Raw genomic sequence first — 144,179 nt, forward strand, 5'->3', positions numbered from 1 at the left:
GAGCGTTGCACTGTCGGAGGGGCAGTACTGAGGGAGTGCTGCACTGTCAGAGGAGCAGTACTGAGGGAGCGCCGCACTGTCAGAGGGGCAATACTGAGGGAACGCTGCACTGTCGGAGGTGCCGTCTTTTGGATGAGATGTTAAACCGAGGCCCCGTCTGCTCTCAGGTGGATGTAAAAGATCCCTTGACCACTATTTCGAAGAAGAGCAAGGGAGTTATCCTGGGTGTCCTGGCCAATATTTATCCCTCAATCAACATAACAAAAACAGATAATCTGATCATTATCACAGTGCTATCTGTGGGAGCTTGCTGTGCGCAAATTGGCTGCCGCGTTTTCTACATTATAACAGTGACTACACTCCAAAAGTAATTCATTAGCTGTAAAGCGCTTTGGGGCATCCTGAGCTTGTGAAAGACGCTATATAAATACAAGTTCTTTCTTCTTTTCTAACTGGATATAAGGAGTTCTGGTCAGGCTCAATGTTTTCGGAGAGGATGTGACGACAAAACAAGAGCGAGCGCATACTTCAAAAGTGATTCAATTGGCAGTGGGGCACTTTGGAACATCCAGGGGCTGTCAATGGTACCGCTTGTTCCAGATCACAACACCGCCTTCAGTGCGCCAGTGCGGCCTTCGGTCGCCTGAGGAAGAGAGTGTTTGAAGACCAGACCCTCAAACCTGGCACCAAGCTCATGGTCTACAGGGCAGTAGTGATGCCTGCCCTCATATATGGTTCAGAGACGTGGACTATGTACAGCAGGCACCTCAAAGCACTGGAGATGTACCACCAACGCTGCCTCCACAAAATCTTGCAAATCTATTGGCAGGATAGATGCACCAAAGTCAGTGTTCTCGCTCAGGCCAACATCCCCAGCATCGAAGCATTGACCACACTCGACCAGCTCTGTTGGGCGAGCCACATCGTCCGATACAAGACTCCAAAAACAAGTGCTCTACTCAGAGCTCGGACACGGCAAGCGAGCCCCATTTGGGCAGAGGAAGCATTTCAAGGCCACCCGCAAAGCCTCCTTGAAAAAGTGCAACATCCCCACCGGCACTTGGGAATCCCTGGCCCAATACCGCTGCAAGTGCAGGAGAAGCATCCGGGAAGGCGCCGAACACCTCTAGTCTCTTCGCCAGGAGCAAGTGGAAGCCAAGCGCAGAGAGCAGAAGGAGCGCACGACAACCCAAGCCTCTCCCACCCACCTGTCCCTACAACCAACATCCCTTCAACCACCGTCTGCTCCATCTGTGACAGAGACTGTAGGTCCCACATCGGACTCATCAGTCACCTGAGAACTCATTTTTAGTGTGGAAGCAAGTCTTCCCCGACTCCGGGGGACTGCCTAAGAAGAGAAGGTTACAGCACTTTAAGTGCACATCCAAGTACTTCTTAAATGTGGTGAGGGTTTCTGCCTCTACCATCCTTTCAGGCCGTGTGTTCCAGACCCCACCGCCCTCTGGTGAAAATGTTCTCCTCAAATTCTCTCCAATCCTCCTACCAATTACTTTCAAACTGTGCCCCCTGGTTATTGGCCTCTCTGCTGGGGGAAATAGGTCCATCCTATCCACTCTATCTAGGCCCCTCATAATTTAATACACCTCACTTAAGTCTCCTCTGCTCCCAAGTAAACGACCCCAGCCCATCATGTAGAGAAAAATTATCTGAGCACCACATCACAGGTGCAACTGACCCAGGCCCTTCTCAGTTCTATCACCAGGCGTATTGCCACAGCAAGTGGATTAGAACCATTTTTCTAAAGCCTGAAAAGCAAGCAACCTGTCCCTGTGGGTGATGGACAAAGCCCACGTGTCTCAACAACCAGCAGACCACCTCACACTGCGACAGTTATTTCACGGGCTCGATCGCCCAGATCTCCCTGGTGCCCCATCACTGGAGATTTGTGAGGCTCACCACTGATTCAGACTGCGTTCAGACAGGACTGAGCCGCCGTGATTTATCAGCACTAAAAGAAAAATCCGTCTGATTTGTTTGGTCGTGGTTGGCAATTGTTTGTTTATCAGTACAGTGGGGTGCCGAGTCACCCGTGTAATACTGGAGGCAAAACAAGGCTGGGAAAAATTGCTTGGAATGAAACGCAGAACATACACAGGAAGATGTGACCTGGCAGCATTTACAGACAGAGGGGCCACATTTCCTGACCCCCAACCCCATCTTCCTGACTCCCCCACACTGGACAGGTGCAGCTCACCTGGTGCAATGTCTCTGCCCAGCCAGGCTGGGCTGATTGTCGCTGGGCTCGATTTACTAACGTGGCTCTGTCAGACCCCCAGTGTAGGCCCATCCACCCTTGGCACTCCCCTCCCTGTGACAGAGACTGTAGATCTGGCATTGGACTCACCAGCCACCTTACAACTCATGCAGGTGTGGAAACAAGTCATCCTTGACTCCGAGAGATTGCCTAAGAAGAAGAAAAGAGACTGGGAAATGGGAGCAGAAAGAGTAGTGGGCCTGCCCACCAGCCTGGAAGCCCCAGTTGGAGGGCAGGAGATCCCCATCCTCCAGGCCTAGGAATAGGCCTGGAAATTGAAAAGAAAGGCCCAACTACTTTGGGGCCTGTATCTGGCTTGCCATCGGGTTCAAGACTCCCCCACAGCAAACTTTCACCCACATAGAAACATAGAAACATAAAACATAGAAAATAGGTGCAGGAGTAGGCCATTCGGCCCTTCGAGCCTGCACCACCATTCAATAAGATCATGGCTGATCATTCCCTCAGTACCCCATTCCTGCTTTCTCTCCATACCCCTTGATCCCTTTAGCCGTAAGGGCCACATCTAACTCCCTCTTGAATATATCCAGTGAACTGGCATCAACAACTCTCTGCGGCAGGGAATTCCACAGGTTCACAACTCTCTGACTGAAGAAGTTTCTCCTCATCTCAGTCCTAAATGGCCTACCCTTATCCTAAGACTATGTCCCCTGGTTCTGGACTTCCCCAACATCAGGAACATTCTTCCCGCATCAAACTTGTCCAGTCCCCTCAGAATCTTATATGTTTCTATGAGATCCCCTCTCATCCTTCTAAACTCCAGTGTATAAAGGCCCAGTTGATCCAGTCTCTCCTCAGATGTCAGTCCAGCCATCCCGGGAATCAGTCTGGTGAACCTTCGCTGTACTCCCTCAATAGCAAGAACATCCTTCCTCAGATTAGGAGACCAAAACTGAACACAATATGCCAGGTGAGGCCTCACCAAGGCCCTGTACAACTGCAGTAAGAATTCCCTGCTCCTATACTCAACTCCCCTAGCTATGAAAGCCAACATACCATTGCCTTCTTCACCGCCTGCTGTACCTGCATGCCAACTTCCAATGACTGATGAACCATGACACCCAGGTCTCGTTGCACCTCCCCTTTTCCTAATCTGCCGCCATTCAGATAATATTCTCCTTCGTGTTTTTGCCCCCAAATTGGATAACCTCACATTTATCCACATTATACGGTATCTGCCATGCATTTGCCCAGTTACCTAACCTGTCCAAGTCACCCTGCAGCTTCTTAGCGTCCTCCTCACAGCTCACACCGCCACCCAGTTTAGTGTGGGTGACCCTGGGCCCACAGACAAGCAATAGGCCTGTAAGGCCTCACTCCTACCTCAGTCAATGGGAGCCTGGACCTAGGGAACTAGGCAAAGGTCAGGAAAACTGGACCCTCAACGTCACCACCTAACATTTAGCCATACAGCTCCCCTGGTGGCTCAGTAGGTAATTGCACCACAACAGCAAAAACCACTTGTATTTATACACTGAGAGAAGTGAAGGAAGAAATCGCGGAGGTACTGGCCATAATCTTCCAATCCTCCTTAGAAACGGAGGTGGTGCCAGAGGGGTGGAGAATTGCAAATGTTATGCCCTTGTTCAAAAAAGGGTGTAAAGATAAATCCAGCAACTACGGTTTATCATCATCATCATAGGCAGTCCCTCGAAATCGAGGAAGACTTGCTTCCACTCTAAGGTGACTGTACAGTCCAATACGGGAATTACAGTCTCTGTCACAGGTGGGACAGAGAGTGGGTGAAGGAAAGGGTGGGTGGGGAGTCTGGTTTGCTGCCTGCGCTTGATTTCTGCATGCTCTCGGCGACAAGACTCGAGGTGCTCAGCGCCCTCCCGGATGCACTTCCTCCACTTAGGGCGGTCTTTGGCCAGTGACTCCCAGGTGTCAGTGGGGATGCTGCACTTTATCAAGGAGGCTTTGAGGGTGTCCTTGTAACATTTCCTCTGCCCACCTGGGGCTTGCTTGCCCTATAGGAGTTCTGAGTAGAGCGCTTGCTTTGGGAGTCTTGTATCAGGCATGCGAACAATGTGGCCCGCCCAGCAGAGCTGGTCGAGTGTGGTCAGTGCTTCAATGCTGGGGATGTTGGCCTGGTCGAGGACACTAACGTTGGTGCGTCTGTCCTCCCAGGGGAGTTGCAGGATCTTGCAGAGACATCGTTGGTGGTATTTCTCCAGCGACTCGAGGTGTCTACTGTACATGGTCCATGTTTCTGAGTCATACAGGAAATAGAGAGTAGTGGTGAACAGCTGTTTTTCGGACTGGAGGTGTCGGTTCTAGGACCACTGCTTTTCTTGATATATATTAATAAGAACATTAGAAATAGGAGCAGGAGTAGGCCATTTGGCCCCTCGAGCCTGCTCCGCCATTCAATAAAATCATGTCTGATCTGATCATGGATTCAGCTCCACTTCCCTGCCAGTTCCCCATAACCCTTGACTCCCATATCATTCAAAAATCTGTCTATCTCCACCTTAAATATATTCAAAGACCCAGCCTCCACAGCTCCCTGGGGTAGAGAATTCCAAAGATTCACGTCCCTCTGAGAGAAGAAATTCCTCCTCATTTCTGTCTTAAATGGGCGGCCACTTATTCTAAAACTATGCCCCTAGTTCTAGGTTCTCTCATGAAGGGGAAACATCCTCTCTGCATCTACCCTGTTAAGACCCCTCAGAATCTTATGTTTCAATAAGACCTCTCATTCTTCTCAACTTAAATGAGTATAGGCCCAACCTTTCTTCCTAAGACAACCCCTTCATCTCAGGAATCAACCCAGTGAACCTTCTCTGAACTGTCTTCAATGCAAGTATAGCCTTCCTCAAATAGGTAGACCAAAACTGTACGCAGTACTCCAGGTGTGGTCTTACCAATACCCTGTACAATTGGAGCAGGACTTCCCTGCTTTTATACACCATCCCCTTTGCAATAAAGGCCAAGATTCCATTTACCTTCCTGATTACTTGCTGTACCTGCAGGCTAACTTTCTGGGCTAGAACCTCCACTTTTGTGGGTGATATTTCCAGCATGGTCGTTAAAAAAGGGTTTTCAGATCGCCGGCTTCTCGCCCGTTCTCAAAGCACCTAGTCTTCACTTTTGAAAATGGGCATTACCGCGAGCGAGATAAAATGGGCGATAGTGTTAAATTTATTTTGACCTTCTGCTGCAACGGCATGGTAATGCCCGGATTCCTGCGATTCAGGAGGTCAAGGGTCATCATGACATGCACAGAAGAGGAGAAAGAGAGAGAAGGAGCTGAGAGGGACTGAAGGCGTGTCTGGGTGTCGCTGCTTTGGGAGGAAGGAGGGAGACTTTAGAGCTTCACAGCAAGTAGGCAAACAAAAAGTAGCTGTTACCAGCCACATATTTGCCCGAATTTGGTCTATAATGGAGAGAAAGGAGGAGGCATCACAGCATGCTGTGGAGACAGACACTGGAGAGAGCAGTGAGGTGGGAGAGGAGCACATTGGAGGCCACAAAAGAGCCAGGAGTTTCTCGGACGAGGCAAATGCCTCCCTCCTGCAGGAGGTCAAGTCACGCTGGGGTGATTTGACACAGGGAGGGTGTGGGAAGCCCACCCCAAAGGCCTACCAGGAGATATGGACCGAGATAGCAGAGGTGGTCTCTTTGGGGACCAACAAGGTGCATGAGGGCAACCAATGCCGCAAACGATGGAACGACCTTGTGGGATCCGCAAGAGTAAGTATTACATTTATTTACATGTACTTATGTATTTATATAATTTGATTTATAACAGTCATGAGTGACTATCATCAGATGTGAGGTCTTTCACTTTTACCGGGAATGTTTTACTCAAAGCCTGCGGTCACGATGTACGCCTTAGGTAAAGTATGATCATTTCCATAATAATGATGATTATATCTGTGGGTTATGTGTTGTATCAGTCTCTGTGACAGTACCTAGCAATGATACCACACAATGATCTCATGCCATGTCGTCCTGTCACCTTTTACAGAAGAAGCTATCGACGATGAGGTCCGAGCAGAGCGAGCGGGTGGGGGGCCACTGGTCCCCAGTGACATCACTGAGATGGAGGAGCGGGTGCTCGCACTCGTGGGGAAGCTCCCCGGACAGTCACAGACACATCTGCAGACCCTGAAGTGATGCCACGTGAGTAAAGTTTACAACATTGCGTGATGTAAAGTCAATAGATGCCACACCCACTCATATCCGAACAATCATATATGATAGATGATTTCTAAAATTGTCATAGAAATAATGATGGCCTAATGAAAATCATTGCAATGCACAATATGTTGATGGTCATGAAATGTGATGTCTGTGATTATTTTGAGAGCGGTGGTGCTTTGGCCGTGCATATGCTGTGTGTAGCGCTGGACTCACCTTGTGACCCTAGCATCCCCTTCTCTTCTAATAGCCTCATTTGTGTTTTTCAGCTCAGCCAGCAGCGCGGCCCCAGGCAAGGCCACAGAGGCCAGAAGGTGGGGGCGCGGGGCAGGAGTCGGCCGACAATCCTACTACATCTGGTGCTGAGGGGCTCCGATTCTCGCCCGTCAATCTGCTGGATCTGTTCTCCACGGATGAAAGCGCGGATTTCGAGGAACCTGCATCGCCATGCTCGAGAAGCCATTCCACCCCAAAGCCATCTAGTGGTCCTCCAGTCAGTCCCGCCTCCACTCTCCCCAAGCACCTCTCCACAGGGCACCCCATTTGTCCCCAGGATGGCGCCGACCCCGCGGAGGTCCCGTGGACGCGGCAGGTCTGTTCCACGAGCGCCACATGACAGCGGAGAGATGGTACAGTTGTCCAGGAGGACTGTAGACATTGGTGACCAGCTCATCGAAGCATTGGGGGGCATATCCTGACAGCTGGCCAACATGACCGATTATATTCCATGGCTGGCGGAGGCCCTGGATGCGATAGCCAGGAACACTGCTGCCACAGGCCTCCCAGTGGTCCCTGAGCACGGCACTCCACCCCTAGGTTCCGCACCACCACTGCGAACGACAGATGAGAGCAAGGACCAAGGTCCTGCTTCTGCATCAGAGAATGTTGCCCCCTCGGCATCCCCTGAACCCGTACCCGTGCAACCACCGCCTCTGCCTTCATCCCCCTCAATGAGGCACCGCCTGAGGAGCTCCTCGGCCAAGCGCCATGGAGCGAGGAGGGGAAGGGGTAGAGGTGGGGGGAAGGGGAGGGGGGAAGGAAAGTGAGGTGCATGTGCGCAGATGACGGCTGTGTTATATCTCCATCTGGGTGTATGCAATTTGTTGCAATGTATGGGGGCTGGGGACCACACAACTGCTTTGCCTTTGTATTCTGTGTTGCTGGACATGTTGAACATTTTATTGATGTCAATGGTGGAAAAAGTGGGGTGTGGGCGGGGGTTGGGTGTTATTGCCTGTGATACTTATGATTTCAGACCAATGTTGGTATAAAATGTTTGTTATTGAACATAACCTTGTTGCGCATTGTCTCAGATAGCTGCACCGTTACACACTGGTGATTCCTTAACATGAAAGGGTTAAATACAACATCAATCGGCGTAAACTTTAACTGGCACCAAGGTGATGGGCACCATTGATGTCTGAGCTGCACACACACAGCAGTGTGTCAGCATTGTCACTCACATCAGCGCTCTTTCAGGCAAATCTTTCAGATATCAACTCCTCACGTAAGAATGGGATTTAAAAAATGCCAGCCACACCGCTGGCGTTCGTTCAGAACAGTTCCACTTTTTGTGGGCGGTTTTTTGGGCGAGGGATATTGTGGGCGTTATGTGCGCGAGGTGGGGAAAGTGATGGTGGGCGATCTCCTGGGCGTTAGTTTCACCAAATGTGCTCTTTACAACATAAAAAAGAAGGCGGGCAGTATTATTGAATTTCGGCGTTAATTCCATGCGGAAAGTAACGCTGGGCGATATTATGGGCGTTGATTTCGTCCATTCTGATGATTCCGCCCAAAAAAAGTGGGTAGCCTGTAATAATCTTTCCCGGCATGAAGCACATAGGGAAAGTAACGATCGCCGATAAGTTTTCTAAAAATGCCCGTCAGTTTCTATTTTGTGCCAAAATGGGCGCTATATGGGCGTTCTACGTCATTTCAGCGGTAAAATGGGCATTAAGTGGACGTTAAGCATGCAAATAAAGTGGAGGTTCTAGCCCTCTGTGTTTCATGTACAAGAACCCCCAAATCCCTCTATACTGCAGCATTTTGTAATCTCTCACCATTTAAATTCTAATTTGCTTTTTTATTTTTTATACCAAAGTGGATAACCTTAAATTTTCCCACATTATACTCCATCTGCCAAACTTTTGCCCACTCACTTAGCCTGTCTATATCCCTTTGTAGATTCTTTGCATCCTCCTCACAATTTGATTTGCCACCTATCTTTGTATCATCAGCAAATTTGACTACATTACACTCGGTCCCTTCATCCAAGTCATTAATATAAATTTTTAAAAGTTGGGGCCCCAGTACCGATCCCTGCGGCACCCCACTAGTTACAGTTTGCCAACCGGAAAATGACCCATTTATACCGACTCTGTTTTCTGTTAGTTAGCCAATCCTCTGTCCATGCTAATATATTACCCCCAACCCCATGAACTTTTATCTTGTGCAGTAACCTTTGATGTGGCACCCTATCGAAAGGCTTTCTGGAAATCCAAATACACCACATCTACTGGTTCCCACTTATCCACCCTGCTGATTACATCCTCAAAGAACTCCAGCAGATTTATCAAACATGATTTCCCTTTCATAAAACCATGCTGACTCTGCTTGACTGCATTATGATTTTCTAAATGTCCTGCTACTGCTTCCTTAATGATGGACTCCAGCATTTTCCCAATGACAGATGTTTGGCTAACTGGTCTATAGTTTCCTGCTTTTTGTCTCCCTCCTTTCTTAAATAGGGGCATTACATTTGCAGTTTTCCAATCTGCTGGGACTGCCCCAGAATCCAGGGAATTTTGGTAGATTACAACCAATGCATCCACTATCTCTGCAGCCACTTCTTTCAAGAACCTAGGAAGCAAACCATCAGGTCCAGGAGACTTGTCCACCTTTACTCCCATTAATTTGCCTAATACTTTATCAGCGGTTGTTTTATGTTTCCCCCCCACCCCCCAACAGCTCCTTGATTATCCACTAGTGGGATGTTTTTAGTGTCTTTTACCGTGAAGACCGATACAAAATATTTGTTCACAGTCTCTGCTGTTTCCCTGTTCCCCATTATTAATTCCCCAGTCTCATCCTCTAAGTGACCAATGTATACTTTAGCTACTCATTTCCTTTTTATGTACCTGTAGAAGCTCTTACTGTCTGTTTTTATATGTCTTGCTAGTTTACTCTCATATGCTATCTTCTCTGTCTTTATCATTTTTTTAGTCGCCCTTTGCTGTTTTCTAAAAATTTCCCAATGCTCTGGCCTTCCACTATTCTTCGCAACATTGTATGCCTTTGTTTTCAATTTGATACCATCCTTTACTTCCTTAGTTAGTCACAGATGGTTCATCCTTCTCTTAGAGTCTTTCTTTCTCATTGGAATATGTCTTTGTTGAGAGTTATGAAATATCTCCTTAAATGTTTGCCAATGCTTTTCTACAGTCTTACTCTTTAATATATTTTCCCAGTCCAATTTAACCAACTCTGCCTTCATACCTTTGTAATTATCTTTATTTAAGTTCAGTGTGACTTGGGTGTGGGTGTACAGGGCACAATTTAAAAATTTGCAGGTGACACAAAACTTGGAAGTATAGTGAACAGTGAGAAGGATAGTGATAGATTTCAGGAAGACATAGAGAGGCTGGTGGAATGGGTGGACACATGGCAGATGGAATTTGATGCAAAAAAGTGTGAAGTGATACATTTTGGTAGAAAGAATGAGGAGAGGCAATATAAACTAAAGGGTACAATCCTAAAGAGGGTGCATGAACAGGGAGACCTGGGGGTATATGGGCACAAATCATTGAAGGTGGCAGGGCAAGTTGAGGAAGTGGTTAAAAATGCTTACGGGATCCTGGGCTTCATGAATAGAGGCACAGAGTACAAAAGTGTGGATATTATGATGAACCTGTATAAATCACTGGTTCAGCCACAACTGGAGTATTGTGTCCAATTCTGGGCACCGCACTTTAGGAAGGATGTGAAGGCCTTAGAGAGGGTGCAGAAAACATTTCCGAGAAGGATTCCAGGGATGAGGGACTTCAGTTACAGGGAGAGACTGGAGAAGCTGGGGTTGTTCTCCTTGGAGCAGGGAAGGTTGGGAGGAGATTTGATCGAGGTGTTCAAAATCATGAGGGGTCTGGACAGAGTAGATAGAGAGAAACTGTTCCCATTGGTGGAAGGGTCGGGAACCAGAGGGACACAGGTTTAAGGCGATTGGCAGAAGAACCAAAGGCGACATGAGGAAAAACTTTTTTATGCAGCGAGTGGTTAGGATCGGGAATGCATGGCCTGAGAGGGTGGTGGAGGCAGACTCAATCACAGCTTTCAAAGGGGAATTGGATAAGTACCTGAAAAAAGAATTTTGCAGGACTACGGGGAAAGGGCGGGGGAGTGGGACTGGCTGAGGTGCTCTTGCAGAGAGCCGGCACGGGCTCGATAGGCCGAATGGCCTCCTTCTATGCTATAACCCTTCTATGATTCTATGATTTTATATAGCGCCTTTAACGTAGTAACACGTCCCAAGCTGTTTCACAGGAGCGATTATCATCAAAATTTGACACCGAGCCACATAAGAATCATAGAATACTACAGCACAGAAGGTGGCCATTCAGCCCATCTAGTCTGTGCCAGCTCTTTCAAAGAGCAATCCAGTTAGTCCCACTCCCCCGCTCTTTCCCCATATCCCTACAATTTTTTCTCCCTCAAATATTTATCCAATTACCTTTTGAGGCTACTATTGAATCTGTATCCACCACCCTATCAGGCAGTGTCCCAGACAACATTGATTCTTTAAGCAACAACACTAAAGAAACAACAGGGAGATATTAGGGCAGGTGACCAAAAGCTTGGTCAAAGAGGTAAGTTTTAAGGAGCATCTTAAAGGAGGAAAGAGAGGCGGAGAGGTTTAAGGAGGGAGTTCCAGAGCTTGGGGACCAGGCAGCTGAAGGCATGGGCACCAATGGGTGAGCGATTAATATCGGGGATGCTCAAGAGGGCAGAATTGGAGAAACACAGACATCTCGGGGGGGGGTGCGGGGGGGTTGTAGGGCTGGAGGAGGTTACAGAGATAGGGAGGGGGTGAGGCCACGGAAGGATTTGAAAGCAAGGATGAGAAATGTTAAAATTCAGCCCACTTGAGCCTGTTCTACCATTCAATTAGATCGAGTCGAAAGCTTCCGGAGAGGGAGGCAATAGTTGTAACGGCTGCATAATATTTAGTATACTTCCCCCTAAAAAAAACCTTCATGATGTAGAATTGGCGAGTTGCTTGTAGCTGGGACTCTGTTGCCATCTGCTGGTCGATGTGTCCGAGTGCGATGAGTGAAACAAATCAACAAGTGAATGCTGGACAGGCGGCCCGCTCCCCGCACTGTTTGGACATTTGCCGACACTGGGGGATTTGTCGGAATGGAATGCGACAGCCAGGGCTGCAGCTGTGTTTTGATTTGGTATCGGTTTCCCCTCGTCCTCCCTGCAGCTTGTGTGTCCGCCCCCCACGCTCTCGGGCGGTGGGGGGCTTTTTCCCCCATTAAAGGATCCTGAACCTGTGTGTCCGTGTGCACTGGCCTCGGGTCGTCAACTCTGCTCGGACATATTCCTGGAGGATTCATCACATGACCCCCTCGTCCAGTCAAACAACCTTTTTTCGCATCTCCAATATGCTTTGAACTAAAGAGAAAGACTTGCATTTATATAGCGCCTTTCATGACCGCCGGACGCCCCAACGCGCTTTACAGCCAATGAAGTACGGTTTGGAGTGTAGTCATTGTTGTAATGTGGGAAACGCGGCCGCCAATTTGCGCACAGCAAGCTCCCGCACACAGCAATGAGATAATGACCAGATAATCTGTTTTAGTGATGTTGGTTGAGGGATAAATATTGGCCGGGACACCAGGGATAACTCCCCCTCTCTTCTTCGAAATAGTGCCATGGGATCTTTTAAAACCAGGAACTTCTGCTTCACAGACAAGACAGCTTTAAGATAATAGCCTAGGGTGCAGCTGAAAGGCAGGGTCATGTCAGCATTGCAATAAACTGGAGCGGGTATATCTTAATGCACCTCAGATGCCAAACATTTTGCCTCAATGACATTATCATTGACAGATGATGTGTTTTTTAGTGACATGGATTGAGGGATAAATATTGGCCAGGACATGGGATAATTCCCCTGCTCTTCTTCAAAATGGGCTGTAGGATCTTTTATGTCCACCTCAGAGGGCAGACGGGGCCTGGGTTTAATGTTTCATCCGAAAGACGCCACTTCCTTCTGACTCAAAGGCAAGAGTGCGACCAAATTAGCCGCTGGCTGACATGAAAATGTTCAAAGAAAGTAATAAAAACATGGATGGCCCATCCCTAGTTGCCCTTGAGAAGGCGATGGTGGGCATCCTTCTTGAATTATTCTTCCTAGTGGCTTGCTAGAGCACTTCAGAGGACAGTTCAGAGTCAACCATGTTGGTGTGGGATTGGAGTTACATATAGGCCAGACTGGGTAAGGACAGCATGTTTCCATCCCCAGAGGACATCGGTGAACCCGTTGAGTTTTACTGACAATCCGACAGCTTCATGGTCACTTTTACTGAGGCCGGATTTTTATTTCCAGAATTTTTTTAGCTAATGTCACAGTTTCAAACAGGAAGGTAGGGAGGGAGGAGAAGCCCATCCCAAATCAGGGAGACGGGGTCATTCGGATAGTCAGATGCATGACACAGCAGTGGGACACTCCCTGATGCGCCATCGGAATCTTGGAGCATTTCACTTTTCTGAAGTTCTTCCTATTTCAGGAGTGCTCGGTGCTCCCACTTCCAGTGGCCATGGGTCCCTCTTGGGTTGAGTTCCATGTGCTTTGTGCTCTGTGTTGGGCCCTCGCCTGCTCTCGATGGGTGTAGGTTCCAATCCACCCAACAGCGGCGTTCCCGGTGGATTTCCCTGGGTAGCCCAGGCTTGCTCCCAAAATGCTGCCGGGAAGAAGAGTGGGGACAAATCGATCTGCCCCCAGTCCCCTCTTCCCAGACCAGATTGAAATGGGGCAGAACCAAGGCCAGTCTGGATGCTGCAGCTAAGACAACGCCCTCTCCCCAGGGGTCAGAGTGTCTGGCTATAATATTTAAACAAACTCAGTGATGCTGATAACAAGACCTTGGGGACCGAAATTGCTCTTCGCCCCTAATTCGAATGAACTGGCGAATTACCACCAGTATTGATGGGGTTGGGAATAGAGGGAAATTGACCACTTTTGCCTTTAAAAATCAACGGGGCGGTGTTGGGGGCAGCAGAGGGGTGGAAGCGAGTCGGGAGTGGGGGGAAGGCGGGCAGTGTCATCAGCGCGTGCTGAGCACGTCAGTGCGTCGTAGACATACCACATCACGCTGACGTGTAGCAACTTCCCTCCCTTTTACTTACAGGGGAGGGATGCTACGACGTCTAGTGAGGCCTCCTTTGCACCCACTGGGCCACCAGAGAGGGCTTCGGCCGGGCCAGCAGACACAATTAAAATAAAATGGCGGCCGCGGCGGTGCGCCCTCTCCTTTAAGGGTGGGCACACCGCCCAGCCACGCGAAGTTGTCGGGGGCACCGAGCGACGGCGGATGCTCTCTCCCGCGGGGCAATTTCCCTCGCGGGGCGGAGAGGGGTCGGTGCATGCCCGACAATGGGTCGGAGCGCCGGACAGGGCGGAAAGGCAGGGCGCGACGGAAACCCATTACCCGGTCCGGGGTCAATTCTGGGGTCAGACCATCCGCTTGCCCCCGGTCGGAAAGGCCTTACTGCCTTAAAGAAAGGGCCAATTTCCCTCCTCTTGCCTCTAGTCTTCTAGTCATAGTCTTCCGCTGCCCAGTCACACAATCTCCTGGGAGAAGGAAAGCTGTGGCCAGTTCAGGAAAACCTGGCGTAACCTCCCTGCTCTTGTATTCTATGCCTCGGCCAATAAAAGCAAACATTTCGTATGCCTTCTTAACCATCTTATCCACCTGGCCTGCTACTTTCAGGAATCTGTGGACATGAACTCCAGGGTCCCTTTGTTCATCTACACTATTAAGTGGCCGACCATTTAATGTGTATACCCTTTCCTTATTAGCCTCCCCAAGTGCATTACCTCACTCTTCTCCGAATTAAATTCCATTTGCCACTGCTCTGCCCACCTGACCAGTAGATTGATATCCTCCTGCAGCCCATGACTTTCCTCTTCATTATCAACCACACAGCCAATTTTAGTGTCGTCTGCAAACTTTTTGGTCATCCCTCTTACATTCAAATCTAGATCATTGATGTATACCACAAAAAGCAAGGGACCCAGTACTGAGCCCTGCGGAACCCCACTGGAAACATCCTTCCAGTCACAAAAACATCCATCAACCATTACCCTTTGCTTCCTACCTCTAAGTCAATTTTGGATTCAACTTGCCACTTTACCCTGGATCCCATGGGCTGTAACCTTCGTGACCAGTCTGCCATGTGGGACCTTATCAAAAGCTTTGCTAAAATCCATATACACTACATCATACACACTACCCTCATCGACCAACCTGGTTACCTCCTCGAAAAATTAAATCAGGTTAGTCAGACACGACCTTCCCTTAACAAATCTGTGCTGACTGTCCCTAATTAATCCTTGCCTATCTTAACGTAGAGTCTGTTCCTAATGTTGCATTCACTTAACAGTGAGTTTCATTACATATTTATACCTTATTATTTGCCAATTACCCGCCCATTCTGCAAGTTTAATGTCTTCTCGTATTTTGTCTTCTTTAGTATTAACTATACCCTCCAAACCTGTGTGGACTTAAGGACTCCTATTCTTATCAATAACCGTCCTCAAAGGCTACCGAATCCTGCATTCACTACGACACCATATGATCAATGGAATATCACTAACTGTGTTTTACCTGTTAGTTGTATTGCATGTGAGCAGTATTTGAAAATATTCAGAATTCCTGGTGCAAGTGAGACCTCCCTAACACAAGGGGGTTTGGAACAGCAATGCCTTTTGTTTCAGACCTCGCAAACACCTGTCAAATTGTACAGGCATTCTGCACAAATGACTCTCCGTACCACGTCTCACAACAGGATATAAATACATACTTCTCAGTTCAAAGCCTTACTGACCTCAGGAGGAGAGGTTTAGGGAGGGAATTCCAGAGCTCTGGGCCCAGGCAGCTGAAGGCACGGCCGCCACTGGGTCAGCGATTAAAATTAAGGATGCGCAAGAGGCCAGAATTGGAGGAGCGCAGAGATCTCGGAGGGTCGGAGGGTCAGAGAAGGTCACAGAGATAGAGAAAGGCAAGACCATGGGGAGATTTGTAAACAAGGATGAGAGTTTTAAAATCGAGACATTGACAATGTAGGTCAGTGAGCACAGGGGTGATTTGTTAAAATAACTTAGTGCGAGTTAGACATATACTGTGCATTTATATAGCGCCTTCCATGACCACCGGATGTCCAAAAGCGCTTTACAGCCAATTAAGTACTTTTGAAGAGTAGTCACTGTTGTAATGTAGGAAACGCAGTAGCCATTTTGTGCACAGCAAGTTCCCACAGCTAGAAATGTGATAATGACCAGGTAATTTGTCTTTTGTGAGATTGATTAAGGGATGAATGTCGGCCAGGGCACCGGGGATAACCTTCCACTGCTGTTCATCAAAATAATGGCTATGGGACCTTTTACGTCAATCCAGTTCTGTTCAGCCCGTTGAGAAAAGTAAGCACACAGGGACTTGGTTTAATGTCTCATCCAAAAGACAGCACCTCTGACAGTGCAGCACTCCCTCAGTACTGCACTGGAGTGTCAGCCGAGATTTATGTGGTCTAGTCTCTGGAGCAGGACTTGGACCCAGAGGCGAGTGTGCTGCCCACTGAGCCACAGCTGACACACCTCCAGTTGTACTACACATAGTTAACACTGACATCTCTCTTTGTGAAGGATTTACCATGAATCAGATGTCCATCGGTGTCCAAATTTAGTTTTTAATTAGGAAGTGCAGAACTTTGGCAGTAAGGGTGAATAGACAACATGCCTGGTACTTAACCCCAGCGATAGGTCGGCACAGGATAGTGTCTCTGTGACATAGATGTGGATCCGTGTGCTCACAATATAAATCACCCACCTGTTCCAAGGAATCAGTCACCCCTCCCCCATCCCCACCTCCTTTGGTTCTGATGTTAACACACATTAGCCTTATTTGGGTAAACTCTTACAGCACAGAGCAGGTGTGTGTAGAGTGTGCTGTATTTAAATAGTTACTGGGGCCGAAATTGCCCCTTTATTGTGCCCCTTTAGTGCCGTCAGTAGGCGCTAACGGGCTGCAATTGCCTTTTTGCCCACAGGCGGGCGGCGGTGGTGCCAGGAGCAAAATTGCCCCAGAGATTTTGGGGGCGATTTGGAATTAGCGCCATGCCCCGCGATTTGTGCAATGGGCCGGGGCACACCCAGCGATGACATCATCGCCCCGCACTGACATCATCGCCCCGCGCTGACCCCTCATCGCATCGCGATCTCTCACTGCACCGCGATCTCTCACCACACCGTGCCGACCTCTCACCGCACCGCGATCTCTCACCGCACCGCGCCGACCTCTCACCGCACCGCGATCTCTCACCGCACCGCGCCGACCTCTCACCGCACCGCGATCTCTCACCGCACCGCGCCGACCTCTCACCGCACCGCGATCTCTCACCGCACCGCGATCTCTCACCGCACCGCGCCGACCTCTCACCGCACCGCGATCTCTCACCGCACCGCGATCTCTCACCGCACCGCGCCGACCTCTCACCGCACCGCGATCTCTCACCGCACCGCGCCGACCTCTCACCGCACCGCGATCTCTCACCGCACCGCGCCGACCTCTCACCGCACCGCGATCTCTCACCGCACCGCGATCTCTCACCGCACCGCGCCGACCTCTCACCGCACCGCGATCTCTCACTGCACCGCGATCTCTCACCGCACCGCGCCGACCTCTCACCGCACCGCGATCTCTCACCGCCCCACGCCGACCTCTCACCGCCCCGCGACCTCTCACCGCCCCACAACCTTTCACCGCACCGTGATCTCTCACTGCACCGCGATCTCTCACCGGCCCACGATCTCTCACCGCCCCACGCCGATCCCTCACCGCACCGCGATCTCTCACCGCCCCGCGCCGATCCCTCACCGCACCGCGACCTCTCACCGCCCCGCGACCTCTCACCGCCCCACGCCGACCTCTCACCGCCTCGCGCCGATCCCTCACCGCACCGCGATCTCTCACCGCCCCGCGCCGATCCCTCACCGCACCGCGATCTCTCACCGCACCGCGATCTCTCACCGCCCCGCGACCTCTCACCGCCCCACGCTGACCTCTCACCACCCCGCGCCGACCTCTCACCACCCCGCGCCGACCTCTCACCGCCCCGCGCCGACCTCTCACCGCCCCGCGCCGACCTCTAACCACCCCGCGCCGACCTCTCACCGCCCCGCGCCGACCTCTCACCACCCCGCGCCGACCTCTCACCGCCCCACGCCGACCTCTCACCGCCCCGCGATCTCTCACCGCCCCACGCCGACCTCTCACCGCCCCGCGACCTCTCACCGCACCGTGACCTCTCACCGCACCGCGACCTCTCACCGCCCCACACCGACCTCTCACCGCCCCGCGATCTCTCACCGCCCCACACCGACCTCTACCGTACTATGCGGAGGAAATTGCCCCACGGGCTACAAGGCTGGCACGGGCGCTGACATCCACATGGGGTGCCCCCTAAAAGGGAGGCCATGTGCGCCCCAGACCGCCATTTTTTTTTGTCAACTTTTCCGTCAGACCGACAATGTTGGCCCTTGGCTTGACCAGGCTGTCACTGTCCAGCTCGGCACTCCTCTTTGCGTGCCAGGCCGCTGGCCCAATGGAGATTGGCCCAGTGGTGACCACCAAAGGACCATGCTGAGTCCGCAGCGACCCCTCCCTACCCTTTAAATGAAAGGGGGGGCATTGTTGCGCATCAGCGCTATACGGAGCAGCTGCCTCGTGCTGACCTGCTCCGTGCCGTACTGATGCCTCGGTATCGCCCCTCCCCTTCCAATCAGGTGGGGAGCCTGAGACAGTGCTGAGCCTCGTTTGAGGGGCACAAAGAGCAGCTCCACACTGGGCTGGGACTCCCCACCCGCCGATAACTGACCCGGGGCCGCAAGGTTAACGACCACACACGGGCCTGGGGCAACTTCAACCCCACTGTTTCCTTCACTGACCCATTCACCCACGTGTTAAACACTTTGATGGATCTGTACAGGGGAGCTATACGCTCACAGTTCAGTTGTCACAGGAAGTTTCATAGGAACAACACCAACAACGTAATTTTCTTTAGCGCTTTTTATGTAGTAAAATGTCTCAAGCCAGTTCACAGGAGCGATTATCGGACAAAATTTGACACCGAGCCACATAAAGAGATAAAGGAGCTTGGTCAAAGAGGTGGGTTTTTAGCGTATAAAAGGAAGAGAGAGAGGTGGATGCATTTAGGGAGGAAATTTCACTGCTTTGGGCCTAGGCAGCTGAAGGCACGGCCACCGATGGTGGAGCGATTAAAATCAGGAATGTGCAAGAGACCAGAATTGGAGGAGCACAGAGATCTCGGAGGGTTGTGGGGCTGGAGGAGGTTACAGAGATAGGATAGGGCGAGGGCCATGGATGAGAATGTTAAGATCGAGGTGTTGCCGAACCAGGAGCCAATGTAGGTCAGCGAGCACACGGGTGATGGGTGAGCGTTAGGGTTAGGGTTAGGGTTAGGTGCAAACAGGAGTTGTCCATTCAGGCCCTCATCTATTCTGCCATTCAATTAGATCATGGCTGATTTGTATCTTAACTTGGCTCCATATCCCTTGGCTAGCAAAGATCTGTCTTCACACAAACGGTGCAGACATATTGATCGAATATTCCGCAAATACTCAACAGGCCAGCTGGCAACTGTGGAGAGAGAAGAGGCAAGTCAATGTTTCGAGTGTGGAAACTAATTTAAAACTGGATCATAAGAGGTGGTCAGGTTTATTAATATAATCAGCGAAAGGGAAATAGCGCAGGCCAGCCCAGAGAGATAACAATAACTTGCATTTATACAGAGGCTTTAATGCTGATCAGCCATCAAAGAACTCACTTAGGGAGTGGAAGCAAGTCTTCCTCGATTCCAAGGGACTGCCTATGATGATTAATGCTGACAAATGTCCCAAGGTGAGGTAAAAGATCGCATGGTATTATTTGGAAGAAGAGCAGGGGTGATCTAGCCAATGTCCTGGGCTGACGTTTATCCCTTAACCGAAGTCACTAAAAAACAGTTGGACTGGTCATGATCTCATCGCTGTTTGTGGGAGCTTGCTGTGCGCAAATTGGCTGCCGCGTTTCACACATTACAAAAGTATTTTATTGGCTGTAAAGTGCTCTGGGAGGTTCCCAAAGTCATGAAAGGCGCTGTATAACTGTAAGTCTTTCTTTAATAGCCCTCCTGCCCCATCACGCTCCCCCCTGCCCCCTCCACCGCCCCCCGCCCCCGGTCCAGTGACCCCCAGGTGGGCTCAGTTAAAACCAGGCCTGCAGTGTCCATTACAGTCCCAACACTCAATCATTACCAAATGGAAATAACTTGTTGTTCACAAATGGTGCTGTTTACAAATTGCTGGCGACAGAAGTGTGAGGAGAATTAACTCCATTGGTCTCTTGGTGCAATTAAATCGGTATGTTTTAACAGAAAAGGCAATCTATATTTATACCAAAATCATGCTGCTTGTGAAATTTAAGCCTCCAATTAACGTCACAGTCATGCTGTCTGTACTTTCTTCATCCGAATTTATTAAGTAATTTACAACCTTCTATTTATAGAGAAATGCAGTGCGTAGCTTGGCCCGATATTGAGATGTTGGCTGAGAATTACTTCAGCTTTTCCATCCGGACTGTGATATATATCGTTCCTTCATCAATGCTGGGTCAGAAACCCGGAACTCCATCCCCAACTGAGACTGTGGGGGAACCTTTGCCACACAGATTGCAGCGGTTCAGGAAGGGGCAGTTAGGGATGGACAATTGTTATGTATGCAATAAAGGTTCAAACTGAGTACTGTTTAACTGAACAAGGTACAACCTGGGCTCTGCTTTATTACGGCCCAAAGTGCCTGACTCTCAAAATGGCTGGCCTTTTATACCAGAGCAGCACCATGTGCGTGCTGCTCAATGGCCTCCAACAATGACGCCATCTGGTGGCTACAAACAGCATGTACATACATGACAGCAATAAATGCCGGCCTTGCCAGCGACGCCCACATCCTGAAAGTCAACAGCGAAAGCAGCTCACCCCAGGGTTTTCCTGATCTCAGGACAGGATAGCCTAACCAGGAAAAGGTCAAATCCAATATCCACGGAATCAGCCACCAACCGCAGTCAGGTGTTTGAACAGCACAAGGGTCATTTTAAAATTTACTGATTGTGCCCAACGGGGTGCTATCGGGTCAGCCCGCACCTGCCCCGCCCTGTACTCCCCTCCCCCCGCCCTGCACTCCACTCCCCCTCCCCCCACTCCTCTCCCAAGCCCCTGCCCCGCAATCCCCTACCCCTACCCCCACTCCCCTTCTCCCACGCCGCGCAATCCCCTACCCCTCCCCCACTCCCCCACACCGCAATCCATTCCCCTCCCCCCACTCCCCTCCCCCTCCACTCTCCTTCCCCTCCTCCCACTCCACTCCCCCCTCCCCTCCCCCTCCCCCCACTCCCCTCTCCCTCCCACACTCCCCTCCCCCCACTTCCCTCTCCCACCCCGCACTCCCCTCCTCCGCCCTGCAATACCTTCCCCCCCACTACGCCCCCAGCCCTGCACTCCCTTCCTCTCCCCCGCCCACTCCCCTCCCCCATCCCCCCTGCCCGCACTCCCATCCCCCCTCGCCCCGCACTCCCCTCCCCATCCCCCCTGCCCGCACACCCACCCCCCCTCGCCCCACACTCCCCTCACCCCCTGCACTCCCCTCCCCCTCCCCTCCCCCATCCCCTCTCCCAGCACTCCCCTTGCCCCGCACTCCCCTCCCCCCTGCCCGCACTCCCATCCCCCCTCGCCCCGCACTCCCCTCCCCCATCCCCCCTGCCCGCACTCCCAGCACTCCCCTCGCCCCGCACTCCCCTCACCCTCTGCACTCCCCTCCCCCTCCCCCCCCACCCCCACCCCACCACCACTGTGACAATTGAGGCCTGCTCTGCCCTGCCCTGCCACACTTGGCGAAATGTCCCTCTGTGGAAGTCAAGGGAAAGGAAAATCAGGCGGGTTGTAAAACGGGGGCCTGGTCTGCTACCTGAGGGTACAGAGGAGATTTAAGAGGATGTTGCCAGTACTGGAGAATTTTAGCTCTGAGGAAAGAGTGGATAGGCTGGAGTTGTTTTCTTTGGAACACAGGAGTCTGCGGGGAGATTTAATTGCGGTATATAAAATTATGAGGGGCCTGGATAGAGTGGATAGGAAGGAGCATATTTCCCTCAGCATCCTTGTTTACAAATCCTTCCATGGCCTCACCCCTCCCTATCTCTGTAACCTCCTCCAGCCCCACAATACCACACCCCCTCTTGAGCATCCCCGATTATAATCACTGCTCCATCGGTGGCCGTGCCTTCAGCTGTCTGGGCCCCAAGCTCTGGAATTCCCTCCCTAAACCTCTCCACCTCTCTCTCCTCCTTTAAGACGCTCCTTAAAACTTACCTGTTTGACCAAGCAATTGCTCACTTGTTCGAATATCCTTTTATGTGGCTCATTGTCAAATTTTGCTTGGTGAAGAAGTGTCTTGGGACATTTAACCAGGTTAAAGCAGTGTAGAAATACAGGTTGGTGTTGTTATTCTGGCAGCAGAATCTGGTGAAGACAGTGCCCCTTTAAGATTAGACAAGCCCGTTGTCACATTTCTGGACATGATATCAGCAGGTATGACACTGTTTACATGGAATGAGCTGAATGAAGTGTGTGACTGACAAGAGACGGCAGTGTTTGCAATCAGTGTGATGGATTAATGGTACAGGACACAGGAGACTGCACGCAGACTGCATCTGCACAGAAATAACACACAGGTCATGCTTAAGTCATCTTCCTCTCTATTATGCCCCATTGCCTCATCACACAGGTATTGTCATTGAGCATTCTCTATGTTGCAGTCTCCACCACTTACATCGACCGCCCTCATCACTGGTAGCCACCTCGGAGCGGCCAAATAGCACTGTGTCAGACGTGGCTCAGTGGGCAGCACTCTTGCCTCTGAGTCGGAAGGTTGCGGGTTCAAGTTCCACTCCAGGGACTTGAGCACAAAAAATCTAGGCTGACGCTGGAGTGCAGCCCTGTCGGAGAGGCAGCACTGAGGGAGCGCCGCACTGTCGGAGGGGCAGTACGAGGGAGTGCTGCACTGTCAGAGGGACAGTACTGGGGAGTGCTGCACTGTCAGAGGGGCAGTACTGGGGAGTGCTGCACTGTCAGAGGGGCAGTACTGGGGAGTGCTGCACTGTCAGAGGGGCAGTACTGAGGGAGCGCTGCAATGTCGGAGGGGCAGTACTGATGGAGTGCCGCACTGTCGGAGGGGCAGTACTGAGGGAGCGCCGCACTGTCGGAGGGGCAGTACTGAGGGAGTGCCGCACTGTCGGAGGGGCAGTATTGAGGAAGCGCTGCACTGTCGGAGGGATGGTACTGAGGGAGTGCTGCACTGTCAGAGGTGCCGTCTTTGGGATGAGATGTTAAACCGAGACCCCATCTGTCCTCTCAGGTGGACATAAAAGATCCCACGGCCACTATTTCGAAGAAGAGCAGGAGAGTTATCTCCGGTGTCCTTAACATAACAAAAAAAACAGATTATCTGGTCATTGTCACATTGCCATTTGTGGCAGCTTGCTGTGCGTAAAATGGTTGCCGTGTTTCCTACATTGCAACAGTGACTACACTCCAAAAGTACTTCATTTGCTGTAAAGTGCTTTGAGACGTCCGGTGGTCGTGAAAGGCACTATATAAATGCAAGTCTTTCTTTCTTTGACTGATTGCTCGCCATCCACTTAAGGCACTGCTGATGGATCAAAGGCAGTGACGGATCAGAATGTGTCGTACCGCGTGTGCCCATCAAACACACTGGGGCCGCGGGTCTGCGAACACACATCCCACAAAAGGCTTTGGACATCTCCGTGCCACTGGTGATACCGCTATACCCCAGGGGTCGGTACCAGGACCACTGCTTATCTTTATATATATTAATCACTTGGACTTGGGTGTACAGGGCACACTTTCAAAATTTGAAGATGACATAAAACTTGGAAATATAGTGAACAGTGAGGAGGTTAGTGATAGACTTCAAGATGATATAGACAGGCTGATAGAATGGGCGGGCGCGTGGCAGATAAAATTTAACGCAGAGATTGCAAAGTGATACATTTTGATAGGTAGAACAGGAGAGGTACAATTCTAAATAGGGGTGCATGAACAGAGAGACCTGGGGTACATGTGCACAAATCATTTAATGTGGCAGGGTAGGTTGAGAAAGCGGTTAAATAAACTTATGGGATCCTGGGCTTCATAAATAGCGGCATTGGGCTGGACTTTCCATCGGGTTCACCCAGTTACCGCCCATTTAACGGTTAAGATTTAGTCTAACACTCATATTTGATTAAAGCAAGGAAGTTATGATGAACCTGTATAAAACACTGGTTCGGCCTCAACTGGAGTATTGTGTCCAATTCTGGGCACCACACTTGAGGAAGGATGTGAAGGCCTTAGAGAGGGTGCAGAAAACATTTACGAGAATGGTTCCAGGGAAGAAAGACTGGAGAAGTTGTTCTCCTTAGATCAGAGAAGATTTGGTAGAGGTGTTCAAAATCATGAGGGGTCTAGGCAAACATAGAAACATAGAAAATAGGTGCAGGAGTAGGCCATTCGGCCCTTCTAGCCTGCACCGCCATTCAATGAGTTCATGGCTGAACATGCAACTTCAGTACCCCATTCCTGCTTTCTCGCCATACCCCTTGATCCCCCTAGTAGTAAGGACTTCATCTAACTCCTTTTTGAATATATTTAGTGAATTGGCCTCAACAACTTTCTGTGGTAGAGAATTCCACAGGTTCACCAACTCTCTGAGCGAAGAAGTTTCTCCTCATCTCGGTCCTAAATGGCTTACCCCTTATCCTTAGACTGTGACCCCTGGTTCTGCACTTCCCCAACATTGGGAACATTCTTCCTGCATCTAACCTGTCTAAACCCATCAGAATTTTAAACGTTTCTATGAGGTCCTCTCTCATTCTTCTGAACTCCAGTGAATACAAGCCCAGTTGATCCAGTCTTTCTTGATATGTCAGTCCCACCATCCCGGGAATCAATCTGGTGAACCTTCGCTGCACTCCCTCAATAGCAAGAATGTCCTTCCTCAGGTTAGGAGACCAAAACTGTACACAATACTCCAGGTGTGGCCTCACCAAGGCCCTGTACAACTGTAGCAACACCTCCCTGCCCCTGAAAACAAATCCCCTCGCTATGAAGGCCAACATGCCATTTGCTTTCTTAACCGCCTGCTGCACCTGCATGCCAACCTTCAATGACTGATGTACCATGTCACCCAGGTCTCGTTGCACCTCCCCTTTTCCTAATCTGTCACCATTCAGATAATAGTCTGTCTCTCTGTTTTTACCACCAAAGTGGATAACCTCACATTTATCCACATTATACTTCATCTGCCATGCATTTGCCCACTCACCTAACCTATCCAAGTCACTCTGCAGCCTCATAGCATCCTCCTCGCAGCTCACACTGCCACCCAACTTAGTGTCATCCGCAAATTTGGAGATACTACATTTAATCCCCTCGTCTAAATCATTAATGTACAGTGTAAACAGCTGGGGCCCCAGCACAGAACCTTGCGGTACCCCACTAGTCACTGCCTGCCATTCTGAAAAGTCCCCATTTACTACTACTCTTTGCTTCCTGTCTGACAACCAGTTCTCAATCCATGTCACCACACTACCCCCTATCCCATGTGCTTTAACTTTGCACAATAATCTCTTGTGTGGGACCTTGTCGAAAGCCTTCTGAAAGTCCAAATATACCACATCAACTGGTTCTTCCTTGTCCACTCTACTGGAAGCATCCTCAAAAAATTCCAGAAGATTTGTCAAGCATGATTTCCCTTTCACAAATCCATGCTGACTTGGACCTATCATGTCACCTCTTTCCAAATGCGCTGCTATGACATCCTTAATCATTGATTCCATCATTTTACCCACTACCGATGTCAGGCTGACCGGTCTATAATTCCCTGTTTTCTCTCTCCCTCCTTTTTTAAAAAGTGGGGTTACATTGGCTACCCTCCACTCCATAGGAACTGATCCAGAGTCAATGGAATGTTGGAAAATGACTGTCAATGCATCCGCTATTTCCAAGGCCACCTCCTTAAGTACTCTGGGATGCAGTCCATCAGGCCCTGGGGATTTATCGGCCTTCAATCCCATCAATTTCCCCAACACAATTTCCCGACTAATAAGGATTTCCCTAAGTTCCTCCTCCTTACTAGACCCTCTGACCCCTTTTATATCCGGAAGGTTGTTTGTGTCCTCCTTAGTGAAAGTAGATAGAGAGAAACTGTTCCCATTGGCAGAAGGGTGGAGAACCAGAGGACACAGATTTAAGGTGATTGGCAGAAGAACCAAAGGCGACATGAGGAAAAATATTTACACAGCGAGTGGTTAGGATCGGGAATGCACGGCCTGAGAGGGTGTTGTAGGCAGACTCAATCGTGGCTTTCGAAAGGGAATTGGATAAGTGCCTGGAGGAAAAAATATGCAGGGCTACGGGGAAAGGGCTGGGGAGTGGGACTGGCTGAAGTGCTCTCACAGAGAGCCGGCACGGGCTCAACGGGCCGAATTGCTCCTTCAGTGCTGGAACCATTCTATGATTCTGTGATTCTATGGGGCCGAAATTGATGAAAGTTAATTTCCGCCTGTTACCCGGCAGTACCTCGACGCTGCGTGTTTTTTTACCTCCCGATACCGCAGGGGTGGGAGATTCATCCCGCTTTTCTTGGCGGGAGCAGGAGCGGAGTGCAGCGGGCGGAGTGCAGCGGGCGGGGGTGGGGTGCAACAATCGGGGTGCAGCGGGCGGGGGCAGGGTCCAGCGGGCGGGGTGCAGATCTTTGATCGGTCATCCAGGGTCTGTCTATCTGTTCCAGTGGTTCAGGAGCACATTAAACATCCAATCCGCTATTCGGAGAGGAGCTGGAATTTCTCCCAGAGTCCTGGCCAACATTCCCCCTCTCATGCAATACCGACCTACCATGGCAATCGCCACTGCCATGTGCCTTACCTGTTGTACATTAAACTGAATGGCTGGTTTGGTCCATATCAGTTTTTTTTAAAGAATTTTAAACAACAACTTTCATTTAAAACGTCCCAAAGTGCGACTTCACAGGTGCGATTATCAAACAGAATTTGATGCCGAGCCACATAAGGTGATAGTAGGACCAATGTATTCCCCCTCAGGTGTGTGGGCAGGCTTTGGCACATCAATCGGGACATCCCGGGCAGGTCGCTCACAGGCTGTTCCCGCTGGCAAGTTTAAAGGGACCACGCACAACAATAAATTCGAGTGACCCAGAGCTTGATCGAAAGTTTTAAAGAAAGACTTGCATTTATATAGCGCCTTTCATGACCACCAGACATCTCAAAGCGCTTTACAGCCAATGAAGTACTTATGGAATGTAGTCACTGTTGTAATGTGGGAAACGCGGCAGCCAATTTATGCACAGCAAGCTCCCACAAACAGCAATGTGATAATGACCAGATCATCTGGGTTTTTTTGTTATGTTGATTGAGGGATAAATATTGGCCAGGACAAGGAGCGTTTTAAGGAGTGTCTTAAAGGAGGAGGGAGAACTGGAGAGGTTTAGGCAGGGAGTTCCAGAGCTTGGGGCCTCGGCAACAGAAAGCACGGCCACCAATTGTTGAGCGAATATAATCAGGGATGCTCAGGAGGCAGAATTAGAGGAGCGCAGACATCTCAGGATTTGTGAGGCTGAAGGAGATTACAGAGATAGGGAAGGGCGAGGCCATGGAGGGTGAGAATTTTGAAATCGAGGCGTTGTTTAACAAGAATATGAAGCTTTTGCAGTTATTTTCTACAGTGACTGAAACACAGTGCTGATTAATGAATCCACCACCACAACCAATAACTCCCAGCGGGAAAAACATTTGCCTTTAGGAAGTCTCTGCATTCAACTTGTATTTATATAGCGCCTTTAAATTGTAAACTGTCCCAAGGTGCTTCACAGGAGCCATTATCAAACAGAATTTGACACGGAACCACACACGGAGATATTAGGGCAGGTGACCAAAAGCTTGGTCAAAGAGGTAGGTTTTAAGGAGCGTCTTAGAGGAGGAGAATTGGGCCTAGGGGGTTGGGGAGAGAGTCGAGAGCTTAGACAGGGAGAGATGGGATGAACAGCCAAGTGTCATTTTTGCCACAGTGACCACTGACATTAGCACGTCTGGTCGTGAATTGAAGCATTGCATCGGGGTGTTTGCAAACAAAAAGGGCTTCTCAAGCAGGTGTTTAAAAATAAAAACAGCGTCTCTTTAGGTTTAGCGCTCGAAACTTTAGCTCGTCCCATGTGCCCAGTGGAGCCAGTTGACTTGCTGAGTATGAGCAGCTTGTTTCAGATATCCGGCTGCCTGCAGCATCTTGCGTTGGGCCTTTCACAGTCAGGGGCTTGTGTTTGACACCTAGCGCCTCGCCCGTCAATAATCGCCCGACGCCCCGCGCCCCGGCCTTATTTAACACCTTCACCTAATGCATTAAGACCACACCGAAGTCTGTGATAAGAGCAGAAACTGCAGGAAAAGTCTCAGCGGCTCAGGCAGCTTCTCCCTAAAGATAAACGAGCTTGGCAAATTTCTGCTCATTCTCACCGGCTACCTCTCGGGGGCGGGTGGGGGGTTTAAATCCGCTAATAGGTTTTAAATCATTTTCCTGGCGGTTTACATATTGAAGGTCGATGATCTTTCAGGGGAACAACGAGCTTTCTGAATCTGTCTGTCAAGGACTGGTGAGCCCCAGGGTCACCAACACCTCTCCAAATGAATGGTTTAAATATCCCACGGCATTCAGCCATGTCCTTCCCTGCTGTGTTTACGGATCGAAACACAACTCTAAGCACAGTTGTCAGTGCGTGCAAAGCAGACAAGCCTGGTAAAATGTCCCTGAACAGTGCTGGTGAAAATCTGATAAAATATCGATTAAAATACAACCTCAAAGGCCGACCAAATTGTTACACTGGCAAAACAAACAAATGGATGATGAAGGGAAAAAAAAGACAAAGTTTAGAAAAAAAGTGGGAGTGATCAAAACTAGAAAGAAATAAAGACTTGCATTTATATAGCGCCTTTCACGACCACCCGGACGTCTCAAAGCGCTTTACAGCTAATGAAGTACTTTTGGAGTGTAGTCACTGTTGTAATGTGGGCAACGCGGCAGCCAACTTCTCCACAGCAAGCTCCCACAAACAGCTGTGTGATAATGATGTTGGTTGAGGGATAAACCCACGATGACATGCAGGCCGTGATCCTGACCAACGGATCCACCACAGACCCAATCCAGGTCTGGACCGGGGTCAAGCAGGGCTGCGTCATCACACTAACGCTCTTCTCGATCTTCCTCGCTGAAATGCTCCATCTCACCCTCAGCAAGCTCCCCGCTGGAGTGGAACTAAATTATAGAACCAATGGGAACCTGTTCAACCTCCACTGCCTCCAGGCCAGATCCAAGGTTGTCCCATCCTCTGTCATTGAACTACAGTACACAGACGACGCTTGCGTCTGCGCGCAGTCGGAAGCCAAACTCCAAGCCATCATCAACACCTTCACCAAAGCATATGAGAGCATGGGCCTTACACTAAACATCCGTAATACAAAGGTCCTCTACCAACCTGCCCCCAGGTCATCAAAATCCACGGCTCGGCCTTGGACAATGTGGACCATTTTCCATACCTCGGGAGCCTACTGTCAGCAAGAGCAGACATTGATGACAAGGTCCAACACCGCCTCCAGTGCACCAGTGCAGCCTTCGGTCACCTGAGGAAGAGAGTGTTTGAAGACCAGGACCTCAAATCCAGCACCAAGCTTATGGTCTACAGGGCAGTAGTAATACCCGCCCTCCTATTTGGCTCAGAGATGTAGACCATGTACAGCAGACCCCTCAAAACGCTGAAGAAATACCATCAGCACTGCCTCCGCAAGATCCTGCAAATCCATTGGCAGGATAGATGCACCAACGTCAGTGTTCTCGCTCAGGCTAACATCCCCAGCACCGATTCATTGACCACACTCGATCAGCTCCATTGGATGGACCACATCATCCACATGCCCGACACAAGACTCCAAAAGCAAGCGCTCTACTCGGAGCTCCAATATAGCAAGTGAGCCCCAGGTGGGCAGAGGAAACATTTCAAGGACACCCTCAAAGCCTCCTTGATAAAGTGCAACATCCCCACCAGCACCTGAGAATCCCTGGTCCAAGACCGCACTAAGTGGAGGAAGAACATCCGGGAGGGCGCTGAACACCTCGAGTCCCATCGCCGAGAGCCTGCAGAAAACAAGCGCAGGCAGCGGAAGGAGTGTGCGGCAAACCAGACTCCCCACCCACCCTTTCCTTCAAACACTGACTGTCCCACCTGTGACAGAGACTGTAATTCCCATATTGGACTGTACAGTCACCTGAGAACTCACTTTTAGAGTGGAAGCAAGTCTTCCTCGACTCCAAGGGACTGCCTATGATGGTGATGATGAAATATTGGCCCAGGACACGGGGATAACTCCCCTGCTCTTCTTCGAAATAGTGCCGTGGGATCTTTTACGTCCACTTGAGAGAGCAGACGGGGCCTCGGTTTAACATCTCATCCGAAAGACCATAAATATAAGTTAGTCACTAATAAATCCAATAGGGAATTCAGGAGAAAGCTCCTGGGTAAAGATTATGAAACTCGCTCCCACAGGGAGTGAATAGTATCGATGCATTTAAGGGGAGGCTGGATAAACACATGAGGGAGAAAGGAATAGAAGGATATGGTGATGGGGTGAGATGGAGAGGAGTGGGAGGGGGCTGGTGTGGAGCATAACCACCGGCACGGACCCATGGGGCCGATTGGCCTGTCTCTGTGTGCACACTCGATGTAAATAATATGTATTTCTATGAAATCAGTCATGTGACATCGGCTGAGTCAGTGTGAGTTACACTGCAGACAAAGGTTGTAAGAAGGGTTATAAATATGTAATGGAACTCGCTGTTAAGTGAATGCAATGTTGATGGGGTTAGATGAAAAGGGATGGGAGCATTAACACTGGCATGGACAACATCACCACTGTGACCGCAAGAGCGGAGTGGGACGAGGAGACTGCGCTGGGATTCAGTGACAAACCCAGAGAGCCTGATGTCGTGAGGTTGGATCAAGCTGCGTACCTCTCCACTACACTGAGGGATGTGGCATCACCGGTAAGCTCGACCTTTATTGCCCATCCCTGGTCACCCTGAACTGAGTGGTTTGCTGGGCCAGTTAGGAGGACAGTTAAGAGTCAACCGCATTGGTGTGAGACTGGAGTCACATATAAAGAAAGACTTGGATTTATATAGCGCCTTTAGAAACATAGAAAACTGCAAGAGTAGGCCATTCGGCCCTTCGAGCCTGCACCACCATTCAATATGATCATGGCTGATCACGATCAATGAAGTATTTTTGAAGTGCAGTCACTGTTGTAATGAGGGAAACGCGGCAGCCAATTTGCGCACAGCAAGCTCCCAAAAACAGCAATGTGATAATGAGCAGATAATCTGTGTTTTTGGTTATATAGAACCCAGACCAAGTGAGGACGGCAGTTAAAGGACATCAGTGAACTAGTCGGGGTTATACAACAATATGACAGCTTCGTGCTCACGTTTTCTGATCCCAGTTTTTTTTATTTTCATAGAAATTCTCAAAGTGTTGTGCAGGGATTTGAAGTCACGTTTGATGAATGAGTCTAAAGCTCAGGATTTCTCGTCCAGTACCATAATCACTAGACTGCCACACTACATTAGCCCCACTTATTTGATTCCACTGTCGGTTAACTCCAGATAACACAGCTCTCACTGAGCCAGACTTTAGCTGGCCTTGAGTTGATTGGATCAGAGAGCCTGCACTATTCCGGCGCCCCGTCCACCTGTCCCTCCAATACCGAGCGCTGGACGGCAGCTTGGCAGAGCCGCCGAGAGTGAAAAGCCATCTGCCAATGTGACGGCTACACTTCCATGTGTGGGAGTCAATCGGGACCAGGGGCTTGTCCTCAAACCGAAATACCAGTCGTGCTTCAGAAATACCTTGCGGCCAAGGCTCTATATAAAGCGGGCAGGAGCTGTCCCGGCAAGTGCTGGGTCAAGGCTGGACGGGGCTAAGCTTGCAGCCACTCGCTCTCCGCCTTGTCCACAGCCCCCTCTCCCCCAGCAACGATGGACACCGAGCCCAGGTCCCCGAGAGCGGTCAGCAAAGCCGTCAGGAAGTTCAGGTGTGTCTCCATGGTCAACACTCTGGCCCGGAACTGGCAGAAATGGGCAACAGAGCATACCCACAGCCAGAAAGCGCAGCCTCCGGGGTGGTCGCCCGGCGAGGCCGAAGAGAAAGTTGTCCAGAGCAGGGCGGTCAAGCAGCCGCTGGAAGTGCCCCGACCCAAACCGAAAGCTGCGCTTCCCTGCGAGGAGCAGAAGGAATCCACCATCAGAACTATTCCGGTCACCAAAACGGTGGGCAGCCGACCCGCGGCCCAGAGCGGCGAGCTGGTGAGTTTGATGTCCGGCCGCTTCAGCCAGACGCTGCCAGAGCCGGCGGCCAAACCTTTCCTGGGCAACAGGTCGCCCACCCGCAGGCGCCTGTGTCAGGGCCGTGCGGCGGGGCAGGGGCAGGCGCAGGGGCAGGCGCAGGCGGGCAGCGCGGCCGGAGGGGCAGAGAAGAGGAAAGAGGGCACGGAGGAAGGGGGCACGGAGGAGGCTGGGGCAGCCGACAGGCTGAAGAGGAAGCGGGTGGTCCCCAGCCTCCAGGTGCGCACCATGGGCGACCTGAGGAAGGCCTGGCTGAGCTGGGCCGAGCAGCACATGGAGAAGCAGAAGGTCAACCCCTTCAGCGAGGATTTTGACTACGATTACGCCATGGGTCTGCGCCTGAAGAAGGGCGATCGCGGCTACGGGCGCCCGATGGAGGGCAGTAAGTCGGCAGAGCGGGCCGAGCGAGCTCAGAAACACATCCGCAAGGAGATGGAGGAGATGTGTTACATCATCGGGGACCTGGGGGACCCGGGCAGCGACGGCAGGACCTGGGTCACTTTTGGCAGACTCTTCGACAGATACGTCACGGTGTCCGATAAAGTAGTTGGGATTTTGATGAGGGCGAGGAAACATGGACTGCTGGAATTCCAGGGTGAAATGTTGTGGAAGGGAGAACATGACGATGTCATTATTACTCTGAATGATTAACCATGGGCCACAGCTTCGGAATCAAATGCCCTGCACTTTATAATAACATGCGCCAGGCGCATTGGTTCTTCGACTATTTCTTTCAAAATGAAAGTGTGTTTCCCTCCTTGGAGTAGATTGGGTTTGAGATTCCAGACACAGGACTGTTTTGCACTTTATTTCTCTCAATGTTTGCATTTCTGAATTCTGCGTCATCTGTTTTTAATGGAATAAAATGTGTATGTTGAAGATTTGAATTAATACATTGTCTCACGGCTCACAAATGAATTACTTTCAAGTAAACCATTGCCTGGTTACCTGCTTCTGCATTCTTCCAAATATATTAAACAACAACTTGTATTTATACAGCGCCATTAACATTGCTCATCGCAAGGGGTCAGCCGTGGCTCAGTGGGCAGCACTCTTGCCACTACGTCTAGGTTCTGGGTTCAAGCCCCATGCCAGAGCTTTGACCAGGGGCAGTACTGAGGGAGTGCCGCACTGTCGGAGGGGCAGTACTGAGGGAGCGCCGCACTGTCGGAGGGACAGTACTGAGGGAGCGCCGCGCTGTCGGAGGGGCAGTACTGAGGGAGCGCCATGCTGTCGGAGGGGCAGTACTGAGGGAGCGGCGCGCTGTCAGAGGGGCAGTACTGAGGGAGTGCTGCACTGTAGGAGGGGCAGTGCTGAGGGAGCGCCACACTGTCGGAGGGGCAGTACTGAGGGAGTGCTGCACTGTAGGAGGGGCAGTACTGAGGGAGCGCCACACTGTAGGAGGGGCAGTACTGAGAGAGCGCCGCTCTGTCGGAGGTGCAGTACTGAGGGAGTGCTGCACTGTAGGAGGGGCAGTGCTGAGGGAGCACCGCACTGTCGGATGGGCAGTACTGATGGAGTGCTACACTGTCGGAGGTGCCATCTTTCGGATGAGACATTAAACCGAGGCCCCATCTGCTCTCTCCAGTAGATGTAAAAGATCCCATGGCACTATTTCGAAGAAGAGCAGGGGAGATATCCCCGGTATCCTGGCAAATATTTATCCCTCAATCAACATAACAAAAACAGATTACCTGGTCATTATCACATTGCTGTTTGTGGGAGCTTGCTGTGCGCAAATTGGCTGCTGTGTTTCCTACATTACAGCAGCTTAGAGCCTGAGCAGTTGATGCACAGCTGTCATTGGTGGAACGATGAAAATCAGGAATGCACAAGAGGGCAGAATTGTTGGAGGGTTGTCAGGCTGGAGGAGGTTACAGAGGTAGAGAGGGGGGATGCAGGGATTTGAAAACAGTACAAAACCCCACTCCCATTCCCCCCAGAAAAAAAGAGTTGCATTATCCGATATCTGTAAGTTGTCGGGGCTGAGAGAGACATGGATTGGGGAGCGAGTATGACTCAAATCAAGACAGCATCAAACTAGTCAATGGTGGGTCATTTTTTGCATGTGTATAGAGTTCAGTGAATGTCAATATAGGTCTATAAATCCACTAATCAGAATAAACATCACAAACTTTTATCCACAAGTCAATTAAAATGAACTTTCCTCTAGGTGGATGTACTTTGCACATGGGTCGCTTTTGTTACCACGACTGTGGATGCTGGATGAATGCTGTCACTTGCGTGAAGCAAGTAGACCAACAGAAAGACAGATTTGCATTTATATGGCGTCTTTCACAACTTCAGGACATCCCAAAGCGCTTTACAGCCAATGAAGTACCTTTGAAGTGTAGTCACTGTTTTAATGTGTGAAATTTGCACAAACAGCAATGTGATAATGACCAGATGATCTGTTTTATTGATGTTGGTTGAAGGATAAATATTGGCCAGGACACCAGGGGAGAACTCTCCTGCCCGTCTTCAAACAGTTCCGTTGGATCTTTTACATCCAACTGAGAGAGCAGACGCGGCCTCGGTTTAATGTCTCATCCGAAAGACAACACCTCTGACAGTGCAGCGCTCCCTCAGTACTGCTCCTCCGACAGTGCAGCACTCCCTCAGTACTGCCCCTCCGACAGTGTAGCACTCCCTCGGTACTGCCCCTCCAACAGTGCAGCGCTCCCTCAGTACTGTCCCTCTGACAGTGCAGCTCTCCCTCAAAACTGTCCCTCCGACAGTGCAGCACTCCCTCGGTACTGTTAAGTATGGAAGAACTCCACAAGACTGAGTACTGTGAGCTAAAACTGATGTGACCTTAGTTTCTCTTTAATACAACTCCAGAGTGCCTAAGCAGCATGGCAGACAACCTTTTATACTCCCTTGCACGAGGTGTGCCGGTGACCCTTGGGCCTCCAACAGTTGCGCCAATTGGTGGCAAGTCTTACACAATTACAATGTTTACATACATAACATCACTCCCCCCTAAAGTCTTTGATACAAATTATTTATGTTGAGACGATCTTGGGCCCTGAGCTCCATGGTTGATCGTCTAAGTTCAATCTTGGACCATTGCTGCACTGCACCACAGCTGGTCTGACAGGACTGTTGGGAATGGTGGGTTCAGCCACTCGATTGACAGTGAGGTCGATTGCTGGTTGGGTGTGTGTTGGTGGATCGATGATGGTGATGTCCTCTTCAGGTTGTTCCTGGTTACCGGTGTCAGCTATGATCTTATTGAATGGTGGTGCAGGCTCAAAGGGCCGAATGGCCTACTCCTGCACCTATTTTCTATGTTTCTATGTTTCTAACCGCAGTTTGGTCTGATCCAAATGCTTTCTGCACGTTTGTCCATTCAATTGTTTGACTATAAACACTCTATTCCCCTCCTTGGCCAAGACAATTCCAGTAACCCATTTAGGACCATGACCGTAATTCAGGACAAACACAGGATAGTTTATATCAATGTCATGTGATACAGCCGCGCGATCGTGGTACGTGTTTTGCCGGTGACGCCGGGTTTCCACATGATCATTTAGATTCAGGTGGACTAGGGAGAGCCTGGTTTTGAATGCTCTCTTCATTAACAATTCTGCAGGGGGAACCCCAGTGAGCAAGTGGGGTCACGTTCGGTAGCTGAGCAGAACCCGAGATAAGCCTTCCATCACGTGTTTCAAGCTCTGCTTGATAGTTTGGACTGCCTGTTCCGCTTGATCATTGGATGCGGGCTTAAACTGGGCAGACGTGACATGCTTGATGCCATTGCGGGTCATAAACTCATTGAATTCCGAGCTGGTGAAACACGGTCCATTGTCACTGACAAGGACGTCGGGCAAGCCATGGATGGTGAACATAGCCCAGAGGCTTTCAATGGTGGCAGTGGATGTGCTGGGTGACATGATTACGCATTCAATCCATTTAGAATAAGCGTGCACTACAACTAAAAACATCTTTCCGAGAAAGGGGCCAGCAAAATCTACGTGGATCTTGGACCACGGTTTGGAGGGCCGTGACCACAGACTCAATGGAGCCTCCCGTGGTGCATTGCTCAGTTGTGAGCACATGTTGCACTGGTGTACGCATAACTCTTAAGTCCGAGTCAATGCCGGGCCACCAAACATGCAACCTGGCTATAGCCTTCATCATGACTATGTCTGGGTGGGTACTGTGCAGGTCGCATATAAATGTTTCCCTGCCTTTTTTTGGCAAAACCACGTGATTACCCCATAAGAGACAAGCCGACTGGATGGACATTTCATCTTTGCGCCGGTGAAACGGCTTAATTTCATCTTGCATTTCCCCGGGAACAGCCGACCAGCTCCCATTGAGGACGCAACTTTTTACAAGTGATAGCACTGGATCCTGGCTGGTCCAGGTCTCGATCTGGAAGGCAGTGACGGGTGACCCCTTGCTCTCAAAAGCATCCATGACCAGAAGCAAGTCTGTGGGCTGCGCCATTTCCATCCCGGTAGTGGGCAATGGTAGCCAACTGAGGGCATCAGCACAGTTCTCCGTGCCTGGTCAGTGGCGGATAACATAGTCATAGGCAGACAATGTTAGTGCCCATCTTTGGATGTGGGATGAAGCATTGGTGTTTATAACTTTGCTTTATGAAAACAGCAAAATGAGTGGTTTGTGGTCGGTTTCAAGCTCAAACCGAAATTCAAATAGGTATTGGTGCATTTTCTTAACCCCATATACACATGCTAACATCTCTTTCTCGACTATGCTGTAGGCTCTTTCATCCTTAAACAGACTTCTAGACGCGTATGCAACCGGTTGAAGTTTGCCCGATACATTGGTTTGCTGTCATCATCATCAGAGGCAGTCCCTCGGAATCGAGGAGGACTTGCTTCCACTCTCTAAGTGAGTTCTTTGATGGCTGAACAGTCCGATACGGGAGCCACAGACCCTGTTACAGGTGGGACAGACATTCGTCGGGGGAAAGGGTCGGTAGGGCTGGTTTGCCGCGCACTCCTTCCGCTGCCTGTGCCTGGCCTCTTCAGCCTCCTTGTGTTGAGACTCGAAGAGCTCAATGCCCTCCCGGATGGACTTTCTCCACCTCGGGTGGTCTGCGGCCAGGGTCTCCCAGGTGTCAGTGGTGATGTCGCACTTTACCAGGGAGGCTTTGAGGGTGTCCTTATAATGTTTCCACTGCCCACCTTTGGCTCGTTTACCATGAAGGAGCTCCGCATAAAGCATTTGCTTAGTGAGTCTCGTATCTGGCATGTGTACTGTGTGGCCTGCCCAGCAAAGCTGATCAAGTGTAGTCAATGCTTCAATACTGGTTGATGTTGGTGCGCCTGTCCTCCCAGGAGATTTGCAGGATCTTGCGGAGACATCGTTGGTGATATATCTCCAGCGATTTGAGGTGCCTTCTGTACATCATCCATGCCTCAGACCCATACAGGAGGGTGGGTATTACTACAGCCCTGTAGATCATGAGTTTGTTGGTAGATTTGAGGGCCTGGTCTTCAAACACTCTCCTCCGCAGGCGACCGAAGGCTGCGCTGGCGCACTGGAGGCGATGCTGAATCTCCAGCCAACCCCGTACAAAGAGCACTAATCGTTTACACGGGTCATACAGTTCAAGTAACTTATTAGAACAAAGTTGGTTTCTGGCCTTCTCAAAGGCTGTCTCTTGAGATTTACCCCAAACCCAGTCATCACCCTTACGTAACAATATGTGCAACGGTTCCAGCAAAGTGCTTAACCCGGGTAGAAAGTTACCAAAATAGTTGAGGAGTCCCAGGAACGAAAGCAGCTCCATCACATTCTGTGGTCTAGATGCATTCTTGATGGCCTCTGTCTTTGAGTCCATGGGTCTGATGCCGTCTGCCACAATCTTTCTCCCCAAAAATTCGACCTCTGGTGCCAGGAAAACACACTTGAAGCATTTCAGCCTGAGTCCCGTTCTGTCTAGCTGACTTAGAACCTCTTCCAGGTTGTGCAGGTGTTCGGTGCGTCACAACTGGTGATCAGGATGTCGTCTTGAAATACAACGGTGTGCGGAACCAATTTCAGCAGATTCTCCATGTTCTTCTGGAAGATGGCAGCAGCCAAGCGAATCCCAAAAGGGCACCTGTGGTATATAAACAGTCCTTTGTCATGTCATGTAGGCGGAGGTTAGGTCCAACTTGGTGAACGACTTTCCCCCTGCCAACATTGCGAACAGGTCATCCGCCTTGAGTAGCATGTACTGGTCCTGTATCGAGAGTCTGTTGATCGTTACCTTGTAGGCTCCGTGCCATTCTGACTGCGCCATCGCTTTTCAACGGCGGAACAATCGGACTGGCCCACTCGTTGCTCAACTGGTGATATGATTCACTCTCGTTGAAGTCTGTACAGTTCGATCTCGACTTTCCCCCTCATCATATATGGAACCGCTCGAGCCTTGTGATGAATGGGCCTTGCATCGGGGACTAGATGGATCTGCACCTTGGCGCCTGTGAAGTTGTCGTTGCCTGGTTCAAATAACAACGGAAACCTGCTCAGCACTTGGGCGCACAAGGCATCATCCACTGAAGAGAGTGCTTTGATGTCATCCCAGTTCCATCGAATCTTTCCCAGCCAGCTTCTACTGAATAGCTTTGGGCTATCGCCTGGTACAATCCAGTGATAAATCATGCACAGCTCCATCGTACGATACCTTAACTGCCACACTGCCAATGACTGGTATGAGCTCTTTGATGTAGGTGCGCAGCGTTGTCTGAATCGGGCTCAGTTTGGGCCTTTGTGCCTTGTTGCCCCAGTTTTTCAAAAGCCTTCTGGCTCATAATTGACTGACTCGCCCCCATGTCCAACTCCATTGACACCGGAATACCGTTTAATTTGACTTTCAGCATAATAGGAGGGCTCTTGGTGGTGAAGGTGTGTACCCCATACACTTATTCCTCGGGTTGAGTTGCCTCTCGTTTGTTCTGCGTGATCCGCGACGGATCGATTATCCTCTGCCAACTCTGCCATGTGGTGAGTCGCAACACTCTTGCACATTCGCTGTAGGTGCCTCATTGTTTCGCAGCCTTTGTACACGTAGTGTTTGAAGCGACATTGATGGGCTTGATGATTACCTGCAGCGCCAACATGGTGCTAACGGATTTGCATTCCAATGGCGGACTCTGAGTCACTCTAGGTGTTGCAGCTGCGGATGTGTAGGCCCGCCATATGCAGTTCTGCCTGTTAGCGACATTATTTTATGCACGGTTCTTGCCGGTGAGCTTCGATGCTGGGAAGATATCTGTCTGGTATTATCGCTCGTGGATATGAATGCCTGGCTCAGGTCTAGGGATTCGATGGACAGCAGCTTGTGAAGAATGACCCCGTGGCCGATGCCAAGCACAAAATAGTCCTGTAGCATTTCCCCCAAAAATCCAGCAAATTCGCAAGTTCCCGCAAGGCGTCTTAGGTCGGCGACATAACTTGCCACGTCCTGGCGCTCGGAGCCGTGGTGTGTGTAGAAACGATACCTGGCCATTAAGACGCTCTCCTTTAGCTTGAGGTGTTCCCGAACCAATGTACACAACTCTGTATATGTCTTCTCCGTTGGTTTCTCCAATGATAGCAGATCCTTGACGAGGCCATATATTGTGGACCCATACACAGTGAGGAGAATCGCCCTGCGCTTGATTGCTGTATCGTCCCCATCCAGCTCATTGGCCACGAAGTTCTGGTCGAGACGCTTAACGAAGACTTCCCAATCATTACCCTCGACAAATCTCTCTAAAATACCAACGTGAAAGTTCGTAATCTGTTACTCATCGCCAATTGTTAAGTATGGAAGAACTCCACAAGACTAAGTACTGTGAGTTAAAACTGATGTGACCTTAAGTCTCTTTAATACAACTCCAGAGTGCCTAAGCAGCATTGCAGACAATCTTTTATACTCCCTTGCATGAGGTGTGCAGGTGACCCTTGGGCCTCCAACAATTGTGTCTTCTGGTGGCAAGTCTTACACAGTTACAATGTTTACATACATAACAGGTACAATTATTTTCAGTTAAATAAATCTGGAATAGATCAATAATAATGACCATGAAACTACCAGATTGTTATAAAAACCCAACTGGTTCACTAATGTCCTTTAGGGAAGGAAATCTGCCGTCTTTACCCGGTCTGGCCTATAATGTGACTCCAGACCCACAGCAATGTGGTTGACTCTTAATTGCCCCCTGAAACGGCCCAGCAAGCCACTTGGTTGTATTCAAGGTGGTGGCTCACCACCTTCTTGAGGAAATTAGGTATGGGTGATAAATGCTAGCCTTGTCAGCGACGCCCACATCCCGTGAATGAAGGGGGAAAAAACAAGTTAATCAAAGCACAGATGAAGAATTGTTTGGAACCAGCTCCAAGTCCTTCACATTCATAAAATCAACATGTTGATTTTAATAAAGCCTGTCCTCTCCATCTTCTATATGCCCCATTCTTCTTTTCCCTCCTTTCCAACCCCTCACTTCTCCCCCTTGCTCCTCTCCCTCTTGTTCTTTACTTCCCTCACTCTTAGAATCATAGAATGATACAGCACAGAAGGACGCCATTCGGTCTATCGTGCCTGTACCGGCTCTTTGAAAGAGCGATGCAATTAGTCGCACAGCCCTGTTCTTTCCCACACCCATGCAAAGTTTCCCCTTCAAGTATTTATCCAATTCCCGTTTGAAAATTACTATTGAATCTGCTCCCATCGCCCTTTCAGGCAGCGCGTTCCCGATCACAACAACTCGCTGCGTAAAAACATTCTCATCTGCCCTTTGGTTCTTTTGCCAATCACTTTAAATCTGTGTCCTCTGGTTAGCGACCCTCCTGCCACAGGGAACAGTTTCTCCCTCACTCCCCTCCTTTCTCCTTCACTTCCTCTGTTTCTCCTCTCCTCCTCACTCCCTCTGTTCCCCCGCTCCTCCTCACTCCCCTCCTTTCCCCTTCACTCCCTCCTTTCCTCTTCACTCCTTCCGTTCCCCCTCACTCCCCTTCTTTCCCCCCTCTCCTTTCCTCCTCTCCCCCTCCCCATCCTTCACACCCCATTCATTCCCCCTCACTCACTCCTTTCCCCTCTCCCGTCCATTTCCCTTAACTCTCTCCTTTCCCCTTTCTCCCCATCACTCCCAGTGGAGGCAGTGCGCATGCTCCGACCGCGCTGCCCAGAAGGACTACAACTCCCATGATGCCGCTGTCCGCTGCGCCTGCGCAGTGCTGTGGCCAGGCCCGGCCTGCTGCCTGAGGTAAGTCGGTGTCAGGCGGGAGCGGCGGTTGTCGGGCGCTGAATGGCGGGTATGAGCTGATTGCCGGTCGGGCCCTCTGCGATTTCACCGGGAGAGAAAGACTTGCATTTCTATAGCGCCTTTCGGCACCTCAGGACGTCCCAAAGCGCTTCTCAGCCGATGGAGTACTTTTGAAGGGCACCTGAGAGGGCAGACACAGTACTGCCCTCCGACAGTGCTGCACTCCCTCCGTACTGCCCCTCCGGCAGTGCTGCACTCCCTCCGTACTGCCCCTCCGGCAGTGCTGCACTCCCTCCGTACTGCCCCTCCGGCAGTGCTGCACTCCCTCCGTACTGCCCCTCCGGCAGTGCTGCACTCCCTCAGTACTGCCCCTCCGGCAGTGCTGCACTCCCTCCGTACTGCCCCTCCGGCAGTGCTGCACTCCCTCCGTACTGCCCCTCCGGCAGTGCTGCACTCCCTCCGTACTGCCCCTCCGACAGTGCGGCACTCCCTCAGTACTGCCCCTCCGACAGTGCGGCTCTCCTTCAGTACTGCCCTCCGGCAGTGCTGCACTCCCTCCGTACTGCCCCTCCGGCAGTGCTGCACTCCCTCAGTACTGCCCCTCCGGCAGTGCTGCACTCCCTCCGTACTGCCCCTCCGGCAGTGCTGCACTCCCTCCGTACTGCCCCTCCGGCAGTGCGGCGCTCCCTCAGTACTGCCCCTCCGACAGTGCTGCACTCCCTCAGTACTGCCCCTCCGACAGTGCGGCACTCCCTCAGTACTGCCCCTCCGACAGTGCGGCACTCCCTCAGTACTGCCCCTCCGACAGTGCTGCACTCCCTCAGTACTGCCCCTCCGACAGTGCGACTCTCCTTCAGTACTGCCCTCCGGCAGTGCTGCACTCCCTCCGTACTGCCCCTCCGGCAGTGCTGCACTCCCTCAGTACTGCCCCTCCGGCAGTGCTGCACTCCCTCAGTACTGCCCCTCCGGCAGTGCTGCACTCCCTCCGTACTGCCCCTCCGACAGTGCGGCACTCCCTCAGTACTGCCCCTCCGACAGTGCGGCACTCCCTCAGTACTGCCCCTCCGGCAGTGCTGCACTCCCTCCGTACTGCCCCTCCGACAGTGCGGCACTCCCTCAGTACTGCCCCTCCGACAGTGCAGCGCTCCCTCAGTACTGCCCCTCCGACAGTGCTGCACTCCCTCAGTACTGCCCCTCCGACAGTGCGGCTCTCCTTCAGTACTGCCCTCCGGCAGTGCTGCACTCCCTCCGTACTGCCCCTCCGGCAGTGCTGCACTCCCTCAGTACTGCCCCTCCGGCAGTGCTGCACTCCCTCAGTACTGCCCCTCCGACAGTGCAGCGTTCCTCAGTGCACCCCCTCCGACAGTGCGGCACTCCCTCAGTACTGCCCCTCCGACAGTGCGGGGCTCCCTCAGTACTGCCCCTCCGACAGTGTGGGGCTCCCTCAGTACTGCCCCTCCGACAGTGCGGGGCTCCCTCAGTACTGCCCCTCCGACAGTGCTGCACTCCCTCAGTACTGCCCCTCCGACAGTGCGGCTCTCCTTCAGTACTGCCCTCCGGCAGTGCTGCACTCCCTCCGTACTGCCCCTCCGGCAGTGCTGCACTCCCTCAGTACTGCCCCTCCGGCAGTGCTGCACTCCCTCAGTACTGCCCCTCCGACAGTGCAGCGTTCCTCAGTGCACCCCCTCCGACAGTGCGGCACTCCCTCAGTACTGCCCCTCCGACAGTGCGGGGCTCCCTCAGTACTGCCCCTCCGACAGTGTGGGGCTCCCTCAGTACTGCCCCTCCGACAGTGCGGGGCTCCCTCAGTACTGCCGCTCCGACAGTGCGGGGCTCCCTCAGTACTGCCCCTCCGACAGTGCAGGGCTCCCTCGGTACTGCCCCTCCGACAGTGCGGGGCTCCCTCAGTACTGCCTCTCTGACAGTGCGGGGCTCCCTCAGTACTGCCCCTCCGACAGTGCGGGGCTCCCTCAGTACTGCCCCTCCGACAGTGCGGGGCTCCCTCAGTACTGCCCCTCCGACAGTGCGGTGCTCCCTCAGTACTGCCCCTCCGACAGTGCGGTGCTGCCTTAGTACTGCCCCTCCGACAGTGCGGCGCTGCCTTAGTACCGCCTCTCCGACAATGCAGCGCTCCCTCAGTACTGCCCCTCCGACAGTGCGGTGCTCCCTCAGTACTGCCCCTCCGACAGTGCGGTGCTGCCTTAGTACTGCCCCTCCGACAGTGCGGCGCTGCCTTAGTACCGCCCCTCCGACAATGCAGCGCTCCCTCAGTACTGCCCCTCCGACAGTGCGGCGCTGCCTTAGTACCGCCCCTCCGACAATGCAGCGCTCCCTCAGTACTGCCCCTCAGCCTACATATTTATGCTCGAGTCTCTGGAGTAGGACTTGAACCGACAATTTTCAGACACTGAGGTGAAAGTGAGTTATGGCTGACCCCTTGCGTGTGGAAGTTGGCGGGCTCTTTCAGTCTGTGGCGTGGGTCATTATGTGCAAGCCCAAGTGTCAGCATGCTATCTGACTCTGGAGGCCATCACCATCACCTCTGACCCTGTCGTCTCGCCCAGCATCGTTCATGTGTCAGGCAGGGGTTAACGATTAGCAAGCAGAAGCTGGAAATCCTTAATAGAAATCACAACATTGATGCTGGTAGTTCAACCACCCAACCAGACTATTTGGTGTTTATCCTCCATGTGAGCAGTAGTCCGAATCGCATGTGCCCTATCTGTTCCCATTTCCTTCAATCACCTATCTAACATAAGAACATAAGAATTAGGAGCAGGAGTAGGCCATTCAGCCCCTCGAGCCTGCTCCACCATTCAATAAGATCATGGCTGATCGTTGACCTCAACTCCTCTTTCTCCCACTATCCCCATATCCCTTGATTCCTTTAATATCCAAAAATCTACCGATCTCTGTCTTGAATATACTGAACGACAGGGCAACCACAGCCCTCTGGGATAGAAAATTCCAAAGATTCACAATTCTGAGTGAAGAAATTTCACCAGGTCATTAAATACTGATATGGTCTCCGCTTTAATCAAGTTAGTGGATTCCACAGCCTCGCAAATCTGTGTAAAAAATATTTCTTTTTGCTCTATGTCTTAAATCTCATACTTAATCGTACATATATGTCTCCCTCATTCCAGACCCCTCAATCACTGGAAACAACCTCGAGGTGCTGTCGGCAGTTGTACAGCCCCAACCAGCTCGGATTGAGATCAGTACGTTAATTGAAAACCAGACAACGAAGTCTGGATATTGCTGCATCAGAAAAATCTGTCTACAAATGTGAGTGGAATTAACACTGCAGTGTAATATAAATGCTTTTTACTTTTGTAGGCTATTAAAAAAGCATAGGGGACCCTCGGCATTATAAATAGAAGCATAGAGTACAAAAGCAAGGAAGTTATGCTAAGCCTGTGTAAATCACTGGTTAGGCCCCAGCTGGAGTATTGTGTCCAATTCTGGGCACCACACTTTAGGAAGGATGTCAGGGCCTTGGAGAGTGTGCAGAGGGGATTTACGAGAATGGTACCGGGGATGAGGGACTGGAGAAGCTGGAATTGTTCTCCTTGGAGCAGAGAAGGTTAAGGGGCGATTTAGTAGAGGTGTTCAAAATGATACGGTGTTTTGATAAGAGTAAATAGGGAGAAACAGTTTCCCGTGGCAGGCGGGTCAGTAACCAAAAGACACAGATTTAAGATAATTGGCACAACAACCAGGGGGGGAATGAGAAATATTTTTTCACGCAGTGAGCTGTTGTGATCTGAAAGGTCGGTGGAAGCAGATTCAACAATAACTTTCAAAAGAGAATTGGATAAATACTTGAAGGGGAGAAATTTGCTGGGCTATGGGGAAAGAACAGGAGAATGGTATTTATTGGATGGCTCTTTCAATGAGCCGGCACAGGTTCGATGGCCTCCTCCTGTGCTGTAAGATTGTCGGAGTATACGCACTTTTTGGCATCTTGGTAATTGAAGGTATATCGAATGTACCTACTTCTTATTTTGGAGATGAAGGTATGACTGAGGATTAAACAATGTGATATATATATGTCATGTTTAATTTCCTATGTTCATATACGATGCACATTATCCAAAGAAGTACATTAGATCATTGCTCTAAAAGCACAGAATCGCAAATTACACGAGATTAAGGCGATAAGGATAGCCATCTTCTAATGAAGCTCATCAGGCACTGTGTGAAGAGCTGTTTATAGTATACCATTGTTTGATTTAGAAACTTACTATTGGTAATACGTGGCAGACTAATGTGTGAGCATTCCCTTGGCTGCTGCTTTAACACAAATGTTAGTCTGGTTAAACGGGCGTTAATCCATTTATATTAAAGTAGCAGACAGGAATAGCGTTAATATCACTAACTCCAATTTGTAGGCTGCACATTCAATCACCTACGAACTAATTTTTAGAGTGGAAGCAAGTCTTCCTCGATTACGAGGGACTGCTTATGATGATGATGACATCTCTTTTACATAAGAACAGAAGAAATAGAAGCAGGAGTAGGTCATACGGCCCCTCGAGCCTGCTCCGCCATTTAATACGATCGTGGCTAATCCGATCATGGACTCGGGTCCACTTCCCTGCCCGCTCCCCATAACCTCTTATCCCCTTATCGGTTAAGAAACTGTCAATCTCTTTCTTAAATTTATTCAATGTCCCAGCTTCCACAGCTCTCTGAGGCAGCGAATTCCACAGATTTACAACCCTCTGAGAGAAGAAATTCCTCCTCATCTCAGTTTTAAATGGGAAGCTCCTTATTCTAAGATTATGGCCCCCTAGTTCTAGATCCACCTTGTCAAGCCCCCTCATAATCTTATACATTTCAATACGATCACCTCTCATTGTTCTGAATTCCAATGAGTAAAGGCCCAACCTACTCAATCTTTCCTCATAAGTCAACCCCCTCATCTCTGGAATCAATCTAGTGAACCTTCTCTGAACTGCCTCCAAAGCAAGTATATCCTTTCTTAAATATGGAAACCAAAACTGCACACAGTATTCTAGGTGTGGCCTCACCAATACCCTGTATACCTGTAGCAAGACTTCCCTGCTTTTATACTCCATCCCCTTTGCAATAAAGGCCAAGATTCCATTGGCCTTCCTGATCACTTGTTGTACCTGCATACTATCCTTTTGTGTTTCATGCACAAGTACCCCCAGGTCCCGCTGTACTGCAACACTGCAATTTTTCTCAGTTTAAATAATAACTTGCTCTTTGATTTTTTTTCTGCCAAAGTGCATAACCTCACACTTTCCAACATTATACTCCATCTGCCAATTTTTGCCCAGTCACTTAGCCTGTCTATGTCCTTTTGCAGATTTTTTGTGTCCTGCTCACACATTGCTTTTCCTCCCATCTTTGTATCATCAGCAAACTTGGCTATGTTACACTCAGTCCTCTCTTCCAAGTCATTGATATAGATTGTAAATAGTTGGGGTCCCAGCACTGATCCTTGTGACACCCCACTCATTATTGATTGCCAACCCGAGAATGAACCATTTATCCCGACTCTCTGTTTTCTGATATTTAGCCAATCCTTTATCCATGCTAATATATTACCCCCAATCCTGTGAACTTTTATATTGTGCAGTAACCTTTTATGTTGCACCTTGTCAAATGCCTTCTGGAAGCCCAAATACACCACATCCACTGGTTCCCCTTTATCCACCCTGTTCGTTACATCCTCAAAGAATTCCAGCAAATTTGTCAAACATGACTTCCCTTTCATAAATCCATGCTGACTTTGCCTGACTGAATTATGCTTTTCCAAATGTCCTACTGCTTCTTTAATAATGGACTCCCAACATTTTCCTAACAGATGTTAGGCTAACTGGTCTATAGTTTCCTGCTTTTTGTCTGCCTCCTTTTTTAAACAGGGTCATTACATTTGCAGTTTTCCAATCTGCTGGGACCTCACCAGAATCCAGGGAATTTTGGTAAATTACAACCAATGTATCCACTATCCCTGCCGCCACTGCTCTTGAGACCCTAGGATGCAAGCCATCAGGTCCAGGGGATTTATCCGCCTTTAATCCCATTATCTTACTGAGTACTACCTCCTTAGTGATTGTGATTGTGTTAAGTTCCTCCCCCGCCCCCCCCCATAGCCCCTTGACTATTCACTGTTGGGATATTGTTAGTGTCCTCTACCGTAAAGACTGATACAAAATATTTGTTCAGAGTTTCTGTCATCTCCATGTTCCCCATTACTAATTACCTGGTCTTGTCCTCTTAAGGGACCAACATTTACTTTAGCCACTCTTTTCCTTTTTATATACCTATAAAAACTCTTGCTATCTATTTTTATATTTCGTGCTAGTTTACTTTCATAGTCTATCTTCATTTTCTTAATCATTTTTTTAGTCATTCTGTGCTGGCTTTTAAAAGCTTCCCAATCTTCTGTCCACCCACTAGTTTGGGCCACTTTGTATGCCCTTGTTTTTAATTGGATACCTTACACGGCTGCTGTGTTCTCTCCCACACAACCTGTCTCCAGCGACAGGCTGGGGCAGATTTTCCCACAACCGATGAGCCAGTGTGTAATTGCTCTGCGGAAAGAGGGGAGTGTGTGTGAGTTGTCTGCCAGTTAAAAGACCTGCATGCTATAAGTGTGCGAGCAATCCTCCAACACCTACAGCTGGAATACTGAAGTCGTGGACTGTTCTTGTATTTCTATTGGTCGGTGACGTGTTTGTTCTGTTACCCTCTGAAGTTGCCTAAATCCAAGGTTTAAATGTTTTCCTTAACCAATTTGACAATGATTTAGGGACTGGGTGTTGAGCGAAATAGATCGTCTTTTTCTCCCTTTCTACTTTTGATGCCACATCAACACTCTTGGTCTGTTAGTGGAGACTAGCAGGTGATCTACTCGCTAACCTTTACTGCTGCTCTCGGCAAGTTATTGGAAGTGGACAAAAATGTTCTAGGATGACTTGACTGCAAATTCCTCCCCACCCCCGCCCCATTCGGGAAGAGAGGTGATTGTAATAGCGAACAGCAGTGCATCCTGATGACACGTGGCTCCGGTAGCTGTCTCAGTGCATTAGCAACTTCGCAATCTATGGTGCAGCGAGCTGGAACACCTCTGCTTGTTGGGTGCAGACCGATGCAGCTTCGCATTCATAAGAACATAAGAAATAGGAGCAGGAGTAGGCCATACTGCCCCTCGAGCCTGCTCTGCCATTCAATACAATCATGGCTGATCCGATCATGGACTCAGCTCCACTTCCCCGCCTGCTCCCCATAACACCTTATTCCCTTATCGTTTAAGAAACTGTCTATTTCTGTCTTAAATTTATTCACAGCTCTCTGAAGCAGTGAGTTCCACAGATCCACAACCCTCTGAGAAGAAATTTCTCCTCATCTCAGTTTTAAATGGGCGGCCCCTTATTCTAAGATGTTGCCCTCTAGTTCCAGTCTCCCCTATCAGTGGAAACATCCTCTCTTCATCCACCTTGTCAAGCCCCCTTCCAAAGACTGTTAACATTTGTGATTATTGTTTTTGATATCTCCCAACCTATTTTTGTAGCTATTATCTCCCCAACTCTCCCCATATAGGGGTGAGTGAGTAATCTGTTCCAACCATTTTACCCAGCGGGCCCCTCCAAAGAAGGTGTTGCCTGTGGAACCTAGGGATTGGGGTGAGGGTATGTTATAAACCATCTGTTGGGTGATATGGTTTAGCTAATTCCTGTGTTGATTTGTAGTGAGTCGTTGCGCACAGGGATGAAAGATGAAGATAGAGGAATGGGGGGGACTAATGACTCATCCGACTGTAAACTTCCACCTACCTCACGGAGCAGTCAGGTGACGGGCATTCTACACATCTATCAGAACTGCTACTTCGGAAAAATGTTCCGCTTTCCTCGAGTACGTGCCACAGAAGACGCGGGGAGTGAGGCGGAGAAACTGCCTAAATTTATCGGTAATCCCCAAGTCCCAGAAACCGGATGGGACAGAATCCGGGAGCTGTTTGATCAAGAGTGAGTATGAATCCAACCAGTTTCTGTGTGGATTAAGACAGACAAAATGTAATTAAAAAAAATATATAAAAGTCTCCTTGGAAAGTTAAGTGACATGGAGGCAAGAATTGTAGAAGAGAATATTGTGGGGGTGGGACAAGGAGCACCTTAAAACACCTGGGCAGTCTCAACCTTTATGATCATTGTGCGCAATGCTCAATGCTCCCTCCTCTGCCGTTCCCCATTCCAGTGTTGTCCTGGTGAGGTTTGCTGTCCTTGTGCATTGCATACCTCGCGTAGTGCCAGTCCGATTGGATTTCCTGTGCCCTGTATCATGCAGCTGCCTTTCCTTACACTTCTCTTGGTCCTTGCCCTTTCAGTTCTCCCAGTACTTCATCTCACCCCATCACCATCTATTCCTTTCTCCCTCATGTGTTTATCCAGCTTCCTCTTAAATGCATCGATACTATTCGCCTCCACCACTCCCTGTGGGAGCAAGTTCCACATTCTCACCGCTCTCTGGGTAAAGAGGTTTCTCCTGAATTAATCGCCCATTCTTTGCCGCTGTTTCAGTCCTTGAACCTCTGCGGGTTTTCCTGAACCCCCACATCTCAACCTCGCGCCATTTCTGTGCCCTTTTTCATTGCCTGTGTTTTGCACCTTGAGCGAGCGACGGGCTGTATTGTCCAGCAGGCTCAGTGTTCTGGGCAATACGCCTCTATCCTTGCAATCTTGTTCAAGGTTTCCACTGCCCTTCTCACTGGGATCTAGTTCTTGTTTTGAATGGTTGCACTCTGAGCTAGGATGGTCATTAATACGGCGAGACCTACCAACAAATTGGCCATCTCAACCAGAGAGGCCACGGGATGGCTGGAGCAGGGAAAGTGTCACATTGGTGCATTCAGGATGTTTTCCTGAAGTACTTTGTCTGGACAGTGTAGAGGCAGGTTTATTCTGTATCGAATCATGCTATATTTGACCTGATGAGATTGAAATCTAAAGGATTTAATTTCCCAACAATAGCATCCTTCAGTTTGACAGTCATAAAGTTCACACAACAAATAGTTTATTTTTAAAACAGAAATGCAGCTGCCCGAGCAATGAGTGGATGTTGTGAAATGACTGTGTGTAACTACGTGTGTATATTGTGCACACAGTGAGATGGGTAGGTGTTGTGAAATGACTGTGTGTAACTGCGTGTGTATATTGTGCACACAGTGAGATGGGTAGGTGTTGTGAAATGACTGTGTGTAACTGCGTGTATATATTGTGCACACAGTGAGATGGGTAGGTGTTGTGAAATGACTGTGTGTAACTGCGTGTGTATATTGTGCACACAGTGAGATGGGTAGGTGTTGTGAAATGACTTTGTGTAACTACGTGTGTATATTGTGCACACAGTGAGATGGGTAGGTGTTGTGAAATGACTGTGTAACTACGTGTGTATATTGTGCACACAGTGAGATGAAGAGGTATCCCGAGGAAATAACTAACATCTGGAAGAGCATCATTGTGGCGGCATGTGTTGGGATGGTGTACGGTGGCATTCCCGCTGCCCAACACGCGAAAATTCGCTACATCGAGCAGAGCCAAGCCGAGGTGTACAAAAATCGCATGGAGGCTGTGGTGAGTTCGTTGGGTTTGAAACTCTCGAGTTGTGCAAGAAATCCGGAGGTGACTTTTTTTTTAAACAGGAATTGTCAGGAGAGGAGGGACAGTGATAACAGCAAAAAATAGCTTCAGTGCACCTGGGAGTCTTATTTTCTGCTGTGCAGAGACCAGGCACAGAGCGAATGGAAGTAGGAGAATCAGCCAATCACAGGCTGCACACCTGCATTCCTCGCAGCCAACCTGGTGGCATTGCACAGGTGAAGAAGATACAGTCTACCTCCTTTCCGTTGAGGAATAGTGATACCTTCATGCCGCCTGTACGCCTGTAGTGGTTCTCTGAGAAAGCTGTCTGATTAGTCTTTTCCCGGCCCTTTTCCCATATCCTTTTCTCTCAAATATTTATCTACATCCCTCTTACAGGTATTATGGACTCACTTTCCACCGTTGCATTACAGTGGGTCGCTGGGACAAAATCCTGGGATTCCCTCTCTAACAGCACTGTGGGAGCACCTTCACCACCGGTTCAAGAAGGCGACTCACCACCACCTTCTCTAGGGGCAATTAGGGATGGGCAATAAATGCCGGCCTTGCCAGTGATGCCCACATCCCGTGAATGAATAAATACTTTTTTTTTTAATGCGCATGTCTGACGAATGCACTGCATTTAAAAAAAAATATTTGTAAAAATTCTCCCAACCTCTGAGTTAAAATCTATCCAGCTCTATTATTACATAGAAACATAGAAACATAGAAAATAGGTGCAGGAGTAGGCCATTCGGCCCTTCTAGCCTGCACCGCCATTCAATGAGTTCATGGCTGAACATTCAACTTCAGTACCCCATTCCTGCTTTCTCGCCATACCCCTTGATCCCCCTAGCAGTAAGGACCTCATCTAACTCCTTTTTGAATATATTTAGTGAATTGGCCTCAACAACTTTCTGTGGTAGAGAATTCCACAGGTTCACCACTCTCTGGGTGAAGAAGTTCCTCCGCATCTCGGTCCTAAATGGCTTCCCCCTTATCCTTAGACTGTGACCCCTGGTTCTGGACTTCCCCAACATTGGGAACATTCTTCCTGCATCTAACCTGTCTAACCCCGTCAGAATTTTATATGTTTCTATGAGGTCCCCTCTCATTCTTCTGAACTCCAGTGAATACAAGCCCAGTTGATCCAGTCTTTCTTGATAGGTCAGTCCCGCCATCCCGGGAATCAGTCTGGTGAACCTTCGCTGCACTCCCTCAATAGCAAGAATGTCCTTCCTCAGGTTAGGAGACCAAAACTGTACACAATACTCCAGGTGTGGCCTCACCAAGGCCCTGTACAACTGTAGCAACACCTCCCTGCCCCTGTACTCAAATCCCCTCGCTATGAAGGCCAACATGCCATTTGCTTTCTTAACCGCCTGCTGTACCTGCATGCCAACCTTCAATGACTGATGTACCATGACACCCAGGTCTCTTTCCACCTCCCCTTTTCCTAATCTGTCACCATTCAGATAATAGTCTGTCTCTCTGTTTTTACCACCAAAGTGGATAACCTCACATTTATCCACATTATACTTCATCTGCCATGCATTTGCCCACTCACCTAACCTATCCAAGTCGCTCTGCAGCCTCACAGCATCCTCCTCGCAGCTCACACTGCCACCCAACTTAGTGTCATCCGCAAATTTGGAGATACTACATTTAATCCCCTCATCTAAATCATTAATGTACAGTGTAAACAGCTGGGGCCCCAGCACAGAACCTTGCGGTACCCCACTAGTCACTGCCTGCCATTCTGAAAAGTACCCATTTACTCCTACTCTTTGCTTCCTGTCTGACAACCAGTTCTCAATCCATGTCAGTACACTACCCCCAATCCCATGTGCTCTAACTTTGCACATCAATCTCTTGTGTGGGACCTTGTCGAACGCCTTCTGAAAGTCCAAATATACCACATCAACTGGTTCTCCCTTATCCACTCTACTGGAAACATCCTCAAAAAATTCCAGAAGATTTGTCAAGCATGATTTCCCTTTCACAAATCCATGCTGACTTGGACCTATCATGTCACCTCTTTCCAAATGCACTGCTATGACATCCTTAATAATTGATTCCATCATTTTACCCACTACCGATGTCAGGCTGACCGGTCTATAATTCCCTGTTTTCTCTCTCCCTCCTTTTTTAAAAAGTGGGGTTACATTGGCTACCCTCCACTCCATAGGAACTGATCCAGAGTCAATGGAATGTTGGAAAATGACTGTCAACGCATCCACTATTTCCAAGGCCACCTCCTTAAGTACTCTGGGATGCAGTCCATCAGGCCCTGGGGATTTATCGGCCTTCAATCCCATCAATTTCCCCAACACAATTTCCCGGCTAATAAGGATTTCCCTCAGTTCCTCCTCCTTACTAGACCCCCGACCCCTTTTATAACCGGAAGGTTGTTCGTGTCCTCCTTCGTGAATACCGAACCAAAGTACTTGTTCAATTGGTCCGCCATTTCTTTGTTCCCCGTTATGACTTCCCCTGATTCTGACTGCAGGGGACCTACGTTTGTCTTTACTAACCTTTTTCTCTTTACATATCTATAGAAACTTTTGCAATCCGTCTTAATGTTCCCTGCAAGCTTCTTCTCATACTCCATTTTCCCTGCCCTAATCAAACCCTTTGTCCTCCTCTGCTGAGTTCTAAATTTCTCCCAGTCCCCAGGTTCGCTGCTATTTCTGGCCAATTTGTATGCCACTTCCTTGGCTTTAATACTATCCCTGATTTCCCTTGATAGCCACGGTTGAGCCACCTTCCCTTTTTTATTTCTATGCCAGACAGGAATGTACAATTGTTGTAGTTCATCCATGCGGTCTCTAAATGTCTGCCATTGCCCATCCACAGTCAACCCCTTAAGTATCATTCGCCAATCCATCTCAGCCAATTCACGCCTCATACCTTCAAAGTTAGCCTTCTTTAAGTTCTGGACCATGGTCTCTGAATTAACTGTTTCATTCTCCATCCTAATGCAGAATTCCACCATATTATGGTCACTCTTCCCCAAGGGGCCTCGTACAGGTATAGAATCAGAATTACAGTGTAGAAACAGACCTTCAGCCCAGCAACTTTGCACTAGTTTTCTCCACAAGCCAACTAGTCTAATTCTGCTCTCCTCCTCACTCACATGTACCCTTTAATATGCCTCTTTTTCATGCATTCAATTCTCTGTCAATAGAATTTACGTACCTTCCTTCAATAATGGGCAATTTCACATCCTAATCATCCTCTGTGTAATACATTTTTCTACTCTCCCCGTTAATTATTTTTTTTATTATTGTGGTGCGCACACACAGTGGATGTAATTTCCGCCTGATCGTACAGTGGAAACTATCGTATGTGTGCACAGATGCTATTGGAAGGCATTTATCCGGGTGGAGTTCATTATCCTCGGGCAAGTGGATTAAAATCCAATCCTTGAATGCCTCATCCATTGTGCACTAGTGGTCTCCGTTCCCGCCCATTCCCCCTACAATGGAGGCTCCAGGCAAGAGTGCCTCTTAACTCCCCTCCTCTTTGCCTGAGTGAAAGAACCCGTGTCAGCAAGCATCAGTGCAAGTCCAGCCCCAGCACAGAATATCATGAGATCCTACTCTCGGGGGGGATCGCCACATCATTCCCCAACAAATTCCAAACCATCAAGGAGTCAGGCCAACTCTCGGATGCAAGCTTCGCTACACCCAACATGGTGGGGATTCCCCTCAGTAAGATTGGCCCCACGCACAAATGTGAGTCCCAGACCGCTTTGTGAGTCAGACTTGGGCTTCAAATCCATGCGGGGTGGGGGGGGGGAATTGTAACCCTAAATTCATTGATCTGCACAGAAGAAACTTCTCCTCCAAACCCCCGCTGCCCATCTAGCAAGCATAGAAGCAGATGGAGCTCGGCCCATCTCGCTCCTGGGGAGCCCAACCACCATAGGAACAGGAGGAGCCAATTTAGCCCCTCGAGCTTGTTCCTCCATTCAGTGAGATCATGGCTGATCTGTTACCTAACTTCACAGAAATGAATGTCCTCCCTTCTCCACACATCTATATATTATATATAATATATAATATAATATATATTATAGAGAGAGAAAGAAACCCAGTTGCATTTTTAACGCCTTTTCTCCGCACTCAGTCCTTTTTAGGATCTATGTGTCTGATCCTCCACTCTTGAGCCTTGCCGTTTAGGCTGCACTTCCTTTCAATGTTTCTCCCCACAATGTACGACTCCGTATTGATCTGCCACCTATCTGACCAGTCTAACCTGACCAATGTTCTGCCACACAATTTTCCAGGCAGCAGATTTTAATATCAGTCCTTTTGTGTCTGCGCCCAAATCATTTGTATAAATGGAAAACACAAAGCTGTCCCTGACAGCACCAGCCCCTGTGGCACACCGATACTTGCATCTCCCCCAATCCAAGAAAACAGCAATTTTTGCTGCCTCTTTTTCCTCTAACCCTCTTCCTATCTACAGTTACACTCCCTTTAAATACATCATCATCATAGGCAGTCCCCCGGAATCGAGGAAGACTTGCTTTCACTCCTGAAGTGAGTTCTTTGGTGGCTGAACAGGCCAATACGAGAGCCACAGACTCTGTCACATGTGGGACAGACATTCGTCGAGGGAAGTGGGGGTTGGGACTGATTTGCTGTACGCTCCTTCCGCTGCCTGCGCTTGACCTCTTCATGCTCTCGCCGTTGAGATTCGAAGAACTCAATGCCCTCCCGGATGGACTTTCTCCACCTAGGGTGGTCTTCGGCCAGGGTCTCCCAGGTGTCAGTGGGGATGTTGCACTTTACCAGGGAGGCTTTGAGGGTGTCCTTGTAACGTTTCCGCTGCCCACCTTTGGCTCGTTTGCCGTGAAGGAGCTCCGCATAAAGCCTTTAAATACAGCAACGCAGTCACTGCTGGCAGGTTATAAACCTGGCACAGAGATCTGTTTATGAAAATGATGGAGACATGTGTAGATATATTCAGCTACACCACTGAAAGCTATTTCAGGCTTGTTGGCATCATGAGAATATCACAGGTTCAATACTGCTGACATATAGAGCAGTAATGTACGGAATAATCTGAGACATGGATTCTGTAGTTTCCACTCCTTTCCAAGAGCAGCATAATTATTTAATCCTGGAAGTTTTCCATGTGGCTATTTATTGCCCATGGTTTGGGAGCTCAAATCACACATGGTCTGTTGGCTAAAGGGCCTAAACTTTTGTAATTTGCGTTCTTCCAAGTGCTGGGTCCGACTAGAGCGGGCACTGTGATTGGTTTTCATTGAGGGAATCCAGCAATCTGCGTGAGTGTAATGGGAATCCCCCTGTTTTGTAACATTAAACTAAGTAACAGGATGCAAAGGTTTTCCTATGCTTAAGATCAATTTGCAAAAGAATAACTGGAAGTTACACTTGCCATCGTGCTAGTCATGTCTGTGGCATTGGTCCCAACACGACCCTGGGATTTCAGAGAGAGACACCAGCTGGTATTGACATTACCACTGGGCAAAGTAGCTGCAGCTTCAGCAAGTGACCTCACGCAGTGTGCAGCAAATTAATTTAGAATACTATCGCTCTGTGTGAACCGCTGGGGGGGGGCGGGGGGTGTTATTTTTTTTCTTGTGTGTGGGACAGTGAGCAGTTTGTGCAACCTATCATCATCATCATAGGCAGTCCCTCGGAATCGAGGAAGACTTGCTTCCACTTTAAAAATGAGTCCTTAGGTGGCTGAATAATCCAATACGAGAGCCACAGACTCTGTCACAGGTGGGACAGCTAGTCGTTGAGGGAAGGGATGGGTGGGACTGGTTTGCCGCACGCTCCTTCCGCTGCCTGCGCTTGAGTTTTGCACGCTCTCGGTGATGAGACTCGAGGTGCTCAGCACCCTCCCGGATACACTTCCTCCACTTGGGGTGGTCTTTGGCCAGGGACTCCCAGGTGTCAGTGGGGATGTTGCGCTTTAGCAGGGAGGCTTTGAAGGTGTCCTTGTAACGTTTCCTCGCCCACCTTTGGCTCGTTTGCCGTGAAGGAGTTCCGAGTAGAGCGCTTGCTTTGGGAGTCTCGTGTCTGGCATGTGAACAATGTGGCCCTGCCCAGCGGAGCTGATCAAGTGTGGTCAGTGCTTCAATGCTGGGGATGTTGGCCTGGTCGAGGACACTAGGGGATTTGTAGGATCTTGAAATGCACCATCTCTGATTCCCTACATCAATGCTGTGTTTTTACTAGAGGTCAGCACAAAACGCTGCAGTACGTGGCTTCGTGCGTTATGGCTGGCGGTGGAGCTGGAGAGTAACCGCATTTGTGGCGATATTCAAGTAAGCAAAAATATTAAACAAATATTACAGCGCTTAATCTAAAGGTAGTTGTAGTATATAGATACAGTGTGGGCAATCTTCAGTGGGTTAGAGCTGCATTAGGACTGAATTTGTATTTCTAAACATAGCATGTCTAATAAGGAAAATAAAGGGTTAGGGTTATTTATTTATATAGATATATACAGTGCCAATCAAAACTTCAGGACGTAATAAAGCACTTTACAGCTAATGAAGAACTCGAAGTGTAGTCACTGTTATAATGTAGGAAACGTGGTGGCCAATTTGTGCACAGCAAGGTCCTACAAACTGCAATGAAATACATGACCAGATAATCTGTCTTTTCTTAGCGTTGTTGGTTGAGGGGTAAATATTGGCCAGGACACAGGGAGAACTCCCCTGCTCTTCTTCGAGTAGTGCAGTTTTACATCTACCTGAGTATAAAATATCATCCTAAAGGCGGTACCTCCGACGGTGTAGCACTCCCTCAGTACTGTTACTGGAGTGTTAGCCTGAATTATGTGCTCAAGTCTGGAGTGGGGCTTGAACCCACAACCTTCTAACTCCAGGCTACCACTGAGTCCAGGCTGACAATGTTACTATTTTTTTTAATTTGTTCGTTCCTGGGATGTGGCCGTCGCTGGCAAGGCCAACATTTATTGCCCATCCCTAATTGCCCTTGAGAAGGTGGTGGTGAGCCACCAGCTTGAACCGCTGCAGTCCGTGTGGTGAAGGTATTCCCACAGCGCTGTTAGGGAGTGAGTTTCAGGATTTTGACTCAGACTCAGCGATGATGAAGGAATGGCAATATATTTCCAAGTCAGGATGGTGTATGACTGGGAGGGGAACATGGGGGTGGTGGTGTTTCCTTGCACCTGCTGCCCTTGTCCTTCTAGGTGGTAGAGGTCGTGGGTTTGCGAGGTGCTGTCGAAGAAGCCTTGGCGAGTTGCTGTAGTGCATCTTGTAGACGGTACACACTGCAGCCACGGTGCGCCGGTGGTGGAAGGAGTGAATGTTTAAGGTGGTGGATGGGGGGCCAATCAAGCGGCTGCTTTGTCCTGGATGGTGTCGAGCTTCTTGAGTGTTGTTGGAGCTGCGCTCATCCAGGCAAGTGCAGAGTATTCCCTCACACGCCTGACTTGTGCCTTGTAGATGGTGGAAAGGCTTTGGGGAGTCAGGAGGTGAGACACTCGCCGCAGAATACCCAGCCTCTGACCTGCTCTTGTTACCACAGTATTTATGTGGCGGGTCCAGTTAAGTTTCTGGTCAATGGTGACCCCCAGGATGTTGATGATGGGAGATTCGGCGATGGTAATGCCATTGAATGTCAAGGGGCAGTGGTTAGATGCTCTCTTTTTGGAAATAGCCATTGCCTGGCACTTGTATGGCCACTTATCAGCCCAAGCCTGAATGTGTGTATAGAAAAGAATTGCAGTGCCTTTGCTTGGCTGCTATATTCAGTGTGAAAGGTGTTTTAAAGAGAAGATAGTGATGGATCCGCACTTTCTGTTAAGTGTACTTTGCCCCACATTGTCTTACCTCCTAATGTGTCTCTGTAGTGTTTTCTCTCTCTCTCTCTCTCTCTCTCTCTCTCTATCTCTCTATCTCCAAAGCCCTCTGGGGAAGAGAATTTCAAAGATTCATAACCCTCTGAGTGAAGAAATTCCTCCTCATCTCTGTCTTAAATGACCGCCCTCTTATCCTGAGACTGTGCCCCCTGGTTCTAGACACTCCAGCCCGGGAGAAACAACCTCTCAGCATCTACCCTGTCAATTCCCCTCAGTATCTTGTATGTTTCAATGAGACTACCTCTCATTCTGCACCCCACCTCGGCTGCTTCCAGTGAGGTAGATGGCACCGTCAGCTCAGGTGGGGTCCGTTGACTTTAATGTGAAACAGCACTTTGGATTGGTCTGTGGGCCAATCGAGGGGAAACTCACAACTGATTGCAGAAACTGCAGCAGTAGCTGGTGTGTGTGTTTCTTGGGTCAGGTGGCTCCAGACCAGTCCAAAATGCGAATTACATATCAAGTTAATGGAGCAGCTGCAGAATGCACGTGGGCTGCACCTGTAACCACTGTCGTATGAGCCAGGGAGTGGGGGGGAGAATCAAAACTAAATTGTTGGTCTCCACACAAGCTGCAAAGTCAACATGTCCTAGAAGGTGGTAAATAGCATTGTGTGTGTTCTTTCGAGATGTTCTTCTAAGATCTGGCAATCCTGGCGTCGTTGTTCTCAAGATAATAACTGGATTACCAAGTAATCTCAGTGAGGTCAAATGACCTCATAAATTGTGTTCATTGACAGCCGACCTTTAACTAACAGTTTTTAAACTTTAGCCTGCTGTCTGCTAGTTTCAGAGGAGGCCGCTCCCCTGGGCCCTCAGTGAAATCACACTCGGAAGACACAGTGCTCTTTAATTTCACCTAGTTGTTTTAGTTACGTGACTAGGTCAAACCTCAGTAAACTCTAGACTTGATTGGCTCAAGAGCTGGCCTTCAGATCCAGTTTTCAGCCAATCCAGGATCATATTTCAATGATTTTTGGTCCCAGCGCACTAATGGAGATTAGGTCTACGGAGGCACCAGAGAATAAGTTAAGATTAGATTTTAAATGTACAGGTGCAGTGTGGAAAATCCGGAGTTCCAGAATGTTCCGGACTCTGGACCGATTGGTGGCAGGGTTGTCCGGAATCCATAAAATGTTCCGGAATCTGGACCCGCCGACCTCGGGGACCGCCTTCGCTCGCTGCCGCTGCCCTTACCTCAGGGCCTTGCTGCCAGCCGGCCCGAACAGCTCCTCGGTGGTGGGGCCCGCCCGAACACCACCTCCATGGCGGGGCCCGCCCGAACAGCTCCTCGGTGGTGGGGCCCGCCCGAACACCACCTCCATGGCGGGGCCCGCCCGAACAGCTCCTCGGTGGTGGGGCCCACCCGAACAGCTCCTCGGTGGTGGGGCCCGCCCGAACACCACCTCCATGGCGGGGCCCGCCCGAACAGCTCCTCGGTGGTGGGGCCCACCCAAACAGCTCCTCGGTGGTGGGGCCCACCTGAACACCACCTCCATGGCGGGGCCCGCCCGAACAGCTCCTCGGTGGTGGGGCCCGCCCGAACACCACCTCCATGGCGGGGCCCGCCCGAACAGCTCCTCGGTGGTGGGGCCCACCTGAACACCACCTCCATGGCGGGGCCCGCCCGAACAGCTCCTCGGTGGTGGGGCCCGCCTGAACAGCTCCTCGGTGGTGGGGCCCACCCGAACAGCTCCTCGGTGGTGGGGCCCACCTGAACACCACCTCCATGGCGGGGCCCGCCCGAACACCACCTCCATGGCGGGGCCCACCCAAACAGCTCCTCGGTGGTGGGGCCCACCTGAACACCACCTCCATGGCGGGGCCCGCCCGAACACCACCTCCATGGCGGGGCCCACCCGAACAGCTCCTCGGTGGTGGGGCCCGCCCGAACACCACCTCCATGGCGGGGCCCGCCCGAACAGCTCCTCGGTGGTGGGGCCCGCCCGAACACCACCTCCATGGCGGGGCCCGCCCGAACAGCTCCTCGGTGGTGGGGCCCACCCGAACAGCTCCTCGGTGGTGGGGCCCACCTGAACACCACCTCCATGGCGGGGCCCGCCCGAACACCACCTCCATGGCGGGGCCCACCCGAACAGCTCCTCGGTGGTGGGGCCCACCTGAACACCACCTTCATGGCGGGGCCCGCCCGAACAGCTCCTCGGTGGTGGGGCCCACCCGAACAGCTCCTCGGTGGTGGGGCCCACCTGAACACCACCTCCATGGCGGGGCCCGCCCGAACACCACCTCCATGGCGGGGCCCACCCGAACAGCTCCTCGGTGGTGGGGCCCACCTGAACACCACCTCCATGGCGGGGCCCGCCCGAACACCACCTCCATGGCGGGGCCCACCCGAACAGCTCCTCGGTGGTGGGGCCCACCCGAACAGCTCCTCGGTGGTGGGGCCCGCCCGAACAGCTCCTCGGTGGCGGGGCCCACCCGAACAGCTCCTCGGTGGTGGGGCCCGCCCGAACAGCTCCTCGGTGGCGGGGGCCCGCCCAAACAGCTCCTCGGTGGCGGGGGCCCGCCCAAACAGCTCCTCGGTGGCAGGGCCCACCCGAACAGCTCCTCGGTGGCGGGGGCCACCCGAACAGCTCCTCGGTGGTGGGGACACCCCCCGCCCCCCCCCCCCCCCCCCCCCCCCCAATCCGGAAATACCCGAACGTGGGCTCAGGTGTTTCCAGATGTCAGAAAGACGATTGAAAGTCTGGAAAAGCCCGGAATCCGGAATGGCTTCGGTCCCGAACATTCCGAATTCTCGACGCTGCACCTGTACAAGTAATAAAAATAAAATAAGAGACAAAGGATACTGTAAAGAAGACAATATATAGGAAATGTTGAGAGAATAGGGACAATAGAAGAAAAGCATCATAGAATTAAAAATAATATTTGGTCATGTATAACGATAGTAATTATATATAATATTATAGTACTGCTGAGACGGTTATTGTGCGATATGATTTGCTTTTTCTTGACGGTGCATATTTGTGATTCCTTGGGTTCTATTTAGTTATTCCTAATTCCCTGTTGTTTTTCCAAACAGTACGGTTAGCACAGGTCTGTCTGTGTATCGCGATCAGAATCTACTGAGACACTACTCTGCAGCTGGAGGTGAGAGCCTGCTTAGAACTTACATTATTCCAACCCTGCAACTGCATATATATTTTTTTCAAAGTATTAACAAGTATTTTCAGCACAGAAACTGGTCATTTGGCCCAATAGGTCTGTGCTCCACACAAGCCTCCTCCCACCCCTACTCCATCGCACCCCATCACCATATCCCTCTATCCCTTCTCCTTCATGTGTTTATCCAGCTTCCTCTTAAATGCATCGATACTATTTGCCTCTACCTCTCCCTGTGGCACCGAGTTCCAGATTCTCACCACTCTCTGGGTAAAGACATTTCTCCTGAATTCCCCATTGGGTTTATTGGTGACTGTCTGACATTTACAGCCGCTAGTTCTGGCCTTGCCCGCAAGTGGAAATATCTTCTCCGTGTTCTCTGTCCTCCTCTCTCTTGATCAACTGGCCTTATCGCCACTCCCCGAAGGAGTCTGCCCAAATGGCAATTCTTCACATGTGAGGCGTGTCAGTGAGTGCCGGCAGACTATTCAACCACGGGAGCACCACAGCTCAAACCTGATCCTTTCCAGCGTGTCCGACCACAGACATCCATGCACCTTGCAAAAGGGACCAGGAATAGGAACCTTGGCTGAATTGTTTTCTAAATCCTCGATCAATTGTAACACCCCTTTCCCCTCCCACCGCCACTAATCAGCTAACTGGGCACAGGCTGCGAGTTGAACCTAGGACCCCGTGTGGCTCAGTGGTACGCTGTCTTTACAAATCGAGCCACCGAGGAGCCCACTCGTAATGCCCGGTTTGGTTTTGAGACCTGGGTTCTTGTACCGGGAGAGAACTGGACCCAGCAAGCAGAGCAGAACAAGCAGAGTCATAAGAACATAAGAACATAAGAATTAGGAACAGGAGTAGGCCATCTAGCCCCTCGAGCCTGCTCCGCCATTCAATAAGATCATGGCTGATCTGGCCGTGGACTCAGCTCCACTTACCCGCCCTCTCCCCGTAACCCTTAATTCTCTTATTGGTTAAAAATCTATCTATCTGTGACTTGAATACATTCAATGAGCTAGCCTCAACTGCTTCCTTGGGCAGAGAATTCCACAGATTCACAACCCTCTGGGAGAAGAAATTCCTTCTCAACTCGGTTTTAAATTGGCTCCCCCGTATTTTGAGGCTGTGCCCCCTAGTTCTAGTCTCCCCGACCAGTGGAAACAACACCTCTGCCTCTATCTTGTCTATCCCTTTCATTATTTTAAATGTTTCTATAAGATCACCCCTCATCCTTCTGAACTCCAAGGAGTAAAGACCCAGTCTACTCAATCTATCATCATAAGGTAACCCCCTCATGTCCAGAATCAGCCTAGTGAATCGTCTCTGTACCCCTTCCAAAGCTAGTATATCCTTCCTTAAGTAAGGTGACCAAAACTGCAGGCAGTACTCCAGGTGCGGCCTCACCAATACCCTGTACAGTTGCAGAAGGACCTCCCTGCTTTTGTACTCCATCCCTCTCGCAATGAAGGCCAACATTTCATTCGCCTTCCTGATTACCTGCTGCACCTGCAAACTAACTTTTTGGGATTCATGCACAAGGAGCGGTCGACGGGCCGGCTGCTACCGGCGACCTCCCGGAGGGGGACGGGGACTCGGTGGAGGACGCGGGTGAAGATCTCGAGTCCATCACCAGTGAGGCGGTGGATCTCCTCCTGCCCGCCGCTGAGTCCCCCCTCATTCCCGTAGAGGATCTCCGGGACTTTTTGGTCCAGAGCCAGGGTCGCCGCAACCGAGCCCATCTGGCCCGGGAAAGATGGTCCGAGCCGGGGCTGCTCATCGCTTCCGTCCGCGTCGCCGCTAAAACCATGGCCGCGGGCGGGCCCTTATCAAAGGCGCAAGGCCTTGAGCTGCGCCGGCTCAAAAGGTTCCTCGCTGGGCTGCTGAAGGAGTGGAGGTCAACAAACTACTCCACTCCCCCCCCTCCCCCACAATAGGTTAAGGTAGAGTTTGCACTATGCTTTTGCCATGAAGATAACCATAGCCAGCCTCAACATCAACGGCGGCAGAGGGGCACGCCGTAGATTTGACAATTTTTCGCTCCTGCGGGAGGGGAAATATGCGGTGTGCTTCCTGCAAGAAACCCACACCGTTCCGGGAGACGAAGCCACGTGGCTCCTGGAATGGCAAGGAGAGGTCCGCATGAGCCACCTCACCGCCACTTCTAGTGGAGTGGCCATCTTGCTGGGCCCGCATTTTCAGCCGGAGATCTTGGGGGTCGAGGAGCCCGTGCCAGGCCGCTTGCTGCACGTAACGGTTCGCCTGGGGGACGTGCCGCTCCATCTCGTGAACGTGTACGCCCCTCAGCCCGGCCCGCAGCAGGCGCGCTTCTTCGAAGAAGTGTCCGCTCTTCTTGGCTCCGTCGACGTCGGCGACTGCATTGTCCTCGGGGGGGATTTTAACTGCACCCTCGAGGCGAGAGACCGCTCCGGTGCCCCGCAGTGCATGACGGCGATGGAGAAGTTGAGGGACCTGGTCGGGTCCTTCGACTTGGTGGACGTCTGGCGAAATCTCCACCCCGACTCCAGCGCCTTTACTTGGGTGAGGCCTGGAGTAGGATGGTCCAGAGTCGACCGCCTTTACGTGTCTCGGGCGTACGTTTCCTGCGTCCCGGCGGCCTCCATGCGGCCGGTGCCGTGTTCGGACCACCACCTGGTGTGGGCGGAGCTCGCTTCGCTCCGCGCGAGGACGGGGTCCGCGTCCTGGCACTTTAACAACCGGCTGCTGGAGGACGTGCGGTTCCAGGACTCGTTCCGTCGATTCTGGTCCGACTGGAGAAGGAAGCAGGGGGGCTTCCCCTCCTTGAGGCTATGGTGGGACGTGGGCAAGGCTCACGTCCGCGTCTTCTGGCAAGAGTATGCGAGGGGGTCGACCAAGAGGCGGGCGGCCAGAGTCGGGCGCCTAGAAAAAGAGGTGCTCGACCTGGAATCCCGTCTCGGTCAAGTCGTCGAGGACCCGGCCCTGCGGACGGTGTACGAAGCTAAGAAGGCCACGCTGAAGGACCTGCAGCTCGTCGGGTCCCGAGGCGCGTTCGTGAGGTCGCGGATCCGGTTCCTGCGGGATCTGGACCGTGGCTCCCCCTTCTTCTACTTGCTGGAAAAAAGGCAGAGTGTCCGTAAGCAGCTCTTGACGCTGCTGGCCGACGACGGCTCTCTCGTCTCGGATCCGGAGGGCGTCAACAACAGGGCCCGTGAATATTACGGGGCTCTGTTCTCTCCGGATCCGTCCAGCGAGGAAGCGCGTAGAGTTTTGTAGGAGGACCTGTCGAAAGTCAGCCCGGAGGGCGGTGAAAATTTGGAAGCTCCGCTAAGCCTGGCGGAGCTGACCGGTGCCCTCGACAGGCTCTCGAGGGGAAAAACCCCGGGGCTGGACGGGCTGACCGTGGAGTTCCACAGGGCGTTCTGGGACGTCCTGGGGAGCGACTACGCGCGGGTCCTGGGGGAAAGTCTGGCGACCGGGGAGATGCCCCTCTCTTGACGCAGGGCAGTCATCGTCCTGCTGCCTAAGAAGGGCGATCTCCGCCTCCTTAAGAACTGGCGCCCGGTCTCCCTCCTCAGCACGGACTACAAAATCTTCGCCAGGGCGATGTCTGCTCGTCTCGGTGCCGTGCTGGACCACATGATCCACCCCGACCAGTCCTACACGGTCCCGGGCCGGACAATCCACGACAACATCCATCTGGTCCGGGACCTCATCCATCATTCCCAGGAGGGTGGTCTGTCGGTCGCCTTCCTATCTCTCGACCAAGAGAAGGCGTTCCTCAGGGTGGATCACGACTATCTGCTCGGAACGCTGCGCGCTTTCGGGTTCGGGACGCATTTCGTCGCCCGGATCCGACTTTTGTACGCCGCCGCGGAGTGTCTGATTAAGGTTAGCGGGTCCTTGACAGCGCCCCTTCGCTTTAGGAGAGGGGTGCGCCAGGGATGCCCCATGTCCGGCCAGTTATATGCCATCTGCGTGGAGCCTTTCCTGCGCCTCCTGCGGACGAGGTTGACGGGACTGGCTCTGCAAGGGCCGGGCGTGGAGGTCGTCCTCTCGGCTTACGCCGATGACGTGCTCCTCGCGGTAGAGGATCCCGCTGACCTGCGGAGGATGCGTGAGTGCCAGGAGATTTACTCGGCCGCATCCTCCGCCAGGATCAACTGGGAGAAATGTTCCGGACTCCTGGTGGGTCAGTGGCGGGTGGACTCCCTGCCGGAGGAGCTCAGGCCTTTTGCCTGGAGCACGACCCATCTCCTCTATCTGGGAGTCTACCTTAGCCCCGACGGGGAAGCCTGGCCGGCGAACTGGCAGGAGCTGGAGGCCAAGGTCGCCACTCGCCTAGGGCGCTGGACAGGACTGCTCCGAGTGCTGTCCTACAGGGGTCGAGCGCTAGTCATAAACCAGCTGGTGGCCGCAATGTTGTGGTACCGGCTGGTCACTTTGACCCCTCCCCCTGCGTTTGTCGCCAAGATACAGAAGAAGCTGGTGGACTTCTTCTGGAACAACAGGAAGCACTGGGTCTCTGTGGCGGTCTTGAGACTCCCGCTTGGGGAGGGCGGTCAGTCGTTGGTGTGCGTCAGCGCCCAGCTCGCGACTTTCCGTCTTCAGACCCTGCAGAGATACCTTTACGTCGAGCCCCCTCCTAGGTGGTGTGCTCTGGCGACGTATTTCTTCCGCCAGCAGCGCGACCTCAATTACGACACGCAGCTCCTGTTTGTGAACTTGGGGGGTGTCAGGACCGCCCTCCAGGAGCTGCCTGTCTTTTACAAGGAACTCATCAGGGTCTGGAACAAAGTCTCCACCAAGCGCAGCTCTCCGCCGGCTGGAGTGGCGGCTGTCCTGCAGGAGCCGCTGCTCGGGAATCCGTACCTCCACGACCGAGGTTTTATGTGGCGGTCGGAAGAGAGGGCTGTGGCTGGTGAGGTGACCAGGGTCAGGGACCTGCTCGATGGCGGAGGAGCGGGCTGGATGGTGCCAGGCACGCTGGCGCGGCGCCTAAATTCAGCCAACGTCCGCCGCACGGCCGATGCCATCGAGTCGCTAAAAACAGCTTTGGGCCCTGACTCTGTTAGGTGCATCGAGGAGGCTCAAGCACGTGGGGAGATCCCGTCCGAACTGACCCCCGTCCGGACGGAATTCCTCATCGGCGCCAAACCCCGGAACCTCCCTCGGGGGCCGGCGCCTCACAACTTGAGCCGCTTCGGGGAAATCCCCTCCGTGCCATTCAGTTCCGCGCGGAGGGGTTTCCTGTACGGGCTGCTCCTGCACACTCTCAACTTTGCCATCCTCGCCGGCCGTCCGGACACGCCATGGCGTACCATCTTGCCGTCCGGAGGAGGCGGGGGTCCCCGATGGAGGGCACTCTATGCGGGAGTCCTCCCACTATTCATCGGGGACTTGGCCTGGAGGGTGGTGCACGGAGCAGTGCCATGCAACAAATTTTTAAGCCGGTTCACGGACTCCCAGGCCGCCTGCAATTTCTGCGGTCTGGAGGAGTCCGTGTTCCATGTTTTTATTGAGTGCACGAGGTTGCAGCCCCTGTTTTATTATTTAACGGGGCTGCTCCTGAAATTCTGGCTGCACTTCAGTCCCACTCTCCTGATCTTTGGGCACCCTGTGCGGAGGGGAGCGGGTAGGTCCGAGGGCCTCCTCGTAGGACTGCTCCTGGGCACGGCCAAGGGTGCCATCAGCCGGTCCAGGCAGCGGGCGGTCGAGGGGGTCGTTCAACCTGACTGCCTGCCTCTCTTCCGCTCTTACATCCGGTCCAGGGTGTCCTTGGAGATGGAGCACGCGGTGTCCACCGGTACGCTCGCGGCCTTCTGCGAGAGGAGGGCACCGGAGGGACTGGAGTGCATCATCACGCTCGGCAACCAAATTTTAATTTGATTTTACGTTTTAAAGTTTGATTTGTTTTAATTGCCGGTGCTTTTAGTGTCCCCCTCCCCTTTTATAGGGGGCACGGAAAAAAAAAAAGTGATATTAGTGCCCAAAAAAAAAACAAAAAAGGAAAAAAGGGCCTTGTAAATGTCTGGTGTGTCATCCAGGGCGGGTGGCACGGATTAATGTTTATGTTTTTTCAGGTAAACTCCAAAAGAGTTTCATGCACAAGGACCCCCAGGTCCCTCTGCACCTCAGCATGTTGTAATTTCTCCCCATTCAAATAATATTCCCTTTTACTGTTTTTTTTCCCAAGGTGGATGACCTCACACTTTCTGACATTGTATTCCATCTGCCAAACCTTAGCCCATTCGCTTAACCTATCCAAATCTCTTTGCAGCCTCTCTGTGTCCTCGACACAACCCGCTTTCCCACTAATCTATGTGTCATCTGCAAATTTTGTTACACTACACTCTGTCCCCTCTTTCAGGTCATCTATGTATATTGTAAACAGTTGTGGTCCCAGCACCGATCCCTGTGGCACACCACTAACCACCGATTTCCAACCCGAAAAGGACCCATTTATCCCGACTCTCTGCTTTCTATTCGCCAGCCAATTCTCGATCCATGCTAATACATTTCCTCTGACTCCGCGTACCTCTATCTTCTGCAGTAACCTTTTGTGTGGCACCTTATCGAATGCCTTTTGGAAATCTAAATACACCACATCCATCGGTACACCTCTATCCACCATGCTCGTTATATCCTCAAAGAATTCCAGTAAATTAGTTAAACATGATTTCCCCTTCATGAATCCATGCTGCGTCTGCTTGATTGCACTATTCCTATCTAGATGTCCCGCTATTTCTTCCTTAATGATAGTTTCAAGCATTTTCCCCACTACAGATGTTAAACTAACCGGCCGATAGTTACCTGCCTTTTGTCTGCCCCCTTTTTTTAAACAGAGGCGTTACATTAGCTGTTTTCCAATCCGCTGGTACCTCCCCAGAGTCCAGAGAATTTTGGTAGATTATAACGAATGCATCTGCTATAACTTCCGCCATCTCTTTTAATACCCTGGGATGCATTTCATCAGGACCAGGGGACTTGTCTACCTTGAGTCCCATTAGCCTGTCCAGCACTACCCCCCGAGTGATAGTGATTGTCTCAAGGTCCTCCCTTCCCACATTCCTGTGACCAGCAATTTTTAGCATGGTTTTTGTGTCTTCCACTGTGAAGACCGAAGCAAAATAATTGTTTAAGGTCTCAGCCATTTCCACATTTCCTATTATTAAATCCCCCTTCTCATCTTCTAAGGGACCAACATTTACTTTAATCACTCTTTTCCGTTTTATATATCTGTAAAAGCTTTTACTATCTGTTTTTATGTTTTGCGCAAGTTTACCTTCGTAATCTATCTTTCCTTTCTTTATTGCTTTTTTAGTCATTCTTTGCTGTTGTTTAAAATTTTCCCAATCCTCTAGTTTCCCACTAACCTTGGCCACCTTATACGCATTGGTCTTTGATTTGATACTCTCCTTTATTTCCTTGGTTATCCCTTCTCTTACCGCCCTTCTTTTTCACTGGAATATATTTTTGTTGAGTACTATGAAAGAGCTCCATAAAAGTCCTCCACTGTTCCTTAATTGTGCCACCGTTTAGTCTGTGTTTCCAGTCTACTTTAGCCAACTCTGCCCTCATCCCACTGTAGTCCCCTTTGTTTAAGCATAGTACGCTCGTTTCTGACACAACTTCCTCACCCTCAACCATACTGTGATCACTCATTCCGAGAGGATCTTTTACTAGGAGATCGTTTATTTTTCCTGTCTCATTACACAGGACCAGATCTAAGATAGCTTGCTCCTTTATAGGTTCTGTTACATACTGTTCTAAGAAACAATCCCGTATGCATTCTATGAATTCCTCCTCCAGGCTACCCCGTGCGATTTGAGTTGACCAATCGATATGTCGGTTAAAATCCCCCATGACTACTGCCGTTCCTTTTTCACATGCCTCCATTATTCCCTTGATTATTGCCCGCCCCACCGTGAAGTTATTATTCTGGGGCCTATAAACTACGCCCACCAGTGATCTTTCCCCTTACTATCTCTAATCTCCACCCACAATGATTCAACATTTTGTTCATTAGAGCCAATATCGTCTCTCACAACTGCCCTGATATCATCCTTTATTAACAGAGCTACTCCACCTCCTTTCCCTTCTTGTCTGTCTTTCCGAATCGTCAGATACCCCTGTATGTTTAATTCCCAGTCTTGGCCACCCTGCAACCATGCTTCTGTAATGGCCACCAAATCATACCCATTTGTAATGATTTGGGCCGTCAACTCATTTACTTTATTTCGAATGCTGCGTGCATTAAGGTAGAGTGTTTTAATCCTAGTTTTTAAACCATGATTTTTAGTTTTGACCCCTCCTGCAGCCCCTTTATATTCAGTGGCCCTTTTTGTTTTTTGCCTTGGGTTTCTCTGCCCTCCACTTTTACTCATCTCCTTTCTGTCTTTTGCTTTTGTCTCCTTTTTGTTTCCCTCTGTCTCCCTGCATTGGTTGCTTTTGTCTCCTTTTTGTTTCCCTCTGTCTCCCTGCATTGGTTCCCATCCCCCTGCCACATTAGTTTAACTCCTCCCCAACAGCACTAGCAAACACTCCCCCTAGGACATTGGTTCCGGTCCTGCCCAGGTGCAGACCGTCCGGTTTGTACTGGTCCCACCTCCCCCAGAACCGGTTCCAATGCCCCAGGAATTTGAATCCCTCCCTGCTGCACCACTGCTCAAGCCACGTATTCATCTGCGCTATCCTGCGATTCCTACTCTGACTAGCACGTGGCACTGGTAGCAATCCCGAGATTACTACTTTTGAGGTCCTACTTTTTAATTTAGCTCCTAGCTCCTTAAATTCGTCTTGTAGGACCTCATCCCTTTTTTTTTTACCTATGTCGTTGGTACCAATGTGCACCACGACAACTGGCTGTTCTCCCTCCCTTTTTAGAATGTCCTGCACCCGCTCAGAGACATCCTTGACCCTTGCACCAGGGAGGCAACCTACCATCCTGGAGTCACAAAACAGTGTTGGTTCACACTACACGTGCGCCTAGTATCACCGATTGTAGTTATATTTTATCTATTGAAACTATCTGCTTTGTCACTGTGAGCTAATGTGAAAAGATTGTTGCGTTTTTAGCAATCACTGGAGGAATATTCCGGATGAGTCTTGGTCTGGGTGGATTCTTAGCCGGGACAGCCATTGGTGCAGTGATGGGGTGAGTTTCAGCAAGGTGATTGGAGGTTAATTACTTGTACAATTATTATGTAATATAATTTAATATTTGTTTTAAAAATGCATAGGTCCACATCATAAGCCTCCTGTTCAAGAACATTAGGAATAGGAGAAGGAGACCATTCAACCCCTCGAGCCTGTTCCACCATTCAATTAGATCATGGCTGATCTGTATCTCAACTCCGTTTGTATGTCTTTGACCCATATCCCTTGATACCCTTAATAAAAAATCTGTCAATCTCCGTCTTGAAAATTTCAATGGCCCCTCAGAATCCGCAGCCTTTTGGAGGGTGGGGGAAAGTTTCAGATTTCCACTGTCCTTTGTGTGCAAGTCTTTCCTGATTTCATTCATTAACAGCCTAGCTCTAATTTTAAGATTGAGGAAAACAACATAATTCAGGTTTCAAATAATCGGTGCCAGCCAGTGGTTCAGTGGGCAGCACTCTCACCTCTGAGTCAGAAGGTTGTGGGTTCACGTCCCACCCCAGAAACTTGAGCTCAAAGTCTCGGTTGACACTCCAGTGCAGTGCTGAGTGAGCGCTGCACTGTCGAAGGTGCTGTCTTTCAGATGAGACGTTAAACCGAGGCCCTGTCTGGCCTCTTGGGTGGATGTAAAAGATCCCAGGGCACTACTTCGAAGAAGAGCAGGGGAGTTCGCCCCGGTGTCCTGTCCAATATTTATCCCTCAACCAACACCTTTTAAAATAGATTATCTGGCCATTATCACATTGCTGTTAGTGGGAGCTTGCTGCCGCGCTTCTTACATTACAACAGTGACTACACTCCGAAAGTACTTCATTGACTGTAAATTGTTTTGGGACGTCCTGAGGTTGTGAACGCCGCTATATAAATGCAAGTCTTTTCTCTTTATATATAAACTGCAACCGACAGCCAACAGGTTGCTGTTAGCTGCAGTTCCACTGACCTGCCTTGTTCTGGAAGCATTGAGAGCCACTGGGTAGGGGTGTAGGCTGACAAGCACGGCACTGGAACTTGGTACATCACTGCTCTCCCAAAGTCAACACAGAATGATAAAAACGCCTCCAGTCTTCCAGACCGGACTCTATTAATGAGCAACATCTGCATCTGAATAGTACATGGTTAGAGGCATGTGCCCGAGGGGCTTTTTCTTGTTTGCTATTTTGACTGCAAATCTTCCCTTCCCCTCGTTCTCCGCAATGACTGTCTCTGTCGCTGTACAGATACCTCCCCAAGAAGAGCATTTAGATGCTGCTGATGGTACAGAGTTCTGCTTTTGCCAAATTTGTATTTCATCCTTTAAGAGCTTGACGATCGAGCCACCCAAAGTTGAGAGAAAAAGCCATTCCGCTCTGACCGATTTAAAGCCCATTTTTAGATTAGGGTTGCACTGTTATTTGGGGCTGATTTGGATTGTGGGCTGTGAGTAACTTGTGCTGACAGCTGTATATGAATCGCTCCGCTGGCTTGTCTTTCAGGGTTCCGGCTGGGGCGCTGATCCTAGCAGTGCAGAAAGCTGGTGGAGAGACCGTCCGGGAACGGAGACGTAGAGAACGGCAAGAGAATTACCAACTTAAATTGGAAGAATGGTATGAATCTGTAACTTTATGATCACAAAAATATCACTGAAATTAGAACTGGATGGAGGAGAAATTTTTGAAACTTATTACAAAATAATTCTTCCTGTTCCCTCGTTTCAGTGTCAGCTGTGGCTCAGTGGATGGCACTCTCACCTCAGTCAGAAAATTGTGGGTTCAGGTCCCACTCCAGGGACTTGATTACAAAAGTCTAGGCTGACACTCCAATGCAGTACTGAGGGAGCACTGCACTATCGGAGGTGCCGTCTTTCGGATGAGGCGTTAAACCGAGGCCCCATCTGCATGGCACGATTTCGAAGAGCAGCATGGGAGTTATCCCCGGTGTCCTGGGGCCAATATTTATCCCTCAATCAATATAACAAAAACAGATTATCTGGTCATTATCATATTGCTGTTTGTGGGAGCTTGCTGTGTGCAAATTGGCTGCCGCGTTTCCCACATTACAACAGTGACTGCACTCCAAAAATACTTTATTGGCTATAAAGCGCTTTGAGACATCCAGTGGTCGTAAAAGGCTCTGTATAAATCCAAGTCTTAATATTTCAGGCTTCGATCCTTCGAACAGAAGGGTCCCACTCCCACCTGAAACATATTAACCTCTCTTTCTTTTTCAAGTGCTGACCAGACTTGTCATGTATGTATGTTAATGTATGTACTGTAACACTAGACCACTGAATGTACCTTCACCCTGTACACACTATACCTGTACCACCAGAGGGTACTGCTGCTGGAGACCTAAGGGTCCCCTGTACACTGCAGGTAACCCAGTATAAAAGGGAGCTCACCTCTTGGTGTCCTCACTGTAGGAGCTGCAATAAAGGACTAGGATCACTACAGTTCAAGTACCATACCCTTACCTCATGGAGTCATTATTAGAGTGCTTGCATATACCACAAGACTGGTATGCGTTTCCAACATTTTTCATTAACCATTTCAAATCCATACAAATCATACAGTGTTCTCTTGTTTATCACCAGTTTCTTCACGCCATTAAGTTTGTTTTTACTGAACGTTCTTAACGTTTATGTATCTTCTCCCCAGGAGAGCTAGACTCCATGTGACAGAAGGTTTAGTTCATGAAATTGCTGGCAAAGATTCAATGGAAAATGATTTGGAGAAATTAGAAGAGCTATTGAATCAGCCCAGAAATTCAGGGTCATCGGTTGAAGAGAAAATCTGACTGAGTTGGAGAATTAATAAGAAAGGAGTTTGCACGGACCGTACCAAACGCAAGAGACTTCTTGAGAAAATATTGAATGTGTCTGAGCCAGTTAGGAAAATGCCGTCCTTGACTGTTACTGGAGGACAGAGCAACTGAGGTAAACTCCTGGGCTGGATTTAAAGGGACGATGATACCTGGAATTTCTGACCTGTAGTTTCACATATGATTGTGAATATACTGGACCATTTGCATATTTGCATATTTCAGATGTGAAGTGGGATCTGTGTTTGCAATATTCTCTACGACTGCAACATTTGAATAGTTACGAAGGTATTAGCATTGTAAATAATGATTCTCTCTGAAGATCACATCATAGCTGTTCTGATTGTTCTAATCTGTTTCTGTTCCGCACCGTTGCCATGTAGTCTTGCTGGCTCGGAGAGTAGACAGGAAATCTGCAACTGTACCCTGTTCAGTGCTTGTTCGGCAGATGATGGTGGCTGAGAGGGACCACTTCCCTTGCACAAGAAAGCAGCCAGCCAGCCATCTCTGTCACTTCACCTCGACAGCACTTGCCCAGTGATTCTCCCTGAACCAGTGCACTGAAACTCCCGAGTAGCACCCAGCTGCTTACCCCGTGTTTCGATAACTCTTCAGTTTAGTTGTCCTCTGTGTGATATTTTTAGTACACTGGTTAACATCTTAACATGAATTCCTGTCTGCGGTATTTTAACACAATCATCACAATTTAAAATAGCGAAGAATTATTGCAAGTAGTGCAAATAGGTGGAAATGAAAATCACATGCATTTAGGCAGGGTCACAATAGCATGTACTTTTAAAACTTGTGTTGAAAACACACTCTGATCTTACCATAAAATGTTATCTTTGTACGAGAAAAGAGCGTATAGAAATTGAAATGATAAACTATTAATAAAATGTGTTTTCTTGAAAGCAGGTCATTTAAAGGTAAATTCTGCTCGATGTACTGAATGTGGTTTGTGGTCACAATAAAGTCTTGAAAATCTGTACTCTACTGCAGTAAACAGAAAGTTCTACAAATCAAATTAGGAAATAGTTTTGAATAATAAGCCATCTTTACTTTTGGGAGTTGGAACAATTACTGAAAGTGAAGTCATTTATACTGAGTGACCGCAAATTTTTCACAAAAATGCTGTTTGCATTTAATTTGTCGAAAGCAAAGGGGCAAAGAGGAAAAATTTGAGCTAAATCATTTGGAAGAGAAAAGAGCAAGTAATACAAAAGGGATTTGTACCATGGTGTGAGCAATGACGTACAAAATGTATGCATACCTGAGCAGAGTGCAGGATGGGAAAAAGGAACAGTCATCAAGCCATTAGGCTCAAGCGCTGGATTGTTGAATTTGAGAAGCACCACCGTGCATTACACCGTATGCCGGCTGGAGAGACGGTTTTAGAACAGGTAAATGTAGCATGGGTGAACCTGGACGTGAATGAAGAGCTGGGAGCAAGGTGACAGGAGGAGGAAAAGGAGCTGTAAGGTGTAATCGGGAGGCAGGTAGTCAGTGCGAGCTCACCAGGGCTGAAACTGTGAAACGCCTGTGCCTGGAATATGAGGAGTTGGTTGAGGATCAATCAGACGCTGTTTTTAAAGCAATGAAAAGGTTCGGTAGTGCTATCGGGGAAAACGGTGAGTGTAGGAGGCAGGTGTTAGGAGAATCAATGAAGAGGGGGATATAATACTGCCCCTTTGAATGAAATCACAACAGAAGAGGGGAGAGCATCCTCCTAGCCACCTTCCCCCCCCCCCCCCGTTGCAATTTCTGAATATTAAAGAGGGGAGATGCTGCGTCCCATTCCATTACGGCCACTTTGCCCACTTATTCTGCCCTCACAAGCCCAGGAATTTTCAAAGCAAAAAGTTTAATTCTTAAAATACGTTATTTTTCCCCTCACTACTTCCTTGTCTTCAGAAATCTAATCTGCTTCTTTCTGATTCGAGTACCTAAATTTATGGTTTTAAGCAGCAAAACAATTACTTTTGTTTATTAGTTATAACAGCATTGGAGAAGGAAAAACCAAAAGGCTGTTTGACTGACAGTTGGGTAAAGAAGAGTATTCCAATTGGTGTGGAAAGGTGGGTCATGGTGAAGATGGACATGGTAGGTGACCAATGGCATGAGTGTGGGGGCGGGGCAAGCACAGATGGACATGTTGGCAGGAATATATGGGTGATGCAGATTAAGGTAACATAACATAAGAAATAGGAGCAGGAGTAGGCCATACAGCCCCTCGAGCCTGCTCCGCCATTCAATACGATCATGGCTGATCTGATCATTGACTCAGCTCCACTTCCCCGCCCACTCCCCATAACCCTTTATCCCCTTATTGTTTAAGAAACTGTCTATTTGTCTTAAATTTATTCAATGTCCCAGCTTCCACAGCTCTCTCAGGCAGCGAATTCCACAGATTTACAACCCTCTGAGAGAAGAAATTCCTCCTCATCTCAGTTTTAAATGGGCGGCCCCTTATTCTAAGATTATGCCCCCTAGTTCTAGTCTCCCCCATCAGTGGAAACATCCTCTCTGCATCCACCTTGTCGAGCCCCCTCATAATCTTATACGTTTCAATAAGATCACCTCTCATTCTTCTTAATTCCAATGAGTAGAGGCCCAACCTACTCAACCTTTCCTCATAAGTCAACATCTATGGACATATTGGATGACCAATGGCAGGAGTGTATGGGCGGTGCAAATTAAGATGGACATATTGGCTGACCAATGGTACGACAGTGGAGGCGGGGCAGATGAGGATGGACATGATGGGAAACCAATGAGAGGATACTTTCAGGCAGGCGACGACATCTCCAGGAATATATTCAATCAGAGTTGGCAACCCTTAGGGGAACTTATTTATAAACGTTGTATTAGCTACACTACTTGCATCGCAAATTAAATGAGCAGTTGCCTATTTCCAGAGAGTTACAGTGAACGCTGGTCTCCGGGCTGGGAGTTTTCACTGGGCCTCAGCGCCGTCTCCATGGTAACGAGTGGCCAGGCTGATCAATGGAGCGCGGAGCGGTGGATGTGCGCAGGCGCGGTGTGCGATGGCGACAAGATGGTGGCTGTTGGCGGCGGCTCTGTGGTGCCAGAGTTTGTGGGCGGCCGGCAGCGGCGGCACAGCAGGTAAAGCAGCTCCCGGCCTCGGCTTCGCTCATCACCCCGGGCCAAGCCGGGACTTCTCGAACTCGGCCGTTCGGGACACCGATCAGGGAGCACAATTCAGAGCGGGGGGACCAGGGGATCCAGTGTGTGTATGGGGGGGGGGGGGAAGATCAGGGGATCCAGTGTGTGTGGGGGGGAGATCAGGGGATCCAGTGTGTGTGTGTGGGAGATCAGGGGATCCAGTGTATGTGGGGGACCAGGGGGTCCAGTGTATGTGGGGGGACCAGGGGATCCAGTGTATATGTGTGGGAGATCCAGTGTGTGGGGGAACCAGGGGATCCAGTGTGTGTGTGGGGGGGGGTGGAATCGGGGGGTCCAGAGTGTGTGGGGGAACCAGGGGATCCAGTGTGTGTGGGGGGACCAGGGGGTCCAGTGTGTGTATGGGGGGGGGGGTCAGGTGGTCCAGTGTGTGGGGGGGTCAGGGGGTCCAGTGTGTGGAGGGGGAGATCGGGGGGTCCAGTCTGTGGGGGTGGGAATCGGGGCGCCCTGTGTGTGGGGGATTCGGGGGGTACAGTGTGGGGGGGGCCAGGGGGATCAGTGTGTGGGGGGGGGATCGGAGGGCCCAGTGTGATGGGTGGGGGGGGGATCGGGGGGTCCAGTGTGTTGGGTGGGTGGGGGGATCGGGGGGTCCAGTGTGTTGGGTGGGGGGGTGATCGGGAGGTCCAGTGTGTTGGGTGGGGGGAGGGCGCGATGTGTGGGGGTGGGGCGATTGGGTGGGTCCAGTGTGGGGGGTTTGACCGGGGGGGTGTCCAGTGTGGGGGTGGGGGAATCGGGAGGGGGGGTCCATTGGGGGGGGGGGGAATCGGGAGGGTCCAGTGTGGGGGGTGGGCGAATCGGAAGGGTCCAGTGTGGGGGTGGGGTTTCGGGGGGGTCCAGTGTGGGGGTGGGGGATCGGGGGGGGGTCCAGTGTGGGGGTGGGGGATTGGGGGGGTCCAGTGTGGGGGTGGGGGAATCGGTGGGTCCAGTGTGGGGGATCGGGGGGGGGGTCCGGGGTGGGGGATTGGGGGGCTCCAGTGTGGGGGGGGGAATCGGTGGGTTCAGTGTGGTGCGGGGGGGGGAATCTGGGGGTCCAGTGTGGGGGGGGGAATCGGGGGGGTCCAGTATGTGGGGGGGGGGTGGAATCGGGGGGTGGTCCAGTGTGTGGGGGGGAGGTCTGGAGGTCCAGTGTGTGGCGGGAGGGGGGTCAGGGGGTCCAGTGTGTGGGGGGGGGGGAATCTGGGGGGTCCAGTGTGTGGGTGGGGGGGCGATCGGGTGGGTCATTTGTGGGGCAGGGGACCGGGGGGTCCAGTGTGGGGGGGGGAATCTGGGGGGGTCCAGTGTGTGGCGGGGATCGGGGGGGTCCAGTGTGGGGGGGGGAATCAGGGGTCCAGTGTGTGTGGGGGGGGAATCGGGGGGTCCAGTATGTGGGGGGGAATTGGGGGGTCCAGTGTGTGTGTGGGGGGAATCGGGGGGTCCAGTGTGCCGGGGGGGTCCAGTGTGTGGGGGGGGGGGGAATCGCGGGGTCCAGTGTGGGGGGGGGCGATCGGGGAATAGAGTATGGGGGGATCAGGGGGATAGAGTGTGGGGGAGATCGGGGGTTCAGTGCGGGAGGTGCAGGATAGTGGGGGGCGGGGGCGGCTGGCAGGGTATATAGAAAACATGGGGGGTTGGATGCAGTCACGGGGAAAGGAAGTAAGAAAGAACTTGCATTTTTATTAAAAAAACACACAGATTAATTGCTCATTTGACTCGATCTTGTGCACAGACTGGCTGCTGCATTTGCCTACAAAACAACAGGGATTTTACTTCGAAAGTAATGCATTAACTGCGGGATGTTCTGAGGATGTGAAAAACGTGATATAAATGCAAGTTCTTTCTTTAACTGGGATTTGAAACCAAAATACTTTGGGCAAAAGCCAAAAACCTTGCTAGCTAAGAAAACATGTTGTATCTGTGGAATCCCAATACATTCTCCCTTAGAAACAGTCGGAACTGGTAGTGCAATTTTCAGATAAACAGGAAAAGTTGGTCAGTCAGCACCTGTGTGTTCCCAGCTATTTTAGTTTCAGACTTAGAGTTTTTTGTTAATTTTCTCATAAGTTGATAAGTATTAAAAATATCATTAGAGAAGGCCCATCGTACCTGTGCTGGCTCTTTGGTAAAGCTATCCAATTAGTCCCATTACCCTGCTCTTTCCCCACAGACCTGTAAATATTTTCTCCAAGTGTTTATCCCTTTTGAAAGTTACTATTGAATCTGCTTTCACCACCCATCCAGATCCTTACATAGAAAAACACCGCCTCATCCCCCCTCTGGTTCATCTGCCAATCACCTTAAATCTGTGTAACCGACCCTTCTGCCACTGAAAGCACTTTTTCTTTATTTAATCTTTTCCGTGCCCTCTCGGGTCTTGGCATCCTTCCAAAAGTGTGCTGCCCAGAATTGGACACAGTACTCCAGCTCAGGTTTAACCAATGTTTTATAAAGGTTTAGCATAACTTCCTTGCTTTTGTACTCTATTCCTCTATTAATAAAGTCTCGGATCCCATATGCCTTCTCAGCATGTCCTGACACCTTCAAAGGTTTGTGTACATACACCCCCAGGTCTCTCTCTCTCTTCCTGTACCCCCTTTAAACTTATAACATTTTAGTTTATATTGCCTCTCCTCATTCTTCCAACTTCACACCTCATCTTCCATGTGTCTGTCTGTGTCCTCCTGAAATCTGTTACTATCCTGAGTTAAGTATTAGCTGCAAACTTTAAAATTATACCCTGTATACACAAGTCCCAGGTCATTAAAATATATCAAAAAGTGCAGTGATCCTAATACCGACCCCTGGGGTTCACCACTGTATACGTTCCCCCAGTATGAAAAATCACTACTTTCTGTCCCTTGCCCAATTTTGTTTCCATGTTGCCACAGCCTCTTTAATCCCATGGCCTTTAATTTCCCGGGCATCATAGAAAATAAAAGCTGTAAGTCCTATGTAGAGGTGGGCAGCTACCTAGATCATTCCAAACCCAAACACTTTAAAACATACTTCAGTGTGTGTGTGTGTGTTTTATGTGTGTATGTTGTGTGCCTGTATGTGTGTCTGCACGCGTGTGTCTGCGCACGTATGTCTGTCTGTGCCTGTGTGCACGCTTCTGTGTGTCTGCATGCGTGTGTCTATGTACGTGTGCGCGTGTGTGTGTGTCTGCGCACATGTGGCTGTGTGTGTGCCTGCGCGCGTATGTCTATGTTTGTGTGCCTGTGTGTGTGTCTGCGCGCGTGTCTATATGTCTGTGTGCACGCGTCTATGTATGTGTGAGTGTGTGTGTGTGTGTCTGCGCGCGCATGTGTCTGACTCTGTCTGCATCAATCTCTACATTGAAACCTGCATAGAAAGGTTGCATGCATAGACCTGCAGCTTCAAAGCAGCTTTAGTTCTAAGCTATGGCAGTCTCCGTACAAGCAGAACCAACATTTCTGTCTTTATTTGTATTTTTAGCACGATCGAGTAAGTCTTGCTAAAAAAAGTGCGGCGGGAGCTGGAGCGTGAAGAGCTGCCGGGGAGCAGCCTTTGTGTCACCTGAGTGTTGAACAGTGTTGCCCATGCTGGTACAAGCCTGGCGCAATTGTCAGTAGGACTTATCGCGCCAAATACAACTGGAGTACAGGTGTCAGAATTGCCTGATGATGGCAGTGCTGCACAGGGAGCTATAGTCAACTGGGGAATGAGAAACACTGTGTTCAATCATTGCATTCATTTAATGCTGCTGTCATGGCCATGGTAGGAACAGGAGGAGGCCATTCCTCTCCGCCATCATGGCTCATCTGCACCTCCACTCCATTTACCTGCTCCATATTCATTGATGCCCCTACCCAACAAAAACCTACCTCCATATTGAAAGCTCCAATTGAACCCCAGCATCACAGCCTTTTGGGGAAGAGTTCCAGATTTCTACTACCCTTTCTGTGGAAAAAGCACTTCCAGATTTTGCTCCTGAATGGTCTGGCTCTAATTTTAAGATTATCTCCCGATTTCTCCAATGGAGGAAATAGTTCCTTTAGTATCTACCCCAACAAATCCTTTTAACATTTTAAACACCTCGATTAGAACATCCTTCAATCTTCTAAACTCAAGGGAATATAAGCCAAGTTCATGCAGCCTGTCCTCATAACTTAACCCTCTAAACCCTGGTGTTATTCTGATGAATCTGCTGCACTGGTAACTTTGGGAATGCTACAAACGCAACATGTGTGGATCCAGAGTGGTACTTGGTAACAACTGGCGACGGTGACTCATCACCGACGGTGTTAAATATGTAAATCTCAACTCTGAAGCTCTTCCTGTACACAGCTCAAGGTCACCTGTTAATCTTTGTGCTCATCAAGTTAGAGATGTCAGTCCTTGCTAGGAAATACAACATTTTTCCACGCAGTGTTAGCGCCAGCCGCTTCCGAGTGAGTCACAGAACACATAACACACAGCAAAGCTCCCTCTACACTTTCGCTGGTCCAAAACTCAGCAGCGTGGATGCATTTCCCAACCAGCCATCAGTATGGTCCGGCTCAATAAGGTTGTTCGGTAGGAATCCTTTCCTGGGCTTTAGAATATGGAATTTACAAAAGATCCACAAGTTTGATTTTTTAAAATTATGTATTTACTAGTAACTCGCAATGGTGGTTTGCAAATTTGATGTATTTGACCTAATGGGAATTGGGCCTGCTGCCTGCATCAGAGCAATGAGGGGACGGGATGGAATTATTGAAATCACCATCCAGGACAAAGCAGCCCGCTTGATTGTCACCCCATCCACCACTTTAAACATTCACTCCCACCACCACCGGCGCACCGTGGCTGCAGTGTATACCATCTACAAGATGCACTGCAGCATCTCGCCAAGGCTTCTTCAGCAGCACCTCCCAAACTCACGACCTCTGCCACCTAGAAGGACAAGGGCAGCAAGCGCATGGGAACACCACCACCTCCACGTTTCCCTCCGAGTCACACACCATCCTGACTTGGAAGTATATCGGCCGTTCCTTCATCGTCGCTGGGTCACAATCCTGGAACTCCCTCCCTAACAGCACAGTGTTGAATTCACTCAGCATTTGCTGATTAACAATGCACTACTAACATTGCCGCCTTTATTTTTTTAGATGGAGATTGGCAGAAATACAAGGAAAGGATATCAGCAGCTGTGGGATCTTACCAACCCTGCACCCAGCTTAACTGCAGCTGTCATCGACGGTGTGGTCTCACTCTCTCTTCTTTCTAGTTTTGTTAAAGTGCATTATGTTTTTTGAATTATGTCGTAATATTATCGCTTCCCTCCAACTGGTGAGTGCCAATGGCTTCAGCTTTCTTGCATTTCCCCTCCAATCGAGGACTCATCATTATCATAGGCAGTCCCTCAGGATCGAGGAAGACTTGCTTCCACTCCTGAAGTGAGTTCTTTGGTGGTTGAACAGTCCAACACGAGAGTCACAGACTCTGTCACAGGTGGGACAGATAGTCGTTGAGGGAAGGGGTGGGTGGGACAGATTTGCCGCACGCTCTTTCCGCTGCCTGTGCTTGATTTCTGCATGCTCTCGGTGTTGAGACTCGAGGTGCTCAGCACCCTCCCGGATGTACTACCTCCACTTCGGGCGGTCTTGGGCCAGGGACTCCCAGGTGTCAGTGGGGATGTCGCACTCTATCAGGGAGGCTTTGATGGTGTCCTTGTAGCGTTTCCGCTGCCCACCTTTGGCTCGTTTGCCGTGAAGGAGCTCTGAGTAGAGCGCTTGCTTTGGGAGTCTCGTGTCTGGCATGCGGACTATGTGGCTTGCCCAGCGGAGCTGATCAAGTGTGGTCAGTGCTTCAATGCTGGGGATATTAGCCTGAATGAAGACGCTGATGTTGGTGCGCCTGTCCTCCCAAGATTTGTAGGATCTTGCAGAGACATCGTTGGTGATATTTCTCCGGCAACTAGAGGTGTCTACTGTACATGGTCCAAGTCTCTGAGCCATACAGGAGGGCGGGTATTACTACAGCCCTGTAGGCCATGAGCTTGGTGGCAGTTTTTAGGGCCTGGTCTTCAAACACTCTTTTCCTCAGGCGGCCGAAGGCTACACTGGCGCACTGGAGGCGGTGTTGGATCTCGTCATCGATGCCTGCTCTTGTTGATAGGAGGCTCCCGAGATATGGGAAGTGGTCCACGGTGTCCAGGGCTGCGCCGTGGATCTTGATGACTGGGGGGGCAGTGCTGTGCGGTGAGGACAGTCTGGTGACTACATGTGATTCGGCCCTACCCCATCTCCTCTTTGCTTTGGTCACAAAGTCTCTGGTGGCAAGTATCAGATTGATGCCACACATCCGTGGAGTAGAGGCTGGAGGAGCCACGCACACAATATTATAATGCTGTAACTCCCCATAAGCGACCAGATTATCTCCTTCCCACTAGCTGGTGGGTGATGAACTGTAACTGTAACTCTCTCCACAACGACCGGGATGCCTGGTTTCTGCTGGTAGTTTGAAACACCAGTGAGGATTTAAGGGCAAGTGTTTCGGAGTCCTCGTATGTACAAGTTGTGAGCACAGACCGGAAAATAGTGGATGGAAACTCGCAGACAGCGAGCCCGCACACTTTCCCTGAGGTCCTTGGCCTTGGGTGATAGACTCAGAGAATCTGCCCGTGGAAGAAATATATGACGTGTCTGAAGTATCATTGCGTTCTTTCACTGTTCCTGAACAGCTTTACATCCAGTCTTAACTTCACCTGTGCAATGGGTTGAATGTTTGACCACAGTTCATGGATTACTAGGTCTCCGTTGTTTGTCTAAATACCCTCCTGTGTGATGCTTGTGAATTGTGCGTGATACGCAATTCACATACCCCCTCAAATGTTAACTGAGGCTCACTGTTAACTCAGACCCTACAGGTTATGAATGCATTTCTAGACTATCGCTCTTTGCTGGGAAAATGGTAACGTAGACTGGAAAAATATAAATGTAAATCTTTGATCAGCAAACCTTTTTTTAATGGCTTCTTTTTTATATATATATATATATATATATATATTTTACCTAGTGTCCTCGAGGATGACCTTTCGCCCTTCCGACAAGGAATCTCCAGTGACATGATGGTGGAAACTGTCGGCCGTTCTGTGGGGACTCACTACCAGATAATAAATGGCAAGCTCTATCGCCAGGACGACTGTATGTTTACTGCCAGGTAGGAGGGCGGCCTAGCCCGCTTGTATTTATCCTAGGACTGAAATAGAAGAAAGACTTGCATTTATATAGTGCCTTTTAAGACCCCCAGTTGTTTTAAAGCGCTTTACGGCCAATCAGGTACTTTTGGAGTGTCGTCACTGTTGTAATGTGGGAAACGCGGCAGCCAATTTGCACACAGCGAGCTCCCACAAACAGCAATGTGATAATGACCAGATAATCTGTATTTGTTATGTTGATTTGAGAGATAAATATTGGCCCCAGGACACTGGGGATAACTCCCCTGCTCTTCTTCGAAATAGTGCCATGGGATCTTTTACGTCTACCTGAAAGAGCAGACGGGGCCTCGGTTTAACGTCGCCTTCGGACATTGCAGCGCTCACTCAGCATTGCACTGGAGTGTTAACCGAGATTTTGTGCTCAGCACTGCACCAAAGTGTAGAGTCTTTTCCTTGAGAGATTTTTGACCACAAAATTCTCCATCTGTTAATCACTGGAATTCTGACTTCACCATCTGTGATGTTCAGACAGACATCGTAACACTCAGTGAAGAATGGGTAAAGCTTTCAGTAGCGTTTACTAGAAGTGAGTCATGCAATAGGATACAGAAAGATTAAAGTCTTGAACTCATTCCCTGGTCTTTGGTCCTGAGCTAGACACATTATACCTGACATCCAATCTGTTGCCAGTTCTGTCTCCTTCCATATCTGGGGCAATGTGATAATGAAGAGATAATCTGTTTTAGTGATGTTTATTGAGGGATAAATATTGGCTAGGACACCAGTAGTAACCTAACTGTTCTTCATCAAAATAGTGCCATGGGATCTTTTACGTCCAACTGAGCGGGCAGCCAGAGTCTCGCTTTAACGTCTCATCCGAAAGACGGCACCTCCGACAGTGCAGCACTCTCTCAGCACTGCACTGGAGTGTCAGCCTAGATTTTTGTACTCAAATTCCTGGAGCGGGACTTGAACTCACGACCTTTTGACTCCAAGAGGAGAGTGTTACCAGATGTCCCCTTGTGTCTGCCATTGTACAAACAAGACTATAGTTTCAAACACACAGCCATGTGACTATAAGAGTGAGGAAAGGTCCTTCAGCACAACAGCTTAACCTTGTTCCAACTCGTGTTTAGCATTTCCTTTCCTAAAGCACGTGTCTTGCCATTTCAAATCTTTCTATTATTCTATCTGTCGCCCCTGTGCAGCACTTGCATCCAAGAAGCAGGTTTGATGGAGCTAGCCTATCGAAATGCCTGAAACAGGGATCCCGTTGTGCATTTAGGGGTTGAATCTGCATGTCGCCTAAGGTGGTTTTCATTCAGAAAAACTGAAGCAAAAAGTTCTGTTGGGGAAAAAAAATCTAGAAAACGAAAATTTAAACCAGTAAAAACTAACAAAAGAATCTAGAGTGGAAACATGAAGCTAAAGACACAGTGATCTCACCGCTCTGTGGTGGTCTGCCTCGGAGCACTATAAATGCAGCATTTTACATATATATATTTCTCTTTCTGCCTCTCTCCATTTGTAGCTCAAACACTGTTGGTCTTTGCCAAGGCACTGAGCCAGAAGATCCTTACCCCTATCTGTTTTGAGTTTAGATGCAGTGGAGTAGAACATTTTCTACTGGAAATAATCGAGGAACTCCCTGACATGGAATTCGTGCTCAATGTGCGAGACTACCCCCAGGTCCCAAACTGGATGAAGCCCATCAGGCCCGTTTTATCCTTCAGCAAGGTAAGAGGAGAAGGAAGCTTTGAACAATGTCCAGCTTTCGAACCTAGAACGATACAAATCGCGCATCTCTAACTTGCGTTGAAGGTCTCCCTATAGAGTTTCTCCCCGTCATGGACCATAAAAAACAACCGTGCATGAGAGCCTTTTACAACCTCACGATGTCACAGCCAATGAAGTACTCTTGAAGTGTAGTCACTGTTGTAATGTTGGAAATGTGGCCGACAATTTACGCACAGCAAGCTCCCACAAATAGCAGTGAGATAAATGACTAGTACTCTGTATTCGTGTTGTTGATAGACAACTGTTGGCCAGGAGATCACCCCGCCCCCCTAATATCGCTCTTCCAAAAGTGACCACGGGCTCTTTTATATCCACCTGTGGGCAGACAGGGCCTCGGTTTAACGGCTCATCCGAAAGCGGCATCTCCGCGTGCACAGTGCTTCATCAACATCATCATCATCAGAGGCAGTCTATCGAAACGAGGATGACTTGCTTCCAAGCTAAAAAGAGGATGTGTTCACAGGTGTTTCAACGAAGGGCCCGAACTACATCCTGAAGGGTAGAAGATGCCTGTGCGTGGATTTTATTAACGTGTGGTGACCGTTGCACACCAGCCACCACACGGGCTTGACAGAGTGAGGTCTTGGTCCAGTGGCAAGGGTTAACCAAGACGACTGGAGACCAGCTCTGCTGCACGGACCTAGTGCGCACACATATCGCATTGTGGGCTGCCCCATGCTGCCAACTGCTTATACAGTGCTTCAGCAGTGGTGGTGTTGGCAAATGTTCGTACAGGGCTCTGCTATCATTCCATTTTCCAGTGTACGGGAACCATTTATCTTATTGTTACTTAGACATAACCATCATAGATGCCCTCTCCCCCGACCATCAGCAGCATCACCATTGCTGAGTCCCCCACCTTCAACATCACCAATTGACCAGAGGTTTAACACTGTGGCTATAAGACCAGGAAAGAGGCTGGATACTGCACCACCATTGTCTCTCCCTGACCCTTCTACACTCTCCAGCATCTGCAAGGGTCAACAACAACAACTTGCATTTATATGGCACCTTTAACATCATAAAACAAGGCGCTTCAAAGGAGCATTATAAAACAAAATTTGACACCAAGCCCATGAGATATTCAAACAGGTTCCCAAACACTTGGCCACAGAGAGAGGTTTTAAGAGACATCCTAAAGGAGGAAAGAGGTAGAGAAGCGAAGAGGTTTAGGGATGGAGTTCCAGAGCTTAGGACTGGTGGTCCAAGAAGTAGGTTTTAAGGAAGAAAGAGAGAAGAGAGGTTTAGTGAGGAAATTCCAGAGTTTAGGGATCAGGCAGTTGAAGGCATGGCCACCGATGGTGAAGCGATTACAATAGGGGATGGGCAAGAGGCCAGAATTGGAGGAGCGCAGAGATTTTGGAGGGTTGTTATGCTGCAGGAGTTTACAGAGATAGGGAGGTGCGAGTTAGGATACGGGCAGCAGAGTTTTGGATGAGCTTATGTTTACAGAGGGTGCAAGGTGGGAGGCCGGCCAGGAGAACGTTGGAATAGTCGAATCTAGAGGTAACAAAGTCATGGGTGAGGGTTTCAGCAGCAGATGAGCTGAGGCACTCACCTCAAAGTGTGTAGCTGTAACAACACTCGAGAAGCTCAACACTATCTGGAACGAAGCAGTTCACTTATTTGACACCCCTGGCACGGGGCTTAATATCCACCTCCTTCATCACTGGCGCACTATAGCAACTCCCCAAGGTTACTTCAACAGCACTCTCTCCCTTGTGAGAAGGACAAGAGCAGCAATGTTGTGGGAACATCATCACTTTCCAAGTTTCCCTCGAAGTCGCACGTCATCCTAACCTGTATATGCTGGGTCAGAATCCTGGAATCCTTACTTTTCACCGCCCTGGGAGCACCATCGCCATCAAGACTGCAGCCACCACCACTCTCTCAGGACAACAAAGGATGGGCAATAGATATGGCCGTGACAGTGCCTACTGCATACTGAGAGAAAATGTTTTTAAATCTAGGACCGACTGCTGTGTTCTTTATCTTAACAGCCCTATCTGCCAAGACGTCAGAGAATTAACCGCATGGATGTCACGTTATTGATTTATCCCTTGTAGCGCTGTCACGCGGGCCATGTTGTTTTTAACAGTATGATACTGCAGTTGTTGGCAGTGACATTGCTGTCAGGATAATGGTGTTGTATAACTGCCCTCTCCAGCTGCTGATCCTGTGCTGGTGAGTCATCAGTTGTTATATTGTCAAGTTAGGGATCTAAGTCTTTGCCAGGAAATATTCTGCAGAGTGGGAGTGGAGGGTAACATTCAAAGCGATCTATAACTCTGCATTAAAAACAAATTGTAACTGAATTCTCTCTTGCAGACATCGGAGTACTATGACATCATGTATCCTGCATGGACCTTCTGGGAGGGAGGTCCAGCAGTTTGGCCCATTTACCCCACAGGACTTGGACGTTGGGATCTAATGAGGAAGGAGTTGAAAACGTGAGTCAGATTTGCCATACAGAATCCTGCGTTACAACAGTGCCGACACTTCAAATGTGCTTCAGTGGCTGTGAACTGCTTTGGGACGCCCTGAGGTCGTAAAAGACGCTATATAAATGCAAGTTCTTTCTTGAGCATTTACCTATGATTGGTTCTCACAACTTGAATGGGTGAGGCAGAATCTCTGTCAGGGTACAGTGCACATGTGCGGAGAATGCGTTCGGTGGACATTACTCTTTTTTAAATGGGTTCTGCTACAAGTAAGCAGCAAACAACAGTGTGTACACTAGTAATGTAATTCTGATCTTGTGGAACGAAACACAAGGGGTAAGTGTTTACAATGAACATCACCTATCATTAAAGCATAATCACCCTTTTTTCCCTTCATAGATCTGCTGAAAAATGGCCTTGGGAGAAGAAAATCTCAAAAGGTTTCTTTAGAGGATCAAGGTAAGGCTAATAATTATAAGATCAGGAACAGGAGTCGGTCATTCGGCTCCTCGGGCCTGCTTCGCCATTCAGTAAGATCATGGCTGATCTCCACTTTCACATTCTCCATATCCCTTGATTCCATGGACTCCAAAAATCTTATCGATTTCAGCCTTGAATATGCTCCGCAACTCTGTATCCACAGTCCTCTGGGGTAGAGAATTCCAAACATTCTCAACCCTTTGAGTGAAGAATCTCAGTCTTAAATGACCGGCCCCTTATCCTGAGACTATGCCACCCTAGTTCTAGACTCTCCAGCGGTGGAAGTCCATCTGTTGTGGATCTAACCTCCTTTACCTGTGTATTATTCATATTTAGTATACCAGTCATTCCCTGGTGGCATTGCTCACAGGGAGTCGAGCTGGAGTGTGATGCTCGGATGAAGCAGAATTAAAGGGTGGGATAATTGGACCAGGGTGCTTTGATGTAATCCAGTTCCCATTTTAAAGTCACACATTATGTCCTTTTTTTATGTAATATATAGTATGTACACTTCCAGTTCACTTTTACCATTATAACTTCATAGGTCCGCATTTATAATGGAAGCTACATAAAATTGTCACGCTCTAATTACAGCCTCCTATCACTCTCGCACGCGCACTCTCGCACGCCACGGACACTTATTCACACACACACACTCACTCACACACAGACACGCGCATTCTCGCGCGCACTCTCACGCACGCACTCTCTCATGCACTCACACAGACACGCACTCTCACGCATTCACACACACACACGCACTCACATGCGCGCGCTCACATGCTCACACAGACACACACGCGCTCACAGACACACGCACTCTCACACAGACATGCACCCTCACACGTGTTTCTCTCATGCACACACAAACACACATGTCTCACACACACATGCACACGCGCGGATATCATTCTGTGCTGATGGAATGAAATTGCCGCCTTTCCATTTCAGGACAAGTTCTGAACGAGATCATCTTATTCTGCTCTCTCGGGAAGAACACTTGCTGGTAGATGCGGAGTACACCAAAAACCAAGCCTGGAAGTCCGAAAAGGTAAAGTCCGTGGATGAGTTGATGAACTGAAGTCTCATATCTTGTGTAAGAATTCCTGCGTGTGTTGATAGTGTTAATCGTGTATGTGAAGCCATGGATTTCTAATTGGTACAAACTGGCATTACATGAGGAACCTTCCATAATGTGCATCTTGCACATCCCGACATCCTTTGCTCCACCATTGGCGGGTCTGCCATCAGTTGTCTAGGCCATAGGCTGTGGAATTCTCTCCCATAACCTCTCTGCCCCTCTCTCCTCCTTAAAATCTATCTCTTTGACCAAGCTTTTGGTCACCGGTCCGAGTCTGTCCTTTGGCTCTGTGTCAGTTATTTTGTCTGATTACACCATGCAATGTTTTTCCACATTAAAGGCGCTATAGAAATGCGAGTAGTTATTGCAATGAGGCCACAAGGGTAGGTGGTGTGGGATTCACATTCAGGAGGGGCCCACTCTTCTGAGGTTGGGATGAAGGCACACGGTTGGTGCAGAGTAGAAGGAGCCTTTTATGCACAATGAATCCTAACCCTAATGTTATCCCTGACTAGGAAACAGCGTAGAGGGAACTGTAATGTACTTGCTTCATGGGCTCTTTGCTTAAGAATTCATAGCAACACATTGCTATTAAGAACTAGTTGGTTTATTAACAAAGGTTTAACAATCACACTACACATTACCAGTTCATTCACCAGGCTCGCAACCACCTGCCTCATCGTGGATCCCCCGAACCCAACTGGCTGGGGTTTTATTGAGGCTTGTGAACATCACATGACTGGCTAAGCCACTCCCAACTCAACAACTCTACAACTATTTTATGTAGAAAAATTTATGCCCCCTGATTAAAGTGGGGTGGGGGGGGCATTAAAACCAAAAGAATTAAACAAACTTTAGACAGTAACTTAAAATCAAATTAAAATTTGGTTGCCAGGGGTGATGATGCACTCCAGTCCCTCCGGTGCCCACCTCTCTCTCAGAAGGCCACGAGCGTACCTGTGGACACCGTGTGCTCCATCTCCAGGGACACTCTGGTTCAGATGTAACTCCAGCTCTACAACTATTTTAGTTGCATCAGTAATCAAGTGCCCCCCCTGATTAAAGGGGGGTCCACACTCCAAAAACTCTTCAAGTGCCCCCTTGTTTTTGTGTATTTTTTGAGGGCACTAAAACACAAATTATACAAATGCCCCCTGGCTAAAAGGGGGGGACACAGAAACCGACAACTTAAACAAATTAAACCGTAGCCATTAAAATCGAATTAAAAATTGGTTGCCAGGGGTGACGATGCACTCCAGTCCCTCCGGTGCCCATCTCTCGCGTGCTCCCATCTCCAGGAACACCCTGGCTCGGATGTAACGTAACAGCTCTACAAGCGTGTGAGCATACTCACAGGTGCATACACTACACGAACTCCACATTTTCACTGTACAGATCTCATCAGCCTGTTGAATGCATGTTAATGATCTCACTGTACTGTTCGAAGGAGAGCACGGCATGCACCCAACGTCCTGGCCAACAATCCTCCCTCAATCACTGCCACCAAAAGCACATTAACTGACCATTCGCTAGGTTGCTGTTTATGGGATGATCTGTGTGAGAGAGTACCATGTTTTCATTGGTAACAACAGCCACTGTACGCAAATTAATTAATTCAACGTGTCAAGCTTTGATATATTTGGATAAGATGTTAAACCCAGGCCCCGTCTGCCCTCTCAGGTGGACATAAAAGATCCATGGTACTATTTGGAGAAGAGCAGAGGTGTTATCCCCAGTGTCCTGGCCAATGTTTAACTCTCGACCAACATCACTAAAACAGATTATCTAGTCATTTATTTCATTGCTGTTTGTGGGAGCTTGCTGTATGCAAATTGGCTGCTGTGCTTCCTATATTACGGCAATAATATTATACTTTACTTCAAAAGCACCTCATTGGCTGTAAAGTTGCTGAGGTCGTGAAGGGTGCTATCGAAATGCAAGGCTTTTTCTTTGCTGTGCCTCACCTGGGAATGATCAATATTACTGGCACAGGGTGACGAAAGTGAAAGTACAGTTATTACACTCCTCAGCAACAATCCCCACCTTTTAAAAGCAGCCAAGATTCACCAAAAAATAAATTGGAACAAAAACATGACCAGCGTTACTGATAGCAGGATTTGGGGGGAAATCCCAGTACAAGTAGAATACCTAAGGGCGATTTTCTGCGCCTATAACTTAGCAATGAATTGTTGTCCTGATCTAAAACTTTGCTGCCCATATCCTAAATCATACCAAGTCCCGTTCACCCATCACCCCTGTGCTTGCTGACAATGTCTTGATTTTAAATTTCTCAGCCTTGGTTTCAAATCCCTCCATGGCCCTCGCCCCTCACTACCTCTGTAACCTCCTCCAGCCTCAGAATCATCCGTGATCTCTGGCGCTCCTCCAATTCTGGCCTCTTGACCATCCCTCATTTCCATTGGTGGCCGTGCCTTCTGTTGCCTGGGTCCTAAGCTCTGGAATTCCCTCCCTAAACCTCTCCATTCTCTACCTTTCTCTCCTCCTTAAAACCTACCTCTTTGATGAAGCATTTGGTCATCTATCCTAATGTCTCTTTATGTGGCTCGGTGTCAAATTTTGTTTTATAACGCTCCTGTGAAGCGCCTTGGAATGTTTTACCACGTACAAGCGCTATATAAATAAAAGTTGTTGAAATATTTATTTGATTTATTTGCAGGATACACTGGGAAAACCCCCTGCTACAGAAATTCCACTGGTGGAACATTGCAAATACAAGTACGTTGTTAGAAGCCTCCTCACTGCCCGCTTCGGGCATCCCGTGCAGAATCAGCTCCCCCCTCTGGTGCAGAATTAGCCCCTCTGTTCCCCCCCGCCCCCCCATGCAGAATTAGCCTTCCCCCCCCCCCACACCTTTTTACATTTATATAGCGCTTTTCACGACCACCGGACGTCTCAAAGTACTTTACAGCCAATGAAGTACTTTTGGAGTGTAGTCACTGTTGTAATGTAGGAAACGCGGCAGCCAACTTGCACACAGCAAGCTCCCACAGACAGCAACATGATAGTGACCAGATAATCTCTTTTTGTTATGCTGATTGAGGGATAAATATTGGCCAGGACACGGGGGATAACTCCCCTGCTCTTCTTCGAAATAGTGCCATGGGATCTTTTACGTCCACCTGAGAGAACAGACAGGGCCTCGGTTTAATGTCTCATCCGAAAGGCTGTCTCGCTGAAGCACCGAGCTCCAGTCAGCATGCTGGGTTGGGTTGGGGAGTGGAGGGCGGTCGGGGCCGGCTGCTGCTGCCTACGAAACGTTGGGTGCTGCTTTGCAGATCTCCCCACACGCATCCCCGGACCTACATCGCATAAATGTTCTTTGCTACCAAGAGAAACTTCAGTGACCCGGCCGAGAGGTTTGTGGAGAGTTTGCCAGCCGTGACCTTTAGCCTCACACACACCGAGGACCAATTCAACTTCCTGCTTTCCATTCATGAGAGGAGACAACAACCTTAATTATTTTTTCCCCCCAGGTATTTATTTAATTTTCGAGGTGTTGCTGCCAGTTTCCGATTCAAGCACCTCTTTCTGTGTGGGTCCCTCGTTTTCCACGTCGGGAGTGAATGGCTGGAATTCTTTTACCCACAGCTGCAACCCTGGGTGCATTACATCCCTGTCGCTCAGGACCTCTCGGATGTACGGTAAGTCTCTGCATTGGATGGCAGCTTCAGTGGCAGAGCATGGGGCCATCTCCGACTGGCCAGGCAGCTCCCAGTCTGATTGGCTTGTGGTCACCTTCAATAATTACCACGAGGGCGATTAACCAGCACAGATTCTGTCTTCTGTGGGAACAAGAGGACGTTGTCTCCAGAGTTATTCTTTCTTCACCCCTCGAATATTTCCCTTGCGTGGTAGTACTGCACAGTCTGCAGGGGGTGTGGGAGGTAATCGTGCAGTCAGTGTGCACGGGGAGTGCGGGGGGGGTGGGGGGGTAATTGTGCAGTCAGTGTGCACGAGGAGTGCGGGGGGGGTGGGGGGGTAATTGTGCAGTCAGTGTGCACGAGGAGTGCGGGGGGTGGTGGGGGGGTAATTGTGCAGTCAGTGTGCACAGGGTGGGGGGGGGGGGGGGATGGTGGTGTTGAGGTAATCGTGCACGAGGAGTGCGGGGGGTGGGGGGGGGGTAATTGTGCAGTCAGTGTGCACAGGGTGGGGGGGGGGCAGGGGGAATTGTGCAGTCACTGTGTGTACGGAAGGATCGTGCAGTCACAGTGTGCACAGGGACACGGTAATCGTGCGCTGTAGGACTGCTAAACATTGCTGGCTGAGATGAAGTGCGTGTTTATTTGTTTTGTGTCCCTGTAGGGAGTTGCTACAGTTTGTTAAGGTGAATGACCACATTGCCCGTGAGATCGCAGAGAGGTGAGTATAAATCCTGCACCTGGAGATTGAATAAGAACAAAAAAGTCCCGAATGAAACCCAACTATCCCCCTACTCCCTGAAATCTGTTGGCCTAGTCTTGTTTTTTTGGCTTATTGTTCGGTGCAGTTATTCTCCCAGCTTGTTTCTTGTTCAGTTCTGGCCTCAAGTTCTCGATGCAGTTTTGTTGACTGTTGTCACAGCTGAGAATTACATCTCGTTAATTTAATGCTCATTAAGTTGTGGCGAATTAGTGCTGGATTTCATGCATCCATTGTCAGTACTAAACTCTGAGCTCGGATACAATCTGGGTAATATGCGGAGTAAAGCTTCCTCTACACTGCCCCAACAGTGTAACTTGCCCCCTGACCTCCGTACAGTAACTCCAACTGCCCCGTCGCACTTTGCTATTTCTCTCACCGTCCACCTAAATGAGATTGTCAATTTTGTACAGTGGATCTAAAGAAAAAGATTTACATTTCTATAGCGCCTTTACGACCTCAGGATGGCCCAAAGTGCTTTACAGCCAATGAAGTACTTTTGAAGTGTGGTCACTGTTGTAATGTGGGAAACGCAGCAACCAATTTGCGCACAGCAAGCTCCCACAATGAGATAATGACCAGAAAATCTGTTTTTAGTGATGTTGATTGAGGGATCAATATTGGCCAGGACACTGGGGAAAACTCCCTTTTAGAAACATAGACATAGAAACATAGAAAATAGGTGCAGGAGTAGGCCATTCGGCCCTTCTAGCCTGCACCGCCATTCAATGAGTTCATGGCTGAACATGCAACTTCAGTACCCCATTCCTGCTTTCTCACCATACCCCTTGATCCTCCTAGTAGTAAGGACTTCATCTAACTCCCTTTTGAATATATTTAGTGAATTGGCCTCAACAACTTTCTGTGGTAGAGAATTCCACAGGTTCACACCACTCTGGGTGAAGAAATTCCTCCTCATCTCGGTCCTAAATGGCTTACCCCTTATCCTTAGACTGTGACCCCTGGTTCTGGACTTCCCCAACATTGGGAACATTCTTCCTGCATCTAACCTGTCTAACCCCGTCAGAATTTTAAACGTTTCTATGAGGTCCCCTCTCATTCTTCTGAACTCCAGTGAATACAAGCCCAGTTGATCCAGTCTTTCTTGATAGGTCAGTCCCGCCATCCCGGGAATCAGTCTGGTGAACCTTCGCTGCACTCCCTCAATAGCAAGAATGTCCTTCCTCAGGTTAGGAGACCAAAACTGTACACAATACTCCAGGTGTGGCCTCACCAAGGCCCTGTACAACTGTAGCAACACCTCCCTGCCCCTGTACTCAAATCCCCTCGCTATGAAGGCCAACATGCCATTTGCTTTCTTAACCGCCTGCTGTACCTGCATGCCAACCTTCAATGACTGATGTACCATGACACCCAGGTCTCTTTCCACCTCCCCTTTTCCTAATCTGTCACCATTCAGATAATAGTCTGTCTCTCTGTTTTTACCACCAAAGTGGATTAACTCACATTTATCCACATTATACTTCATCTGCCATGCATTTGCCCACTCACCTAACCTATCCAAGTCACTCTGCAGCCTCATAGCATCCTCCTCGCAGCTCACACTGCCACCCAACTTGGTGTCATCCGCAAATTTGGAGATACTACATTTAATCCCCCTCGTCTAAATCATTAATGTACAGTGTAAACAGCTGGGGCCCCAGCACAGAACCTTGCGGTACCCCACTAGTCACTGCCTGCCATTCTGAAAAGTTCCCATTTACTCTTACTCTTTGCTTCCTGTCTGACAACCAGTTCTTAATCCATGTCAGCACACTACCCCCAATCCCATGTGCTTTAACTTTGCACATTAATCTCTTGTGTGGGACCTTGTCGAAAGCCTTCTGAAAGTCCAAATATACCACATCAACTGGTTCTCCCTTGTCCACTCTACTGGAAACATCCTCAAAAAATTCCAGAAGATTTGTCAAGCATGATTTCCCTTTCACAAATCCATGCTGACTTGGACCTATCATGTCACCTCTTTCCAAATGCACTGCTATGACATCCTTAATAATTGATTCCATCATTTTACCCACTACCGATGTCAGGCTGACCGGTCTATAATTCTCTGTTATCTCTCTTCCCTCCTTTTTTTAAAAGTGGGGTTACATTGGCTACCCTCCACTCCATAGGAACTGATTCAGAGTCAATGGAATGTTGGAAAATGACTGTCAATGCATCCACTATTTCCAAGGCCACCTCCTTAAGTACTCTGGGATGCAGTCCATCAGGCCCTGGGGATTTATCGGCCTTCAATCTCATCAATTTCCCCAACACAATTTCCCAACTAATAAGGATTTCCCTCAGTTCCTCCTCCTTACTAGACCCTCCGACCCCTTTTATAATCCAGAAGGTTGTTTGTGTCCTCCTCAGTGAATACCGAACCAAAGTACTTGTTCAATTGGTCCGCCATTTCTTTGTTCCCCGTTATGACTTCCCCTGATTCTGACTGCAGGGGACCTACGTTTGTCTTTACTAACCTTTTTCTCTTTACATATCTATAGAAACTTTTGCAATCCGTCTTAATGTTCCCTGCAAGCTTCTTCTCGTACTCCATTTTCCCTGCCCTAATCAAACCCTTTGTCCTCCTCTGCTGAGTTCTAAATTTCTCCCAGTCCCCGGGTTCGCTGCTATTTCTGGCCAATTTGTATGCCTTTGAAATAGTGCCATAGGATCTTTTACGTCCACATGAGAGGGGGCCTCAGTTTAACGTCTCATCTGAAAGACAGCACCTCCGACAATGCAGCGCTCCCTCGGCACCGCCCCTCGGACCGTGCAGCGCTCCCTCAGCACCGCCCCTCCGACAGTGCGGCGCTCCCTCAGTACCGCCCCTCCGACAGTGCGGTACTCCCTCAGTACCGCCCCTCCGACAGTGCGGCGCTCCCTCAGTACTGCGCCTCCGACAGTGCGGCGCTCCCTCAGTGCGGCGCTCCCTCAGTCCTGCCCCTCCGACAGTGCGGCGCTCCCTCAGTCCTGCCCCTCCGACAGTGCGGCGCTCCCTCAGTCCTGCCCCTCCGACAGTGCGGCGCTCCCTCAGTCCTGCCCCTCCGACAGTGCGGCGCTCCCTCAGTCCTGCCCCTCCGACAGTGCGGCGCTCCCTCAGTCCTGCCCCTCCGACAGTGCGGTGCTCCCTCATTCCTGCACTGGGAGTGTCGGTCTAGATTTTTGTGCTCAAATATCTGAAGTGGAACTTGAATCCACAACCTTCTGACTCATAGGCGAGAGTGGTGTGCACTGAATCACGGCTGATGAGGTGTACTCTGCCCTACCCTTGTAGTGTAGTTTTTGTTACTTTACCTATTACTAATGCTGGGACTATAGTTGCCCGAGTCAGATTTAATTCCCTTTTTTAAAGCTAGGTCCTCCATTAACACAATCCCTGACATTAGGCTTTACCTTCACAGCGGCCGCCAATTTATCCTGGATCACTTGCAGATGGAGGATGTTTCCTGCTACTGGAAGTTGCTGCTGGTGGAATATTCCAAATTACTTCTGTACAAACCGAAAAGACAGAAGAACTACAAGCAGATCTTTGCCAAGCGTGGACGGACTGAGCTATAGCCCCCAGAGCGTGCTGGGCACCGATAGATTTGTAGTGACTGGGGGTCCCTACAAACAACATTTCCAACATCGTTTCCTGAGCTGGATAACATTCCTGTGGGTTTTCAGAGCGATGAGACCGTCCTCCTGCAGATGTCAATCAGATTCCAATCCAGCCAACTCACACCAAGCGCAGGCCCCAGACATTCAACCAGCCATCTGATTTACATTCAGGCAGTCGTGCTCTCCAGAACTGTCAGAAAATAAGGAACAAGAAACATCCATTTGGCTCTACCGGACTTCGCGCAAATCATGTACAATTTGCTCGATCGTGTACTTGACCCCATCCATCTAATCAACTGAATCGATCGTGTACTCAACCCCATCCATCTAATCTACTGAAGGACGTCCAGTGGAAGTTCTGCTGATGCAACCCCCACCACCCCCCCCCCCAGGTAAATGGAGAAAAACTCCTGAAAATCTTCAGTACAACCTCATTATTCATCCTCACATTTGTAGCAACATTCCTGATCCTGTGAGCAGCCAGAGCCAGTGTTTCCACAACCCCCCCTCCATTCCCTGCATTGCTGACCATTAGCCCATTCCTGGCCAGGTCTTTATTCGGCTGCTAATGGACTATGTTTTACTCCGGAGTCTAAGCCACAAGCGGAGCGACGGGTCAGGCAGGTCCTGATGCCCCTCCCTCTGCCCCTCTCCCTTTCTAGCCCCAGTTTTCATACTCTAGGCTTGCAGGAAGGGCGGCGGCAAAAGTCCGACTTCCTGGGATGTAATGTGACGTGACGCGGAGATCGCTCCAGTACCGCTTTGACTGGAGACATAGAAACATAGAAAATAGGTGCAGAAGTAGGCCATTCAGCCCTTCGAGCCTGCACCGCCATTCAATAAGATCCTGACTGATCATTCACCTCAGTACCCCTTTCTTGCTTTCTCTCCATACCCCTTGACCTCTTTAGCTGTAAGGGCCATTTCTAACTCCCTCTTGAATATATCCAATGAACTGGCATCAACAACTCTCTGCGGCAGGGAATTCCACAAGTTAAAAACTCTCTTGAGTGAAGAAGTTTCTCCTCATCTCAGTCCTAAATGGCCTACCCCTTATCCTAAGACTATGTCCCCTGGTTCTGGACTTCCCCAACATCGGGAACATTCTTCCAGCATCTAACCTGTCCAGTCCCGTCAGAATCTTGTACGTTTCTATGAGATCCCCTCTCATTCTTCTAAATTCCAGTGAATAAAGGCCCAGTTGATCCAGTCTCTCCTCATATGTCAGTCCAGCCATCCCTGGAATCAGTCTGGTGAACCTTCGCTGCACTCCCTCAATAGCAAGAACATCCTTCCTCAGATTAGAAGACCAAAACTGAACACAATATTCCAGGTGAGGTCTCATCAAGGCCCTGTACAACTTCAGTAAGATCTCCCTGCTACTATACTCAAATCCCCTAGCTATGAAGGCCAACATACCATTTGCCTTCTTCACCGCCTGCTGTACCTGCATGCCAACTTTCAATGACTGATGAACCATGACACCCAGGTCTCGTTGCACCTCCCCTTTTCCTAATCTGCCACCATTCAGATAATATTCTGCTTTTGTGTTTTTGCCCCCAAAATGGATAACCTCAGATTTATCCACATTATACTGCATCTGCCATGCATTTGCCCACTCACCTAACCTGTCCAAGTCACCCTGCAGCCTCTTAGCGTCCCCCTCATAGCTCACACCGCCACCCAGCTTAGTGTCATCTGTAAACTTGGAGATATTATACTCCATTCCTTCATCTAACTCGTTAATGTATATTGTAAAGAGCTGGGGTCCCAGCACTGAGCCCTGCGGCACTCCACTAGTCACTGACTGCCATTCTGAAAAGGACCCGTTTATCCCGACTCTCAACTTCCTGACTGTCAACCAGTTCTCTATCCACGTCAGTATATTACCCTGAATACCATGTGCTTTGATTTTGCACACCAATCTCTTGAGTGGGACCTTGTCAAAAGCCTTTTGAAAGTCCAAATACACCACATCCACTGGTTCTCACTTGTCCACTCTGCTAGTTACATCCTCAAAAAAATTCCAGAAGATTCGTCAAGCATGATTTCCCTTTCATAAATCCATGTTGAAATGCGCTGCTATTTCATGCTTAATGATTGATTCCAACATTTTCCCCACTACTGATGTCAGGCTAACCGGTCTATAATTACCCGTTTTCTCTCTCCTTTTTTAAAAAGTAGTGTTACATTAACTACCCTCCAGTTCATAGGAACTGATCCAGAGTTGATGGACTGTTGGAAAATGATCACCAATGCATCCACTATTTCTCGGGCCACTTCCTTAAGTACTCTGGGATGCAGACGATCAGGCCCTAGGGATTTATCGGCCTTCAATCCCATCAATTTCCCTAACACAATTTCCTGCTTTATAAGGATATCCTTCAGTTCCTCCTTCTCACTAGACCCACTAACCCCTGATACATTCGGAAGGTTATTTGTGTCTTCCTTTGTGAAGACAGAACCAAAGTATTTGTTCAATTGGTCTACCATTTCTTTGTTCCCTATTATAAATTCACCTGAATCCGACTGCAAGGGACCTACATTTGTCTTCACTAATCTTTTTCTCTTCACATATTTATAGAAGCTTTTGCAGTCAGTTTTTATGTTCCCTGCAAGCTTCTTCTCGTACTCTATTTTCCCCCTCTTAATTAAACCCTTAGTTCTCCTCTGTTGAATTCTAAATTTCTCCCAGTCCTCAGGTTTGTTGCTTTTTCTAGCCAATTTATATGCCTCTTGGTTTTAACACTATCCTTAATTTCCCTTGTTAGCCACGGTTGAGCCACCTTCCCCGTTTTATTTTTACTCCATATAAGAACATAAGAATTAGGAACAGGAGTAGGCCATCTAGCCCCTCGAGCCTGTTCCGCCACTCAACAAGATCATGGCTGATCTGGCCGTGGACTCAGCTCCACTTACCCGCCCGCTCCCCATAACCCTTAATTCCCTAATTGGTTAAAAATCTATCTATCTGTGATTTGAATACATTCAATGAGCTAGCCTCAACTGCTTCCCTGGGCAGAGAATTCCACAGATTCACAACCCTCTGGGAGAAGAAATTCCTTCTCAACTCGGTTTTAAATTGGCTCCCCCGTATTTTGAGGCTGTGCCCCCTAGTTCTAGTCTCCCCGACCAGTGGAAACAACCTCGCTGCCTCTATCTTGTCTATCCCTTTCATTATTTTAAATGTTTCTATAAGATTACCCCTCATCCTTCTGAACTCTAACGAGTAAAGACCCAGTCTACTCAATCTATCATCATAAGGTAACCCTCTCATCTCCGGAATCAGCCGAGTGAATCGTCTCTGTACCCCCTCCAAAGCTAGTATATCCTTCCTTAAGTAAGGTGACAAAAACTGCACACAGTACTCCAGGTGCGGCCTCACCAATACCCTATACAGTTGCAGCAGGTCCTCCCTGCTTTTGTACTCCATCCCTCTCGCAATGAAGGCCAACATTCCATTCGCCTTCCTGATTACCTGCTGCACCTGCAAACTAACTTTTTGGATTCAAACTGCTTTTTGATTCTCTTATTTAGGGGTGGCGGGGGGGGGGAGGGGGAGGATAAGAGGGAATCCCAATAGGTTTGCAGCAGATTTTCTGATTGGTTGCATTTTTTCACTGTGTAATTGAAAGAACAATAATATAGTTTAAAAAAAAGTTTTAAAACTAAAATGTTAATCCTGACGAAGGTTAAACTAGCTGGTTGCACTCGGATCAAACCTTCGACAGACTTTTTTTAGGGCGGGAGGGGGGGGAAACAAATTGCAAAAATTTGTACCTCCACAGCTGAAGGTGTAATAAACTACAAAACTTTAAAAAAAAACTCAAAAGAGTTTCATGCACAAGGACCCCCAGGTCCCTCTGCACCTCAGCATGTTGTAATTTCTCCCCATTCAAATAATATTCCCTTTTACTGTTTTTTTCCAAGATGGATGACCTCACATTTTCCGACATTGTATTCCATCTGCCAAACCTTAGCCCATTCGCTTAACCTATCTAAATCTCTTTGCAGCCTCTCTGAGTCCTCTACACAACCTGCTTTCCCACTAATTTTTGTGTCATCTGCAAATTTTGTTACACTGCACTCTGTCCCCTCTTCCAGGTCAAAGATGTACAATTGCTGAAGTTCATCCATGTAATCTTTAAATGTTTGCCATTGCTTATCCACCGTCAACCCTTTAAGTATCCTTTGCCAGTGTATTCTTGCCAATATTTGCCTCATACCGTCGAAGTTACCTTTCCTTAAGTTCAGGACCCTAGTTTACGAATTAACTGTGACGGGCTGCCACCTCGCACGTCATGTGTGGTGGTTCACCAGGCAATGCGGCCGATTGTGCTTTTTCTTCAGGATATGAGACGCAATAACTGTTGGAATAAAAAGGTGTATTTTTCCTTTGCTGATTTGCCGAGACTGTTTGAAATTCGCCAGGCAGCACAAGGCCACGATGGGCAGAAAAAAAAACAGCACCAGTCACCTGATCCAGCGAACCAATCACTGTGACTGAGAGAGAACGACAAAATGATGGATTTGATCGGTCTAATAAAAGGGTTTTTATAGATTTTGTGTGTGTGTGTGTGTCTTTTAATGTTCCTTTAATTTTATTTAAATTGTAACCAAACCAATAATCATTCTCTGAGCTCCAAGTGAAATGTTGAGGTTTCAGGGCACGGTAAAGAGTTGAAGTTCCCTTTTACAAAATGATCGAACAATGGTGCCTCATCCCTGGAACCATCCCAGTAAATCTCCTCTGCACCGTCTCTAAGGCCTTCACATCCTTCCTAAAGTGCGGTGCATGGAATTTTACACAATATTGCAGCTGGGCCTTATTCTACCCCTCCCTCCTCTCTCCCCATCCCTCTCCTCACCCCTTACCCTTTACACATATACAAACAAAGAAACCCTTGCAAGAATCCAGCTTAGCTGAAGGCACTTTAAATGCGCAATATTTTGCTGGCTGAGGCCAAAATATTATGTAGAGCAGTTATTGATGGAGTTGTAACAGAGTTCTGCATTTCTCACACACTGGGTGCTTACACGTAGATGTGTGATCTCTACTTTTTAGTTCTCTCAACTTCCCAAACTTTGAATTAAGAGCAGCAAATTGGTCCATCTTTGTGCCAAAAAATAATTGAAGTGAGAGTCTGGAATGAACTTTATTATAACTTTGAGCTCATTAGAATAAATTACTGAGGATTAAGTGCGAAGGCCACAAGCTTCAAATGATTGTTGGAAACTGCATTCAGTGAAAAGATTGAGCTGGTGAATCAGCTGGTGTCTGTCCCTTTAAGTGAAGTTATCACCCGTAAAATTGTCCTTTATCTCGGCACCTTGTGGAAGAAGATACAAAATGAGAAATGGCCCCCGGTCTCCAAAAGACTTTGAGCTACCTGCTGCATCAAGAACTTTACCCAACCCACCCATCTCCTGAGACACTTGCCACTCGGAGAAATCTCAGTGTAGTTTCCTCCTGACTCTTCTAATCCAGCAACGCCTCAGGAATTCAAACTTACACTGCACCCTCCTTCATCCAAACACTGCACCCTCCTTCATCCAACCAACACCTTTCGCTTTCCTTGGGCAACTTTTCTGTGTTGCACACAACAGCTGATTATTTTTTAATCCTTGAAACCTTCACAGCAGTTGTTCCTCATCCAGGTCTTGTTTATAAAGGAATTACACAACACAGCATGAAGTGCTTTTTCTGGAATATATTTGCAAATTGGGGGGAATCATTGATTGGCATTTCTAATCTCATTGCGCTGCATTCATTTTATGCAAAAACTTGAGTTCCATAATCATTGGTCAAGATATTTGTATCTGCATTAACCTAACCTGTCACTGTTTTACCAACCACGGTCATGCCCTGTTCAATTGTCATTTGTGTAATAACTTTAAAAGCAGCTCAATTCGGTTGGTCTTTTCAGAACTTGAATCCTAATTCATTGTCATGCTGACCAAACCTTGTCCGAAATATCATGGCCCTGAAATTCCGATGACCCGGGTCCATACGAAGTTTCTATGGACCCGGGAAGGCATTGAAAAGCCGGTTTTCAGCGCACAATGCGCATGCGTTGAAAACCGGCTTTTCCAATCTGTTGAGTTTCTGGCTTGACAGATCTAATGCATATCGGGAGCGAGGACACTCGCAGGGCAAGATTTCCGATATTTACGAATATCTTGTGTTATGTATGGAGAGTCAGACTGAACACTGAGCTCAAAGTAAAGTGTGACCGTAGTCTTTTATTGCAGGTCTCCAGAGTGCCTCTCCAACCTGTGAGGCCTCCTTAAATACCAAGGATTATGGGATCCCTTGGGACTCCAGGGAATGAGCCCTCTGGTGGCTGTACAGAGTATATACAAGTTTACATTTTTAACAACTCTCGCCCCCCCCCCCCCCAAAGTCAATAGGGTAACTATTTACAATGTGAGTCGATCTGGGGCCCCTCTTGCCCTGGCTGATCGTCTCGGTGTGAAAGCTGATGTTATTGAATCATTTGTTGGGCCCTCGCTGGGCTGCTGTGCAGCTGGCCTTGCTGGGCTGCCTCGTGTGTTGGGCCCTGCAGGGCTGCTGTGGATGATGGGTTCTGCTTCGTGGTCAACCATGGTGCCGGTTGCCACTGGTGTGTGTGTTGGGGGATCAAAGAAGGTAGGGTCCAAGGTGGGTCGCTCTGGATAGTCCATGAATCTGAGTTTGATTTGATCCAAGTGTTTCCAGTGAATGAGTCCATTTGAAAGTTTGATCCGAAATACCCCACTCCCCTCTTTGGCCACGACTGCCGGGAAGCCACTTGGGACCTTGTCCATAATATAATACAAATACAGGATCGTTGATTTCAATCTTGCCTGACATATTTGCGCTATCATGGTATGTACTTTGTCGAAGCCGCCTGCTCTCTACCTGTTCACGTAGATCAGGGTGAACTAACGAGAGCCTTGTCTTAAGTGCTCGTTTCATGAGCAGTTCAGTAGGTGGGATCCCAGTGAGCGAGTGGGGTCTCGTGCGGTAGCTAAGCAGGACTCGGGATAGGCGAGTTTGCAGTGAGCCTTCCGTTACCCTCGTCAAGCCCTGCTTGATGGTTTGCACTGCTCTCTCTGCCTAACCATTGGATGCTGGTTTAAACGGGGCAGATGTGACATATTTAATCCCGTTGAGGGTCATGAATTCTTTGAACTCAGCACTGGTAAAACATGGCCTGTTGTCACTCACCGGGACATCGGGTAGGCAGTGTGTGGCAAACATGGCCCGCAGGCTTTCAGTAGTGGCAGCGGACGTGCTAGCCGACATTATTATCATATTCAATCCACTTGGAGTATGCATCTACAACCACAAGGAACATTTTACCCAAGAACGGACCTGCATAGTCGACATGTACCCCAGACCACGGTTTGGAGGGCCAAGACCATAAATGTAGCTCCTATGCACTGCTTATGCTGCGGATATGTGGTCAGAAGCTCATTTGAGCGTCACAAGTGATTAAATTAATCAAACAACATCAATGTACAATTTGTTAGTGAATAAATGAATAATAACCTTGCTGAATACCAATCTCCTCTTTACTGCGATGTGCCGATAATGCAGGTGGCAGTGCTTGCAGCATAAAACCTGTTGTCAGCACTACATTCCCCTATTAACCGTATGGTAGCGCCCTAGTTCCATATCGGCACTCAACACAGCCATGTGACTTAGGGGTGCTTTGAGTGCAGCCAGTAACCCACTAACAGCATTATAGGACATGGGCAATTTATAGCCCCACAGGCATGGTCAAACATCCAACACACCATGGGGCAGCAATTGTACGACAATAAGTGCAAGTGCCAATAATATACAAGGAGCAGGCACAGGGGACTGCAAATGATTGCTAAGTGAGTGGGGAAAAATTTGGCAGATGGAGTATACTGTTGGAAAGTGTGAGGTCATGCACTTTGACAGAAAAAATCAAAGAGTAGATTATTAGTTAAATGGAGAAAGATTGCAAAGTGTGCAGTACAGCGGGACCTGGGGGTACTTGTGCAAGAAACACAAAAGGTTAGTATGCAGATACAGCAAGTGATCAGGAAGGCCAATGGAATCTTGGCCTTTATTGCAAAGGGAATGGAGTATAAAAGCAGAGAAGTCTTGCTACAGCTATACAGGGTATTGGTGAGGCCACACCTGGAATACTGCGTGCAGTTTTGGTTTCCATATTTACGAAAGGATATACTTGCTTTGAAGGCAGTTCATAGAAACATAGAAAATAGGTGCAGGAGTAGGCCATTCGGCCCTTCGAGCCTGCACCGCCATTCAATAAGATCATGGCTGATCATTCCCTCAGTACCCCTTTCCTGCTTTCTCTCCATACCCCTTGATCCCCTTAGCCTTAAGGGCCATATCTAACTCCCTCTTGAATATATCCAATGAACTGGCATCAACAACTCTCTGCGGCAGGGAATTCCACTGGTTAACAACTCTCTGACTGAAGAAGTTTCTCCTCATCTCAGTCCTAAATGGCCTACCCCTTATCCTAAGACTGTGTCCCCTGGTTCTGGACTTCCCCAACATCGGGAACATTCTACCTGTATCAGAGAAGGTTCACAAGGTTGATTCCGGAGATGAGGGGGTTGTCTTATGAGGAAAGGTTGAGTAGGTTGGGCCTCTACTCATTGGAATTCAGAAGAATGAGAGGTGATCTTATCGAAACGTATAAGATTATGAGGGGGCTTGACAAGGTGGATGCAGAGAGGATGTTTCTACTGATGGGGGAGACTAGAACTAGAGGGCAAAATCTTAGAATAAGGGGCCGCCCATTTAAAACTGAGATGAGGAGAAATTTCTTCTCTCAGAGGGTTGTAAATCTGTGGAACTCACTGCCTCAGAGAGCTGTGGAAGTTGGGACATTGAATAAATTTAAGACAGAAATAGACAGTTTCTTAAACGATATGGGAATAAGGGATTATGAGGAGCGGGCAGGGAAGTGGACCTGAGTCCATGATCGGATCAGCCATGATCGTATTGAATGGTGGAGCAGGCTCGAGGGGCCGTTATGGCCTACTTCTGCTCCAATTTCTTATGTTATTATGTTCTTATTAGCAAAAGCCTTCTATTCTATATTGATTCCTTCGCCCTTCCTTCAGGTTAAAGACCAGGGATGTCAAACTCAATTTACAAGGTGGGCCTGATTCGACATCTTGGTACTTGGCATAGGCCACATTCTGCAGAAGTTATGTGGACACATTGGGATACAAATTAGTATATGCTTTGCCCATTATTTGGGCATAAAACGGGCAAAATATATACCAATTTCTAAGCTCGAAGTACTGCACCCAATCTGCACAGCAGCATATTAAATCCCCTTTGTACAAAAACATTTTAATCCTCACTGTTATTAGGCATACCAGCCAGTTGCCTGAAATCAGCGTTGGATCAATTTAAATACGCAAAAATGGTCCCGCCCTGTTTTAGGTCCCATTAGTAAAATGTGCAAAAAACAGGTGGATCATGTCCCTTTCCAGTTCTACAGCAGCTTAACAGCGGTCCCAAGCAACACATTACAGCTTATACCTTCTAATTAAACAAAATCACTAAAACAGATGATCGGGTTTTTATCACATTGTTGTTTGTGGGAGCTTGCTGTGCCGCACTTTCCACATTACAACTGTGACTACAATCCAAAACGTATTTCATTGGCTGTAAAGCACTTTGGGACGTCATGAAAGGTGCTATATAAATGCAAGTTCTTAGAACTGATTGTACATTTCATGTTATATTTGTTATATAATATAGATTATATGTTATGATATACATTCTACATTCTCAACTGGTAGAAACACAGAAACATAGAAAATAGGTGCCGGACTAAGCCATTCGGCCCTTCTAGCCTGCACCGCCATTCAATAAGATCATGGCTGATCATTCACCTCAGTACCCCGTTCCTGCTTTCTCTCCATACCCCTTGATTCCTTTAGCCGTAAGGGCCATATCTAACTCCCTCTTGAATATATCCAATGAACTGGCATCAACAACTCTCTGCGGTAGAGAATTCCACAGGTTAACAATTCTCTGTTTGAAGATGTTTCTCCTCATCTCAGTCCTAAATGGCTTACCCCTTAGCCTTAGACTATGTCCCCTGGTTCTGGACTTCCCCAACATCGGGAACATTCTTCCTGCATCTAACCTGTCCAGTCCCATCAGAATTTTATATGTTTCTATGAGATCCCCTCTCATTCTTCTAAACTCCAGTGAATACAGGCCCAGTTGATCCAGTCTCTCCTCATATGTCAGTCCTACCATCTCGAGAATCAGTCTAGTGAACCTTCGCTGCACTCCCTCAATAGCAAGAACGTTCTTCCTCAGATTAGGAGACCAAAAATGAACACAATATTCCATGTGAGGCCTCACTAAGGCCCTGTACAACTGCAGTAAGACCTCCCTGCTCCTATAGTCAAATCCCCTAGCTATGAAGGCCAACATACCATTTGCCTTCTTCACCGCCTGCTGCACCTGAATGCCAACTTTCAATGACTGATGTACCATGATGCCCAGGTCTCGTTGCACCTCCCCTTTTCCTAATCTGCCACCATTCAGATAATATTCTGCCTTCGTGTTTTTCCACCAAAGTGGATAACCTCACATTTATCCACATTATACTGCATCTGCCATGCGTTTGCCCACTCACCTAACCTGTCCAAGTCACTCTGCAGCCGCTTAGCGTCCTCCTCACAGCTCACACCGCCACCCAGCTTAGTGTCATCTGCAAATTTGGAGATATTACACTCAATTCCCTCATCTAAATCATTAATGTATATTGTAAAGAGCTGGGGTCCCAGCACTGAGCCCTGCAGCACCCCACTAGTCACTGCCTGCCATTCTGAAAAGGACCCGTTTATCCCGACTCTCTGCTTCCTGTCTGCCAACCAATTCTCTATCCACGTCAATACATTACCCCCAATATCATGTGCTTTAATTTTGCACACTAATCTCGTGTGGGACCTTGTCAAAAGCCTTTTGAAAGTCCAAATACACCACATCCACTGATTCTCCCTTGTCCATTCTACTAGTTACTAATTCTAGAAGATTTGTCAAGCAGGATTTCCCTTTCATAAATCTATGCTGACTTGTACCGATCCCGTCACTGCTTTCCAAATGTGCTGCTATTTCATCTTTAATAATTGATTGCAACATTTTCCCCACTACTGATGTCAGGCTAACCTGTCTATAACTACCCATTTTCTCTCTCCCCTCCTTTTTTAAAAAGTGGTGTTACATTAGCTACCCTCAAGTCCATAGGAACCGATCCAAAGTCAATAGACTGTTGGAAAATGATCACCAATGCATCCACTATTTCTAGAGATACTTCCTTAAGTACTCTGGGATGCAGACTATCAAGCCCCAGGGATTTATCCGCCTTCAATCCCATGAATTTCCCTAACACAATTTCCCGCCTAATAAGGATTTCCTTCAGTTCCTCCTTCTCACTAGACCCTCGGTCCCCTAGTATTTCCGGAAGGTTATTTGTGTCTTCCTTCGTGAAGACAGAACCAAAGTATTTGTTTAACTGGTCCGCCATTTCTTTGTTCCCCATAATAAATTCACCTGAATCTGACTGCAAGGGACCTACGTTTGTTTTCACTAATCTTTTTCTCTTCACATATCTATAGAAGCTTTTGCAGTCAGTTTTTATGTTCCCAGCAAGCTTCCTCCCATACTCTATTTTCACCATCCTAATTAAACCCTTTGTCCTCCTCTGCTGTATTACAAAATTCTCCCAGTCCTCAGGTTTGCTGCTTTTTCTGGCCAATTTATATGCCTCTTCCTTGGATTTAACACTATCCTTAATTTCCCTTGTTAGCCATGGTTGAGCCACCTTCCCCGTTTTATTTTTACTCCAGACAGGGATGTACAATTGTTGAAGTTCATCCATGTGATCTTTAAATGTTTGCCATTGCCTATCCATCATCAACCCTTTATGTATCACTCGCCAGTCTATTCTAGCCAATTCACGTCTCATATCATCGAAGTTACCATTCCTTAAGTTCAGGACCCTAGTCTCTGAATTAATTGTGTCACTCTCCATCTTATGAAAGAATTTTACCATATTATGATCACTCTTCCCCAAGTGGCATCGCACAACAAGATTGTTACTTAGTCCTTTCTCATTACACATCACCCAGTCTAGGATGGCCAGCCCTCTAGTTGGTTCCTCGACATATTGGTCTAGAAAGCCATCCCTTATACACTCCAGGAAATCTTCCTCCACCACATTGCTACCAGTTTGGTTAGCCCAATCAATATGTAGATTAAAGTCGCCTATGATAACTTCTGTACCTTTATTGCAAGCATCCCCAATTTCTTGTTTGATGCTGTCCCCAACCTCACGACTACTGTTTGGTGGCCTGTACACAACTCCCACTAGCGTTTTCTGCCCTTTGGTATTCCGTAGCTCCACCCATACAGATTCCACATCATCCAGGCTAATGTCCCTCCTTACTATTGCATTAATTTCCTCTTTAACCAGCAACGCCACCCCGCCTCCTTTTCCTTTATGTCTATCCTTCCTAAATGTTGAATACCCCTGGATGTTGAGTTCCCAGCATTGGTCACCCTGGAGCCATGTCTCCGTGATGCCAATTACATCATATCCATTAACTGCTATCTGCGCAGCTAATTCGTCCACCTTATTCCGAATACCCCTCGCATTGAGGCACAGAGCCTTCAGGCTTGTCTTTTTAACACACTTTGGCCCTTTAGAATTTTGCAGTAATGTGGCCCTTTTTGCTTTTTGCTTTGGGTTTCTCTGCCCTTCACTTTTACTTTTCTTCTTTCTAACTTTTGCTTCTGCCCCCATTCCACTTCCCTCTGTCTCCTTGCATAGGTTCCCATCCTCCTGCCATATTAGGTTAACCCCTTCCCCAACAGCAGTAGCAAACACTCCCCCTAGGACATTGGTTCTGATCCTGCCCAGGTGCAGACCGTCCGGTTTGTACTGGTCCCACCTCCCCCAGAACCGGTTCCAATGTCCCAGGAATTTGAAGCCCTCCCTTCTGTACCACTCCTCAAGCCACATATTCATCTGAGCTATCCTGTGATTCCTACTCTGACTAGCTCGTGGCACTGGTAGCAATCCTGAGATTACTACTTTTGTAGCTCCTAGCTCCCTAAATTCGTCTTGTAGGACCGCATCCCATTTTTTACCTATATCGTTGGTATCTATATGCACCACGACGACTGGCTGTTCACCCTCCCTCTTCAAAATGTCCCGCACACGCTCCGAGACATCCTTGACCCTTGCACCAGGGAGGCAACATACCATCCTGGAGTCTCGGTTACGGCCGCAGAAACATCTATCTATTTCCCTTACAAGAAAATCCCCTATCACTATGGCTCTCCCACTCTTTTTCCTGCCCTCCTGTGCAGCAGAGCTACCCACGGTGCCAACCTTCACGTGATATCGGATGGATCTAAGAGCAAGGGAGCATCATGTGAAGAGAAATGTGTGTGCAAAGGAGCTTCTGAGAAATTCCTTTCTACGTTGCATCCAAACAAGTTGTGCTCTGCGATCCGTGGAACACTTCAACTCACCAACTGACCTGACTGTGCCATAGGTGTCATGTATCCAGACATGTTTACTGCTTGTACTATTGTACATGATGTGCCACCAGAGGGCACTACTGTGGGAAATTTGTACACCAGCTGTATGGTCACTAAGGTGTGCCACCAGAGGGCACTGCAGTGGGAGACTTGTAGGTTACCTGTACAGGTGTGCCTGGCCTAGTATAAAAGGCAGGCCACCAGGTGTGATCCTCACTCTGGAGTTACATTAAATGGACTAAGGTCACTACAGTTCAAGTGTAATACATTGTCTTGTGGAGTCATTATCAGAACATCCAAAGACATAACAATAGGAGTGTTCAGCAAAGTGTTGGGGGAACAGCAACAACACTGTCATTTGACAGCTTTCCCCGGTGTTCTGAGTGTCGCTGGCTGTACACAGATGCTCACAATTATGCGGGGTTTTGACAGAGCAGATAGAGAACCTGTCCCCACTGACAGAAGGGCCAGTAACCAAAGGACACAGATCAAAGGACATTGGCAAAAGAACCATATATATTTTTTTCTCCTTAGGAATGTGGTGGAAGCAGATTCAATAGTAACTTTCCAAAGGGAATTGGATAAATACTTGAAAAGGAACTAATTGAGGGCTATGGGGAAAGAGCGGGGGGGTGGGACTAATGGGATGGCTCTTTCAAAGAGCCAGCAAGACACGATGGGCCGAGTGGCCTCCTTCTGTGCGGTGTGATTCTATAATCAGTGGTGTGGCCAATGTCAACTGCAACTGCTTCTCTTCAATGAGCTGGTCTCCACATCAACAATGGGCTGCTTCAGCTGCAGAGCGTTTTGGCACCACCTGAAGTTGTGAAAAACTCTGTAGAAATGCAAATTCTTTCTTTCATATTAGTTTAAATCCTCTCCCACTGCTCTATTTACACTCTCTGGAAGGACATCGGTTTCACTTCAGGTAAAGAGCAACCCCTTCTATTGAGCCAATTTATATTCTACATGTTTATATTTTACATATTTATATTATGATGCCAAAATCGGCTCACAGATTCCCAAACAAGCTATCCGACATGTTAACTTTTATTTATATAGCATCGTTAATGTAGTAAATCGTCCCAAGGCACTGCACAGGAGTGTTACAGACAAACAGATACATTTGACAACGAGCCACAGAAGAAATTAGCGCAGGTGACCAAAAGTTTAGTCAAAGAGGTTTTTAACGAGCATCTTAAAGGAGGAGAGAGAGGTAAAGAGGCAGACAGGTTTAGGGAGGGAGTTTCAGAGCTTGGGGCCTTGGCAACAGAAGGCACGGCCACCGATGGTTGAGCAGTTATAATGAGGGATGTTCAAGAGGCCAGAATTTGGGGAGCGCAGATATCTCGGGGGTTATGAGGCTGAAAAGACTTACAAAGATAGGGAGGAACACATTGCACATTATCGCAAATCAGATTGGGGTTTGAGACAGAGAGTGTCACACCTTTAACACTGGAATGGGCTTTGTTCAGGGGTGAGCAGCAGGGCCCTGATGAAACAATGGGCTCGGTATGTGCGGTGGGTAATGATGGCAAACACAGCGTTCGCCCGTATTCTTCTCTCCTCAGGCAGTTCCCCGGAGTCGAGGGTGACTTGCTTCCACACTAATATTCTCAGGTGACTGATGAGACCAAAGCGGGACCTACAGTCTCTGTCACAGGTGGGGCAGACGGTGGTTGGAGGGACGGGTGGGTGGGGTGCTTGGGTTGTCGTGCGCTCCTTCTGCAGTTTGTGCTTGGCTTCCACGTGCTCCCGGCAAAGGGACTCGAAGTGTTTGGTGCTTTCCCGGATGCTTCTCCTCCACTTTGAGCAGCCAGGTGTCTGTGGGGATGTTGCACTCTTTCAAGGAGGCTTTGAGGGTATCCTTGAAGCATTTCCTCTGCCTACATGGGGTCCGCTTGACATGTAGAGTCTCTGTAGATCGCTTGTTTTAAGAGTCTAATATCGAGTATGAGAACAATGTCCATTGGAACTGATCAAGTGTGGTCAATACTTCGATGTTGGGGATGTTGGCGAGAACACTGATGTTGGTGCGCCGATCCTGCCAATGGATTTGCAAGATCTTACGGAGGCAGCGTTGGTGGTACTTCTGCTGTACATAATCCATGTCTCTGAACCATATAGGAGGGCGGGTATCACCACTGCTCTGTAAACCATGAGCTTGGTGCTGGGTTTGAGGTCCTGGTCTTCAAACACTCCCTTCCTCAGGCGACCTTGGCTGCACTGGCACATGGATGTGGTGTTGGACCTCGTCGTCAATGTCTGCTCTTGCTGAGAGTAGGCTCCCGAGGTATGGAAAATGGTCCTTATTCACACTTTAAAACTGACCATAACTTTAGTGCATACACATCTAAACGGGGAACTCCTTATAGTTGCGGTCAGTCATTCGATGCTCCGATACTGGCTGCACTGTGCCCCTCCCCCCACTGCCACACAGCCAGCAATCAGCATAATCGGTGAAACCGATGAAAACTTGGGCTTTTCCGCAGTAATATCGGTATCGTTACCCCATTAAATGTTAGGCCTTGTTAGAATAGGTGTAGCTGGGAGTTTAACAGCGTATTGGCTGCAACACAAAGAATATAGCAGGATAGTTAAGATGAATACATGGCTTGAGGAAAGGTGCAAGAGGGAGGGATTCAAATTCCTGGGGCATTGGAACTGGTTCTGGGGGAGGTGGGAGCAGTACAAACTGAACGGTCTGCACCTGGGCAGGACCGGAACCAATGTCCTAGGGGGAGTGTTTGCTACTGCTGTTGGGGAGGGGTTAAACTAATATGGCAGGGGGATGGGAATCTATGCAGGGAGACAGAGGGAAGTAAAATGGGGGCAGAAGCAAAAGGTAGAAAGGAGATAAGGAAAAATGGCGGGCAGAGAAATCAAAGGCAAAAATCAAAAAAGACCACATTACAACATAATTCTAAAAGGACAAAGATTGTTAAAAAAAACAAGTCTGAAAGCGATGTGACTCAATGCAAGGAGCATTCGTAATAAGGTGGATGAATTAACTGCACAGATAGCTGTTAATGGATATGATGTAATTGGGATTACGGAGACATGGCTCCAGGGTGACCAAGGCTGGGAACTCAACATTCAGGGGTATTCAATATTCAGGAAGGATAGAAAGAAAGGAAAAGGAGGTGGGGTCGCGTTGCTGATTAAAGAGGAGATTAACGCAATAGTAGGGAAGGACATTAACTTGGATGATGTGGAATCTGTATGGGTAGAGTTGCAAAACACTAAAGGGCAGAAAGCGCTAGTGGGAGTTGTGTACAGACCATCAAACAGTAGTAGTGAAGTTGGGGATGGCATCAAACAGGAAATTAGGGATTCATGCAATAAAGGTACAGCAGTTATCATGGGTGACTTTAATCTACATATAGATTGGGCTAACCAAACTGGTAGCAATACAGTGGAGGAGGATTTCCTGGAGTGTATAAGGGATGGTTTTCTAGACCAATATGTCGAGGAACCAATGAAAGAGCCGGCCATCCTAGACTGGGTGTTGTGTAATGAGAGAGGACTAATTAGCAATCTTGTTGTGCGAGGCCCCTTGGGGAAGAGTGACCATAATATGGTAGAATTCTTCATTAAGATGGAGAGTGACACAGTTAACTCAGAGTCTAGGGTCCTGAACTTAAAGAAAGGTAACTTCGATGATATGAGACGTGAATTGGCTAGGATAGACTGGCGAATGATACTTAAAGGGTTGACGGTGGATAGGCAATGGCAGACATTTAAAGATCACATGGATGAACTTCAACAATTGTACATCCCTGTCTGGTGTAAAAATAAAATGGGGAAGGTGGCTCAACTGAGGCTAACAAGGGAAATTAGGGATAGTGTTAAAACTAAGGAAGAGGCATATAAATTGGCCAAAAAAAGCAGCAAACCTGAGGACTGGGAGAAATTTAGAATTCAGTAGAGGAGGTCAAAGGGTTTAATTAGGAGGGGGAAAATAGAGTATGAGAGTAAGCTTGCAGGGAACATAAAAACGTACTGCAAAAGCTTCTATAGATATGTGAAGAGATAACGATTAGTGAAGACAAATGTAGGTCCCTTGCAGTCAGAATCAGATGAATTTATAATGGGGAACAAAGAAATGGCAGACCAATTAAATAAATACTTTGGTTCTGTCTTCACTAAGGAAAACACAAATAACCTTCTGGAAATACTAGGGGACCGAAGGTCTAGCAAGAAGGAGAAACTGAAGGAAATTCTGACGGGATTGCACAGGTTAGATGCAGGACGAATGTTCCCGATGTTGGGGATGTCCAGAACCAGGGGTCACAGTCTAAGGATAAGGGATAAGCCATTTAGGACCGAGATGAGGAGAAACTTCTTCAGTCAGAGAATTGTGAACATAAGAACATAAGAACTAGGAACAGGATTAGGCCATCTAGCCCCCCGAGCCTGCTCCGCCATTCAATAAGATCATGGCTGATCTGGTCGTGGACTCAGCTCCACTTACCCGCCCTCTCCCCGTAACCCTTAATTCCCTTATTGGTTAAAAATCTATCTATCTTTGACTTGAATACATTCAATGAGCTAGCCTCAACTGCTTCCTTGGGCAGAGAATTCCACAGATTCACAACCCTCTGGGAGGAGAAATTCTTTCTCAACTCGGTTTTAAATTGGCTCCTCCGTAGTTCTAGTCTCCCCGACCAGTGGAAACAACCTCTCTGCCTCTATCTTGTCTGTCCCTTTCATGATTTTAAATGTTTCTATATCACCCCTCATCCTTCTGAATTCCAAGGAGTAAAGACCCAGTCTACTCAATCTATCATCATAAGGTAACCCCCTCATCTCCGGAATCAGCCTAGTGAATCGTCTCTGTACCCCCTCCAAAGCTAGTATATCCTTCCTTAAGTAAGGTGACCAAAACTGCACGCAGTACTCCAGGTGCGGCCTTACCAATACCCTATACAGTTGCAGCAAGACCTCCCTGCTTTTGTACTCCATCCCTCTCGCAATGAAGGCCAACATTCCATTCGCCTTCCTGATTACCTGCTGCACCTGCAAACTAACCCCCCAGGTCCCTCTGCACCACAGCATGTTGTAATTTCTCCCCATTCAAATAATATTCCCTTTTACTGTTTTTTTTCCCAAGGTGGATGACCTCACACTCTCCGACATTGTATTCCATCTGCCAAACCTTAGCTCATTCGCTTAACCTATCTAAATCTCCTTGCAGCCTCTCTGAGTCCTCTACACAACCCGCTTTCCCACTAATCTTAGTGTCATCTGCAAATTTTGTTGCACTACACTCTGTCCTCTCTTCTAGGTCATCTATGTATATTGTAAACAGTTGTGGTCCCAGCACTGATCCCTGTGGCACACCACTAACCACTGATTTCCAACCGGAAAAGGACCCATTTATCCCGACTCCCTGCTTTCTGTTCGCCAGCCAATTCTCTATCCATGCTAATACATTTCCTCTGACTCCGCGTACCTTTATCTTCTGCAGTAACCTTTTGTGTGGCACCTTATCGAATGCCTTTTGGAAATCTAAATACACCACATCCATCGGTACACCTCTATCCACCATGCTCATTATATCCTCAAAGAATTCCAGTAAGTTAGTTAAACATGATTTCCCTTTCATGAATCCATGCTGCGTCTGCTTGATTGCACTATTCCTATCTAGATGTCCCACTATTTCTTCCTTAATGATAGTTTCAAGCATTTTCCCCACTATAGATGTTAAACTAACCGGCCTATAGTTACCTGCCTTTTGTCTGCCCCCTTTTTTAAACAGAGGCGTTACATTAGCTGCTTTCCAATCCGCTGGTACCTCCCCAGAGTCCAGAGAATTTTGGTCGATTATAACGAATGCATCTGCTATAACTTCCGCCATCTCTTTTAATACCCTGGGATGCATTTCATCAGGACCAGGGGACTTGTCTACCTTCAGTCCCATTAGCCTGTCCAGCACTACCCCCCTAGTGATAGTGATTGTCTCAAGGTCCTCCCTTCCCACATTCTTGTGGCCTGCAAGTTTTGGCATGGTTTTTGTGTCTTCCACTGTGAAGACGAAAGCAAAATAATTGTTTAAGGTCTCAGCCATTTCCACATTTCCCATTATTAAATCCCCCTTTTCATCTTCTAAGGGACCAACATTTACTTTAGTCACTCTTTTCCGTTTTATATATCTGTAAAAGCTTTTACTATCTGCTTTTATGTTTTGCGCAAATTTACCTCCGTAATCTATCTTCCCTTTCTTTATTGCTTTTTTAGTCATTCTTTGCTGTTGCTTAAAATTTTCCCAATCCTCTAGTTTCCCACTAACCTTGGTCACCTTATACGCATTGGTCTTTGATTTGATACTTTCCTTTATTTCCTTGGTTATCCACGGCTGGTTATCCCTTCTCTTGCCGCTCTTCTTTTTCACTGGAATATATTTTTGTTGAGCACTATGAAAGAGCTCCTTAAAAGTCCTCCACTGTTCCTCAATTGTGCCACCGTTTAGTCTGTGTTTCCAGTCTACTTTAGCCAACTCTGTGGAATTCTCTACTGCAGAAAGTTGTTGAGGCCAGTTCGTTAGATATATTCAAAAGGGAGTTAGATGTGGCCCTTATGGATAAAGGGATCAAGGGGTATGGAGAGAACGCAGAAATGGGGTACTGAAGTTGCATGATCAGCCATGAACTCATTGAATGGTGGTGCAGGCTTGAAGGGCCGAATGGCCTACTCCTGCACCTATTTTCTATGTTTCTATGATATGACTCTGAAAAAGCTCATTTTAATTTTGTGCAGTGTCAAATTTTTCCATTGTGATAAAAATCACAATTGATAAGAAACATTTTTTATTAATTAAAAATTTTTCACAGTTTGTTCATATTTATTTCAGGTCCTACCTTATCCCCATGTGAGAGCCCCAATCTCTGTTCTGGTCTCTGTAACATTTTTTTTTAAGTCGGGATAAAAGCAGGTTCTCATTTCCTGCTTCCTTGTCTGAGAGAATTCCGCAATGTGATTGGCTGCTTAGACAGCTTGTTGATGACACAACAGCTCGCGCTTGGGGATTCCCACTACCCTGCACGGAAATCACCTTCGCACCAAAAAAGGCACCAAAAGGAGACGGCGAGATCTCTGCAGGCAGCTTTCTCCGGGGCCAGCGGCCAACTCCTTTGCTTCGTCGCTGACCGCAAATTCTGGGCCAATGTGGTTGCCATAGCGACTGCACCAAGGGAGGAAGATTTCTCCTCAATCCATTTGATTCGCAGCTCAGGTAGAGGGGTCAGAGGTCAAGCATTTATCTGCCCCTCCCTCTCTGGAAAGGTCAGTCTGCAGATTGCAGACTGGGATTGCAAGGAGTCATTTTTTAAGATGAGTCCCAGAGAGTTTGTGACTTGTACAGTGAGGTCAGACATAGCTGTGAAAGTTGTGAATTCTGTTATTTTACTGTTACATTGAGTTATCGGAGATGGATGAATCTCACTGCAAAATGGTATTCTGTTCATTCATATAATTACATGCAAAATAATCATCATCATAGGCAGTCCTTCAGAATCGAGGAAGGCTTGCTTCCACTCTTAAAATGAGTTCTTAGGTGGCTGAACAGTCCAATACGAGAGCCACAGTCCCTGTCACAGGTGGGGCAGACTGTGGTTGAAGGAAGGGGTGGGTGGGACAGGTTTGCCGTATGCTCCTTCTGCTGCCTGCGCTTGGTTTCTGCATGCTCTCGGCGATGGTACTCGAGGTGCTCAGCGCCCTCCCAGATGCTCTTCCTCCACTTCGGGCGGTCTTTGGCCAGGGACTTCCAGGTGTCAGTGGGGATGTTGCATTTTATCAGGGAGGTTTTGAGAGTGTCCTTGTAACGTTTCCTCTGCCCACCTTTGGCTCGTTTGCCATGAAGGAGGTCCAAGTAGAGCGCTTGCTTTGGGAGTCTCGGGTCTGGCATGCGGACAATGTGGCCTGCCCAGCGAAGCTGATCAAGTGTGGTCAGTTCTTTGATGCTGGGGCTGATGGCCTGGACGAGGACACTAATGTTTGTGCATCTGTCCTCCCAGGGGATTTGTAGGATCTTGTGGCGGCATCGTTGGTGGTAATTCTCCAGCAACTTGAGGTGTCTACTGTTGTGTATCTGTAAAGCATGCACTCCCATGTTCCGCCACCAGGGAGTGCATCCCCTGAAGTCCCAAGGGATCCCAACATCCCTTGGGAGCACGGTACATAAACCAACCCCTAAGGCCTGTTCCTCACTCTGGAGTGTCTTAATAAAGACTGAGGTCACTGTTACTTTACCTGTGTGCAGTCTCATCTGTGTTCGGAACACAATATCTACTGCACATGGTCCATGTCTCTGAGCCATACAGGAGGGCAGGTATTACTACAGCCCTGTAGACTATGAGCTTGGTGGTAGATTTCAGGGCCTGGTTACAGCTTGTTTATCATGCGATGGTCTAATTTAGATATTGCGCAGCAAAGGTACTTTCTAGATTGTGGGGATTGTGGGGTCCACTTGCAGGAGTGACCAGCAGTGCTGAAACCCAATTTTAAAAAAAATTCATTCACGGGATGTGGGCGTTGCTGGCAAGGCCGGCATTTATTGCCCGTCCCTAATTGCCCCTTGAGAAGGTGGTGGTGAGCCGCCTTCTTGAACCGCTGCAGTCCGTGTGGTGAAGGTGCTCCCACAGTGCTGTTAGGGAGGGAGTTCCAGGATTGTGACCCAGTGACGATGAAGGAACAGTCGGTATATTTCCAAGTCAGGACGGTGTGTGACTTGGAGGGGAACGAGGAGGTGGTGGTGTTCCCATGTGCCTGCTGCCCTTGTCCTTCTAGGTAGTAAAGGTCGTGGGTTTGGGAGGTGCTGTGTTGTTTCTGGGTCTGTGCCAATTTAACCCTTTCATTCCTAAGTTGCGAAAGATTTGACTTGGACCCGTATTGGTGACGGTGATTATATTTGAGTCAGTGAAAGTGAGACTTGATACATTACAGCATCTAAGCAATAGTTAAACAAGTCACGGTGAAGGTTTGTACTACCCACTGGGTCCCGGGTAGAAGATGCGATCTCCACGGGTGATTCCCCCATCGGGCCTGGCCTCCGGGCTTACTCGTCTGCCCGGTGTGAGGCGTGTGGGTCCTCTGCCAACCTAAAACTCTCCTCGGCGCGTCTGGTGGACGCCCCAAGCTTCTCGCCGATCGTCTTTACAATCCCAGTGTTTGAGAGACCCCTTCTTACACTTCTTCCCAGCAAAGCCTATGGGGACCAGTTAACCCAATCACTGACTTACACCTGAAACCCCCCTGTCCAATTACAGAGATCCATGTACCTAATGATCCCGCCCGTCCCGGTCAGGTTCTCATCGCATGACATCATCTGTCTTTGACTATCAGGACTCTTATCTGGGGGTCATCATCATAGGCAGTCCCTCGAAACGAGGATGATTTGCTTCCACGTTGAAAAGGGATGAGTTCACAGGTGTTTCAATGAAGGACCTAATATTCCGGATCCCGAACTACATCCTGAAGTGTGGAAGATGTCTGTGCGTGGACTTTTTTAACGTGTGGTGACCGTTGCACACCAGCCACCACACGGGCTTGACAGAGTTAGGTCTTGGTCCAGTGGCAAGGATTAACCAAGAGACTGGAGACCAGCTCTATTGCACGGACCTAGTGCACACACATATCGCAGTGTGGGCTGGCCCGTGCTGCCCCTGGGTCCTCGCCTCATGGTGCATATAGGTACCAACGATATAGATAAAAAATGGGATGAGGTCCTACAAGATGAATTTTGGGAGCTAGGAGCTAAATTAAAAAGTAGCACCTCAAAACTGGTAATCTCAGGATTGCTACCAGTGCCACGTGCTAGTCAGAGTAGGAATCGCAGGATAGCTCAGATGAATACGTGGCTTGAGGTGTGGTGCAAAAGGGAGGGATTCAAATTCCTGGGACATTGGAACCGGTTCTGGGGGAGGTGGGAACCAGTACAAACCGGACAGTCTGCACCTGGGCAGGATCAGAACCAATGTCCTAGGGGGAGTGTTTGCTAGTGCTGTTGGGGAGGAGTTAAACTAATATGGCAGCGGGATGGGAACCTATGCAGGGAGACAGAGGGAAATAAAATGGAGACAGAGGCAAAAGTTAGAAAGGAGAATAGTAAAAGTGAAGGGCAGAGAAACCCAAGGCAAAAAACAAAAAGGGCCACATTACAGCAAAATTCTAAAGGTGCAAAGTGTGTTAAAAAGGCAAGCCTGAAGGCTCTGTGCCTCAATGCGAGGAGTATTCGGAATAAGGTGGACGAATTAACTGCGCAGATAGCAGTTAACGGATATGATGTAATTGGCATCACGGAGACATGGCTCCAGGGTGACCAATGCTGGGAACTCAACATCCAGGGGTATTCAACATTTAGGAAAGATAGGCAGAGAGGAAAAAGAGGTGGGGTGGCATTGCTGGTTAAAGACTAAATTAATGCAATAGTAAAGAGGGACATTAGCCTGGACAATGTAGAATCGGTATGGGTGGAGCTGCAGAATACCAAAAGACAGAAAACTCCAGTGGGAGTTGTGTACAGACCACCAAACAGTAGTAGTGAGATTGGGGACAGCATCAAACAAGAAATAAGGGATGTGTGCAATAAAGGTACAGCTGTTATCATGGGCGACTTTAATCTACATATTGATTGGGCTAACCAAACTGGTAGCAATGCAGTGGAAGAGGTTTTCCTGGAGTGTATTAGGGATGGTTTTCTAGACCAATATGTTGAGGAACCAACTAGAGAGCTGGCCATCCTAGACTGGGTGATGTGTAATGAGAAGGGACTAATTAGCAATCTTGTTGTGCGAGGTCCCTTGGGGAAGAGTGACCATAATATGGTAGAATTCTTTATTAAGATGGAGAGTGACACAGTTAATTCGGAAACTAGGGTCCTGAACTTAAGGAAAGGTAACTTCGATGGTATGAGAGGTGAATTGGCTAGTATAGACTGGCAAAGGATATGTAAAGGGTTGACGGTGGATAGGCAATGGCAAACATTTAAAGATCACATGGATGAACTTCAGCAATTGTCCATCCCTGTCTGGAGTAAAAATAAAATGGGGAAGGTGGCTCAACCGTGGCTAACAAGGGAAATTAAGGATAGTGTTAAAACCAAGAGGCATATAAATTGGCTAGAAAAAGCAACAAACCTGAGGACTGGTAGAAATTTAGAATACAGCAGAGGAGGACAAAGGGTTTAATTAAGAGGGGGAAATAGAGTACGAGAAGAAGCTTGCTGGGAACATAAAAACTGACTGCAAAAGCTTCTATAAATGTGAAGAGGAAAAGATTAGTGAAAACAAACGTAGGTCCTTTACAGTCGGATTCAAGTGAATTTATAATAGGGAACAAAGAAATGGCAGACCAATTCAACAAATACTTTGGTTCTGTCTTCACAAAGGAAGACACAAATAACCTTCCGAATGTACTAGGGGATAGTGGGTCTAGTGAGAAGGAGGAACTGAAGCATATCCTTTTAAAGCGGGAAATTGTGTTGGGAAAATTGATGGGATTGAAGGCCGATAAATCCCCAGGGCCTGATAGCCTGCATCCCAGAGTACTTAAGGAAGTGGCCCTAGAAATAGTGGATGCATTGGTTAATTTTTCCAACAGTCTATCGACTCTGGATCAGTTCCTATGGACTGGAGGGTTGCTAATATAACACCACTTTTTAAAAAAGGAGGGAAGAGAGAAAATGGGTAATTATAGACCGGTTAGCCTGACATCAGTGGTGGGGAAAATGTTGGAATCAATGATTAAGGATGAAATAGCAGCGCATTTGGAAAGCAGTGACAGGATTGGTCCAAGTCAGCATGGATTTATGAAAGGGAAATCATGCTTGACGAATCTTCTGAATTTTTTGAGGATGTAACGAGCAGAGTGGACAAGGGAGAATCAGTGGATGTGGTGTATTTGGACTTTCAAAAGGCTTTTGACAAGGTCCCGCACAAGAGATTGGTGTGCAAAATTAAAGCACATGGTATTGGGGGTAACGTACTGACGTGGATATAGAACTGGTTGGCAGACAGGAAGCAGAGAGTCGGGATAAACGGGTCCTTTTCAGAATGGCAGGCAGTGACTAGTGGAGTGCTGCAGGGCTCAGTGCTGGGACCCCAGCTCTTTACAATATACATTAATGGTTTAGATGAAGGAATTGAGTGTAATACCTCCAAGTTTGCAGACACTAAACTGGGTGGCAGTGTGAGTTGTGAAGAGGACGCTAAGAGGCTGCAGGGTGACTTGGACAGGTTAGGTGAGTGGGCAAATGCATGGCAGATGCAGTATAATGTGGATAAATGTGAGGTTATCCATTTTGGTGGCAAAAAGACGAAGGCAAAATATTATCTGAATGGCGGCAGATTAGGAAAAGGGGAGGTGCAACGAGACCTGGGTGTCATGGTTCATCAGTCATTGAAAGTTGGCATGCAGGTACAGCAGGCGGTGAAGAAGGCAAATGATATGTTGGCCTTCATAGATAGGGGATTTGAGTATAGGAGCAGGGAGGTCTTACTGCAGTTGTACAGCGCCTTAGTGAGGCCTCACCTGGAATATTGTGTTCATTTTTGGTCTCCTAATCTGAGGAAGGACGTTCTTGCTATTGAGGGAGTGCAGCGAAGGTTCACCAGACTGATTCCAGGGATGGCTGGACTGACATATGAGGAGAGATTGGATCAACTGGACCTTTATTCACTGGAGTTTAGAAGGATGAGAGTGGATCTCATAGAAACGTAAAAAATTCTGACGGGACTAAACAGGTTAGATGCGGGAAGAATGTTCCCGATGTTGGGGAAGTCCAGAACCAGGGGACATAGTCTTAGGATAAGGGGTAGGCCATTTAAGACTGAGATGAGGAGAAACTTCTTCACTCAGAGTTGTTAACCAGTGGAATTCCCTGCCGCAGAGAGTTGTTGATGCCAGTTCATTGGATATATTCAAGAGGAAGTTAGATATGCCCTTACGGCTAAAGGGATCAAGGGGTATGGAGAGAAAGCAGGAAAGGGGTACTGAGGGAATGATCAGCCATGATCTTATTGAATGGCGGTGCAGGCTCGAAGGGCCGAATGGCCTACTCCTGAACCTATTTTCTATGTTTTTATGTTTCTTCTGGGCACAAACTCTCGCCTCTCCTGGGCCCTGATCACATCCCTCTACGAACTCTTGATGCTGCTTCGCCCCGACCTCGCCGCTCCTGCTGTACCTGCCCGCTCTGCAATCAGCCGTCGTCTCATCTGGGGGTAGTTACAGCAACACAAACGGAACATGTCTCCATAGGTAGAGATATGGAGTCCTGGCCGCTTGCCTATGTTTTTAATTCCCTGCAGATATCATAACAGTCTAAGACAGTGGCAGTCACACAGGACCTCACTAGTTCTGTTCCCACAGACAGGCTGTCTGTTTTTTTATTAATAAGTTTGCTGAGAAGTGCTTTTAAAATGTTGGTCAAGAGAGGCTGAACGCCTGCTTCCATTGCCGCTTCTACCCAGGGCATATTACACTAGTTTTAAAAGCATAATTATTCAAGCATCATTGTGCATTGCGTGTCAGTTACATAATACATAATAATTAAGACGATAACTAATAATACTTATTTCAGTTAGTCCACTTAGTTCGTAGGGAGTCTCAGAAATGAAGATTTCCCCCTTTCGTACAGCTGTGAAAGCAGCCTCGACTGCTTGTAGACGGTTACACACTGCAGCCACGGTGCGCCGGTGATGGAGGGAGTGAATGCTTAAGGTGGTGAATGGGGCACCAATCAAGCTGGCTGCTTTGTCCTGGATAGTATTGAACTTCATGAGTGCTGTTGGAGCTACACTCAATCAGGCAAGTGGAGAGTATTCCATCACACTCCTGACTATTTGCTAATTTGTTCCTGGGATGTGGGCATCACTGGCAAGATCGGCATTTATTACTCATCCCCCAATTGCCCTTGAGAAGGTGGTGATGAGATAATTGAGTGGCTTGCTAGGCCATTTCAGAGGGCAGTTAAGAGTCACATATAGGCCAGAGCAGGTAATGACATTAGTGAACGAGATGGGTTTTTAATGATAGCTTTTTGGATTCTAGATTTATTTAATTAACTGAATTTAAATTCCCCAGCTGACGTGGTGGGATTTGAATTCACATCCACCAGCTCATTAATCCAGGTCTTTGGATTACTAGTCCAGTAACGTTACCACACAGACACGTTGCAGATGAAATTTTACGCAGAAAATTGTGAAGTGATACATTTTGGTAGGAAGAACGAGGAGAGACAATAAAACTGAAGGGTACAATTCTCGAGGGGGTGCATGAACATACCTGGAGGTATGTGTGTACAAATCATTGAAGGTGGCAGGGCAGGTTGAGAAAGTGATTAAAACAGCTTACGGGATCCTGGGTTTGATAAATAGAGGTATAGAGTACAAATGCAAGGAAGTTATGATGAACCTTTATAAAACACTAATTCAGCCTCAACTGGAGTATTGTGTCCAATTCTGGGCAGCTCACTTTAGGAAGGATGTGAAGGCCTTAGAGAGGGTGCAGAAAATATTTCTGATAATGGTTCCAGGGATGAGGGACTTCAGTTATATGAATGGACTGGAGAAACTGGGGTTGGTCTTAGATTCTAGAAGATTGAGAGAAGATTTGATCGAGGTGTTCAAAATCATGAGGGGTCTAGACAAGAGTAGATCGGGAGAAACTGTTCCCATTGGCCGGAGAGTCGAGAACCAGAGGACACAGATTTAAGATGATTGGCAGAAGAACCAAAGGCAACACGAGGAAAACTTTTTTTAATGCATCGAATGGTTAGGATCTGGAATGCGCTGCTTGAAAGGGTGGTGGAGGCAGACTCAATCGTGGCTTTCAAAAGGGAGTAGGATAAATTCCTGAAGGAAAAAAATGTGCAGGGCTACGGGGTAAGGGCGGGGAGTGGGACTAGCTGAAGTGTTCTTGCAGAGAGCCGGCACAGGCTCGATGGGCCGAATGGCCTCCTTCTGTGCAGTAACCATTCTATGATTCTATTTTCTCACACTATCACTGGTAGCTGAGATCCACAATCTTTCCTCAGAGTAATAACTGCAGCTTTGACATCACAGATTGTTCAATATGTTTTAAACATTCATATTGCTGACACATTCAGGATATATGTATTTACCATCTGTAACTGTTTCATTTACTGACGCATTTACACATTTTTTGCCTCCTAATTTTAATCAGTAGGTCGCTAAAGAACCATTATTTAAATTCTCCCCAATTCTGCAGATTTGAACAAATGTATTCATCCAAATTCTGGGTGAGAACATTTTAAATTGAACCAGTCAATTGTCCATGGTGTTACTCACAGGGAGTGAAAGCTAAGCAGTCCTCAGGTTAAAGGGCAAAGGATAATTTGTAATAAGCAAACAGAATTCAGTCCTCATTTTAAGGTCAAATACCGTTCTTAATTTTATATATTTCCAATGATATATTTTTATGTCCATATTTATAATGGGATTTGCTATGTGAACGAGTCAGGTTGTAATCACTGCCAATGATGGTGCTGCAGTGCTTCTACTGGTGGGAGGGTGTCATTACAGTGTGACACGTTTACATAGGCACTCCCCATTATAAATGTGGACATGGGAATTTATAATACAAATGTGGACTGGAAATGTGTAAAATTAAGATTTTTAATACTGGCAATGTTACGGAAGCTGGGCTTGTTTGAGGAAAAGTAAACGTTGGGGGTTAAATTTCAGTTTCATTTTAAAATGCATCAGCAGGATTGTTTTTAAAATAAAAAAACACGTTGAAATTCCGAACCTTTTGTGTTAAAAGCTTTTATGATAATGAAATGCAATTGAAAACTGACCCAAGCAAATTGTTCACACTCATGACAAGTTCAAACTAGACACACGCTGGGAGTAAGAAAAACGACTTGCATTTATATAACGCCTTACACAACCACCGGACATCCCCAAGCCCTTCACAGTCAATGAAGTACTATTAGAGTGTAGTCACTGTTGCAATGTAGGGAAACGCGGCAGCAAATTTGCGCACAGCAAGCTCCCACAAACAGCAATGTGATAATGACCAGATAATCTGTTTTAGTGATGTTGATTGAGGGATAAATATTGGCCTCAGGACACCGGGGATAATTCCCCTGCTCCTCTTCAAAATAGTGCCATGGAATTTTTTACGACGACCTGAGAGAGAAAATAGGGCCTCAGTTTAACAACTCCTCCAAAAGATGGCACCTCCAACAGTGCAGCACTCCCTCATTACTGCACTGGGAGTGTCAGCCTCGATATTTGTGCTGTAGTCTCTGGAGTGGGACTTGAACCTACAACCTTCTGAGGGAGAGTGTTACCCACTGAGCCATTGCTGGCAAAGTCAGCGGGTAATAGAATTCTGGAATGTTATCAGGAACTCCCACTGAACTGGACACTATATGAACTCCGAGACAACTGATGTCTACAGGTTGTCCTCTCTCTCCTCAATGACACCATCCTTCAATGGTCCCAATCCTACCTACCCCATGCAGACAATACATCTCCCCCATGCTTACAGTCACTCCCAATCTCCAATCTTCTTGCCCTCCTTTCCTATCTTGGTTTTGTTTGCAAACTGGGTGGCAGTGTGAGCTGTGAGGGGGACACTAAGAGGCTGCAGGGTGACTTGGACAGGTTAGGTGAGTGGGCAAATGCATGGCAGATGGAGTATAATGTGGATAAATGTGAGGTTATCCATTTTGGGGGCAAAAACACGAAGGCAGAATATTATCTGAATGGCGGCAGATTAGGAAAAAGGGAGGTGCAACGAGACCTGGGTGTCATGGTTCATCAGTCATTGAAGGTTGGCATACAGGTACAGCAGGCGGTGAAGAAGGCAAATGTTTTGTTGGCCTTCATAACTAGAGGATTTGAGTATAGGAGCAGAGAGGTCTTACTGCAGTTGTACAGGGCCTTGGTGAGGCCTCGCCGAGAATATTGTGTTCAGTTTTGGTCTCCTAATCTGAGGAAGGACGTTCTTACTATTGAGGGAGTGCAGCGAAGGTTCACCAGACTGATTCCAGGGATAGCTGGACTGTCATATGAGGAGAGACTGGATCAACTGGGCCTTTATACACTGGAGTTTAGAAGGATGAGAGGGGATCTCATAGAAACATACAAGATTCTGACGGGACGGGACAGGTTAGATGCGGGAAGAATGTTCCCGATGTTGGGGAAGTCCAGAACCAGGGGGCATAGTCTTAGGATAAGGGGTAGGCCATTTAGGACTGAGATGAGGAGAAATTTCTTCACTCAGAGTTGTTAACCTGTGGAATTCCCTACCGCAGAGAGTTGTTGATGCCAGTTCATTGGATATATTCAAGAGGGAGTTAGATATGGCCCTTACGGCTAAGGAGATCAAGAGGTATGGCGAGAAAGCAGGAAAGGAGTACTGAGGGAATGATCAGCCATGATCTTATTGAATGGCGGTGCAGGCTCGAAGGGCCGAATGGCCCACTCCTGCACCTATTTTCGATGCTCAATGCTGTTTCTGAGCAATATTATGTACAATGCAAGGGCAGCTTCCATATGTATGCTGATGAAACCCAGTTTTATCTCTCCACCTCGACTGCCAACGCTGTGACCATTACTGTGCTTTCTGACCTGGCCTGCAAGATATCAAGCCAAGGGGGTTTCCCCAGGCTAGAATTATCCCCAGTTGAACATCAAAAGCACCAGTCTTCATGCTTGGCTCCCTCCCAAAAGTTGACATCTAATCCCAGTGCAATTTCCTCACTTGCTGCTGATGTAGTCCACACCCATTACTGTGCAACCTTTGTGACCTTGAGTAGAGCTTCAAACCTTACACCCTGTCCATCGCCAAGGCTCACTTCCACAATAAGCCATCTTGCCTTGGCCAACCTCCAGGTTGGACTTCTCGGATCAATTTTGCCTCCCAGCTTCAACAGACTCAAGTCCTAACATAGCTCTACTGTCTGTAAACCAGCTCACATTGCATTCCTGTTCTCATCCTCAATCACAATCCCCTTCATCCCGTCACTCTGCACCTTCACAGAGATCACATCCTCTGTGCTTCCTATTCAACCCAGTACCTCTCCCTACATTTGTACCCACCCAGTGCTGAAGCCTTCAGCCATCATTCACAGTTCTCTGGAATTCTCTCCCTCAACACCGCCTCGCTACATCTCTTGCCACCCTCTTCAAAACCAACCTCTTGCTCTATCAGTTTGCCCATCTTCCCCCACCCTCCTGCCAGCCTCCAATCTCCCTTGTACAGCACCTCTGGATATGGTCAGTCTGACGGCACTTTATAACTTCGCTGGAGAGAAGGGATTGGGTGCACTGACCGTGCTAAAGGGACAGGTTTCTTGGCCCAATGGTCTATGGCTGCTCCGAAAAGTTTCAAAATTCAACAAAATGACCTGAATTCTGTCTGTAGGTAAAATCAGACTCCAGCCGTGTCTTCACGTTGTGTTTTTTTTAATTGTTCTGTACATTTTCACGTTTTTCCCCGTAAGTAAATCAAATCCGGTTATGCCCGTTTTTATATCCAGTGATAAAAGTCTGTTGGCTTCAGTAACACATAGGTTTAATAAAAATGCAGATAGCGGAAACTTGGGCTCGCCGTCTGAATCACATCCAGTTGGACAGGAGAAGCTCCGGCGGACAGAAAGTTTGGGGAAATATCAAGGAAGGGGGGGGGGGGGGGGAGACTTTTGCATATCGATAAATCCTCCTCATTTCGCAATTAGATCATGGAAAAGTTCACAGGAAAGAAATGATGCGGTAGGAAATGTCTCAGCCCCGAATCCAAGGGAAACTCCGATAGCGAGATTGCTGCTGACTTGACGGGCGAGCTGCGGGAATTGTAAACTTTTACAAACCCACTTTTACTGAAGGCACCTGACGCAGTGCCGCCCCCCAGGCGGTGCCTGAATGTCTTCAGTGTGTCTGGCGGTAATTTGCTGTCTTTACCTGAGCTTCCCTTTTTAGGTGCAGATTTTTTTTAATATATATATACACACACACAAATAGAAAATCAGAATTGCTGAGAGTGAAGTGATGGGACAGGCCGGTCCCAGCGAGAGGGAAGGGAAGATATGGGAGAGAGAGCCGATCCCAGGGGAGACACATCCCGCACATGGGCACCGAGGCAAGTCAGTCGTCAGCAATACAAAAATTGATCAGTACATTAAAAAAAAATTATAATACAAACTATAAACGATGCACTGCCACGCCCTGGACTGCCGGCTTCTCTTGTCCACGTACAGCCAGGGCCTCCCACAACATCAAACTGCGCCAACATTTCATTCAGATTCTGCACCGAAATTATTCGCTCCTCTCTCCCCTCAGTAAAAAACACAACACATTGAAACCCAGTCTTCGGTCTACGGAAATCAATGATCTTACTAGGAGTTGGAGAAGGGGCCGTTTTTCCCAATCTATAAACGGGAAGTCCCAGGACATGGACAAAACTGCCTGGTCCCCCACCCCAGAGGACCTGGCAGGGGAGGGGTCCCGCCAGCACAGCTCTCCACAAGGTGTGAGCCCAGGTTACAATCCAGTCCCATCACAAGGCATGGCTCCAGAATGCAAGCCCACCTCAGGCAATGGTCCATCCCTTCTGAAACCAGCAACAGTTCCTTGTGTGAGAAACATTGGAGAAATGAAAGGTCTGTTTGCACATTGAGCGGTGGGGGTGAGGGAATGAAGAGGGTCCTCCTGGCAAAGATATTGAAGAACATTCGCTGGCAGTTCTCGATGAATCCAATGTGTGTCCCAGGAGAGAGCCTCGGTATCCAGCTCATGGAGTATATCACAATAGTTCTCAAAAAGGTTGGAATCAGCCCAGGGGCCGCTGACAGTGTCGAACCATGGTCTGATCAAATGTAAGTAGTAAAGGTGAAGCCTGGGTTGGCCCAGAGGTTATTGTCAGTGAAGTCCAGCCTGTTGGGAGGATGTCCACTTGCTCAGGGCCCAGGCTCAGTGAGTTGCACCAATTCCCCAACCCCAGTACAAGTCCCTGTGCAGGCCAGGGGGGCACTTTCTATCACAGCACGATAGCCATCGCCTTCCCTCGCACAGTGTGAGGGGCCCGGCTCACGATTCGGGCTTGCTGCTGGGGGCTGCGGCTTCTGTCGCGGCTTTCTTGCTCGTTTCCCCCTCGGGTTTGCGCTCCCGGTCCTGCTCTTTGCTCTTGCTCCTCTCCCCGCGGTCTCTCTCTTTCCCCCGGTCCCTACCCCGGTCCTTGTCCCTCTCTCGATCCCTGTCTCTGCTGCGCTCTCTGTCCCTGCCCCTGTCACGGTCCCTCCTCCTGTACCGCTCCCTGTCGTGATCCCGTTCCCGGTTCTTGCTCCTGTCCCGCTCCCGGCTCCGCTCCCAGTCTCGGTCCCGGTTCCAGGGCCGGTCCCGGTCCCTGTCGCGTTCCCTGGGCCGCCCATAGTCCCGCTCCCGGTCCCTCCGCCGATCCTCTGTCCGGCGGAAGCGCTCTGCCGGGTAGCGGGGCTCCGGGCGCTCCCCTCCGTATCTCTCCTCCCGCGGCCTCCCGGGCTGAGTCCGGGATCGCTCCCGGTCCCGGGGCTCGGGTTGTGGAGCTTGAGATGCTGCCAGTCTGTGGGGCTCGGGCTCCGGGAGTTTGGGGGTGGAGGCTGGAGCCGGGGCCAGGTCCTGCTGGGACGGGGAGTGGTTGCCCAGAGGGTGGGGGTGCTGCTGGTTGGCGAAGCCGGGGTGGGGCTGCCCTGGGAACCGGTAGCGGGGTCCGAGGGCCCCCCTGGGGAAGAGTGGTAGGGCTTTGGGGGGCTGGAAGGGGGGCGCTGTATCCCTGTTGAATTCCAAGCCTTGTCTGACGAACTGTTGGCTGTTGGGGTGCTGGAAATTGGGGAAAGGTCCCCGGGCTTGGGGCAGGGGCACAGGGTGGAAATTGTCCGGCAGATTGCCGTAGGATTGAGAGCCGCGGGGAGGGGAGGGGAAGGAGGGTCCCAGGAGGGAGGGGAAGACGGGGGTGGGGAGCAAGCCTTTCTGCACAGGTTGGAACTGAACGTGGTCCATCAGGGGCAAGGGCTTGGGCAGGCAGCCCGGGGCGGGGGGCGCCTCCTGGGACACTGGGGGCTGTGCCGGGGGCTGAAGGGGCTCCGCCAGGCCGGAAATTGGAGCTCGGCCCTCCTCCTTGCCCCGTGCATTGGGCGGGCTGGGCGCTGGCGCCTCTCCGGGGAGCTGCATTTGGGCAGATCCAGCCCCAGGAGCCGCTTCCTGGAGCCCGGGATTGCTGTAAGGCGGGTTGAGAGCTGGGTTGCAGCTGGGCTGTTCGGCCATGGTGGCTGCAGCTTCCCCGGGAGCCTGAGTTCTCGGGGCCAATGGCAGGTTGGGACCAAAGCTCCTGACGGCGGCTTGGCGAGGGTCCCTGCGCTGGTCGATCATTTGAGTCGCCCCCGAGGGTGGAAGGGGGTCAAGGCCGGCCAGCTGGCCCTCGGGGACCTCGAACAGGTCGGGTTTGAAGGAGGACGTTTTGGGCGGCGGAGACATCAGGGCGTCAGAGACGGAGAAACAAGCCATAGACACCCCCACCGCAGCCCTCTGCTGCCTCAGGGCCTCCTCCTGCTCCTCCACCTGCCTCGTCTGCTCCTCGATTTGCTTGTTTAAGGTGTCCAGCATCTTCTGTTGCTCCTGCAGCGATGTGGTGGCCGGGAGCGAGGCCAGGTACAGGTCACTGGAGTTGGCCTTGCTCTTGGAGTCCAAGACTGCTCCGCCCCCAGAGACCATGGGCACCATTGCTTCCTCCAAGATGGTCTCGTCCGCCGGGTCGTAAGCATCCTCCAGATCGTAGACCTTCTCCGGCTCGGGCTTGTACTCTTCCTCAGGGTCGTAGGGCCGGTTATCATCGTCCTCCACCTCGGGACCCACCCTCTCCTCCTTCAGCTGCCCGAACTGCTGGACGATAGGGTCAAAGAGAGGGGTGGAGGAGGAGGCTTCTTCTCGGTCCGGGGAATCGGGAGAGTCCTTGACCGGTTCAAAGGTCTTCTTGCCCCCGAACAGGGTCTGCAGGATGTGCTGAAGAGGATTGGCCACCTTGGGGGCCCCGCCGGCCGGGGGAGCTGGGCTAGAGCCGGGTGCTGGGGCAGTGTTGACCTTGGGCGCTGGTGGGAGCGGGTCCTGAGCCAGGTCTCCAGGCGGGGAGCCCGGGGGAGTTGTGGACTCTCCGTAGAACACAGGCGTTTTGATGGGCTTGGCCTCTCTGGCGGGCGGCACCGAGTAACGCGGCGCCTCCACCTCCTCCGGGGCGGCGAGGCGGGGCCCCCTCTTCTCCTCCGAGGGGGTGAACTCCCCCTTCTCCAGGTCAGGCACGCCTGTGGGGTCTGGGTCCAGCTGGCGCCGTTTCCCCTTCTGCCGGATGACCAACCCCAGCATCAGATTGGGGCGATTCTTCTCCAAACCTGAGGGGGAAACAGAAACATTCTGGTCAATGGAGTCACTTCACCGACTGTGCAAACTCAACTCAACTCAAGCCACACCGGGCGGGGGTCCCGCCAACGCAGCCAGGCACCGACTGGAGGCTTCTCGCAACCAAAGGGGCTAAACACAGGATCTTTCTGCTCAATAAAATGTTTTAGGTTAATATTGGAATGAACTCCCATCAACATAATGACACGGTGATTATTCTCCAACCCAAAAACAACACCCTGAGGGGAAAGGGGAAAAGAGAGAGAGATAGAGAGCAAGAACTGGCACTGGGACAGGTGTACAGGAGAGGGCAACTTTATAAAATACCCTCTCAGCACACAGCAGGCGAATCCAGACCCAGAGTTTTGGACCAGAGGCGGATTCTAATCCACCTATTAAAGAAACCACTTGGAGCTCCATTAACGCAGAGTTGGGTCAATCCCTGTGTAATAACGGTGAGTTATTCAGTATAACATTCCAGGCAACAGCTTCCCAAAAGCACCACCTTACAGAGGCAGCACTGGAAGGACGGGGGTTGGTCACTCCCCGACAATGCACAGCACGATGTGCTGCATTCTGACTGAACACAAGTTTGAAGAGTAATCACAACATACAATGACTGATAGTCTCTTACACAGAAATTCATCCAGCATGCTCCATACCAGCCTCCTCCCACCCTCCTTCAGCTCACCTCATTAATATTCCAAACCTCGCTCAACATTACACCCTACAGAGCGAGGGAGGCGAGGGAAAGGGGAGGGAGTGAGGGAGAGTGGGAAAGGGGAGGGAGTGAGGGGGACGAGGAGGGAGGGGTGAAGAGAGGTGGGAGAGAGGGGCAAAGAGGGAGAAAGAAAGACTTGCATTTATATAGCGCCTTTCACGACAACCGGATATCTCAAAGAGCTTTACAACCAATGAAGTACTTTTGGAGTGTAGTCACTGTTATAATGTAGGCAACGCGGCAGCCGATTTGCGCACAAACAAGCTCCCACAAACAGCAGTGAGATAAAGACCAGATAATCTGTTTTTGTTATGTTTCTTGAGGGATTGATATTGGCCAGGTCACCAGGGATAACTCTCCTGCCCGTCTTCGAAATAGAGGGGCGGGGAAGAGGGGGGCGGGGAAGGAGAAAGAGGGGAGGGGGGGGGAGAAGAAGGGGGGCGAGGAAGGAGAAAGGGGGGGGGAAGAAGGGGGGGGGAAGAAGGGGGGCGAGGAAGGAGGAGGTGAGGAAGAAGGGGGCGAGGGAGTGAGAGGAGAGGAGGGAGGGAGAGGAGGGAGGGAGAGGGGGATGGGGAGAGGAAGGAGGGAGAAAAAAAAGACTTGCATTTATATAGCGCCTTTCACGACAACTGGACGTCTCAAAGCATTTTACAGCCAATTAAGTACTTCTGGAGTGTAGTCACTGTTGTAATGTAGAAAATGCGGCAGCTAATTTGTGCACAGCAAGCTCCCACAAACAGCAATGTGATAACAAAAACAGATTATGTTGATTGAGGGATTAATATTGGCGAGGACACCGCCAATCGAAATAGTGGCATGGGATCTTTCAGGTCCACCTTAGAGGGAAGGTGAGTCCTTGGTTTAACGTCTCATCTGAAAGACGGCACCTCTGCCACTCAGCACTGCTCTGGAGAGTCGGCCTTGATTTATGCGCTCAAGTTCCTGGAGTGGGACTTCAACCCACAACCTTCTGACTCAGATGAGTGTGCTACCCACTGAGACACAGCTGACCGAGGGAGGGGGAGAGGAGCGAGGGAGGGGGGGGAGAGGAGCGAGGGAGGGGAGGGGAGGGGGGGAGGAGAGGAGCGAGGGAGGGGGGGGAGGAGAGAAGCGAGGGAGGGGGGGGGAGGAGAGAAGCGAGGGAGGGGGGGGGAGGAGAGAAGCGAGGGAGGGGGGGGGGAGAAGAGAAGCGAGGGGGGGGGGAAAGAGAGGAGCGAGGGGGGGGGAGAGAGGAGCGAGGGGGGGGGGAAAGAGAAGCGAGGGGGAGGGGAAGAGAAGCGAGGGGGAGGGGAAAGAGAAGCGAGGGGGGGGAGAAAGAGAAGCGGGGGGGGGGAAGAGAAGCGAGGGGGAGGGAAGAGAAGCGAGGGGGGGGAAGAGAAGCGAGGGGGGGGGAAGAGAAGCGAGGAGGGGGGGGGGTGGAGAAAGAGGAGCGAGGGGGGGGAGGAGCGAGGGGGGGAGGAGCGAGGGGGGGGGGGAGCGAGGGGGGGGGAGCGAGGGGGGGGGGAGCGAGGGGGGGGGGAGCGAGGGGGGGGGGAGCGAGGGAGGGAAGAGGGGAGCTGAAGGGCAGAGCATGAGGGAAAGAGGTTGAGAGATTGGGATTGGAGGACATAGAGGGAGGCGAGGGCAGTGGAGAGGAGCAGATAGAGGGAGAGGAAGTGAGGAGGTAGAGAGGTTCTAGTGAAGTAGGGGGGAGGGTGGGGACGAGGTGGAGGGTATGGTGTGAGGGAGGGGAGGAAGAGGAGTGAGGGGGGGGAGGAAGAGGAGTGAGGGGAGGTGGAGGTAGGTGTAGGGAGGGGAGTGGCTGAGAGGGAGGGAAGTAGGTGGGAGGGAGGAGGTGGAGAAGGAGTGAGGTGAATGGTGGGAATGGGTGAGGAGGTTGAGTGAGTGGGTGAGGAGGTGGAGGGAGGGAAGGTGATGGGAGGAGAGGTGTAGGGAGGGGAGTGGATGGGAGGGACGGAGTGTCGGGAGGGAGGAGTGAGGTGAATGGTGGGAATGGGAGAGGAGGTTGAGTGAGTGGGTGAGGAGGTTGATTGAGTGGGTGAGGTGTGGGGTGGGGGGGGATAGAAGAGTGAAGTTCAGTGAAGGGGAGGAGCAGGTTGCTGTGAAATCCCGGAGTTGCAGATTCAAAACTCTCGGATTATATATTCCAACAGCACTAGGGCGGGATTTCCATCTCGTGTGGAACGTTAGGTTATTGCTTGAAGTACCATTCTGGGACGTGCTGGGGAAACAATTACTTTAAAGGCTTAAGCTTTTCAAAATGAATGAACCTTGTTTTGAGCTGTAAACATGTACCAGTGAATAGCAATCAGCAGATTACACAGAAGGCGGCTGTGGATAGTTCTCTCGCACCCCAAGTGGGATTGAGGGTGTTCCGGCCACTCCCCGAGCCGGGATCTTGTGTCCTGGGAGTTAGTCAGGTGCAGAGTGAACTCTCAGTCAGTGCAGCATTTTCTTCAGGGCGCGAACCAGTGTGTGTCAGGCAAATGCCAGCCCAAACACGCTTGAATTCGGAGTGAAAGTGGACTGGAGACCAGCAACACGCCCACTCTGGCCGCTAACTCCACAGGTCAGTGATTGAAGGTCAGCTTCCGGGGACACCGCTCTCAATAAAATCACCAGCACACGGCGGCCTTTTCGCTAAATAAATCGGAGTGAATTCCTCGCCCAGTTGGGCTAAAAACTGGATCTAAAACAGATTTAACAGGAAGACTCCAGTTTCTGTAGCACCTTTCCCCGCACCAGGGCGCCCTGAAACGTGCCACAGCCAATTAAATAAAGTAGTCACTGTTGTAATGTCGGAAACGTGGCCAATTTACGCACAGCAAGCTCCCACAAACAGCAGTAAATACAGAGTACACAAACCCTGACTGCACCCCAGCGCCGCGTTTAATGCCCGCCTTGATGTTTTCGCAGAGGTGATGGAATTATTCATGTTATATATTCCCCCGCGCATCATTTTGGAAAGCTTGAGGTAAGAAACCGGGCTGTGTGCAGTGTGTCAGACACTGAGAATGGGGAGTCGCGGCCCTCACACCGAGCATTCAAATTCACCCACCCCCTTCCTCGGGGAGCAGGGGCACAGGTTCCCCCTCTCAACAAGTGTCAGACACTGACTCCCAGAAGCCGAGGGGCGCACAGCTTTAGTCACAGTTACAGCAAGAGAGGGAAGAGAATCATTGGGAAACAAGGAAGTTCTGGCTGCACAAAATATATCCCAGTGCGTAAATTGACGGCAAGTTTGGTGCAGCAAATCCCAGCTTCGGTACTGGTCTGAGGAGTGAACTGATCTCAGGGAGGCATCAGTTGGCCAGTATCTTCGCTGAGGTGCAGAGAGAAAACATTCAGGGCTCTCCCCACTCCTCCCCTGATCACTGGCCAGAGAGTCCTGCTGGAAAGGGCCAGTCTGTGGATGACAGGTGAGGGCAGGGTGATGCCCTCCAGAGTGGAACAGCCGGCCAACACTTGATGCATGGCCACCCGGCCAGGGGTGAAGTCAGTGCCCGGCGAACTGGACTCTAACAAGGGCCAGCACCATCAGGAGGAGACGACAGAATGTCTGACAAGCCTATCACCACCGCCCCCCTCCCCCACACACAGATACACCTCACACACACCCCTCCTCACACAGGTAGGTACACCTCACACACACCCCTCCCCACACAGATAGGTACACCTCTCACACACCCCTCCCCACACACAGATAGGTACAACTCACACACACCCCTCCCCACACAGATAGGTACACCTCACACACACCCCTCTACACAGAGATAGGTACACCTCACACACACACACACACGTAGGTACACCTCACACACACACACACGTAGGTACACCTCACACACACAGAGATAGGTACACCTCACACACACAGAGATAGGTACACCTCACACACACCCCTCCCCACACACACATAGGTACACCTCACACACACACACACCTCACACACATACTACTCCAGCATCCCTCCAAGAGTTGACAAATTAATATTTTGCAGTTTTACGAACTAGGAAAGCACATTTTCAATGATCAGAAAGTCCAGCTCTGGGTGAAATTCTCCAGCTATTTGAAACGGTGCGCAGTTGAAGCCCTGGCGGCCCGAAGCCGAGTTCCTGGCTGCTGGGGCGGTGGGTCAGGCAAGCTCCCTGCTCTCCACAGTTTGCAGCTGGGGGGACAGTGTGGGAGCTTTCTGGAGGCGGCTCCCTTGGCCGGCTGCAAGGCGAGGCTGTAACCGGGAGCACTCGGTACACAAGCAACCTGAACACTGAATATCAGCAGAGCTGGGAAACGGCAAATATTTCCCCGATAATTTCCACCAACATAATCTTCTGCACAACTGAAGCCCTGCCGCCGCTGAGAATGCGACCCACCGTTACATTTAGAGTTCAATACTCGGCAGACAAGCCAAATTAAATCCAATGCTTTTTGTCTGGGAGAGGGCGTTAACTTAACGCGAATATTCAGCCGAGGAGAAAGGCTGATATTTATGGAAAACGGCTGAAATTTATAATGGTTTTATTCTAATAATTATTTGGAATAGTTAATTGGCAAAATAACCAGAGGGGAGATGATTTTTTTTTTTACTACACAGCGAGTTGTGATCTGGAACGCGCTGCCTGAAAGGGCGGTGGGTTCAATAGTAACTTTCTGAAGGGCATTGGATAAATAATTGAAGGGGGGATTTTGCAGAGCTCTGGGCAAAGGGCAGGGGGACTGGGACTAAAGAGCCGGCACAATGGGCCGAATGGCCTCCTTCCGTGCTGTGTGATTCGGGAGTCTCTGGGTAGGAGCAGAGTTTTATGCGTCACTGGCAGCCTGAAATCAGCCAGAATTTCCATATTTATGAAAGGATATACTTGCTTTGGAGGCAGTTCAAAGAAGATTCACGAGGTTGATTCCAGGTATGAGGGGGTTGACTTATGAGGAAAGGTTGAGTCTCTACTCATTGGAATTCAGAAAAATGAGAGGTGATCTTATCGAAATGTATAAGATTATGAGGGGGCTTGACAAGGTGGACGCAGAGAGGATATTTCCACTGATGGGGGAGACTAGAATCAGGGGGTGTGATCTTAGAATAAGGGGACCGCCCATTTAAAACTGAGATGAGGAGGTATTTCTTCTCTGAGGGTTGTAAATCTGTGGAATTCGCTGCCTCAGAGAACTATGGAAGCTGGGACATTGAATAAATTTAATACAGAAATAGACAGTTTCTTAACTGATAAGGGAATAAGGGATTGTGGTGAGCAGGCGGTGAAGTGGACCCGAGTCCATGATCGGATCAGCCATGATCGTATTAAATGGCGGAGCAGGCTCGAGGGGCTGTATAGTCTACTCCTGCTCCTATTTCTTATGTTCTTGAGTTCAAAGCCACCCATTCTCGGGACTGTGGGACCCCACCTTCACTCAGTACTCACCCTCACAGTCACCTTTCCCCGCAGGCTGCTGATTTCAAGCGGTGTGCTTGTGTGTTTGGGGGGAGGGGGGGGGGAGGGGGGGGGGGGGGGAGGGGGGGGGGGGGGGGAGGGGGAGGAAGGGAGCTGCCACAGGTGGGGGGTGGGAACACACCGATTAGACTCTTCTGTTGAGAATAACCAGGATACAATAACAAGCTGCGATGTCAACTTCAATGTTTACCGTACAGAAGAACTGCTCAAAATGCAAATGTGAACCCAGAAACTGAGAGTGTGACCGAGACATAAACAGCTTATTGAGGGGGAGTCATTCTGCTCAATTATCTCGTTCTGTATAATCTACTTCAATGGCCCAACCCAATGACTCTTGGGAGTCAAAAGTTCTGCTCGACTTCCTTACTTACACTGGCAAACTAGCACCTAGTAACTGAAGAGCTCCCACTAGTACACACAATCTTTGGGCATGATGGAAAGCGGCGGAGTCGTGTGGCCCCCGATTTGTGGTCGACTAGCCGCCATATGCAAAATTCTCCCGGGGTTTTTTTTTTGCAGTGGTGTGGAGATCCGCCCCACTCCCCCTCCACCCCCAATGCTCCTGCAGATTAGTCGTGAAAGACGTCATCAGAGCACTTCCCAGAAGCTAATTTCATTTTTAAAAGTCAACCGGCCGCCTGGCGATGCCCGACAGTGTGTGTGTCAGCACACTGTACCGGCTCAAGACCGCCAGCGGACTTCAAAGGCGTGTTTGCGTGCATCCCCATTTTTTGGCTGAAAATTTTTCGGACTTCTCCAAACTTTCTCACTCGCCCGTTTCATAGCGGCATTGAATGCTAGTGGGCTGGGGGCCTCAATCTGTACTCCAGAGTCCTCATTGTGGTGGTTGAGAAATCTGGTTACCCTCCCTGCTACTAGTGCATTTGCCATGTTCTCAAACAGCTCAGGACCTAGCTGCAAACCCTGCATAAGATCAGCCATGATCTTATTAAATGGCGGAGCAAGGCTGGAGGGGCCAAATGGCCGACTCCTGCTCCTAATCCTTATGTTCTTGTATCAAGTGTCTCCCCTTCAAAGTAATGAATCAGGAGCAGTTTCCATTCCTCACACTTGAGCACAAGATCCCAGAACCAGCTTCAGAATCTCACAGCTCTGAAGGAGGCCATTCAGGCCATTGTGCCTGTGCTTTAAAAGAGCGATCCAATTAGTTCCCACTCCCCCTCTGCCCTTTCCCCACAGCCCTGCCATTTTTTTTCTTCCCAACTATTTATCCAATTCCTTTTTAAAAGTTACTATTGAATCTGATTCCACCGCCCTTTCAGGCAGTGCATTCCAGATCACAACAATTCTGTCCAATTTTTAATTACCCCCCCCTCCCCCCGACCCACAAATCTGATCTACAACTACAACTTGCATTTTTTAGTACCCCTCAGGTGTAGGGAAATGTCTCAAAGGGCTTCACATTAACGAAAAGAAACAAAAACTATGGAGCAGGAAATAAAGTTGGAGGGAGTGAGGGTTGAAGGCATGATTGAAGAGAAGTGTTGACGTTATTGAAAGCAGGGAGGGAAGGTGGACGGAGGTAGGCAGACAGCAGGAACAGAGTGGCGGAATGAGTGGCCATCAACTGTGGAGCAGTGAGCAAGGGAACAAGAAGAATTGGAGCGGGCAGGAGGACAAAGATAGGGTGGGGCCACTTGTAAGCAGGGAGTGGAATTTTAATGTGAACTTACTGAGGGACAGAGAGTTTGGCGAGGATGGGGTGTCGTGAGGGGAAGGCGGAGGGTGGGGAAGGCGGAGGGTGGGGGAGAGCGAGGGAGGCGGAGAGCGGGGGAGCGAGGGAGGCGGAGAGTAGCCCATGGGCTACAGCTTTGTTCGATGAAGTGACCCTTGGAGGGTTGGGATGGGGGAAAGACTGACTGTTAGTGAAGTGGCAATGGACTTGGATTCTGACAGCCATTGGGGGTATAGATGCTTACCTGGTCAATCTACTTTGTTCAGCTGATTAAATTTGGTTTGATAAACCATGCATAGATTGCAGAAACACAGAAGGCTCATTAAGGCTGAGCAATCCTTTTCAATAACTACTCACCCTCTCTCTATCTCTGAAAACCATTTTTACAGTCTGTTTCAATGTCCTCGGCAACCTCTTCCGGAACCCTTGGATGAAAAAAGTTCTGCCTGACTTTCTTACTCACAACTTGGTCATCCTGGACTTGGGCCCTCTGTCTTTGAATCCTTCATATCTATAATCAGTAACTGCATTTGAAATTCTATGAAACCCAGTCTTCCTGCTGATAATTCATCCTAAAAGTGTGATTTTAAACTGCTCTGCACTGCAATGTTAATATTTCAGCAAGAACCCTTGGGAATGGTAAAATCCATTTTGTGCCTGGATCTGGGGGGGGGGGGGGGGGTTAGTTCAAATTAACCAAGGGAAAGTCATTCTTATTCTCAAATTTACAATAAACTTACCAAAGATATGGCAATGGTTAACAAGCCCTATCCTGAATTGCTTTGTTGCCTCACTGAAATTATTTGCAAGAGAAATTAAATCTACAGATTATAAACACTGTTCAACAAAATTTAAAACTTGCATTTTTGGAACTATAGTTGCAGAAAATGACGCTTAAAAACCATAAATTAAAATTGTGTGGACACGCATTAGGTGAAGACAAAATCCTGGTTTGGGAGAATGAAAACCCCTCCACTGATTATCCCCCACATCAATACAACTGCCTGTCTGATGCTGGTACTGACAGAGATCAGAGAATGATCCTATTCAAGTGTCAGCTCGGCTTAATTAGTAGCACTCTTGCCTGTGAAGTCTGTAGGTTCAAATCCCACCTCAGGACCCGAGCACTTAATCTTGGTCGGCATTCCAGTGCAGTAGAGGGGAGTGCTGCATTGTCTTTTGGAGGAGACGTTAAACTGAGGTCCCGTCTGTCTGTTCCATTGGTTCTGGTGGACATAAAGAGATCCCATGGCACCATTTGAAGAGCAGCGAGGAGTTCTCCTGATGTTCCAGCCAACATTCCTCCCTCACCCAGCACATTAAATGGTCATTTATCTTTATTTGCCATTTCTAGGATCTTGCTGTGAGCAAATTGACTGCCACATTTACCTATATAACAGTGACTGCACTTTAAAAGTACTTCTCTTCTCGTGAAGCATTTTGGGATTTTCTGTGGAAGTGATAAGGTGTTCTATATATGTAAGTACGTGAGCAAGCTGCCCCTTCGTTAAAAATAAACTACTATTCCAAAGCTAGACTAATTTACCTTTTTACTAATCTCTGTGCTAATTATAAAATGAAACACTTCAAATTGGATGTAAACCAGACCTGCAGGATCACTGTTTCCTGATTTAACTTCCATACTGCCCTGCTCTAGAAATCCCAGCCCTTCACCTGGTTTCTCAGTTTTAAAAATGCTACAAGCCATTCAATTTCAGCTTCCTCGCCATGATCTCTTTGGATTGCATCCCTCTCCCCTTGCGTTGTGAAGGCAATAATTCTCAGTGTGGCACAGTTCCACAAACTCTGGCCACACTCCAGCACCTCACCCAAGCAGCCATTCTTAATTTGCGAGTCTAGACAGCGAGTGACAGCAGGATATTCCACTGGGTGGGCAGGTGTCACTGGGTAATGACCAGGAGCAGCATCCCTGGCTGACCTTTCACAGACCCCAGCCAGCCATTGTGGCACCTCAACTGCCACTCCACGATCAGTGGATCAATACATTGAACCAGGTGCCTTCTGCTTTGATTGGCCTGATGGACTCACTATATCCTGAACATAGAGAAGGGGAGGGGAGTCCTGACTATTTAATGGAGTTATCCAATGCCTTTCACCGATCGAATAAAAGTCACAATTACAGTTTT

At 49.1% G+C, this 144,179-nt stretch overlaps 3 protein-coding genes across 22 annotated transcripts in view; 2 read left to right on the forward strand and 1 right to left on the reverse strand.

Annotated features, from left to right (window-relative positions):
• The first annotated feature begins 31,925 nt into the window (after positions 1–31,925).
• On the forward strand, positions 31,926–75,032 carry timmdc1 (translocase of inner mitochondrial membrane domain containing 1). 4 transcript variants are annotated; one of them, XM_070896442.1, is made up of 10 exons: positions 32,192–32,245; positions 37,017–37,147; positions 44,640–44,781; positions 49,221–49,496; positions 50,936–51,101; positions 57,329–57,417; positions 62,025–62,092; positions 71,168–71,246; positions 72,721–72,831; positions 73,882–75,032. In XM_070896442.1, exons 2-10 carry the CDS (start codon positions 37,051–37,053, stop codon positions 74,018–74,020), a joined length of 1,167 nt encoding a protein of 388 aa, XP_070752543.1. In that variant the 5' UTR covers positions 32,192–32,245; positions 37,017–37,050; the 3' UTR covers positions 74,021–75,032. The 4 variants fall into 4 exon arrangements, with proteins under 4 accessions (XP_070752542.1, XP_070752545.1, XP_070752543.1 ...); XM_070896441.1 differs by lacking the exon at positions 37,017–37,147 and having other exon boundaries at positions 31,926–32,245; XM_070896443.1 differs by lacking the exons at positions 32,192–32,245; positions 37,017–37,147 and adding an exon at positions 41,498–41,542.
• A 1,765-nt stretch (positions 75,033–76,797) lies between these two features.
• On the forward strand, positions 76,798–102,768 carry poglut1 (protein O-glucosyltransferase 1). Of its 2 annotated transcripts, XM_070896446.1 has the most exons (13): positions 76,798–77,167; positions 82,333–82,423; positions 84,242–84,385; positions 85,985–86,120; positions 88,509–88,630; positions 89,021–89,080; positions 90,053–90,152; positions 92,860–92,918; positions 93,677–93,844; positions 94,506–94,562; positions 98,009–98,599; positions 102,312–102,391; positions 102,462–102,768. In XM_070896446.1, exons 1-11 carry the CDS (start codon positions 77,089–77,091, stop codon positions 98,163–98,165), a joined length of 1,173 nt encoding a protein of 390 aa, XP_070752547.1. In that variant the 5' UTR covers positions 76,798–77,088; the 3' UTR covers positions 98,166–98,599; positions 102,312–102,391; positions 102,462–102,768. The 2 variants fall into 2 exon arrangements, with proteins under 2 accessions (XP_070752547.1, XP_070752546.1); XM_070896445.1 differs by having other exon boundaries at positions 102,312–102,768.
• Positions 102,769–130,190: 27,422 nt separating this feature from the next.
• Positions 130,191–144,179, reverse strand: part of LOC139277660 (death-inducer obliterator 1-like) — a 177,718-nt gene continuing 163,729 nt past the window's right edge. For all 16 annotated transcript variants that reach the window (XM_070896433.1, XM_070896428.1, XM_070896434.1 and 13 more), the window contains one exon: positions 130,191–134,161. In XM_070896433.1, coding sequence (XP_070752534.1) covers positions 131,832–134,161 — 2,330 coding nt within the window. In that variant the 3' untranslated portion in view covers positions 130,191–131,831. The remainder of the gene's footprint in view (positions 134,162–144,179) is intronic.

This window comes from Pristiophorus japonicus, chromosome 12 (genome assembly GCF_044704955.1).
Source record: "Pristiophorus japonicus isolate sPriJap1 chromosome 12, sPriJap1.hap1, whole genome shotgun sequence".
NCBI classification, from domain to species: Eukaryota; Metazoa; Chordata; class Chondrichthyes; family Pristiophoridae; genus Pristiophorus; species Pristiophorus japonicus.

Coding starts and splice junctions, on each gene's coding strand:
- timmdc1 (XM_070896441.1), top strand. CDS start 32,017: ATGGGCAACAGAGCATACCCACAGCCAGAAAGCGCAGCCTCCGGGGTG. Junction 57,418..62,024: donor GCATTTGTGGCGATATTCAA/GTAAGCAAAAAT, acceptor TTTTCCAAACAG/TACGGTTAGCACAGGTCTGT. Junction 72,832..73,881: donor CAACTTAAATTGGAAGAATG/GTATGAATCTGT, acceptor TCTTCTCCCCAG/GAGAGCTAGACTCCATGTGA.
- poglut1 (XM_070896445.1), top strand. CDS start 77,089: ATGGCGACAAGATGGTGGCTGTTGGCGGCGGCTCTGTGGTGCCAGAGT. Junction 93,845..94,505: donor CAGGACCTCTCGGATGTACG/GTAAGTCTCTGC, acceptor GTGTCCCTGTAG/GGAGTTGCTACAGTTTGTTA. Junction 94,563..98,008: donor GCCCGTGAGATCGCAGAGAG/GTGAGTATAAAT, acceptor TTACCTTCACAG/CGGCCGCCAATTTATCCTGG.